The following is a 144,179-nucleotide window of genomic DNA, read 5'->3' on the forward strand; positions in this document are numbered from 1 at the left end:
TGCACCATGAAAACCTGTGTGCTGTGAGAAAGGTAAGAATAGCACATTTGATGAACTTGAAATAGGCCAATGGAGCTGGAGTGCAAAGAGCAAGTGAGAACATGAATCAAGATGGGGCTGAAAGATAGACAAGGGCTATAGAAAGAGACATCTCTTATCCTAGTGAGTTGGTGTGAAGATGTAAGGCTTGGACCTGAGCCATCATTTTGCTACAATGAAGGGCCAGTCAAGGGATCAGCATGAAAGCACATGGTGCCAACACCATGAAAGGCTAAGAAGATACCAGTGGAAACCAGGTCTGTGGTGGCACTGCATGAGCTGCAAGGTCAAATTTCATGATTTCATTACCAAGAAATAATATGGGGCCACTCAGTTGTGGTTTTTATCTGAGTGAGTTTAAATTGGATTTTTTTGTCATTTGTAATTAAAAATGTCTCCCTCAAATGGGGAGTCAGCCAAATTAAAATGGCAACCACTGTGTGCTTGATATGAGGTTTGTCATTTGGTTAGTAGTTAATGAAGATTTGCTGAATCAAATGCTCATCTCCATCAGTGTGTGGATGTGTGGAATGCCTTCTATGTCTATTTCAATCCTACTCATCCTCAAAGTTCAGATTAGCCTCCCTACCTCCCAGGAGGTATCATTCTTTTTCAACTGCTTCTGCCCTTCTGGTTGGTCCATTAATAGTGTGACTCAATCTATGTGATCTTGCAGTTTAATGTTAGTGCTTCAACTTTTCTCCTTTGCATCTTTTCACTTATTATTTCTTAAATTTGGGGATGCACATGAATCAACTATGTACATGTTCAAAGGGCAGATTTTCTCATATGCCACAGGTGCACATGTGCAGAAACACTGTATATAATGTACCACATAATATAGGTGCTCAATGTATATTGATGGAGTTGAATTGAATTAAAAGCCCAGAAGGGATTTGGTGATTATCAGAAAAGCTTCCCCTATAAGGCTCTAAAAATGGGCACCTCCTTCAACTTGTCTCCAGTGATCTCATAACTATGCTGAGTATCCAAGGTCAAGGGAACTGTATGCTTAAAAGGCAGCTAAAATTTTTGATGACCTTAGCTAAAACTAGTGAGAAACCCAATCTCAGTCCTCAAATTCTGCATAAATAAGAATCACAGTGTTAGGATTTCTTGAAGAATAATGAGATTTAACTTGCTCTTTATTCATTTTTCATTTCTGTGCAAGTGCCTTCATTTCCTTCACCTTTGAGCTCTGATCTTTTCCCACTGATTTTTGTTTTTTGTTCCAATGGGAAGCACCCTTGTCTAAAGGTAAGCAGTGATGCTTCTACTGAGGCCACACCTTTGTCTCAGCAACATGATGTTGATTTATTCCTCTCTGTCTCTGGTCCAAGCTGAACCTTGCCTTATTCACTCCTAACTCTTACACATATACAGAGCTTTTCTCCTGTGTCTGCTACATAGAAAGACAGTCTTCCAGCTTCTTTACTAATCTTGTTTCTTTCATGCACACACACGTGCATGCACGTGTGCATACAAACACACTTGACTTTTTTCAATTCCATATGTGAAAATAGGCAAGTTTAACGAAATAAAGGAAAAGTTAAAAAATAATAAGAATTCTTACAAGCCCTGGTAATAATGATTTATTTATTTATTATTATTTTTTTTCAGATGGAGTCTCGCTCTGTCGCCGAGGCTGGGGTGCAGTGGTGCGATCTCGGCTCACTGCAACCTCTGCCTCCTGGGGTCAAGCGATTCTTCTACCTCAGCCTCCTGAGTAGCTGGGATTACAGGCGCATGCCACCATGCCCGGCTAGTTTTTGTATTTTTAGTAGAGACGGGGTTTCACCATGCTGGCCAGGCTTGTCTCGACCTCCTGACCTCATGATCTACCCGCCTCAGCCACCCAAAGTGCTGGGATTACGGGCATGAGTCACTGTGCCCAGCCTAATAATGATCTTTTAAAAAAATAATAATAGTCTGTTTGATTGTCCCCTCTTTACCCTGTTGGTGATGATGGGATTCCTGCCCTAGGGTTAAGTGAATGACTGAACACACAACACTGAACACTGGACAGCCAAGATGGACAACAGTTTATCAGTTACACATACTCGCAGTCTGGGGGAGGAAGCTACCACATGCCATGTAGGGCTACATGAGTTATTCACAGAGTGAACAACCGGGTGCTGTGGGAGGCAGGGTTAGTATCAAGAGGGTGAGGTGGTCCCTGGTTCCTGTGGGAGGATGTGATTGGTTCACTTGAATAGTTCTGCAGTCTGGCAGGGAGCTGAAACCTGTTACTCAGGGATAAGCAGGGACTGTGCTTAGTCTCTGTGATAAGGAGAGTTTTGGGCTAGGGGACCTTGTCTCTGGTAGCCTTTACACCACAGGATCTCTATTCTTGCTTAAAAATCTAAGTGGGGCTAATCTAGTTCTTTCTGGCTCCTGGCTCATCTCATTGTTACTTTGGGAATAAGTCACCAAAATAATTTTGTTTCTTTTCACGTTTTGCATCTCCACTTTACCTCTGTCAACCTTCTGGGTTGGATTAGAGTATGTCAAAGGTTTTTTGGTTTTGTGCTTGCCCTAAATTTGACTGATTAAGTAATCATTAAAATGGGTTCACTGTTTATACTCTTAATTTTGAAGCTCTTTACCTACTCTCTTAGGTCAGATTCCTTTGAAGCAAAGCCTGGAGCAGGAAGTCAGGTGTTTAGGATGTATTGCAGAAAGAACTTGTAAAGGAGGGAGGAAGCAGGATAGGATAGGGCTGGTGGAAGCTGAACAAAGGAGTGGTGTCAATTCTTCAGAGAGAGGCTCTGGACTACAAACCACACCTTGGAGGTATCCCTGCCTTGAAGGGAGGGGTCTCCTTTGTGCCCCTGTGTCAGTCAGTCATTGACTGTGGGCCATGGGGTGGGGTGACTTCCTGGGGGAGCTAACTACCATCAGCCCAGGACAATTCTGCAGAGGAAGGCAGCTAGGAGATTGGTGCCCTTGCTTGGTAAATGGGATCTGGGCAGGGTGCCAGTTACATCTACTACCTATACTTCACGTTGTTTAACTTCTTCAACAACCCTAAAAGGCAGATATTATTATTTTTCCCGTTTTTCAGATGACAAAAGTGTGGCACAGAAAAAGCATGGCGAAAGTGAAGTCAGCATTCCAGCCCAGAGAAACCTGTGCCCGTTTTAAAAGCATTACGGGGAAGCACACCTGATCATTCTAAAGTCTCTTCTAGCTCTTCATTTTATGCTTTTACTCTAATTCAATTCATGAAATATGCATTGAACACTGAAACTGTGTAGAGTTGTCTTATAGGCGTGTTTTACTGACTAGCCTGTGCTACATTGTGTGCCTCTCCACCAGAGGCTTTGATGTTGAAAGACCCTTGGGCCCATTTCGTCCAACACTTCAAATTACATAATTAACTATGCATACCTTTTTGGATTCAGTCTCAAACTGTCTGATGAGTTTGTTCTTCTTAAATCATCCGTGAGAAGTATCTGCTCATAAAATATGTCTTTTAATGAGGAAATATGACAATGGATCTTCATTTAAGTCAGTAATTAAGGAATATCATGGATAGGATCATTATCTCAGCTTTCAGCATTTTTTTCTTCCTCATGAGCGTTTTTATCCTCAAGCAAATAGCTTGAATGAAAGGGGCAGATGATTAAAGATTTTCAGGATAAGACCAGACATTTTGCCTTCCCAAGTTTTTGGTGCAAAAGAGAAATGGCTGTGAACCATGGACCCTCTGTAAAAGATGGGAGATCCATCTTCTTACAATTTTACCTTCTCGCTTACAAAAATGGGATGCACATCTGTCAGTGGTGATCCCTGGGGAGAAAGGGGAGATTGCTAGGTAGGTTGAGTTTTTGCCTAAGATTTTCTAAATTTCGATTTTATTTATTCATACATTACATAGTTTAATATTCAAAGTAGTATTATAGCAAAAAGTCTCCCTCTCTCATTCTGCAGGTACCGAGTTCCATTTCCCAAGGGCAACAATGTTCAGTTTCTTGATTATTTTATTTTTCAGAGATGTTTTATGAATATTCAAGCAAGTACATATAAATATTTCCCAAGGTTTTCGAAAATTCAGTGGTCAGGGTAGAAGCAGGAAAATTCATGATTAGTTTTCTAGGGCTGCTATAACAAACTAGATGGCTTAAAACAACAGAAATTTACTCCCTCCACAGTTCTGGAGGCCAGAAGTCCAAAATCAAGGTATCCACAGGGCCATGCTCTCTCTCAAGGCTCTAGAGAAGAAGCATTCCCTGCCACATCCTAGTTTCTGGTGATTGCCAGCAATCCTTAGCATTCTTTGGCTTGTAGGTGCATCACTCCAATCTCTGCCTCTGTTGTCGTATGGCGTTCACCCTGGGTATCTCTGTTTCCAAATTTTCCTCTTACTATAAGGATATCGGTCCCTGCTCCAATCCAGTGTGACCTCATTTTAACTTGATTACGCCTGCAAAGACCCTATTTCCAAATAAGGTCACATTCACAGGTACTGGTGGTTAGGATTTGCACATATCGTTTTAGGGGACACAGTTCTACCCACTTCAATTCATAGTGTTATAATTTCAAAGCTTTAGGCTGGCTTCTTAAATAAGTAGAGTTCAGTTCGCCTTTGGAATACAGAATGGGGTTGAAGGTTCGTTTGTTTTGGATAAAACAAATACTCAAACAGGTTTTTCCCTTTCCTAAACATGAAGCAAAGACCTACAGCAGAACACAGAGATTTCTGAGCCTCTAGTGACATCAAGTAACCAAACTGTGCTGGATGTATATGAAAGTGGTTATCCATGTAGTCAAAAGTGCTTAAAGCAGTGGAGTTTTTCTCAAATTTTTGACTCCTGCCAATAGTCAGAAATACAGCATGACTCAAAACATACAAATATTTGAATATACATATATGATAGATATAACAAACAAATATTTGTTCTGTGAAATAATATGTACATTTATTATTTGAAATGAACTCTGATATATTCTATTCTACTCTTTTTCATTATTTTTTTTCTCAGCACCACTAATGGGTTGCCATCTGCAATGTGAATAACACTTCTGGGTGATGTTTCTTCCCTAAGAAGGGATTTATAGATTTCAATGCCTACATATTATTACTTGTTCTCATGGAGGTGTTTGTGGATGGTAGGAATGAAAGGGAGGACTAATCTTCACCTTCTCAAGGAGTGAAAGGTTGCGGGAATTGAGCTCAGCTAATCACCTTGGTTCAATATAGATTGGACTGTTGGTGCCATACATGCATATTACTCAATTTTATGTCAGACTTGGAAAAATGTACTGATCTTGGACTATTGTGTTCCAGTGTCTTCTTGGAATCTTAGCACCAAGATTGGGGAATGGGGGTCGTCAATCATCTTGGAAAATCCTCAAACTGAAACCCAATCTTTGGGTGATGTCTTTAAGGGAGAAACAGAAAGGTCTTCTGGCATCTCTGACTCCAGGGAAGAGACAGCTCCAGGACATTTTTACTGATGCAGTGGAAAAAAGGCGGAAAGGGGAAAGGAAAGGGGAAAGGCGGGCCATGGGGGTAGCGGGGAGGCAGAGTGAAGAATAAGGTGAACTTTTTCAACCAGTGGTGAGGCCAGGGAGAGGGGCAGAGGTGCTCTTCAGGGACTAGCTGTGAGCTCTGTTTTAGGTCACTGTAATGGATGTGCTTGATTACCATCCAGATCCCCTTTAAGGGGCCATGTCCCTTAGCTGCTGTGAGTGTTGCCTGTTAACAGCTCATAGCTGCCTTTCTCTGGAGAATTGCCCTGGGCATAATAGAAGTCTCCTCATCTGGGATGCCATGTCATCCCATCCCCCCAGAGGCTGTGGTCAGTGACTGACACAGCAGTACAAAATGTTGACCCCCTTCCCTTCAAAATGCTACTCTCCTCTGGTGCAATGTGTAGTTGAGAGTGCTCTGCAGGATCAGGTTGAAACTGAGCTCCCAGTGACAGCCCATGATTGCTCACTTTCTTCCCCTGCCTCATCCTGCTTTCCTCACTACTCTTTTGAGCACTCTCCCCTAGTAAACCACAGGCACAAGAATTCTCAAACCCAGCCCAACACAGTTGTAAGTTCTTCAATTTGTAATTTTATTATTACTCATTATTCTTTTCTTTTTTTATTACCTATTATTACTTTCTTCTTATTTTTTATTACTGCAGGCAACAGCCTTGCATTTCAGTCTGGTAATTAAGGAGGATGAGCAGGATCATGCTTTGGGCAAAGCAATACAAGGGAATGAAGCAGGAATGCAAAGTGAGTCCCGGAGGAAGTGTAGCCAGCAGCAGGGTGGAGGGAAGGAGTGGCCTGGAACCAGGAGGGGATTGAGTCAGCAGGAAACAACCAAGGCAGATTTTGGGAGTAAGGCTTCCCCTTTGTTTGTGAAGAGGATTCACAACAAAGCCTGGACTCCTACTGATAAGTGAGATGGGACTTAAGTAATGGAGCAGGAGTAAATGGAACTTATCTTGTCTGCATAGGCTGTTGGCATATTAGTTTCCAATTTCTGCTGTAACAAATTATCACAAACTGAGTGGCTTAAAGCAACACAAATTTCTTATCTTACAGTTCTGAAGGTCAGAAGTCCAAAATGGGTTTGCAGGGCTGCGTTCCTTCTGGGTGCTCTGAAGGAGGATCCATTTCCTTCCCTTTTCCAGCTTCTACAGGCCGTCTGCCTTCCTTAGTCATTGGTTCCTTCCTCGGTCTTTAAAGCCAGCAGAGCAGCATCTTCCCATCTCTCTCTCTGTTCTTCTACCTCTGTCATCACATCTCCTTCTCTCTGACTATGACTCCTCTTGTGTCTCTTTTACAAGGACCCTTGTGAATACATTGGGCATACACAGGTAATCCAGGAAAATCTTTCCATCTCAACATCCTTTATTTAATAACATCAACAAAATTCCTTTTGCCATGTAAGGTCACATATTCACAAGTTCTCAATATTAGGTCATGGGCATCTTTCCAGGACTAGGTGGGGCATTACTCTGCCTCTCACAGTCGGGGAGGCCCGGGCGCAAAAGTTATACTTGCAGCTGGGCATGGTGGCACACGCCTGTGATCCCAGCACCTTGGGAGGCTGAGATGGGAGGATTGCTTGATTCCAGGAGTTTGAGACCAGCCTGGTCAACGTAGTGAGACCCCACCCATCCCTATTTTTTAAAAAGTTATACTTACCTTTCAAGATATGGCTTCACGTTCAATGCCTAGAATTGGTTTTCCTGAGTTAACAATGGCTACTTATCTAAAGACTGGTCTTGCAATACTATCTGCACCAACTTCTCACTCTTCTAATATAAGATTTAGTCTCTGCCAGGGCTTGGATCTGGACCAAGGTAGACCTTGCCGCCATTTTCAAGGCTATGGTTCGGTGTCACACAGGCCCTGAGAGTACAGGAGCTATGTGACATGGCTGTGCCTATCCACGGTCACGGCTTTCTTCTGGATGATTTGACAAGGGCAGAACTGTGAGCTGACTCTTTTTGGCCATTAAGGGTGTCTATGTATATTCGGCTGATAATTTATAGCCACTAATGAAGCAGGGGGAGTTAGAAAAAAAAACACCATCAGCCCCACATCAGTCTCACTCTCAATCTCTCTCTTTTCCCCTGATTTGTCACGTATTACACTTCTTTATACTTTTTTTCAACATCAAAATCAGGTTCAGGGCTCCAGACACAGTTTATAGTCCATGCAAATGAATCCCAGAACGACTGTTTACTAAGACACTAAGATAAGGTGGCATATGTTTTCTTTCTGTGTTAAATAAAAATTACTTTATGGACAGCAATTCATGATTAATGTCAGCCAAAGGAGGAATGGTGTCAGAGGGTACTGTCATTTGATATTGTTGATATTGGTAATTTTCCCTTTGCCTTCCTCAAATTACTGTCAACGATCACTGAGAGTGAAGTTAGTTAGGCATTATTTTGCCCATTAAAGTATGTCTGGCTGAACAATTTCTGTTTCCTATGTGTGCATTGCTGTCCTGATGTGAAAGAAATTATTGAACCTTCAGCAAGGGCTGTATGGTGTCTTCTGTTCTTCATACCTTGAGTTCATGCTTTTGAGTACTCCCTGTCATGAATCTCCTTGGCCTTCTTTCTCTTTCCCTCTATCCTGTTCAGGATTTCCATCCACTGTATTCCTTATGTTCTTCATTCATTCTAATGCCTCTTAACTGAACAGGAGCCTGGTCACCACATGGATGGTTTGGCAAGAGCTAAAGCTGGAAAACTAGGCTGCTCTTCTTTTAAGATAGAGTATCTCAAAAAATTATCTGAAGGTTTTGAGTTGCTTGCCATCTAATTTCTAAAACCCACTAGCTATTTTCTTGGAATAACATTGGTTTGAGCCACATGCTGTTTCTGACAATTCATTATTCCTAATGTAATGCAGAAAAGGAGATATTGATTAAAGGTCAGATTCAGGCACATTGCTGGGTCACTTTCTGCAGTCCAAGATGTGGAACCATGAACTTGATGAATTCTGGATATCGTTGATATGCTTCAAGAAACCAAGAGGCTGCTTGAAAGATATTTTTTCGGTCTTCAATCTTTCTTGCTAGCTGACTGTGACAATTTCGTACAGGGCAGGAATATCCTTCCTTAATATGTTTCTCTCAATTCCAAAGAATATAAATGAGTTGATGATTAGAGCTATGAAGCATACAGGAGTCCATATCAGTCTAATAAGTTTCTGAGATTTGAGCTATTTATTTTGCCAGCTCAATATTTTCCCAATGCCGGGAAGAAATTTAGCAATATTAGAAACCCAATGATATTCTTTACTTGGGCATCACTGTGGAAAAGACTGGATATGATTCAATCTGCAGCCAACTTGTTTTAAGTAATAATAATTAAAAAAGGAAATAAAAAGACACTTTACTTCAGCAAGAAGCCATAATGTACTGTCAGGGGAAATAAGCAAAATTATTCCAGAACTTGACCAAGCTTTGTGACAGGGATTTTAAAAAGCACTAGGCAGAGGATTTTATGGGTTCATTTGAATTGATTGAACATCCATTTAAGACAGTAATAAGTATGAGACAAATAGAAAATCCTTTCTCCATTGAGAACCATTGGCCTAAGGGAAACATTTTTATTGATAAACCATACATCAAAATGCAAGGTTATTAGTTTCAATTTTTAAAAACAGAGATAATCAGTACATTACTCAATCGATTTTTTTTACAATTTTAAAACATTTTATTATGAAAATTTCAAACATACACAATATTAGTTAGAACAGTATAATAAATCCCCATGTATCCATCACCAGCGTCAACAACAATCATCATTTTGCCAATCTTTCAACTTCTTTTAAAAATAAGAAATATGTGACTCACGTATTCAATTTCTTACCTAGTCATTTCTATTCCTTATGGACTTTAAGACATCTCATCTTAATACCAATAGATTTTCTTACCTTTTACTTCTCTGAGAAAACAGGGTATTCAGTTTGAGATCTGCCATTTTCCCCTCTCTCCACTTCAAAATGTATTCTTTATCTCAGAATTATACTCTATTTCTTCCATCTTCTCTTTTGATTTTGTCTTATTGTAGAGAAATAAAGTTTCTCTTTGTGAAGTTAAGCTTCTGCCTGACTATTTGGTCACATCTGTCTCCTCCAGAATTGTGTCCTATTAATTTTCTCTCCTCAATTGTCTATCTTTAGTCTTCCTCTTGGATCCTTTATCTCTGCCAGTAAACTCATTCAGATATTCTCCAGACTCAAATGGCAGGGCTACTGGGAATATCTTCGAATTTTTTTTTTTAATTTTCAATTTTTTCTAGAGATGGGGGTCTTACTATATTGCCCAGGCTGTTCTTGAACTCCTGGCCTCAAGTGATCCTCTCACCTTGGAAAATCTCTCGAATTAATTATTCTCACAAAGTAGCTCTGACTTAAGCCTTCTCTTTCGTGGTTATTCTTTTTTCCACTCATACTTTAACTGTGGGAAAATCCTTGATTTTTCTTTTTATTTTTCCTCTAGCCAGCCCCTAAGAATCTGCATGACTTCATTGACTTTGTACTTGCTGCAAAATGAGGGGTTGTATTTTCCAAAGATGGTCACAATAATGTCCCTTGTCCTACATGTTCTTCTTCTAGAGTGACCTTGACACTCCTCCCATTGGGTTATGGGGTCTATGTCACTTTCCCTTGAACTAGGTGAACCTTTGTGACTGCCTTGACCATTAAAGTATGGCAAAAGTGACACTATGTGACTTCTGGGATAGGTCATAAACACGCCATACACTTCCCTCTTGCTCTGTCTTTTTGTTTATTTGTTTGTTTGTTTGTTTGTTTTTGTTTTTGTATTTTTTTTTACTGAGTCCAGTATCTTCTGAACCTCTTACTCTCTTGGAGCCCAGCCACCATGCTGTGAAGAAGCTCAAACTAGTCCACATGGAGAGACCACATGGAGAGATGGAGAAGCCACGTGTAAGTGTTCCAGCCAACAGTCAGCCTCAACTACCAGACATGTGAATCAGGAAGCCTTCAAGATGACTCTAGTCTTTGAGTCACCCCCAGGCTTGGAAACTTGTCAGCTGAGGCCCCAGATATTGTAGAGCAGAGACAAGTCTTCCCCATAGTGTACCATTCAAATTTCTAGCCTACATAATCTGTGAGCATAATAAATGGCTATTTTCGGGAATGTTTTTGGGTGGTTTGTCACCCAGCAGCAGCCCTGGAATACCTAGCTTTCCCTTCCTCACTGTGCCAGCTCTAATTCATACATACATCCTCTTGGCCTAGTTTCCGGACTAGTCTCCTGGCCTTAAGGATCTCTCCAATGGATGCAATGCTGCCTCCATGTCTCACCTGAATAGTGTTCTCCTGTTTTTAAAATACTTCCCTGTCACCTTTTTCATTTGGCAGAGCAGGTACTACAAGAGCCATTTTGCAGATGAGGAACTGAGATTTGAGTAAAGGGAGGTTTAACTAACTTTCAAAGTAGCTTGTAGAACTGGGACTAGAACTACAAGAGGAGATTTACTATAGAATGTAGAATTTCTAAAACTCATTTTTCTCATAGAATCCTTTCTGGAAACATCTATTGGCCTTGAAGGACAATGGTTTCCCAAGGAACATAGTTTGGGAAATATCTTATAGTCCAATTCCCTCTTTTTTTTTTTTTTTTTTGATGGAGTCTCTCTCTGTTTCCCAGGCTGGAGTACAGTGGCGCAATCTCGGTTCACTGCAACCTCCACCTCCTGGGTTCAAGCCATTCTCCCGCCTCAGCCTCCTGAGTAGCTGGGACTACAGGCATGCGCCACCATACGTGGCTAATTTTTGTATTTTTAGTAGAGATGGGGTTTCACCATGTTGGCCAGGCTGATCTCGAACTCCTGACCTCAGGTGATCTGCCCGCCTTGGCCTCCCAAAGTGCAAGAATTACAGGCGTGAGCCACTGTGCCCGGCCTCCTCTTTTTTTTTTTTTTAGGTTAATAGATAAGGCTTGAGAGACTCCATTTCCAGAGATAATTAAATCACGTAAAAGATACAAAAAGGGAGAGAAACTGGAGGGCAGAGGTGTTCTGTCAAGTCTTTCTAGTTTGTTCTATGTGGTGAGAATTTTTATATGCTTGTACCTCTATAATATTTCTATCAGACAAGAAAGCTCCACTCTTGGTGTCCCAGATGAGATGAGAGAAGGAAAAATGTAATTGGAGATGTCAGTGCTCTTTTAGCCGTAGACCACCGGGAGCACACTTGATTAAACAAGTCCAGTTTATTACTCATTACAGGGAACCATCCGTTGTCTAAGTAAGAGGGTATTAGGAAGAACATATTATAGGAGAGTCTAAGGAAGCAGGAGTGTGGTCTATATTGGATGTTGACAGAAAGGATAATTCTATGACTGGGTATTTTGTGTGTGACACATTGACCTTTTTGTTTGTGCTTAAACAAAATTAGGAAGTGGCATTGTTTTGTTTCATTGTATCATGGTCTCAGGGTAAACTTGTCTGAGGCTGGTGGTCTGTGAGTTTATGTCCAAAGGGAGAACAAAAATGGCCTGGCTTTAAGCATCAGATGAGTTCGTAAAAAATACTGAAGTTTAGTTGTGAATGTCAGGTTAGTTTTGGACAGCAGAGGCTACTATTTTCTTTCTGAGAGGTCACTGCAGATATGTGTGTGAATATATCTATCTATCTATCTATCTATCTATCTATATACACACAAACACACACATATATATATATACACACACACACACATGCACACAAAATAGAGACAGAGTCTCACTCTGTTGCCCAGACTGGAGTGTAGTGTAGTAGCTCACTACAGCCTTGAACTCCTGGGTCTCAAGTGATCCTCCTGCGTCAGTCTCCCAAGTAACAGGGACTACAGGTGTGTGCCACCATGCCTCCCAATTTATTTATTTTCATTTTTTGCAGAGACAGTGTCTCTGTATTTTGCCCAGGCTGGTCTTGAACTCTTGGTCTCAAGCAATCTTCCCCTCCAGGCCTCCCAAAGTGCTGGAATTAGAGGTGTGAACCAGCATGCCAGTCAGAGGTCATTCTTAATCAGCTCAAGTGTTAATGAGCAGAGAAGATCTCTTTGTCTGTGGCCAAGACTCATCCAGAGACCATGAACTTGTTTGGAGTGGGGTCTTTACTGCTGGGTCATAGGAAATAATTACAGCCAAGAGACTTTGTGAATAGTATCAGTTTCTATTATATAAAATCTTCAATGGACTAAAAGAGTAAAAGAGACTCTTTGTGATTATTATTTTTTTATTTAGAGACAGAATCTTGCTCTGTCGCCCAGGCTGGAGTGCAGTGGCGCGATCTCGGCTCACTGCAACCTCTGCCTCCCGGGTTCACGGCATTCTCCTGCCTCAGCCTCCCAAGAGACTCTTTAAAAAACACACACAAACCCTTCTAACCAATACTTTTAGAATTCTGAACCTTTCAATCAGTGCCTAATAAGAAGAAACAGATCCTCTTGATTTGGACCAAAAACACTCAAGAGGGATACTTACAGAATTACACTAGAATGGAGAGATAACATTTGTGATCTCCAAACCTTAAGAGATTTAGAGCCTTAACCTTAAGGTTAAGGCTCTGGCCCATAAAGCAACACTTGCCCTTTTCACGCAACTGGTTAGTATTAGATTTAGGACTAGAACTCAGGTCTCTGACTCCGAATTCAGTGCTATTAAATCCTTAGTGCCTAGCACATGGCCTAATATACAGTAGGTATCAAGGGAATAGTTACTAAATGAACTCATCACAGATATTTGGTTTGGAAACAGATTGTTCAAAGTGACAGTGAAATTTGTCACCATTGAACTGGCTGCTTTTAACTGGCCTCCCAACCAGCCCTTCCCCTGCCCACCATCCTTAGCTTAGCCCTTCTACCCATGGCTCTTTGTCTTAAAAATGAAACTGAGGCTTATGTAGTCCCTATTTCTTTTATAGCCTTGGATGTCTCTCTGAGGCAAACCGAAGTTCATCGTCTTGGTTCTCTGGCAGTAGCTCTCAGCAATAACCAATAACCAAAGAAAACCCTTTAAAGCGTTCTTCAAGTAGAGAAGTAAGTTTTCTGGATATAAAAATGTTACAACACTTATTTTTCAGCATCAATCAAATTGGCATTCACGTACATAGGAGCTGATAGTATTCATAACAGCATCTAGAGCCAATTATATGTGTCCCTTTATGGCCCTTAATAGGTATGTTTTCCGTGGAAACAGTTAATCACATTTTAAATGGTTACTTCAGAATTTATAAGATCTGATAATACTCTTGTATTTGATGATACACTCCCAGTGTTTTCAAAGGATAAGACTGCAAAAGAGAAGTGAATATTTTCTCCTTACAGCAGTGTAGCTCTTAATTAATTGATCATCATCTCCTATTAGTGAGATACCTTTGATCCTGCTAATTGAAAATGAGACATTTTCCTTAGCACAGAATAAAAGCAATATTAAATTGCTTAGTCTTTGTCTGCTTAAGGGCCAAATATTAGTCAAGCAAGTTTATAGGAACAATTAATCAAAAAGTTTAACCAATTGATATTTTTAATGATTTTTCTGGCCACACTGGTTGAGGAAACCTCTTACTTAACACATTGACTTTCCCATTAGTACAGAAGTTATTTTAATGAGGTCGAGGGAATGGATGGAAGGGGGCCAGAAGACAGAATGAAACATATCACTGTCATCATGACACAAATGTGATGCTTTCACATAATTATTAATACTTCACAGAAGTCCCAGGAGGTGTAATTTATATTCCTATTTTACTGATCAGTTCATTGGGGATACAAGATGTTAAGAAATGTATCCAATGTAAGTGCTAGAAACAAGATTTAAATGCAAATGTTTGGATTCTAAATCCTAGTCCAGCTCCAGCATACTCTTTGCTGTATCACTTAGCCCCATAATCTGATTCATCTCAAAAGAAAATATGAGCATCGCCAGAATGTAAACAGGTGAATAGACAAATGTTCAGAATAGTATCACTTAGCGTCTCAGCTCAGGAAATAATTGTTACACTTTTACTCACACCTATTTGAAACACAATGTAACTTGCAGAGTTGATGGATTGGTAAAATATTCTTTGCCTGACTGGATATTGTGAAGTAACATTTAGTGAACAGTATTGTTTTGGACACCACAGATTTCCTATAAGAGTTTGTGCTACTATGGAATACTTAAGTGAATAATTTCAGAAACAAGCAATCCAGTTTTCCTCAAATTATTTATTTTCATGCTGCGATGCTATATGTCTTTATCCTGCTTAGCAGCAGCAAAAAATACTGTACAAGAGCACAAGTTGTTATGGTGTCACAGAGATGTGATCTAGTGTGTAGAGGATGTTGCTGGACCTTGCCTTTTTATAAATTTATAGTCTAGACATCAACATGGAGGCAACAGAATGAAAATGCCTAAATCAGGGGACAGCAACCTTTTTCTTCAAAGGGCCAGATAGTAAATATTTTAGGCTTTGTGAGTCACATGGTCTTTCTTGCAGCTTCTCAGCTCTACTGTTGCAGTGCTAAAGTCGTCATAGATATACAGAAACAAAACGGGCATGACTGAATGCCAATACAACTCTATTTATGGACACTGTAATTTAAATACCATATAATTTTCACATCTCATGAAATCTTTTTCTTCTGTTGATTTTTTCCAGCAAATTAAAAACGTAAAAAACCACTCTTCACTCCCAGGTCATAGAAACACATGCAGCAGGCTGGAGTTTGCCTGCAGGCTGCAGTTCGCAGACCCCTGGCCTAATCAGTACAGAATGGGCAGTAGGGGACTGGTACTGGGTGCAGAAGAGATGTGGGCTTGATTGGGAAAAGGGAAGAGGACATTAAGACGAGCACATAACTGATTTCAGGTGTAGAGAGGGACAGAGGAGAAAGCTCTTTTGAGTCGGCTGGCGTTTCTTCCTGGCCTCTATAATGAGTGATGCTTGCTGCCCTGAGGAATTGTCTGAACAGATTTCACTCAAAATGACTCACCCGCTTGAACAAAGCCGGGGAAGATTTCCTGCCTTTTATTCAGAGGAAGTAATCGGCCCACCTGCGTCTCTTAAATTAAGATTTCCAGAGCTCAGGCCTTTAAGCCTCTTAACATGGTTTACTTCTTACACCTTTCATCAGTATAGAAGAATAGCTGCTTTTCTCATCTTTTCTTGTAAAACCTTGTTCGAAATGTACAAAGTACTTTATCCACATGATGTTTTATGGCTATTTCAGGGCCTAGATCATAGTAACACAAAAAGAATAGTCATCATTATAGATAAATAAATGTGATAGTTGTAGAAAATTTAAATGGCTTCCTGTTAAGTGTTGTGAGCAGCGTTTGACAAAACATAGCTACTCTAAACAAACTACACATTTCTTGCAGTTTCAGAAATGTGATTGGAATTTCTTGTCTGCCTTCCTCCCTATTTTGATTTTTCTTTTTTATTGAGGAATAAATTACATAGGAAAATGCCTTCTATTTGGTATATTGGTCTATGAGATTTGATTAACACATGTGACGTTACATCTAAGAGTTATGTAACTACAATGACAAACACGATATAGAACATTTCCATTGACCCAAAAGGTTCTCTGCTGCCCCTTTCTAATTATCTTCTCCCCTCACCCCAGCCCCTGGTAAACACTGATCTGGTTTCTGCCTTTATAGTTTTGCCTTTTTCAGAATGCCATGTAAATATTAATAGAATCAGACAGGATGTAGCCTTTTGAATCTGGCTTCTTTAATCCAGCATAATGCATTTGAGATTCATCCAAGTTGTTGCCTCTATCAGTAGTTTGTTCCATTTTATTGCTAAATAGTATTTCTTTTTTTAAAAAAAATTATTTTATTTTAAGTTCTGGGATACATGTGCAGGACGTGCGGGTTTGTTACATAGTTAAACGCGTGCCATGGTGGTTTGCTGCACCATCAACCCATCACCTAGGTATTAAGCCCCATATGCAGTAGCTATTGATCCTGATGCTCTCCCTCCCTCCAACTCCCTGACAGGCCCCAGTGTGTGTTGTTCCCCTCCCTGTGTCCATGTGTTCTCATTGTTCAGCTCCCACTTATAAGTGAGAACATGTAGTGTTTGGTTTTCTGTTCCTGTGTTAGTTTGCTGAGGATAATGGCTTCCAGCTCCATCCATGTCCCTGCAAAGGACATGAACTCATCCTTTTTTATGGCTGCGTAGTATTCCATGGTGTATATGTACCACATTTTCTTTATCCAGTCTATCATTGATGGGCATTTGGGTTGATTCCATGTCTTTGCTATTGTGAATAGTGCTGCAGTGAACATATGTATCTTTATAGTAGAATAATTTATATTCCTTTGGGTATATACCCAGTAATGGAATTGCTGGATCAAATAGTATTTTTGGTTCTAGGTCTTTGAGGAATGGCCACAATGGTTGAACTAATTTACATTCCCACCAACAGTGTAAAAGTGTTCCTGTTTTTCCACCGCCTCACCAGCATCTGTTGCTTCTTGACTTTTTAATAAAGTAGTATTTCATTGGATGGGTATACTACAGTTTGTTGATATATTCTCCAATGGAGAATATTTGGGTCGTTTCCAGCTTTTGATGATTATAAACAAGGCCACTATAAACATTCATGACAGGTTTTTGTGTGCACATAAGTTTGTATTGCTCTTGAGTCTATTTCTAGAAATGAAATAATTGTGTTGTATGTTAAATATTTGTTTAAATTTATAAGAAACTCCCAAACTGTTTCCTATGCCATTTTGTTGCCCACCAAGCAGAGCATGAGAGTTCTAGTTGCTCTACCTCCTTATCAGTATTGTCAGGTTTTAGTTTTGTTTTTTAATTCTGGCCATTCCAATAGGTACATAGTATTATTTCATTGTGGTTTTAGTTTGCCTACTCAAATGACCAACAATGTTGAGCACCATTTTGTATGTTTATTTGCCACCCATGTATCTTCTTTGGTGAAATGTCTGTTCAAATTCTTTTCCCATTTTTTTCTTTTTTTAAATTAATTTTAATTTTTATTTTAAGTTCTGGGGTACATGTGCAGGATGTGCAGGTTTGTTACATAGGTAAACGTGTGCCATGGTGGTTTGCTGCACCTATCAACCCATCACCTAGGTATTAAGCCCCGCATGCATTAACTATTTGTCCTGATGCTCTCCCTCCCCCAACCCACCACCACAGGCCCCAGTGTGTGTTCCCCTCCCTGTGTCCATGTGTCCTCGTTGTTCAGCTCCCACTTATAAGTGAGAGCATGCAGTGTTTGGTTTTCTGTTCCTGTGGTGGTTGGCTGGCTGAGGATAATGTCTTTGCCCATTTTTTAATGAGTTGTTTGTTTTCTACCTTTTGAGTTTTGAGAGTTTTACAAAATATATATGTTCATATAAGTCCTTCATCGGATATGTATTTTGTGAATATCTTCTCCTGGTTTGTGGCTTATCTTTTCATTTTCTTAACAGTATCTTTTGCAGAGAAAAAAAAAAAAGCAAAACATTTTGTTAAAGTTCAATGACATTCCAGTAGCAAGTAGTACACACAGTACCCAAATCTTGATTTCAAATTACCATTCTCCAATAAGAGGAACCAGAACTCCTTGGAGAAATGACTGATTCCAGGACTGGGACAGGGGAAATACAAGAAGAGCCTGAAACAACTTGTGGCGTCAGAAAGTAAAAGTGCTAAAAAATTGTGGGGACATGTTGAAAGGACATGGGAGCCAACTCAAAGGAACTCTCAATAGCCAAATCTGGGACAATATATGCAACAAAACAAACAATGAAGTAATACAATAAGATAAATAGAACAAGACAAATATCCACAAATACATACTACTATAAACAAATAATTGAATAAGATAATAAATGGGAGAAGAAGGAAAAGTTTTTTTCGTAGAATTTCCATTACTAAACGTGGAAGGAATGATGAAAATAGAAAGTCATCACTTGGAAAACACTACAGTAGTAATTATTTCAGGCAAGAATTATTAATGGATGTTAAAATTAATGGGCGAAAGCTTAAGCAAAAATAAGATGTTAGCATAGATTAAATGTATCTCCCCCCAAATATTTACTAAATACAATGGGAAAATAGTGACTTTGCAGTGGAGAAACCCGGCTGACACTACCTTAACCAAATTAACTTCATTGGTAATGGGGTAAATTGACATCATGTGCCACCTGATATGATGCACTGAGAAGGGAAGAGTACCATTTCTATGGTTTTCTTGCCAAAAATGCATTACCTGAATTTAATCATACAGAACCATTATTCAAACTCAAATTAAGGAATATTATACAATATTACTGGCCGCTACTTTTCAAAGGTGTCAAATTCATGAAAGACAAAGAAAGATTGACAACCTATGTCAGTTTGGAGAAGACTAACGAATCATAACAACTATATGTCAGGCAAGATCCTAGATGGGATCCTAGCCCAGAAAAAAGACATCGGTGGGACAACAACATGATAATGAAATCTAAATAAAGTTTGTATAGTTAGTAGTATTGTACCAGTGTTAATATTTTAGTTTTGACAAACGCATCATGTAAGAGGTAACATTAGGGGAAGCTGGGCGAAGGATATACAGAAACTCTCTGAACTATCTTTGCTATTTTCTGTAAATCTAAAATAATTTAAATATAAACACTTTATTTAAAATGGAAAAATAATCCAACAACTTTTAAAATGGTTACATAAAGGAGGAAGGAGGAAACTGGGTAGAGAAGACACAGATAGGAACTGGGTCTTCTGATAGATCTTGTTTTATAAATTTAACTTTGCAATCATGTAAGTATTTTACATAATTCTAAACAAAATTAAATTTAAAAAGCATGCCCTAAAAATCAAAACCAAAATAAAACAAACAAAACCAAGGGTATAGCAAGTTAGTGGCAAAACATTGAGAAGAAATATTTCAAACGGCTTTAAGCTACAGTAATTTAACTATTCCTAGTGAGATATACTATGGACAAAAAAAGAAGCTAAAAAATTTGGTTGTATCTTATGGGCCAGAGCTGGATCGGATGGCAACCCTCAGCTGCAAGAGACTATGGAAAAGTATTTGACTTTCCACTCTAGAATGAGGTAGCAAGGGAGAATGGGGTTGGGAATGGCTTTGGGGTGGCCAATCAGCAGTGCCAGCCAGTGGTATCTATTTGAACCACCTCTCCTCTCTCCACTCACCTTGGATTGGAGTAGGTAAAATTTTTTCCCAATATCAGATAAAATGGTAATGGCGGTAATGGCAGCAATGCCTCAGCATCAAGCATTCTATAGCCACCTTATTGAGGTTGGGGTAGCTGCCATGACATAGTTGGGCCGCAAATCTTGAACCATCTCTTCTCTCTCTGACCAATGGATGAGAAATTCCAAGTTTGTTATCAATGTTTACTAAGCTGTCATCTACAAGCTAACAGTGGAATACTGCTTCTATTACTTATCTTTATGTTGAAGAAAATGGTAGCCATGCTTAAAGACTTTTGCATTTTATAACAAGGCTCGTAATTTTAAAAGAAAGAGTAATGTAAGCCTAAAGTATGGAAAGATGCATGATGTGTAAATTCAGACATCATTATGTAAATGCATATGCATGTAATAAATCCAGAGATGGCTGATAATATTTTAGAAATATTATAGGCCAATTATTTTGACATCTTGCAGGAGTTTGATAAATTGTGAAGTATATGTTATAGTATACAGAGTGGCTTGTTAACGAGATGTCTTTTGCTAGAAAATATGTTAGTGGAGAAACCATCCATCAGCACATTTCCTGCTTTGTTCTCTTCCCTTGACTTCACAGGCACATTTAGTGGCAGGCGAAAAACAAAAATGGAAGGAAGCCTTATATGTTTGGGTAGAGGCTTGTGGTAGTTTCATAAATGTTTTTCTCATTGGATACTTAAAAAATTCAGTGAAATCTTTGAACCTCAGCTCACGTTCCCATTTTATAAATTAGCAGACAGGGGCTCTTGGAGTTTTAATGATTTGCTCAAGGTCAGGCGGGAGGCAAACTTGGACTAGAAGCCTATATCCATTTAGTGGACTCTATAACACTTCCCTGCTTCTTTCACTCTTTTATCAGATCAGGTTAGTTTGGGACAATCCAGCACCCTTAGATGAGTGAACAAACGCACACAAAGGCTCCAAGATTATTGGTGCCATGTCAAGAGATGGAGTGTAATGCTAAAGATAAAAGGTGCATTTTTAGCTAATGCCTGGGTGGCAAATTGCTAAGTGGGTAAAAATCAAATCTCCCAAAGACTCTTCTATCGCTACTGTTTCTGCAGGTGACTGAGGACAGTGTTTCTATTTAGAAATGCATGTTGATGGCAAAGTGTCAGAGTGTCAATGCAGTGAGAGCATCAGGAGATTACTGATCTGTTGGGTGACGTAGGATGAATCACTTCACCTGTCTGGGCCTCAGAGTGGATTATTTCTCAGGTTCATACATAGTTCTAACATTCCATAATTCCTTACTTGGACTTGCAGTGAAGACGAGAAAATTCTAAACCAGAGGACTGTTAAGAATTCAGCTGTTTATGCCATAGATTTCTTTGTGGACATATGGGCGTCACCTGCAGAGTTTAAGGACTGACAGAGAATTTTCAGTTCCCATTAGTAACTGGAGAGTACAGCTGAATTAATGAACCTAATACCTTTGCTAGGAATTTTAAATAGTACACTTAGTGCTTTCTCTGTTGGCCTCTCCAAAGTGTCATGAATGATTTTATAAGTGTAACGTGTGACATGACGAAATGTGTTACCAAAGGGTAAAGTATGACGTGGGTAGGAGAGCAATGCTCTGGCAGACACAGTGGCCACATGTAAGAATCACTTGGGGAGCTTTTTCAGATCATTTGTAATTGAGGTTTAAAATAAATAATGAATGAATGAGTAAATACACAGCAAAAATCTTGTGCACAACATAATGAATTTTTACATATTTATCCATATGTTATTCAGGTCAAGATACAGATCATTCTCAGCACCTCCAAAGAATACCTCCCATTCAGTGCCCTCCTCCAGGGCTTATCACTGTTCTGACCGCTATTATCCTGAAGAGTTCTGCCTGTTTTTGAACTTCATATAAGTAGTACCATATAGTAGGTATTTGTGTCTGGCTTCTTACATTCAACGTTATGAGATTCATCCATGCTGTTCTATGTATCAGAGGTTTATTCTTTTCCATTGCTGCATAGTATTCTATGGCATGAATCTACTACATTTTATTTGCCCATTCTGCTGTTCATGGACATTTAAGCTGTTTTCAATTTTTGTATTATGGTAAACGAAGTTGCTGTGAGTATTTTGTGCATGTCTTGTGGTGGACGTGAGCACTCATTTTAGCTGGGTGTGGATTGTCTGGGTCATAGGGTAAATGTCTGTTTACTCTATAAGAAACTATTAAAAAGTTCTCCACAGTGGTCATACCAATTGACATTCTCACATCCCATCTGCAGTGTAAGAGAGTTCCAGTAGCTACACATTCTTGCCAACATTTGGTATTGCCAGTCTCTCTACTGCCCCCACCCACCTCTCTTTTAATTTTTGCTATTTGGTTGGTGTGTAGTTGACTGTGAACTATTAAAAATATTGATGTTTGAGCCCTACCCCAGCCAATTGCCTCAAAATTTCTGAAGGTGGGGCCCAGACATACGTATCATTTGGAATCTCACTTGGTGATTCTATGCACAGTGAGAGTAAAGGCCTCTGTGTCCCAGCCTTAAGGCCTAGGCTTGTTTCTCTCTTATCATCTCAGTCCCAAAGAGGCAAATCCATTTATTGCCCCAAACAGGTAAATCATTCCTTGTCCCTAGATCTGAAAAGGAACTGAGGTTTTTCTTCTGGGTTTTTGCCTCCTAGTTCTCCTTTTCTTTTGTTCTCCAGAAGTCAGGGAGTACAGGGCCTTTCCTCCTCCCTCTGGAAAATCCAGCTAGTGGAACAAAGTTGTCATCAGTTAAACTCAGGGAGGATCAAATTAATTGCCTTACTCCTCTCCCAATCCCTGAACATTGGAATGGAAGGCTTTGTCCTATGCTAATAGATTTCATTCATTAAGAAATGTAAAGTGTGAGGATGGGGCAGAGAACTCTTTCAGGGCTCCTGACAGCATCTTACCACAAGGATAGCCACAGTCTCACTAGATTGGTGCAAAAGTAATTGCGGTTACTTTTAATGACAAAAACCGCAATTACTTTTGCACCAACCTAATAACTTCTTACAGTACAGAAATTTACCTCCTTTTGGCATTTCTCTACCTAATTATGCTGAAGGACCATCATTCTCTTTTCCATTTTTCAGTGTTTTGAATTGACCTCACTTAAAAGAAATTTTATAAGCAACATGTCCCATTTCATTGATTCATCTGAATTAATAAGAACAGCTAGTATTTATTTAGCAGTTACTGTGGGCATGATCCCCTGCTATGTGCTATGCATGCATTCTCTTTTAAAACAAGTCAACGAGCTCAGGAGCTGTTATCAAGTACATCTGACAGATGAGGTAACAGGATTTGAGACCTAACATAACTGGGATTCAAACCCTTGCATTCTGACTTCAGAGATGAAACTGTTAATCACTAATTTTACAACCTAAGGTTTGAGAGCTGTTTATGGCTTAGTATATGAAAGACAGGCTATGGACTTCTCTGAGTTATAGGTCTCTTGGAAAGAAAAATGTCAGGTAATGGCGGTGTCTTAAATTATGGAGCAACAAGGAATGGAAGAAGGGTCAAATGCGGCCTTTATATATCCTTAAAGGATTGCCACTCAGCCTGATTAATTTTCAGAAGAGAATAAAAGAGAACAGAAAAAAGCAACTGGGAAGTCACACAACGTTTTTCATTCTTCACTCTTTGTAGATGATGTTATCCAGGACTGGAACTAAACTTCTAAATGGGGATGACTCCAAAATTTTTATCCAGCATAATTCTTGAGTTCCTCCAACTGCTTACTTGATCCCCTCACTTGGATATCTCACAGGCACCTCAAATATAACTGTAGGGGAAGAATAAACTCCATATCATCTTAGTTGGAATGGGCCCCTTTAACAAAAGACAGATTAACAAGAGAAAAACAGACAGAAGTTCATTAACATGTATATTTCACAAATACATAGGAGACACCCAGGGAATGAATAGTTCTCAAAGAAGTGACTTCAAGTTGCAGCTTATATAGCATCTTCAACAAAGAACAGTAAATTTCTGGAGAAGTGAAAAGACCAAAGAAAAAGTCTTTGAGTCTCTAAGACAAATAACTGGCAGAAAACGGCTAGTTAATGTAGAGTTCTCTGTTACCATCTTCAGGCCAATAAGGGTCTAGCGTTGTCTTCAGTGGTTAACCTTTGTTCTCCCTGGTAGAGAGGGGAGGCAGGATACCTTTTGTCTTTGTAAATCTATGTCTTGCTTTTAGGAAAATAGAGGGAGGGCAGAGAGCTTTCTTTACTCCATCTGCTTCTTAATTGTCTTTAGCTCAACAGTCCTTCAAATTTGGGGGCAGCATAGTTTAGTCTCCCATAGTCCCCCCATTGAAACTTTATTTTTAGAAAGTTTGCACATATTAAAAGTAGGATTGTTAGCCATGGAAAGACTTGGGTTAGAAGTTGCAAAATAAGGGATTGGTAAAGGGAGAGAAAAGCATAGATTGGAACAAGCAGAAAAGAACAAACTTGGCCGGGCCCAGTGGCTCACGCCTGTAATCCCAGCACTTTGGGAGGCCGAGGTGGGCAGATCACCTGAGGTCAGGAATTCAAGAGCAGCCTGGCCAACATGGTGAAACCCTGTCTCTACTAAAAATACAAAAATTAGCCAGGCGTGGTGGTGGCGCACCTGAAATCCCAGCTACTTGGGAGGCTGAGGCTGGAGAATCGCTTGAACCCAGGAGGTGGAGGTTGCAGTGAGCTGAGATTGAGCCATTGCACTCCAGCCTGGGTAGCAAGAGCAAAACTCTGTCTAAAAAAGAAAAGAAAAGAAAAGAAAAGAACAAACTTGAGTACATTGTCTCATTTCTTATTGAAACAGTCTCGGTCCTGAGAATAGATCAGTTCAGTTAAATAGTTGTGTTTCATTTGAAGAAGTGATATTTCAGGTGAGCTCCTATCAAAGTTAGGCCTCTATAGTGTGTGAGCAAACAGGTATTTAATAAGAGGCATTTCTATGGAAACACAAGAAAAACAACGGTTAATAGAACAAACTATAAACTCAGTTTTTTATTCCAGATGGCAGCCAATTGAGAAGATTTCTAGATTTGAGCACAAAGTATCTTTAGTTGGACTGAGGGCAAGCAGTGGCAACTTGATGGATTTTTCTGGTTTGCAGTTTGCATGAGGTATTCTGGTAAACTTTCTTCATGGCCCATAACAGCAATAAGCATGAAGGTTGCCCATACCAAAACTGTTGTGGTTGTTTCTTTGAAGTCTACATCAAGTCATCCAGCTTCAGCTTGCAGGGCTTTGAGAAAAGGGCAGTTTGTATTCTTAGTGATTCTAAGTTAGAAAGACGGAAGAAAGTTAGAAATGTTAGTTTGGAGAGTCGCAATTAGATATTGGAGGAAACTAAAAGAATTCAGGATCCAGTTTAGTTTATAGATAGATACCAATACCTCGAAAACAATGAATAGGGGGCTGGGTGTGGTGGTTCATGCCTGCAGTTCCAGCACTTTGGGAGGCTAAGGCAGGAGGATTGCTTGAGCCCAGGAGTTCAAGGCTGCAGTGAGCTATGATTGTACCACCACACTCCAGCCTGGGCAACTGAGTGAGACCCCATCTCTAAAAAAACAAACAAAAAAAGCTAGAGTCTAATAATGACTGCACTACAGTCTTCTTCTGAAACATTTTTTTTTCTCTCTATGGTCACCCCCATTTTTGCCAAAGACAATCAGAGTAGGATTAATTTATTTGCAAAATAAGTCTAGTCTCATTAAACTTGGCCTGATTATTTATAAAAGTGCAGCAAGAATAGTGATTGACCGTCTACACTCTGCTTTCCTGGAACATTTCATATGAAATCTCAGGTTAAACTTTTTAAAGCTTCTTGAGGCTAAGAAACCAAGCCTAGGACTTGCCATCAGACTTTGCCTGCAATGCTTATTGATTTGGGTGAATTCCTCTCTTCTTTCTGTCTCCAAGATATCTTGAAGTTCCTGGGCCTTCTAGGAAGTGGCATTCTTTACCCACCTGTAAGGCTGGAAATGCATTTAAATTGGGTACCAAGGCAGTTTTTCTGGGGGATCAGGGGACAGTTATTGTCTCCATGAAGTTAACTTTAGTTCCTTAAAAACTGTTCATATCTAGTTCTATGCACATTCTCAAATATCACGTTCTAGTCAAATGCCTTGGTAATATAATCAATGTTTCCAATTATGTCCTGTTAAAAAAGAAAACAGATTCTTATTGAACTTATGCAAATAACTACATTGCCATAAAAACAGAATACCCACTAACAGCTTCTGAATTCTGGAGGGATCAGGTAGGGAGAAAAAGTCAATATTTTAATTCTCTTTACAAAAGTATAATTTGCCAAATTGTTGTAAGCTATAGATAGCTTAAAATAAAAGAAAAAGTTTTCTTAAATCTAGAAAACACCTGTAATCCCAGCAGTTTGGGAGGCCAAGATGAGTGGATCACGAGGTCAGGAGTTTGAGACCAGCCTGAACAACATGATGGAACCCCGTCTCTACTAAAAATACAAAAATTAGCCAGGCATGGTGGCGTGTGCCTGTAATCCCAGCTACTCAAGAGGCTGAGGCAGGAGAATTGCTTGAACCCGGGAGGCGGAGGTTGTAGTGAGCTGAGATCGTGCCACTGCACTCCAGCCTAGGCAATAGAGTGTGACTCCATCTCAAAAAAAAAAAATCTAGAAAACAAAACATTAAAGAATCAGTGCAGTTTTAAACAAAAAATTTACAAGAAAACATAATTCTGACCGGGCGCGGTGGCTCACACTTGTAATCCCAGCACTTTGGGAGGCCGAGGCGGGCGGATCACGGGGTCAGGAGATCGAGACCATGGTGAAACCCCGTCTCTACTAAAAATACAAAAAATTAGCCGGGCGTGGTGGCGGGCGCCTGTAGTCCCAGCTACTCGGAGAGGCTGAGGCAGGACAATGGCGTAAACCCGGGAGGCGGAGCTTGCAGTGAGCCAAGATTGCGCCACTGCACTCCAGCCTGGGCGACAGAGCAAGACTCTGCCTCAAAAAAAAAAAAAAAAAAGAAAACATAATTCTTTTTCAACAGTTCATTTGGTCCCATGTAATTAATTCATATTCTGCTTGATATTGGGTTAGTACTTTTATCAACCAATCAGTTTCTTCATTAGAGTTCTAGAAATTCTCCCCAGTTCAATGGTATGATCTTAGAGTTATTAGAAACCTGTACTTGTCAGAGTCCTTTCCATGAATCTTCTTGAAGATGAAACACTTCAGGGTTATAGTTGCTTGCAAAAGCTTTCATGAAAGTACCAGAGTAAAACAATTAACAATGGATGGCAAGACTTAAAATGCCAATGGTGAAAGATCAGATAAAAGTTCATTATAATGTAATTGGCAAGGAAATTTTATTTCTGTGAAATACAATATTTTGAGATAATAACAAATTATGACTGATAACATTATGTCAGGATATATCAGATTTCTAGGAGTTACATACAGTTACTGAACTGTCATTTTAGCAACATGTGGAAGCTTTAGCATGACCTGTTATTTGACAATACTTTCCATATAATTTAACATGTAAAATAATAGTTTAACATCATCTCTCTTTGTATTAATATAAGGAGATAGAATAAATTCTTTTGTGATATTCCTGGGGCCCGTCTAAAAAATCCCAAAGTTAATTTGAAGTTAAAAAGACTTAATTTAGAATTTGGCTTTGGGAAGTTGTCAAAAATGTCAAAAAGTTTAAAACAGTTGATTAAAGAGGATCACAGGTCACTGTGATCATTCATGTAACCAGAGTGTCATTCATGTGTCATTCATGTAACCAGAGTAATAATTAAAAGACTTCAAAGGCAAATACAGAAAGTTAAATCGTTGTAGAAAAAAACCTTAGCTATTTTAGTAGAGGGGACTCAGTTTTCTTAAGTCACCAAAGACCTGATAAAAGACAACATGAAGCAAAGGAAATTATTTTGATAAGACATAAAATCTTTGTTTTCTAGCCAGCTCACTCAAAAGGTAAAGAAAACCTTTCTAGAGAAGACCAATGCTCCAAAAAACCTTTGTCCTTTTAACAGAAAGAAAACCAGCTTCTAGTTTTATACCAACGTACTTTTAATATTAAGGCTCTTTTTTTATATATATATTTTTTGAGACGGAGTCTCGCTCTGTCGCCCAGGCTGGAGTGCAGTGGTGCGATCTCGGCTCACTGCAAGCTCCGCCTCCCGGGTTCACGCCATTCTCCTGCCTCAGCCTCCCGAGTAGCTGGGACTACAGGCGCCTGCCACTACGCCCGGCTAATTTTTTTTGTATTTTTAGTAGAGACGGGGTTTCACCGTGTTAGCCAGGATGGTCTTGATCTCCTGACCTCGTGATCCGCTCGTCTGGGCCTCCCAAAGTGCTGGGATTACAGGCGTGAGCCACCGTGCCCGGCCTATTAAGGCTCATTTTTAAAACATTTATAATACATTAATACCATTTTAGCCATGAGATATTCTCTCTCTTTCTCTCTCTCTTCCAGCTTTCTATATGCATTCAGTTTTTGTCCTTCATTCTCCTTTTTCATCCTAAAACAATCTGTCAGCCTATTTTAGCACAGAATTCATTACTCTCTTTTCTTTAACAAAAATATATCCTCAGACCTTACAACTTTCCTTATCAAAAATACATCTTATCTTCCTTGTGTGTAGAGCTGTTTCTCTTATTATTTCTAGTAGTTTTAATCACATGTATTAATTCGAATTCTTAACTCTTAGTCATTTTAATTTCTAGAAGTATGTGCTTCCTCATATTACCATTTTTCAATGTGGCACAGGACATGTTTGCTAAATAGGCTCAAATATCTTTAGTTCTTCTTATAATAAGATGCCAAAAGTGGTAAAGCTTATGTAAGCAATTATCAGCATTTTATCTTATTTGGAAATGATCTAGATATTCAATAGGTATCTGCTATTTAACTTACTGACACTCTAAGGGTGTAAGTTACCAAAGAGATTTGGAAATCTACTTTTAAATAGACATATTATAAAATATAATTAACGTTAGGCTGGGCACGGTGGCTCATGCCTGTAATTCCAGCACTTTGGGAGGTCGAGGTGGGCAGATCACTTGAGGTCAGGAGTTCAAGACCAGTCTGTCCAACATGGAGAAACCCTGTCTCTACTAAAAGTACAAAAATTAGCCGGGCGTGGTGACTCATGCTTGTAATCCCAGCTACTCAGGAGGCTGAGGCACAAGAATTGCTTGAACCCAGGAGGCGGAGGTTGCAGTGAGCTGAGATTGTGCCACTGTACTCCAGCCTGGGCAACAGGGTGAGACTCTGTTTCAAAAAATATATATATACAATATAATATATAATATAATTAATGTAATATAATATAATTAAAAAGCACATTTATAAATTTGATCCCACTTACATGTATTTAATTTACCTATTCACAACAATTATGCTTGGATTGCTCATGAAAATTTCATGAGACATTACACAAAGCTAGCCATCATCTCAAGTTATTTCCCTCTTAACTTTTTTACAGCATGTGCATGTTAGGCAGTCATCACCAAAGCAAGAACCTGAAAGTTAAATACATGTTTTTTTTCTGCTGTGCTTGATATACATGGAGTAATGAGCACTACACATCCACTTGCACATTTGTTCTTGGGTTGATCTCATAGTTCCATAATCTTAAACCTCTAGTAAAGATAACATAAACTTATTTGAGTAGTGAACCCACGTAGAACAAGAATAAAAATGTTAATTTTCATATTATATTTAAAGCGGATAACTTGTAAGACACAGCTGTTTTTATTAAACCAACAATGTTGAACTAGTCTTATTTACTAAAGATTTACCCATGTCATGTGAACTTGAAAAGTTTTTGGGTTAGTTCCTATATTTCTAGAAGTTTTAAGAATATGTAATTTACACTTACTTTTCTTTAAGCCAGATAAATAGGGCTTTTTTACAAATTAATTTTGGCAACACCATCTGCAGGTAGAAAATATGCATACATAACACACAAACATATACACATATGTAAATACACCTACCCATCCAGATAGACACAAAGACCTTATAGTTTTCATGCTAAAACTTTAACTATGTGCCAGGTACAGTAATACAAAACTCACTAGCTTATAAAAGAAAAGCTGGATCCAAATTATGTTTTTGGCAAAGGGGACAAATTAAGTTTACCTGCTCAGATAGCCAAAGTTTTTTACTAATATTTGTGGAAAACACCTTTAAGGTTTTTCATTTGCCCAATTTCCAGAAAGCTTTTTTGCTTCTGATGAGTCATCTCACTGAAGTTAGCACTTTAAAAGGGATGGCTCTCAGTTAAGATGAGGTAGAAAATTCATGTTGCAAAGGCACACACAAAGAATACAAGCTTTCCTCCAAGAAGGAGTCTTGGGGCAAATTGCTTAACATCAGAGGTCAATCCCGTGGAGGCTGTGGACTAAATTTTAGGTACCAGTCTATTTCTAATTAATCTTTTTCCTTTTCAGCTTCAAGTAGTTGCTTTTTGGGGCCCCAAAGTCTTTGGAGAGCTGGATCCTAAAGTCCAAGTGACTGAGGCTTAGAGGAACCAATTTGGGGAGATCTTAAGTTTTCTAAAGGAGCCAGTGAAGTTCTATACTGTTCTTAAGAAAAATTGTGCCAGCAAGAAAAGAAGCAGAGGGGTCAGATCACATAGTCAGCAGGGATTCAAGAAGAGGGGTTTCAGTTCACAAAGAAGTTCTTACAGGAAAAGCAGTATCAGATGGAGAGAACAGAGTGGCCTCTTAAAGAAAATTGCTTCTGCTGGGTGTGGTGGCTCACACCTGTAATCCCAGCACTTTGGGAGGCTGAGGCAGGCGGATCACAAGGTCAAGAGATTGAGACCAGCCTGGCCAAGATAGCAAAATCCCATCTCTACTAAAAACACAAAGATTAGCCAGGTGTGGTGGCGGGCTCCTGTAACCCCAGCTGCTCGGGAGGCCGAGGCAGGAGAATCAGTTGAGGTCGTGCCATTGCACTCCAGCCTGGGCTACAGAGCGAGACTGTCTCAAAAAAAAAAAAAAAAGAGAAAGAAAGAAAAAAAAATTGCTCCTATCAGGCTCTGATGATCAGAAACCAAACTTTTTTTTTTTTTTTTTTGAGATGGAGTCTCACTTTGTCGCCCAGGCTGGAGTGCAGTGGCGCCATCTCGGCTCACTGCAACCTCCGCCTCCCGGGTTCACGCCATTCTCCTGCCTCAGCCTCCCGAGTAGCTGGGACTACAGACGCCTGCCACCACGCCCGGCTAATTTTTGTATTTTTAGTAGAGACGGGGTTTCACCATGTTAGCCAGGATGATCTTGATCTCCTGACCTCGTGATCTGCCCGCCTCAGCCTCCCAAAGTGCTGAGATTACAGGCGTGAGCCACAGCGCCCGGCAGAAATCAAACTTTTAAGTGAAACTTTCTAAACCAAAGGCATATCTACCAAGTGACTCAAGACTAAAACCAATAAGCTTTTTATGGCTTAACCACAGGCATAAAAGGCATCTCCAAACAGATGAAAAGATGCAGCCCTCTCAAGATCCAGAGCCACTCCCAAAGATAGTCAGAAGAAAGACTTAGACTCTTTGAGAGCTGGCAACAGTCAGTATACTAGCTGCAAATGGGGTACAACCCACATTTATATCCAGCCTTTCAGTGGGCTGCGTGCATATGCAGGACTGATAACCCATGTGCCCTCAACAGGTAAAAAGCCAAGCCAAGTTCTCAGGAAATAAAATGAGACAAAAAGGAAAACAATAGCTGTCCATGGGAGGGAAGGGATCAATAACAAACGTATGCCCCAAGACCAAAAGTCACAGTTCAAGCTAATTCTTATAAAAGTTTTTCTCCTGCCAATCTGAATTTGAAAAGAAAAGGCCAGGAGAAATTTTTGCCCCCTTCTCTCAAAGGAGCGCTAGAGACAGAGAGAGATCTGGGAGAGCTGACTTTGGTAACAATTTCTTACCCTTTTGCCAGCTTCAGCCAGTTTTCTGAGGATCCTATCTACAGGCTCTGGAATGAGTGGGATGTCCCAGAAAAATCTCACCTTCATCGCCTGAACGGTAAAGGAAGAATAACCCTCATAGGTTCTTAGTTGGATTGGACCCCTTTAACAAAAGACAGATTAACAAGAGAAAAACAGACAGAAGTTTTAAGACATGTATATTTTCCATGTACATAGGAGACACCCAGAAAGTGAGGAGTTCTCAAAGAGGTGGCTTTGAATTCCAGCTTAAATAGCATCTTCAGTAAAGAACAGTAAACTTTTAGAGAAATTAAAAGTCAAAGGAAAAGGATCTTGAATCTCTATGGGTGTGGCAACTTGTGGAAAGGCAAATAAACTGCAGTTAAAGGCTAGTAAGTAAAGCTCTGGTACCATCTCTTGGCCATTATGGATCTGCCATTTTCTTCGGTGATTAATCTTTGTTTTTCTTGGTAGAAGGGGTGGAGGCAGGATACCTTTTGTCTTTGTAAATCTATATCCTGCTTTTACGCAAGTAGAGGGAGGGCAGAGAGCTTTCCTGCATCTGCTTCTTCTTAATTATCTTCAGCTCAACAATCCTTCATATTTGGTGTTCTGGTCCCCCATATAACATTGCCTGGAATGGAATGTTTGACTCCCTCTCCTGTCCCCCAGTAATCTGTTCCTCTTACAGTATGCTTTACTCAGTAAATCTCACCTTCACCCACGATTACTTAAGCCCCAAACTGGAGTAACCTTGTCATTTCCCCTTTCCTTCTCTCACATTATACCATCACTAAGTCCTATTGATTCTGGTTCTAAAATAGATCCCAATTCTATCCCAACTGCCTGCTTGAATCCTGGCTCTCTTATCATGGGAAAGTTTCTTGAACTCTGTTCCTCAATTTCCTCATCTATAAAATGTAGTCAATAGTACCTACCAAATAGGTTGTTGTGAGGAAAGTTAGCAACCATTATTATTATTCTTTCTCAAAACCACACACTCGTCCAAGTCACAATGATCTCTTCCTTGGGCTTCTGTAATCACCTCCTAACTGGTCTCCCTACAACCACTGATGTCCTTAGGACCCATCCTCTAAAGCAGTGGATCTCAACTGGGGCAATACTGTCCCCTAGGGGACACTTGGACATGCCTGGAGACATTTTTGCTTGTCACAGCTGGGGAAGGCGTTACTACTGGCATCTAGTGGGTAGAGGCCAGGGATGCTGCTAAGCCTCCTACAATGTACAGGACAGCCTCCCACAACAAAGAATTATCTGGTCCCAAATATCAATAGTGCCCATGTTGAGAAACTCTGCTCTAAAATGATGATCTTTCTTAAACACAAATAAAGTCAGACTGTTCCCCTGTTTGCATCCACCCAGTAATTCCCCATAGCTCTTGGATAAAGCCCAAATCCTTAGCATGGCACCCCCAGGCTCTGGGATCCGGCTCACTGATCCTCCTTCTTGATCTAACTTACCTTTTCAACTACAGCCAAAGATCTAAGATTCCCTGTAAACCAACCCCAGCTGCAGACTCCCAGGCCCTGGGATCCAGCCCACTGCTCTAGCCTTATCTCACACTACTGTCACCTGCCTTCTCCTCACCCCGCTAGTTTACCCTGATCCAGCCACATTGGTATTCCTTTGGTTTCCCAAGAAGACCAAACACTTGGCTGCCTCAAAATCCTTATACAGGCTCTTCCGGCTGCTGGGACCATGTCTGCCTAGCTGTGCTTGGATAGCTTCCCTTCCTCATGGGAACTGGGTGGAATTGGCTGTTTGGGGCTGGTGGAAGAGAGCCCTTGAGATGGAGCAATTCATTGCACTTGCTACCACGTGGTGACCAGTTTACTAGAACATTCTCTGCTGGTTCCTCCTTCCCTGCCTCAAGCAGCATTCAGTGCATTTAGCAGGCACTTCTCTTCTGTGGCGATTAATTTAGAGCAGCTCCTTCAGCAATTATAGAGGATTCCTGTGAGGTTAGGAGGGTGAGGTGGAGGGGTAGACCTCCCTGAAAGCCCTCACCTGGAGGTAGTAAATGGGAAGCCTGATGGATAAATCAATTCTTCAGACTGTTCTCAGAGAATTAAAAATTATATTAGTTACCAACATTTACAGATCCAGAAAATTACCACGAACACCAGGATTCCATTTTATCTCCTTCATTGGAAGATCTAGAGGCGCATGCTTACTTCTTCATGCAGCAATAATCATCAATTGCTGATCCTGGCTCCCCTTTCAATGGAGCTCCCACAGCCCCCACCTAGCCTGCTTTGCACAAGTGCTTTACTGCTTACCCTTAGTTTGTCATGCTGCATCAAAACCCCCGTGTCAGTCCAGAGCCTGCAGTGCTAGAGGACTTTGTCTCTGCAGGACTGCCAGCCCATGCCACTGAGCCTTTGCTACCCACATTTAGGGAAAGTATAAACAGCCCACAGTCAGGGCCTATGTCTTCTATTTCTTGGGGTGTTCTTTGTTTCCCTTCTGACCGGGGTTAATCTCCTGGGTCCTATTGCAAAGACACTCTGTGCCTTCATTTCTACTTAAAGTCATTAGGAGACCGATTTGAGACTGGCTGGAAAACATGTTTATTCTGCCATCTCAGCCCAGGTGTGCACACCTGCACAGGACAGCTTGATCAATCCTTCCAAAACTGTCTGGGTCTCATAAACACATTTTGTTATATTGCAAACCAAACCATAAACATTTCTAGCAAACATTAGTGCCCACCAGCTATGTAACCCTACATGGCATTCAATGGGTCAAATTTCTTTAACTTCTCTGGGTTCTAGAGTCTTGACCTCCTGATCATTTCTAATGCTGCATTCTGTTGGTGGCAGTTCCCCTGCTCCCCAGGCAGGTAGAAGATGAAGCTATGTGTGTCAGTTCACCTGGAGTCCACCTCCCTCTCTGGGAGATTACTATGGCTGAGAGCCCCCAATGGCATAGCTTGAGCAAATGCAGGGCTCTTCCCACTGTATTCTCAATTCCAGGCTGGATTTCCACAGGATCTTTTCCATCTCTATGGCTGAATTCATGTTGATCACCTTGATTCTGCCCTGAGCTTACCAGAGTTCAAGGCTCCTCCACCATTTTTCAAAAAATCATCCATGCAGGCTGGTTGGGTTGGAGATTTTATACAGCTTTGGGCTCACATAGAGGAGGGCTTTACATGCATCCTGCACAACTTTCCATTGCCTCAGAAGCTCTTAGCTGATTTCTCCACCCCCGACCCCCATCTCTCTCCACCAAATGTTAGGCAAACTTCCAAATTCTCTAACAAAAAGCAGGCCTTCTGGGTCTTGCCATCACTTGCGACTTCCCTAGGAATTCTCATGAGCAAAATTGTCTCTATCTCATACTGAAAGACAACATCATGGGAGGTGACATCACCTTTCAGCCCAGGTGGTTTTTGTTTGTTTGTTTGTTTGTTTGTTTTGTAAAAGAGATAACATATTGATTGTAGAAAGTTCTGGAAATCCTAGGAAAATATTTAAAATAAGATTTAAAACATCAACTGCTATCCTTCCACCCAGGGATAATCTCACAGTTGATGTTTTGGTATACTTCCTTTCTTTCTCTTTTTTTTTTTTTTAGTTTCTTTTTTTTCTTTTCTTTCTTTTTTTTTTAATTGTACTTTAAGTTCTGGGATACATGTGCAGAACATGCAGGTTTGTTACATAAGTATACATGTGCCATGGTGGTTTGCTGCACCTATCAACCCGTCATCTAGGTTTTAAGCCCCGCGTGCATTAGGTATTTGTCCTAATTCAGCTTAAGTATTAAGTCTTTCTGAAAAATCGCTAACTTGTACCAAACTGCAGATTTCATTCGTTCTAAGGTATATATCCCCCTTGCTGTACATTTGACATCTGTGAAATTGGATGTGCATTATGGTTGATAGTAGGTCAGAAATTAATTTTTGGTATGCTTTTCTTTCTTAGTGGTATATGAATTTTTTGTGGGTCTTACAGTTAATGTCATCTTAGATTTTCTGAACTACAGTAACATTAACATCTTGCTTAGAAAATGTTCTTGAGATAGAAACAAAAGAGCCCCTGTCTGAAAGTTGTGTAGAGATGAACTATGGGAAGGGGTCAGGGTCTAGGGAGAGGCAATAGTATCTGCAAGGTACTTGGGGTGGGAAGAGAATGGCCTGTCCAAGAAGTTAAAAGCAGTTTTGGGGGAAGGAGAACAGACAGCAAAGGTCATGTCCTCTATGAGGCCTTCTCTGCCTTGCCCAGCATTTGAGGATAACTTCCTCCTTTACAGTCACTCTGCACTGAAGCTTTTTGCCTCCCATTTAATGCTTGACTTCTTACAATTGTACTCTTAGCACAGTACCATACATAGAGCATACCCTCAGAAGTCTGCAGCTGGGGTTGGTTTATAGGGAATCTTAGATCTTTGACTGTAGTTGAAAAGGTAAGTTAGATCAAGAAGGAGGATCAGTGAGAGATGGTTCTGTGCCCCGGTCCTTATCCTCAGGCTTCTTATGGGGAAGAGCAAAGAATGAAAACCTTTTGGGAAATAAAAATTAGATGTTGGAGGTTTAAAACCAGAAATTCCTGAAGGTGCTGAGGTCTGCATGTGTTAGAAGAAATATAGACAACTATGAAAGTCTATGCTGGGTATCTATGGATTGTTAGCTCAGTGGGCTGGGTAGTGGTAAAAGGTCAAGGTCTTGGATGTCATTCCCATAAGGACTATGAACTTTGTTCTGGTCTCCATATTCTGTATTTCCATGAAAGCTGGCCAGACTTAGTTATTTAACTCAGGCTAGCTATCTCATCCCACTCGCTGAGATCCTGGACATAATGGGGAGTGGATGAGCAATTGGTGAATTAGGTGGATCCATCTCCCCTAGGAGGTTAACAAAATATGTCTTAAATCATGTAGCTACTAGGGCAGAAGGGATTTTTTTTTTCACCAGTTCCCGGGAGGGAAACCAAAGCAGGCCAGATATTAGACCCTGAAAATGGCAGATTTGCTTTTTCACAGAATGGCTCTTTTTGATGGTCTTTTGATGCATGCCATTTGTGGGGAGGGGTGCAGGCTGTGAGTATAGGGCAACATCTGGACATGGTAGAAGCTTTTCTGTCTGCCCTAAGGGTAAAAGTCTGCTGTATGTTATTCTAGCAGACAGGGAAAGGCTTCTAAACACTGGGCTTTCCAATTCATTCCATTGAAATTTGGATTTTTGAGTGGATCACATGCTTTGAGACTCTAGGTGGTAGGAGTGCAGGTGGGGAAGAGGAAGAGACAGGAAATTCCATTTCTTTCACAGCGTGCTAACTTGAGGATGCTTCTTAGGGCCAGCTTATCAGCAACCACTTTAAATTGACCATGATTTTATCCTTGCCTCTCTTTGTAAAGTTTTCTTTTTCAGAATTTTCAGCCAACAGCTTCCAAACTGTCATTTGCAATTTATGGAAGGACAGAAAGTAGAATAGTTGTCAGCAAGCAGTATAATTATGTTCCAGGAAATGACATGGCAAATAGTCTAGCTTGGCAAGTGCTAGACAGCTTCTTCCCTATCTTTTAGCTTCAGGCAGGAGCAGAACTACAATATCTGCTGATCTTTTTGCGACTTATGTTACACTTGAAGTGCAGATTACTAAGGAGTATTTGGTCTGGAAATCAGAACTGGGGCAGAAATTTATTTTTAAAAAAGCAAAGCAAGAGGAAACAGGAAGTTGAAAAGTAGGATGTTTACGTTACACAGTCATGTGGTGCATAACAACATTTCAGTCAACAACAGACCACATATGTTATGGTAGTGCCTTAAGATTATAATGGAGCTAAAATTTCCTGTTGCCTAATGACGTCTTGATGATCCTGACTCTGTGTAGGCCTAGCCTAATGTGTGTTTTTGTGTCTTAGTTTTTAACAAAAGACATTCAAAAATTTTTTTAGAAAAACATAAAAATAGAAAAAAGTTATAGAATAAGAACATAAAGAAAACATTTTTGTACAGCTGTACAAGGTGTTTGTGTTTTAAGTGTGATTATAAAAGAGTCAAAATTAGTTTAATTAAAAAGTTTATAAAGTAAAAATTTTGTAGTAAGTTAAGGTTAATTTATTATTTAAGAAAGAAAAATTTTAATGCTCAACATTATCAGTCATTAGGGAAACGCAAATTAAAACCACAATGAGATATGATCTTACCCCAGACAGAATGGCCATTATTAAAAAGTCAAAAAACAATAGACGTTGGCATGGATGGGGTGAAAAGAGAATGCTTATACAGTGCTGGTGGGAATGTGAATTAGTAAAACCTCTATGGAAAACAGTATAAACAGTATGAAGATTTCTCAAACTAAAAGTAGGTCTACCATTTGATCCAGCAATCCCAGTACTGGGTATCTACCCAAAGGAAAAGAAATCATTCTATCAAAAAGACACCTGCATGCATATGTTTATCACAGCACAATTCACAATTGCAAAGATATGGAGCCAACCTCAGTGCCCATCAACGGATGAGTGGATAAAGAAAATATGGTATATATACACCACGGAATACTACTCAGCTATAAATAAGAACAAAATAATGGTTTTTTTGCAGCAACTTGGATGGAGCTGGAGGCCATTATTGTAAGCGAAGTAACACAGGAATGGAAAACAAAATACCTTATGTGCTCACTTATAAGTGGAAGCTAAGCTGTGGGTACACAAAGGCACACAGGGTGGAGTAATGGACACTGGAGACTCAGAAAGGGGGAGGGTCTTTCTGAGACTCTCAGAAAGGCCTGAGGAGGGAGTGAGGGATAAAAAAACTACATTATGGGGTACAATGTACACTACATACACTACTTGTATGACAGATGCACTAAAATTTTCAACTTCATCACTATACAATTCATCCATGTAACCAAAAACCACTTGTACTCCAAAATCTATTGGAATTTTAAAAAGGAAAAATAAAAAAATACATTTAGTGTAACCTAAGTGTACAGTGTTCCAAAGTCTACAGTAATTTACAGTAGCATCCTCGGCCTTCACATTTACCCTTCACTCACTGACTCACCTAGAGCAACTTCCGGTCCTGAAAGCTCCATTCATGGTAAGTGCCCTATACAGGTGAACCATTTTTTATCTTTTATACTGTATTTTTATTGTGCCTTTTCTATGTTTAGATATGTTTAGATACACAAATACTTCACATTGTGTTACAGTTTCCTACAGTAATCAGTACAGTACCATGCTTTCCAAGTTTGTAGCCTAGGAGCAATAGGCTGTGTACCATATAGCCTAGGTATGTAGTAGGCTGTCCCATTTAAGTTTATGTGAGTGTGCTCCATGATGTTCACACAATGACAAAATCACCTAATGATGCATCTCTTGGAACATATCCCTGTTCTTTATTGATGAGTGGCTGTAATTGTGTTTATGTTGTGCTGTGCTATGCTGTGCTGTGGTATTCTATGCTTTGCTATGCTATATTATGTAGCGTTATGTTTTATCTTATGTTATGAAATGCTATTGTGTAATCCAGTGGATCCTTAAAGTGAGGCCCCTGGTACAGCAGCAGCTGCATCACCTGGGCACTTGTTAGAAATGCAATTTTTTTGTGAGCCATCCAAGACCTACTGAATCAGAAACTCTGGGGCTGGAGCCCAGCAATCTGAATGGGTAAGTCCTCTGGGTGATTCTGAGCCATGCTCTAATTTGAACCACTAGTGTGTCATAGACGGCAAGTAAATCCTGCTTCCTTTTACTTATTTATCAGTTACAAATACAATTAGCTGCCAAAACAAGAAACAACAAGCCCCCCGAAATCCCAGCAAATAGTGGCTGTGTAAGTAAGAAAGAATTTTCTTATTCTCATAAAATAAGAATTAGCAAGGAAGCCAGTCCAGGCTGATGTCCAGGGCTCAGGCATGATGTCTAGGGATTCAAGATCCTTCTAGCTTCCTATCCTGCCATCCTTAGGAAGTGGCTTTTGCCTCAGAGTTGCAAGATGACTGCTGTAGTTCCAGGCATTACTTCTATGTTCCAGGCAAGGAAAAGAGGGAAGGACAAAGGGCTTCTCCTATTTTTCTTCAGGTAAAGTAACTCTGCTCAGGAATTTCTGCCTTTATCTCATGGTCAGAGCTATGCCAATATGGCTAATTCTAATAACACTGCAGGTTAAATCTACTTTAGCTTTCTGTCTTTATGATAGAGAAGGTCAAGGGAAAACGGATGGTGGTAAGAATAGTTTGGGGGCAGGCCAATTCATACTATTGCCGTCAGCTTGCACCTTGCAGCTAATTCTGTTGCTTTCTTGTTTTTGGTTGAAATTCTTGGAGTAGGCTCTTATGACAGAAGTGATCATTTTAATGTTTAATAGGGAAATAAGATCAACAAATTATCTTTCCATTTACACTTTAATTCTGACAGCTAATTCACCAAGGAAAACTCAGGTTTTATGTACAATTAGCTATTTTACATTACGTTAAGGGTTTGGCTGAATTTGTCTTCTAGAGATGTAATGGAAGATTTGTGAAATAATGTAAAACAAAGCAAAATAAGAAATAATGTAAAATACTGCACAGCTACACATATTTGGGCTAATTATACTGGCGAGTCTGAAAATTTGACTACTTCATGATATGCATCTATTATTTCTTTAAAATATAAATAATAATTAGAATTAGGCTCCAGGGCTGTCTGTCACATATAATTTTCTTTTATTGTAACGCATAGATAATAATGATAGTTGGCTTATTTATAGTAAGAATTGTTTCTAAATTAGTATAGCAGTGTTAAAGCAATTTCTAGGTCTCTGCAATCCTATTTATTTCTTGACAAAGCCATTCCTCTTGCATTTTAAATGACAAATTTGCCCAGAGTCTGTTGCAAATATTAGTAATTTTGATTTAATGCAGTGCAAGTATATGAGCTATTGTTGGACTCATTAAGGTTGCTGTGGTAATCATCTAGATGGTAGGGAGGACTAGAGATGATCAATGATATGACTGGGGTATAAGAACTTACTCATGTCAGAACTAGGGTCAAAACAGAGATGGTTGGACACACATTCTGTGTTCATTTTCTCTAGATTCCAAAGTTCTAGTTTTTAATCTTCAAGAAATGTCCCTGTAGGAAAAAAAAATGATTTTTTCTTCATACCTCATAGGATCTTAGTTAGAATGGACTTCTGTAAAAAAAAGCAGATTAACAAGAGAAAAACAAAGAGTAGTTAACATGTATATTTTACTTATATTTAATATATATATTTCACACATACCTGGGAGACACCCAGAGAATGAGTAGTTCTCAAAGAGGTGGTTTGAATTCCACCTTATATAGCATCTTCAACAAAGAACAGTACATTTTTAGGTAAGTGACAAGACAAACGAAAAGGACTTTGAGTTTCGAGGGACAGGAACGGTAACTTGTGGGAAGGCAAATAACTGGCCAGTTAGTAAAGCTTGTTGATGTAGATTCCTCTGGTGTAATCTCCCGGCCAATATGGGTCTGCCATTTTCTTGGGTGGTTAATCTTTGTTTTCCTTGGTAGAAGGGTTGGGGGCAACATACCTTTTGTCTTTGTAAATCTTAATCCTGCTTTTAGGCAAATAGAAGGAGGGCAGAGAGCTTTCCTGCATCTGCTTCTTCTCAATTGCTGTTAGCTCAACAATCTATATTTTGAGGCAGCATATTTTGCTCTCCCACATCCTATAATTAAAATAGAACCTTTTAGCACTCCCTTTCTTAATCCCCATCCCTTGGGGGTTGGCAAACAATGGCCAGTGGGCCAAATCTGGCCCTTAGCCTGTTTTGATAGGGTTCACGAGGTCAGAAAGGTGTTTACAATTTTTAAACGTTTGAAAGAAAAATTTCATGACATGAAAACTATGTGAAATTCAAATTTTAGTGTCCATAAATAAAATTTTATTAGAATATAACAATGCTCATTTGTTGTTTTATCTATGGCTGCTTTGATGCTCTAACAGCAGAACTGAATAGTTGTCACAGAGACCGTCTGGCCTGCAATGGCTAAAATATTTATGCTCTGGCCCCCTTTACAGAAAAAGTTTACTGACTCCTGATTGAAGTCAATCCTGATCAACAGGACTTTGGGGGCTCTCTTGTCTGAAATGCTAACTTAGGCACATCTGATTGATCCCTCCTGCTTTTCTGACATCTTCCATAGTAAATTATCATTCTTCAATTTTGAGTCTTGCTGGGACATAAAAGGTGATAGTTTGCATCTGCGCTGTGGAATGTGGCAGACACTAGGCGCCTGTGTGTTTGTTGAGGACTTGAAATGTGGCTTACTGCAAATTGAAATGTGTTGTTTAAGTGTAAAATACATACCAGATTTTGAAGAATTCGTATCAAAAAATGTAAGCTCTCTCATTAATGTTTTTTTGATTACATGGTGAAATGATAATATTTGGGATATATTAGATTAAATAAAATATATTCTTACAATTAATTTCACCTGTTTCTTGTTACTTTTTAATGTGACTAGCAGAAAAATTTAAATTCCATATATGGCTCACACTGTATTTCTTTTGGACAGTGCTCTTTTGAACCCTTTCACTTCTTATTTATTTATTTTAGAGATGGGGTCTTGCTCTGTCACCCAGGCTGGAGTGCAGTGGCATGATAGCAGCCCACTGCAACCTCTACCTTCCAGGCTCAAGCGATTCTCTCACCTCAGCCTTCTGGGTAGCTGGGACCACAGGTGTGCACTGCCAGGCCCAGACAAATTTTTGGTTTTTTTGCAGATGGAAGTCTCACTATGTTGCCCAGGCTGGTCTCCAACTTCTGGGCTCAAGCAATCCTCCCGCCTTGGCCTCCCAAAGTGCTGGGATTAGAGGCATGAGCCACTGCACCCAATCCTCCTTTAACTTCTTGACCAGTTTCCCATTTGCAAACATCTGGTGAGTCACTAGAGAAACCATAACAGGTGCTTTATCAGAGCTCACCACCTTCTTGTTTCTCCATGAGCCACTTCTGCCCATATGGGTAGAAATTTGTCTTCTTAACCAAGCAGGTAGACAACAGTTTAATGGTGGACAGGTATCTCCAAATGTGTTGAGTTACCAGTAAAATTAACTATTTACTGGTGTATTTAGAAAACATGTTATTTTTCTGAAGGGAGAAAGATTTTTTTTTTTTTTAAAGAATAACATTTCCCAAATTACAGCAGTTAAAGATATCAAGCTATTTTATTTACATGAATTTTCCCACTGGAGCTTCTATACTTTGTAAACTTAATAAATTACAGCATGGGATTCAGAAACAAACGCAGGTTAAGGGTCTATTTTTAAAAACTTCAACATGGCAAAATAATGGTTAAATATTCTTAGTGAAAATTTTGAATTGACTGCAGGTACCTAGAGAATGTCATTTTACCTTTGTATTATGTTTTCAAATCACAAATGGGGTAACACGCTAATTTTTATTTGATTTATTTATTTATTTTTTTTGATGGAGCGACAGAGTCTTGCTATGTTGCCTGGGCTGGACTACAATGGCTATTCACAGGGAAGATCATAGTGCACTGCAGCTTCGAACCCCTAACTTCAAGTTATTCTGCTGCCTCAGCGTCCCAAGTAGCTGGGACTAAGACATAGTTAAAGAAATAATTAGGGAATTGAAATATGGATTTGAATACTTACCCAGAATTCTGCTCACATAGATTAAAAAAATTAAAGAATAAGAATGCTCAACATATGCCAGTGTGAATTCAGGAAGGAGAAAATTAAAAGGATGAGGGAGAATTAAATATCAAAGAAATAGTGTCAATTAAGGAAGAGTAATCAAATGACTGGCAGGAAAATCCTTACAAAAATAACACTACTGTCTATCTATAAAGACTAAAGGTGAAATAAAGATTTTCCCCAGTAAAGTCTGAGAGTTCACAAACCCTTGTACTGTTCACAAACCCTTAATACTAAAGAATATATGTTTATAAGAAGGAAATCAGACCTAAAAAGAAGGATCAGTATCTAAGAAGCCACGTTAAGCAAAGAAATTGGTAAACAGCTTGGCAAATTTCAATAACCAATGACCATTAAAAAAAATCTTACAATAAAAAGAGCAATAATGACTATTTGGGAGGAGGAGATGGGGTCCAAAATAAAGAGGTATTAAACATTATATGACCTGTCATGGAATATTGGGGATGGGTCTATGTGGGGTTAAAGGGTTCTAAGTACCTTGAAATGTTCAGGAGGAGTCTAAACATGTGATTATACTCCAAATAGTAAAGTCAAGTAGATATATGAAAATCTTTTACCAAAACAGTAGAAATATGATGTGTATCTTTCAAGTAAGTGGAAAATAGAAAAAGAGGGAAAAAAGAAGCAAAGACAAAGACAGGCAGATAAAAAACTCAAAATAGTGAAAAGAACTCCACATATACCTATAGTGACAATAAATATAGGAATATATATTTGGATAGGACTGATTCAACAGTCCTCATTAAAGACAGAGCCTCTTAGGTTAGATAAAAAGACAAAATTTAACTATATGCTGTTCATAAGAGACACATATAAAGCATAAAGACACAGAAAGGTGGAAAGTGAAAGGATAATAAAGGAACAACCAAGTGACTATTTGTTGAACAAATAATTAAGTTTCCTGGATGGCAGAGACTTTTCTGTAACCCCCTACCCCTTAATAGACTATTTTTTACAGCAGTTTTAGGTTCACAGCAAAATTGAGCAGAAATTACAGAGTTGCCGTGTACCTTTTCTCTCCCTTCCTATTGCCCTCCACCATCAATATCCTCACCAGTGGGGTACATTTCTTACCATAGATAAACCAACCTTGACACATTACCCAAAGTCTGTATTTTACAATAGGTGCCACTCTTTGTGTTGTATGTTCTATGAGCTTTGACAAATATATGACAAGTATCTACCATCATAGTCAGAATATATATTCATACAGAATAGTTTCACTGCCCTAAAAGTTCCCTGTGTTCCACCTATTCATTGAGACTCTGTTTTATATTTCTTTTTTATTTGCCACGGAGTCATGCTTAATTTAGGGGTTTGAAAGTCTTTGCTTGGATTCAACTGTTTTACTGAATTTCTTCTGACTGAATTCACAATAATCAAAGAAAATGAAAATTTTTGTCAGTTCCATATGATCTTTAATGACTATTCTGCCACCCTATCAGCAAGTACCCTAAGTTCTTTTCCAGACAATTTTCAGGAAATAGTGTTTCTTGCATAAACAGAAAATGAACCTCCTAAATTTTATCATCAAGAACTAAGAATGCTTAGCCCAGCTATAAGAAAACCTCTCACTAACGTGCTATTTGTGATAATAAAATAATTTGAATGTTCTGTGAAGGGTTATCAAATAATTTTTATTTTTATTTTTGAGGTTGTAACTATTCTTGAAAGGAATTTTACAAGCTGGAGTCCTATGTGGCAACTATCAAAGATGCTTGGACAGAAAGACAGGCATTCTAGTTAATAATTCATCAATTGATTTAAATTAAATATTTCTATGGCATTTGTAGACATAAACTATACTGAAATCCTCTGTATTGCTTTTTTATTATGCATAACAAATTACCATAAAACTTAGTGACTTAAAACAACAAACATTTATTATCTCATAATTTCTGTGGATTGAGAATTTAGGAGCATCTTAGCTGTGTAGTTCTGGCTCAGGGTCTCTCATAAGATTTTAGTCAAGATGTCAATTGGGGCCACAGTCATCTGAGGGTTTGACTGTGGCTAGAAGATTCACTTACAAGATGGTTCACTCAAGTGGCTATTGGCAGGAGGCCTCAGTTCCTTGACACATGGGCCTTCTCAAATTGTGGCTTGAGTGTCGTGACAGCTGGATTTCCCCAGAGTGAGTGATCCAAGAGAGAGAGAAGACAGAAGCCACAATGTCTTTATGACTCAAGCTTTCAATGTCATACTCCATCGTTTCTGCAGTATCTTGTTGACTGACACGTCAGCCCTATTCAGTGTTTGAGAGGAGTATAAAAGGGCATGATCCAGGAGACAGAGATTATTGGGGCATCATTTCAGAGACTGGCTATCACATTGTTAGATATGGACATGAAACCAGTGTTTAGGAAGGATAGAGGAAATATTTTTGGGAAATAAAAGAGTTTAGAATCTTATCTTTATTTTCATCTTCTCCATCTTACATACTGACAATTCTAGTTGACATCAACATTTTACTTTTTCATCAATTTCTACCTTTTCTGGATTTATTAAGTATGAAGCTCTTCAAAATGAAAATAGGTGAAATTTAGAGGTTTGTCTACTTTCACTCTTTAGAAATAGAGTTTTTAATGGTCTCTCTGATACGAATATCTCAATATATATAAAACTTGGTTAGTATCTGTATCTTATTTGAAGTGAATACTGTCTTCCACCTCTACAATAATTACCTACATTTTATAGGTAGCTTGTCTTAAAAACAGAAGTTATCCTTTTTTGTCAAAATTTTAGCTGTTCCAACACGATTGAGCCCACGTTAAGCAAAAATGTTTCTTTTTTTATCTTATTATCTTCTAATCTCAAATTTTCCTGTAGTTCAATGAAATTAATGCCTTTAACATTTCCCATCCACACTAGAACCATGCTAGAAAGTGCTTTTATAATATTTTTAAGGGGGTGATATATGAAAACCCTCCTATAATGGGTTAAATGGAGACATTAGAGAATCAAATACTTCAGCCTTTTTCAAAGTACTGCTTCCATGGGGCAATATAAGCTTTGAAAAGTGGATGCAATTTTATGAAATTGGTGGGTTATGATGCATTAAAATCTAGAAAGTGTTCATTTCATTTCAAATAGAGGTCTTGAAAGTAATGCTCCTTACTTACAGCTGCGTTATTTTAATAAAACTTCAGCGATAATTATTTTAAAACCAACATCCTAGGTTTAAATGAAAATCACAAAAAAATCGATTTAGGACTTTAGAACTTAAAGCATAAAAGTTGCTAGAGTCTATTTAATATACTTAGAGAGATTTGAATTAAATAAATAGCTTCTGCCATCACCAAACCTCACTCCAGATGATCTTGTGTGGGTCCCTTGTCTCTCTGACTGCTTGCATGGTGTAACCTAGGAGAACTGCAAGTTCCCCAGGGCCTGCACACAGCCATTTTTACTTTGTTTGAATTCTTCATGGCTACCCACTCCTCTGGGTTAGAGAACAAAGGAGAGGGCATTGTTTTCAGAAGGTCACAGTTGTTTGCACCAAATGTCCCTTAAGTTTCACCAGTGTGAGGGTTCATCCCTAGAGTCCTCAATTGGAATCTTCCCATTGCTGGAACAGCAGGATCTTCTTGTGCCTTCCTAAAAGCAGGCTGGTGGGATAAACTGGGATCCACAGGAAATTAGAGCTGACGTCTTTAAAATGGCTACCCTTCTAGCTACAGTGCTCTCCCTGGCCTGACTTAAAGATCAGCTGCTCTGCTGGGGCCCAGTGAGGAAATTCAGAGGGTTAGACTATTGTCCAGGGCATGGGGACCACAGGTACCCCTTGCCTGCTGATCTCTATTACTTTATTTGGGCCTTTTCCTGGGCCGTTGGAAATATATGTCTTTTTCAGATGATAGGGCTAAACAGGTAAGATTTGATCCCATAGCTGTTGGTGATCATTTTTGTCACGATTTGTTGGGGCAGGAGGGAGGGAGCTACTAGACAGAATAAAACCAGCATAGAAGAAGAGAGAGCCAGGAAATGGAAAGAGATTCATTTCTGGGCTTCTGCTAGATGGCTGTTGGATTTTTCAATGAAAAAAGCCAAAAAATTCCTTCTTGGGTTTAAGTAAATTTGAACTGGGTTTTGATCACTCGAGCCCAAAAGGAATTCTTATTAAAGCAGCAATTGAGATGAAAGTATTGTTTGTAAAAACATATGTTGTCTCTTGAATTTTCAACCAATAGTGAAGGAGGAATTTAATCTTTTTTTTTTTTTTTTCATTGAGCAGTGGCTGAGAAAAACCTATGTATTTCCAAAGTGAGTTCTGACTATGGCTTTTGAGGTGCTACAAAAAGAATAGAAATGAGATAATAACATAAACATTGGAAAGACACTAAGAATGGTTTGGGAGGAAACAGTGGAATAAGCAAAGACCAGCAATAATATAAAGAGGTTTGGATTAGCTTAACAGCTGAATTAAGATTGAAGAGAAAGTTAGTGAATTTAGTCCACAAATGCTTTGAGGCAATACTGAATAGGAGAAACACTTTTTCCCTGTTAAGGGAATTTCAAGAGAGCCATCTGGAGAAATGAGAGCAGTGGATAAAATAAGGACCAGTTGCCTGGGTCAGTTTTAGAATGTGAATTGTAGGGTGGGAATTGGTAGGGATAAAGGGTATTTGTCCTGTGTCCTGTTGTACTATGACTTGAGACACAGCCTCAAGATTTTGTGAGCTACCATGCCAGATAGAGATTTAAGAACCACATTAAAATAAGTGGAACTTTTAAGTTCTGAGCCTGATTTTTGCTTCTGTCTCATGGAATAACATCTTAGTTTATGGTTTCTACTCACATGCTAAACCAGTGATGTGGTAAGGCCCTTGGGACAAATACAGGAAAAACATCTCTCTCTCTCTCTCCTCTGTGTTGCACTGGGGGCGGTGGTGATTGGGGCACAGAACTCTCTATATAGTGTACTTTTTAGATGAGTGAGAGAGAAACTGATTTCAGGGCTCTTACTGTAGATAGTGAGTAGTGCTTTGTAGAAGCATCAGGGAGAGAAGGAGGTGGCTTCAGTCCCTATGAGACAAAAATAGTCAAAGTTCAAATTTAGAGAATTCACAAATGTTACTCCCCCCACGCCTTCCTCTCCTCTGAAGCAAATGCTGACAAGTGTTTCTCCCCAGTTCCATTTATATCTACAAAATAGCCCTTTTTGTGACTTTTTCCCTCTTCAAAGCTACCCTTATACTTGGGAAAGAGAGGACGGATTAAAGGGAAGATGATGGTAAAATTCCAGGACCTTGAAGGAAAAGAAGATGTTTTAGCAAGGCTTTCAAATAATAGAAGCTTTGATGGCTAGTTTGGACAAAACAGGAAGTAGGATAATCCCCAGGGAAAAAGAAAGGGAAGTGAGTCATGAAGCCCAAGTGCGTTTCAAGGCATCCAGTGCTGCTTGAGAGTGAGCATCATGCACGGTTTCAAACTTTCTGGTTGGCAAATTCTCAGCCTCTGTCTCGCTGTTCAACCATGCTTTCTAACATTTAAATTACTCAGAGTCACATTTAGTGGTGTAATGTGAATTAGAACAGTATATAACTGGGATTATTTCTGATTCCCATCTTAAAACCTTGCTTTTGTGTCTGAGAGAAGCGATAGATTCATAGACCAGAATATATTTATATACAGAAAGACAGCGTTTGTGCTCCACCTCAAGTTGTAACTTGAATTACACGGAAAAATCATATGTTTAAAAATGTCTGTCTAATAAACCCAATGTCATTCAAGGAAACAAGACCTGTTATTAGGTTGAGGCATTGGATGGCTATCATTCTCCTGATCAAGACCTTGAGGCGTGGCAATTTAAGATTTAGCTCTGAAACAAGCAGCTTTTTCAGCTTGGAAACCTTTTCTTCCTTCTGTTGCTAGGTCCTCCAGCCCTGTTCAAGCACGGTTCATAATAGCTTCTTGTGAGGAAATGACATTTAGAGCTCTCTCGATCTGTCAGCATAATACCGTTTTAAAAATCACATGTGTGTTTGTGAGGCCCTCTCTTTTCTGAAGTCTAAATTTCTCTGCTTCCAAGGCTGAAAATATATTCAAGAAACAATTTAAAATTGACATCAGCATTTATGTAATTATTTCTAATTTAAAATTATTGACTTTCCATTTTGAAAGTAGCTTATTTAATGAGCAAAATATAACATTAAAAACATTAAAAATAGCTGTGAATGAAAGACTTTCCCATCATATGTTGGTGCCCCATAGCATTCCTTTCCAAGTCGATTACTATGGGTGAAAATAGATAATTATTTATTGAGTGGACTCATCTGCATTTTTGCTTTCTTTCAAGTGCCTGGCAGGTAATAGATGTTCAATAAATAACTGTTAAATGTTTGAATGAATTGAGTGCCTGATGAATCAGACCTGCCTAATTATTTTATATTGAGCTTCAGATCAATATACAAATATTGTATCGTACTTGGAAAAAAATGTCTTTTAGTTGTCTTGAAGGGATGTCAATAATGCTATGTATGTACTTTTAATTTTTAAAATTACTTTATTATGAAAATATTCAAACATCAGCAAAGTTGAATTTTATTGTGAATATTTGTATACCACTACCTAGATTCTACCATTTGTACTTTAATATACTTATTTTATCACCTATATCAACCCATCTTATTATTATTTTTTTTAAAGATAACAGACGGGGTCTCACTGTGTTGCACAGGCTGGCCTCAAACTCTTGGCCTCAAGTGAGCCTCCTGCCTCAGCCTCCCCAAATGCTGGGATTACAATCGTGAGCCACTGTACCTGGCCCATTTCATTTTTTAATGCATTTCAAAGTAAATTGAAGACATCTGTACACTTCCTCTGTACACTTTGGCATGCGTATTACCAATTAGAGTTCAGTATTTGTCTAAGATTTTTCTTTTGATGTAAAATTAACATACAATGAAATGCACAAATCTTAAGTACACATCCACTGAGTTTTGACAAATACAAATCCCCATCAAGATATAGAACATTGCCATCACTCCAGAAAGTTCATTCATGTTCCTTCCCAGGCAAACCCTGTCCCCACATCTCACTCTTCCCTTCAACAGGAAATCAATGTTCTGATTACTTTTCACTATAGATGAGATTTGCTCATTCTAGAACTTTATATGAATGCAGTCACACGATATGTACTCTTTTATGTGAGACTTCTTTCACTCAGTATGTTTTTGAAATTCATGGATGTTGTAGTGTATATTAGTAGCTCAATTCTTCTATTGATGAATTGTATTCCATTATATGAATAAACAATTCGCTTATCCATTCTTTTATTGATGGACATCTGGGCTATTTCAAGTTTTAACTACTAAAAATAAAGCTGCTATGAACATGTGTGTACAAGTCTTTATGTAGATATACATTTTCATTTCTCTTGAGCAATACCTGGAAGGAATTGCTAGATCATAGGGTGTGTGTACATTTAGTTTTATAAGAAACTGCCAGATCTTTTGATAAAGGAGTTGTACAGTTTAACAGCCACATCAACAATATATGAGAATCCTGATTGTCCCAAATTCTTGTCAACATTTGGTGTTGTCAGTCTTTTTAATTTTAGCCATATCAGTGGATATGTATTATTTCATTGTTTTTAAATTTCCATTTCCTTGATGACTAATGATGTCAAGCACTTTTCATATGCTTTTTGGCCGTTAGTATGTGTTCTTCTGTGAAGTGTCTAAGCAAATATTTGCCTATGTGTATATATATATATATATATTTATTATTAAAATTTTAGGTGTTCTTTATATATTCTAGAGATCAGTCTTTTGTCAGATATATATTTTCTGAAGCTTTAGCCTTTAGGGCTTTAGCTTTTACTTTTAGATCTAGGATCTATCTCAAATTAATTTTTGTTTAAGGTGTGTGGTAGGGACTGGTCTTCTTAATTTCCCCTTCCATATAGATATCCAGTTATTCCATTATCATTTGCTGAAAAGACTTTTTTTTCCTATTGGATTTCTTTGGTATCATTATAAAAAAATCAGATGACTATATGCTAAGGTTTGAATGTGTTCCCCAAAGTCCATATATTGGAAACTTAATCCCCAATTCAATAGTGTTGGAAGGTGGGACCTTTAAGAGGTGATTAGGTCACGAGGGCTCTGCCCTCATGAATGGATTAATGATGTTATCGTGGGAGCAGGTTAGTTATCATGCAAGTGAGTTCCTGATAAAAAGATGAGTTTATCCCTCTCCCTTCCCTCTCCCTTACGTGCTCTCTTGCCTTGCTGCCTTCTGCTATGGGATGATGCAGCTTGAAGGCCCTTGCCAGATGCGGGTCTCTTGACCTTGGATTTGCCAGTCTCCAGAACCATGAGTCAAATGAATTTCTATTGTTTATAAATCAGTCAGTCTGTGGCATTCTGTTATAGCAACATATAATGGACTGGGACACTATAATTGGGGGTCATTTTTGGGGCTTTATTCTGTTCTATTGATTCAATTATTAAGCCAGTACCACACTGCCTTGATAACTGTAGTGTTTTATACTAAGTCATAAAGTCAGGTAGTATAAGTTCTTAACTTTGTTCCTTTTTTGAAAATTGTTTTGGCCATTCTGTGTCCCTTGATTTTGCATGTAATTTTAGACTTAATAGATCAATTTCTACAAAAACTGCTGAGAGTTTGATTGGAATTGCATTGTTTCTACAGATCAGTTTCTGAAAGCACTGCCATCTTAATAATATTGAGTCTTTCAATCTATGAAATGGTATATTTCTACATTTATTTAGGTCTTTAATTTCTCTTAGCAATGCTTTGTCTTTTTAGTGTAGAGGTCTTAGAAATATTTTGTTATGTTTATTATGTTATACATTATATTATAGGTATATATGTTATATACATATTATATATTATATTATGTTACATGTTTGAATTATTTCATGATTTTTGATGCTACAAATGGAATCAGTTTTTAAATTTCATTTTCTAGTTGTTTGTGACTCTAATTGTTTTTTATATTAACTTTGTATTCTGCAACTTTACTAAATTCACACATTAGTTCTAGCATTTGTTTTGTAAATTCTTTTGACCTTTGCACGTAAATAACCATGTCATCAGCAAATACAGATAATTTTACTTTTTCTTTTTCATTCCTTTTGCCTTTTATTTCTTTTTATTCTTCATTTTGCTGTACTGAACTGGTTAGGACCTCCTGCACAATAATGAATAGAAATGATGACAGTGGGTAACCTTGCCTTTTAGTAGTCCCAGGAGATAACATTTAGACTTTCACCATTGAATATGAAGTTAGCTGTAGGTTTAAACATTTTTTTATCACATTCAAAAAGTTCCCTTTTATTCTTAGTTTGCTAACAGTTTGTATGATGTGTAGTGTTGAATTTTTTCTACATTTATTCTAATTATCATGTATTTTTTCTCCCTTATTCTGATTATATGGTGGATTACATTCATTCATCTTTAAATGTTAAACGACCTTGCATTCCTAAGATAAACTCTATTTGGTCATCATGTATTATCCTTTTTATATATCATTGAATTCAATTTGCTATATTTTGTTAACTTTTTTTGCATCTATATTCATGAAGGATGTTAGTCTGTGAAATTCTTTCTTGGACTGCCTTGATCAGGTTTTAAAATTAAGGTGATACTGGCCACACAAAATAAATTGGGTGGTGGTCTCTCATTCTTTTTTTTTTCTGAAGGTGGGGGGTTTGATAAGATTCATGTGATTTTTTTCCATAAACATCTGATAGAGTTTACTAGTGAAATTATCTAAGTCTGGAGTTTCCTTTCTGGAAAAGTTTTTAACTATGAATTTAATTTTTTCTAAGATATACGGCTATTCTGCCTCACACCATACATCCAATACATCGGCATATCCTATGGGCTTAACCTTCAGAATATGTCATGAATCTCACCTTTTCTTATCACCTCCTTGGCTACCATCTTGCACCAAACATCCATGGTCTCTTTCTCTTTTCTCATTATTGCAGTAACTGCCTTACTGGACTTTTTGTCTCTGCTCTGGCTTCTTGTGGTATATTCTCAAAATACAGTAGCTGGTGTGCCTCTTATCATAAGTCAAATTGTGTCACTACACAAAACCCTCACCCAGAGTAAAAGTTAAAATCGTTGCAGTAGCCTATAAGGTTCCACATGGTCTAGAAGTGCACTATACCGCTCACCTCTCGTTCTTCCAGTTTTCCTCTCATTTACTTTTCTCCACACTGGCCTTTTTGCCATTCCTTGAGCTGGCCAAGCATACTTTGCCCTAGGGCCTTTGCATGTGCTTTCCCTTCTGCTTAATATACCCTCCCCAAATATCTACAAACCTTGCTCCCTCATCTCCTTCTAATTTTGTGTAAATGTTGTCTTCTAAATGGAACCATCCCTGAACACCTTATTTAAAATTCCCAATGTTCCCTTGCATTCCTTGTCCTTCTTCCCTTTTATCTTGTTCTCTACACACATATGCCTCTCTAATATATACTATATACCATTTACTCATTTTGTTTATCTATTGTCTCTGTAAGTTCTGTGAGAGTATGAACTTTTGTTAATTTTAGTCACCATTGCACCTGAGAATCTAAAACAGTACCTGGAAAATAGAAGCTACTCAATAAATATTTGTGAAAAGAATGAACTATGCACCTGGAATCATATAGTATTTTCAACAGAGGAAAACGAATATGTGTAAGTTTTCCAAAGCCAACTTTGACGAAAGTATCTTTTCACTAATATCCTTAGCTTTCCTCATTTAAAAAATGAGGAGGTTTTTTTTGAGTTTGGATCTTTTGTAAATACATGGAATCATAAGATAGTGATTCAACAACATTGTTCAACAACCTTGTTCAACAACAGTCTCAAGGGACTTATTCTCAGGAGCAATATGTTATTTTACAACAGTTGACAGAACTAAGAGATGGAATTGCTAAGTGAAAATTGTTAGTTATCAATCCCAATAATCCCTTCCCATGCTAGAATACTTTTCATCATAGTACACTCCAACAAAAGTTCTGTGCTTCTCATTTAATACAAATACACATAAGACAGGAAAGAGAGAAGTCCTACTGTGAGTTTATGGTCATTTGAATACATGAGCTGTGGAAACACTGATAGTTTAAAACTATTTTTTTTGTTTGTTTGTTTGGCACCCTTGAAGTTTTTATACTCTGGGGCAAGGCACAGTAAGATTTGAGAATCCAGAGAAACATGAATTCCTTTGAAATATGGAAAAGAATACTTGTGAAAGGAGACATTGGAAAGAAAACCAGATATAATGCGTGCTATAAACTTTGAATACAGGTGTCTTTATAAAATTCATATGTTGGAACGTAAACCCCAGGGTGGTAATATTAAGAGGTGGGGCCTTTGGGGAAGTGATTAAGTCATGAGGGCTCTGCCCTTATAAATGGATTAGTGCTCTTATAAAAGAGGTTAAAGGGAACACTGTAGTGCCTTTTGCCTTCCATCTCTTCTGCCATGTGAGAACATGGCAAGAAGGCACTGTATAACAAACAGGCCCACACCAGGCACTGAATCTGCAGATGCCTTGATCTTGGATTTCCCAGCCTCCCAAACTGTAAGAAATAAATTTCTGTTCTTTATAAATTACCTGGTCTAAGGTATTTTGTTATAGCAGCATGAATGTACTAAGACGATGCACATCTCAAGTAGCTCAATTTTAGGAGATTGCATATATGTGGAAGTTGAGTTGAAATTGATTCCTCAAAACTATTTATGGCCGTATGCAACTTCGAAAGCCTTTAAAGGTATAGCCCCAGTTTGAAGATTGCAGCTACAATTTTAACTCATTTTGTTCTGCAGCTTTAATCCTCTTAAATTATTTTGGTAAACATAGATTTCATGGAGGGGATGGGCTATTTATGATACAGATTTTAATAATTGTAATCTTCCTTAGCTTTTCTTTAAATCTGAACTGATGAAGATAGAGCCTAAAGTTAGAGATGTTTGTGAAATGTTCCCACATGTGTGACCAGCCTGTACCTAGTAAGTTGCTTCATTTTCCCTCACAGGTTCTTCTTTGGGATACAGAACCTTCATTGGGATGGATGGAAAATTGCAGCTTCTTCTAAGTGCTTTGCAACCTGGAACATGTGGAAGCTTTAAAACAATTTTATTGTAAACTTCTAAATCAAAAGTCCTGTTTCTTTCTAAATTTATTTGGAAAATGTCCATGAATACTTAAAAAGAGAATCATATTGTACTTTTCTTTATAGCTGTGTTTTCCTGTTAGGCCATTGTATTGACTATCTATTTCTGCATCACATTATAATAGTTACCCCAAAACTATCTGAGGTAGATATGGTTGGTGGCCTACTCATATCCACTAAGACAACAAACATTTATCATCCCACAGCTCAGTAGTTGTGTGGGCTTGCCTTTTAATTTACAAAAGTGATTTACTTTACACATTGATTTGCATATGCTTTTTCATTTAATGATATATCGTGGAAACCCATCTATATCAGAAAATAAAGATCTACTACTGCTTAGCAACCACGGTAAGAATATACAATAATTTGTTTAACTATAAGTCTCCTATCGATGTATGCTTTGGATGTCTCTAGGTTTTCACTATTGCAAAGAAGGTTGTAATTAACACCTTTACACATATATCACTATACAGTTGTGACTGAATTACCCAGCATCCTCCCAGCTTCTCCCTTCTCAACAGTACCCAGATTTTCTATGTGCCTTTGAGGAAGACAACCCATCTTTATCTCTGGGGGTAGATACCAATTGATTTAATCCATCTGGCAAAGTCATTAGTTCAGAGATATGCCTCTAACTCAATCCAGTCCAATTATACTAAATATAAGCATTTTTGCTTGGAACATTGACACTGGAGTGCTTTCTATATTCTACAATATATGTAGCCCCAATTGGGACTGGGACTCACTTAATGACCACCATGGAAACCATTGTTTGGATAAAATTAATCCTGGAAATCAGAATGGAGAGGAGAGAATCTTCAATGGCATTGTTGAGCTGATGGGTCACTCAATCCAAAATCTATCTGAGGCAGATGTTGTTGGTCCCCTACCCGTATCCACTTGTTTTTACCACTTCAGTGTCCACTGGCCCAAATTCTAATTGTCAGTACTGAATTTGTTGTCTGAGGGGTTTCTCTTACTACTGGAGTCCTCTGCCTAGCACAATGGAATTAAAGCTCCTTAAGATAATCTTTCCACCTTCTGGCCCTAGGATGGATAACCTCTGAGGCAATACGTTTTACACTGTTTCTCAGGGTTTTTCTATTGAAATTAAATTCTAGTTGTCCACAGTGGAAATTAGCTTGATGATACACCCTATATTGGCTGTCATCTCATTCCTGTATCACTTTTCTACTGTTTTGTCAATTTTTTTCACCTCCTAAAAAAAGCTCAAATTATAAACCATCTTATGCCTGAATTTTCCAAGTCTGTAAACCAGCAAACCCCCTTTATTGTTTAAACTGGATGGCATTGATTTTCCGTTATTTGCTAGAAAAAAAAGTTCTAAATAAAACATATCTTTTGTGTGCATATATGAGGGTCAGTTTTGTGGACATATCTGAGCACTGAGTATTTTGGGGCTAAAAGTACACACATTTTACATTTATATAGACATTGACCTCCAGAACAGTTATAACAATTTGCAAAAGATTTCTCTACAAAAAATATTCCTTGCTATAGTTACCCAGATGGTTCTCTTTTCTTTACAAAATTCCTCAATGGTACTGAGTGCTAAAGTGAATTTGAATAACCTGAAGCTTTTAGAGAGCTTCATAACCTGTTCCAGTAACTTCTACCCAATCAATTATGCTCTGCACATACGTGAGGATTTTCAATGACAACCCAACACAGAAGCAGTCTTTTTACTTTTTATGAAGTTTATTGTTTGCTTATCAATGCAACTCTATGGAAGTTATCTCCCCATTAATAGCTTTGGTTTCACAGCAAATCATTGATTCAACATTGTAGCTGTGTTGAATTAAACTATTGATTGATTTCACATGGAGTGAGTAAGTAACATTATATATCATCTTAAATTTTCTTGCAGACTGAGTTGCCTCCCCCTCCTCCAGGCACAGTAATGTCACCATGAGAAGTATTGATAGAAATCTCTTCCCTAGTAAAATATTGAATTTCTTGGCATTTTTACTACCCTGTAGTATTACCGATTATCTAAATCCCATCTTATATAAACAAACTTTAATAATATACTTAATGTCTTTGAGCCAAAAATACCTGGACCTCAACCTTTTTGATAACAAAAGACAATGTGTTGAGCATCTGTGTTAGTCTGTTTGCATTACTATAAAGAAATACCTGAGGTTGGGTAATTTATAAAGAAAATATATTTATTTTGGCTCATGGTTCTGCAGGTTGTACTGGAAGCATGGTACCAGCATCTGCTCCTGATGGGGGACTCAGGAAGCTTCTAATCATGGCAGAATGCAAAAGGGGAGAAAGCACATCATATGGTGAAAGGGAGAGTAAGAGGAGAAAGAGGAAGTTCCAGCCTCCTTTAAACAACCAGATCTTGCCTGAACTCATAGAGCAAGAACTCATCATCATGGGGATGGCACCAAGCCATTCATGAGGAATCTGCTCCCATGATCCAAACACCTCTCACCAGGCCCACCTCCAACATTGGGGATTATATTTCAACATGAGATTTGGAGGGGACAAACATCCAAATTGTATCAGCATCTATTAATCCAGCCCCATGAGTGCCATTTAGAACATGCCATGTTTAAAGCCTATAACTTAACTGTCTCTTGGAGCTCTAGAGAAGGTGAACTAGACTCTCCCCTCTCTTATGTCTTCTGCTTCATTGAAATCTTCCTTCCCAAAGCAAACATTTGGCACACTTTGTATCAGAGGGTTTCCCTGCTTATCCTTCCTCCTTGTGAAATCCCATTGACAATATCAGTGAGGTTAAGGGTAGAGATTGAGATTTTAGCACTTTTAGTTTAAGAATACCACAGGGGAAATGAGACAAAAGATTTTTATGGGCCAGAAAATGCTCTATTTTGGTAAATGTTCTCTGTGTACTTGAAAAGGATGTGTATTTTGTATTTTTTTGTGTTGCATAAATGCTAATTAGGTCAATTTGTTTAAAGTGTTGTTCAGGTCTTCTATACCCTTGTTGATTTTCTGTTAATTTGTTCTTTCAATTATTGAGAAAAATATGGGGAAATCTCTTAGTATAATGATGGATTTTTCTATTTCTTCTTATACTTCTATCAGCTTTTAATTGATGTAATAATTCTGTTATTAGGTGCATACAGCTTTAGGATTGTCATATCCTCTTGCTGAATTGGACTCTTCATGAAAAGACCCTCTTTGCTCTTATTCATATGATTGCCAATGAAATCTACTTTGTCTTATATCATTATAGCAACTCCTGCTTCTTTTTTAAAGATTGGAATTAGCATGGCATAACTGTTCTTATATTTTTATTTTTAACCTATTTATATCGTTATATTTAAAGTAGGTTTCTTAAAAGTAGCATATAATTGGGTCTTGGTGTTTTTAAATCCAGTCTGACAATCTCCATTTTAATTGGGTGTTTAAACTATTTACATTTAATATTTAATTATCTATTGCTGCAGAAGAGTATTACCACAAATGTAACAGCTTAAAACAACACACATTTATCTCACTGTTTCTGTGGGTCTGGAATTCAGGCACAGTTTAGCTGGGTCCTCTGCTTTAGGATATTTCACAAGGTTGAAATCAAAGAGTTAGATAGGGCTGAGGTCTCATCTGAGGCTCAACTGAAGGAGAATCACTTTCTAAGCTAATGTGGCTGTCAGCAGGATTCAGTTCCTTGCATGCTGTCACAATGAGGGTCGCTCTTAGTTCCTTGCCATGTGAACTTCTTCATATGGCAGCTTACTCCATCAAAGCCAGTAAGAAAGACAATGAGAACGTCTACTCAAAAGATGGAAAGTATAATCTTATATAACAATCATGGAGGTGACATCTCATTACCTTAACCATATTGTATCAGAATCAAGTCACAAGTTCCACCTACACTCAAGAGGAGAGCATGAATATACACAAGGGCTTGAAAAGAAGGAGACAGGAATAATTGGGGGCCATCTTAGAGTCTGTTCACCACACATGTTATTATAGATATGGTTGGGATTATATCTAACCTTTTATTATTTATTTTCTATTTTCTATTTTTCCTTTGCTCCTTTTTCCTCTTTTGCTCTCATCTTTTAGATTGAGTAATTTTTCATGATTCCATTTTATCTCCTATATGAGTTTTACCTATAATTTGTGTGTGTGTGTGTTATTGTAGTGGTGGCTTTAAAATTTATAGTACGTATCTTTAACTTACCATGGTCTACCTTCAAGTAATATTACACTACTTCCTATATAGTATAAGGACCTTACCACACAATCATTTCTCACTTCCTGGTCCTTGTGTTACTGTTGCCACACATTCTACTTCACGTGTTATAAACTTCACAATACATTGTTATTTTTGCTTTAAGTGGCTGATACCTTTTTTTTTTTTTTTTTGATGAGGTTCCACTCTTGTTGCCCAGGCTGGAGTGCAATGGCGTGATCTCGGCTCACCACAAACTCTCCCTCCTGGGTTCAAGTGATTCTCCTGCCTCAGCCTCCTGAGCAACTGAGATTACAGGCATGCACCACCATGCCCGGCTAATTTTGTACTTTCAGTAGAGACAGGATTTCTCCATGTTGGTCAGGCTGGTCTCGAACTCCCAACCTCAGGTGATCTGCCCACCTTGGTCTCCCAAAGTGCTGGGATTAAAGACGTGAGCCACCGTGCCTAGCCAGTGGCTGATATCTTTTCAGGAGACTTACATAATGAGAAAATTTCTTTAAATTTATTCATATAGTTATCATTTCTAGTGTTCTTTTTTGTGAATATCAATATTTTAATCTTTTATTTTCTGTAATTTTTTTGTCTCCTTCTGATGAATTCTTTTATTTTTGGAAGTCTTCAAAAGTCTTTATTTTGCCATCATTTTGAAAGATATTCTTTCTGTGTACAGAATTCTAGGTTGATCGTTTTTTCTTCCAGTACTTTAGAGATGTTACCCCATGGTCCTCTAGCTTACATTGCTTCAATGCAGAATCTGCTGTAATCCTTATCTTTGTTTTTCTATGCTTGATATGTCTTTTTTTCTTCTGGCTGCTTTTAATGTTTCCTCTTTATTACTTGTTTTAAACATTTTGGTTATAGAGTGTCTTGCTGTGCTTTTCTTCATGTTTCTTACACTTGAGGTTTGTTCAGCTTCTTGAATCTGTGGGCTTGTAGTTTTTCATTAAATATGAAAATTTTGTTGACTATTTCTTTAAATATGTTTTCTGTCCTCCCCATCCCCCTTCTCCTTCAGAGATGATAATTGCATATGTATTTGTCCACCTGAAATTGTTTCAGAGACCACTGATGCTGTGTTCTTCCCCATTTTATGTTTGTTTTATTTTGGATAGTTCCTATTGCTAATTTGCTTAAGTTTAATAACATTTTCTTTTGCAGTATCTAACCTGCTGGGTCTTTCTCAAATCTTCCATGTCTCTATTTATCAGTTTCAATCTTTCCTCTATATTTTGAACAAATGAAATAGTTATAATTTTTTAAGGTTTCTGTATTTGTGTCAGCTCTATGCGAATTTCCATTGATTGGATTTTTGTTTTCATTTTGGGCCATTTTTCTGCTTCTTTGAATGCCTGGTAATTTTTTACTAGATGCCAGATATTGTGAACCTTATCTTGTAGGATGTTGTATAATTTTGAATTTCTATAAATATTCTAAAGCTTTGTTCTGGGGTACAGTTAAGTTACTTAGAAATATCTTGATATTTTTGAGTCTTAATTTTAAGTGTTGTTAAGTGAGATCAGCGCACTGTATAGTCTGATGATATTTTTCCTCATGACTGAGGCAAAACTCTTTTTAGTATTCTATACAATGCCCTGTGAATTGTAAGTTTTCCACTCAGCCTGCTAGGAATGGATGCTATTCTTATCCCTGTGCGATCTCCAGGGATTTCTCCTTTTAAACTTCTCTGGTGTTCCTTCCCTCATGTGCTTGTGCTGGCCCATACTCAGCTGAATACTCAAGAGGAACACTGCAGGTCTCCAGAATTATTTTTCTGTGCAACTCTTATATACAGCTTATATTCTTGAGAGAAGGGTCTAAGTCTGTCTTAGATTGAGTACTTTAGAAATAGACCCTGAGATGTGGATTCTTTTGCAAATGCCTTATTGAGGAAGTGTTCTCAGGAGGAGGAGATTAAGGGAAGCAAAACAGAAAAAAGTCAAGCCAGGATATGATCTCACCTGGAAACCATCTCAGCTGGATTTTGTATGGGAGCTCTGAAGCACAAATTGCACTACAAAGTTTGCTCCACCTTTAGGCAAGGGTGGGGATATAAGAGCTTTTGTACACACTTGTCACTAAGTTAGTGAAACAAGCTGCCCCTTGCAGGAGATGACCTCCTTAGTGACACATCTCCCACTAATACAATGATAACAGCCAGCACTCACAGCATCTAAAGGATGGATGCATGGACTGAGTATAGGGATCTGGGCAGAAAAACAATATCTCCTATATTGTTTTATGAATCTCTATCCCCTCAATGTCTTATACTTGATAGGCATTCTACATGTGAATGCCTTAAAATATAGAACTGCAGCCATATCACATTTCCAAGAAATAAATTATTTCATTTAGGTACATTTTCTAGGTGTTGAAGATTGCACTTTTAAACACTTTTTGATGGGAATGTTTCTGAAAGACATCATATATTGTCCTTACACACCACATAGAAGCTAATAAGATCAAAATAATGTTTTTTCATGATGATTCAGGGTGATAATTTAGAAACCTTAAATACTTTGCTGGGGTGCAAATCGGTAGGATTTTTCTTTCTAAATCTTTAGGTGAATATTGGAACCCACTGTACAAGGTGATATGGTGGGGCTTTGTGTCCCCACCCGAATCTAATCTTCAATTGTAATCCCCGTAATCCCCATAATCTCCACCTGTCAAGGAAGAGACCAGGTGGAGTTAACTCAATAATCATGGGGGTGGTTTCCGCCATGCTGTTCTCATGATAGTGAGTGAGTTCTCACGAGATCTGATAGTTTTATAAGGGGCTCTTCCCCCTTCACTTGGCACTTGTCCTTCCTGCTGCCTTGTGGAGAAGGTGTCTTGCTTCCTCTTTGCCTTCCACCATAATTGTAAGTTTCCTGAGGCACACCCAACCATGTGGAACTGTGCATCAATTAAACTTGTTTTCTTTATAGATTACCCAGTCTCGGGCAGTTCTTTTTATTTTTATTTTTATTTATTTATTTTTTTTTGAGACGGTGTCTCGCTCTGTCGCCCAGGCTGGAGTGCAGTGGCGCAATTTGGGCTCACTGCAAGCTCCGCCTCCTGGGTTCACGCCATTCTCCTGCCTCAGTCTCTCCGAGTAGCTGGGACTACAGGCGCCTGCCACCACGCCCGGCTAATTTTTTTTGTATTTTTAGTAGAGACGGGGGTTAACCGTGGTCTCGATCTCCTGAACTCGTGATCCGCCCGCCTCGGCCTCCCAAAGTGCTGGGATTACAAGCGTGAGCCACCGTGCCCAGCCTCGGGCAGTTCTTTATAGCAATATAAAAACAGGCTAACAAGGCATCTGCTGGGCTGTCAGATATACACTGTCACAGCTCTTAATAGTATACTGACTTCTTGCAAGTTTCTTCAACTTCAAATTTCTGAGGTCTAAGAAGTTTGATGATCAAAGATGTCAGGTTTGTGGGAAAATAAGCTGCCGAGTTATGTCCTGAGGGCCTCTCCTAGAGTGGATTACTGGGCTTTAGTGTTTTGGCAATCAACACGTGATGTATCAAGTGCTAAAACATGTTGTATTGGGTTCTCATTTGTGGTCCTGCTATGCATCCTGGGACACTCTAAGATGCAGCATCTGTGGGAACACTGTATTCAGAATCCATTCACTATTAATTTATGATTGACTTTTTAGATGAGAGAAAGATTTGAGCTGACAAATATCATCCTTACGGGTGTTAAAGAACTGAAGAAGAGACCAGGTTTTCTTTGGCTTATTTTCTGATTTAGAATCTTTAAAATTCATAGTTGTTTTTACAGTCTGAGATTAGGGAAGATTTTAAAGTAGCGAAGAAATAGAATGCAGTGTAAGAAAAGCAGATTAAGTTTGCATCTCAGTGTTTCATGGTCTCTGAAACATTTGTTTCCTTTTTCCAAAATGGCAGGGAATTCAGTGGTACATTCTATGTGGTAAGCAGGGACTTATTTATGTCTCTTCCCTGACAGGAAGCTGAAAATAGAAAGTATCCTAATATCCAGAGCTCTTTTTCTACATGATGTAAGAAATGCTCAGGAGCTTAATGTGAGTTGACTAGCGAGTGCTGTGATCTACTGAGTGAGTTTGGCACAATGATGTGCTCGAGTCAGCACCATGAGAGGTAATTGTGTGTGTATACCTTTCTAACTCTGCCTTTAGTGACATCTCATCGATAGCTACAAATTGGCCATGGTGGGAATATTCACACCATAATAATTGGCAAACACAAATCAGGGCTTTTTGACCCAGAGATCCAATTGTTAAACATGTACCAGCATATCCCAATCCCAAGACCAGATGCCTTGGCCATAAACACTAATGTTTTGTTCAAGAACATCTTGTTGGACAAAAAAAACAAATTGCTTGAAATGTTTGTCTGGAGAGACATCAGAAAACCTAGTTCCTTCATTTTTTAAAATAACAACAACGAAAAAACAGGCTCATAACTGAATGGAAATCAAGTTGCCTAAATCAAATATTATTTAAAGAGCAATGTAGGTATCAGAACCAGGTCTCTTAATTCTGATCAGAGAGTTTTAAAAAATTATTTGAAATAATATTACTAATAATATAAAGGTAATATTTTAAAATGAAAAAATATAATAAAATTTAATAAGAAGTATATTAGTAATTAAGTATGTTAATCTTTAATGTATATAATTAGTGATTGAATACTTACTATGTTCTAGGTACAGAACTGGTAACTTAAGGTATTATCTTGTTTAACCTCTAATACCATCATGTGCATTATGACCGCCACTTTACTAAAATAATCAAACATAAGAGGGGTCACGTAACTTGCATGAGTTCACACAGCTTGTGAGTAGCAGAAGCTGAGATTTGAACAAGGCCCTTCTGTCTTCAAAGCCTGCTTTTCTCCATGTGCCAGATTGCCTTTATAAACATGACATTAGCAGGTTGAGATTGCACCCCAATGGGGAAAATTTTTATTTAATTTTAAAATGCTTTGGAAAATAAAAATAAAGCTAAGCAGAGAAATGAGACTTTCCTCTTGAGCTGCAGTGCTTCTTTTTATAGCATTCTCTCCCATCTCCTCATAGAGATCTATACAGAAAAACAGCCTGCCATTTACAGCAGGTAGCTTTGTGCCTCTGCAATGCTCCCTTGAGCTTGCAAGATTCCTGCTGTGTCACGTTGGCTTGGCCCTGCTGGGAAAATATACTGATCAGGACTTGATTGCTCCACTGATAACCTACCATCTATCAATTTGGTTAAATATGTCTCTTATTCGTTTATATGGCCTACTGGAGGGAAATTTGACACAGCTTCTGATTGCCTTCTAGGAAGGCAAGTTTTATTTTTTGCTAAGTTTTGTCCACAAGTCTGTGTGTGTGTGTGTGTGTGTGTGTGTGTGTGTGTGTGTGTGTGTGCATCTACTTGTGTGTTTAATCCCCTAGTTTATAACAGAAATTCTTCTTTGAAACAAAAGTAATTCTTTATGGATACAATGTAACCTTAAACTCTCATAGTATATACAACACTTTCTTTCTTCCTTTTTTTTATTTTTGAGATGGAGTTTCACTCTCGTTGCCCAGGCCAGAGTGTAATGGCACGATCTTGGCTCACTGCAACCTCCACCTCCCAGGTTCAAGCGATTCTCCTGCCTTAACCTCCCGAGTAGCTGGGATTACAGGCACCTGCACCATGCCTGGCTAACTTTTTGTGTTTTTTAGTAGAGACGGGGTTTCACCATGTTGGTCAGGCTGGTCTCGAACTCCTGACCTCAGGTGATCCACCTGCCTCAGACTCCCAAAGTGCTGGGATTACGGTCGTGAGCCACCACACCCGGCCTGAACACTTTCTTGAATCTGAGAAATTCACTTCCTTGAGCTTGCTATATAGTTTTTAATTTGTAATATTCTTAAAAGACAAAATATTCTGCATTTTTGGATGAAGTAATCGTTTTAGAATGTGTTCCCAAATTGCATTGTCAATTCAAACCTGGCAATAGTTCAAGTAGGCTATAAGAAACAGATGAAAAGGCTTGGAAGCATGTGTTTCCACTAAGGGCATGAGGCTGGGAGGGCTATAATTGGAGGCTATTTCAGAACAGCCGTATGTCTGGGAGTAAATCTTCGAATCCAAGGTGAAATGCAGACTAAACTGCTCATGTGATACTGTATTGGATAAACAGAGGCACTCATATATTTGGGCAGGCTGAGTACAACTACATTCATCTTCAACTTGAGAACAGTCTTTCTCTCCCTGGTAAGATTCTCCTGGTTGGCTCAATTTGCATCTAAAGTAGGAATAGACAGTGAAGGCCAGAGGTGGAGAAGTGGAGTGTGACTTGAAAACAATTCAGATCTTTGAGATGACCAGGACAGTGGTGGGATGACAGAAGACTCAGATATTCTTCAGACTATTCTGGTCTCTATAGCTGGTTGTTAAACCACCACATAACAAGGGCTTAAGGAATAACAATCTTTTTTTAAAATTTAATTTTTACTTTAAGTTCTGGGGTACAGGTGCAGGATGTGCAGGTTTGTAATGTAGATAAACGTGTGCCATAGTGGTTTGCTGCACCTATTAACCCATCACCTAGATATTGAGCCCAGCATGCATTAGCATTTTTCCTAATGCTTTCCCTCTCCCCACACCCCACAACAGGCCCCAGTGTGTGTTGTTCAATATGGGGGTTGACTGGGCTCAGCTAGGCAGTTTGTCCTGGAGTTTCTCAGTCAGATAGTGGTTGAGACTGGAACCATCTTAAAGGCTCCTTCACTCTTGTGTCTGGTGCCTGGGTTGGGGAAAACCAGACAGCCAGGGGCTGGAACAGATGGGGCTACCTGGGCATCTCTTTCTCTATGTAGTCACTCCACCATGGCAGATACAGGGCTGTGTTAGGATGTTTTTGAGCTGTTATAAAGAAATACTTGAGACTGGGTAATTTATTTAAAAAAGAGGTTTAATTGGCTCAGGGTTCCTCAGACTGTACAAGCATGACTCCTGCATCTGCTTCTGGCCAGGGCTTCGGGAAGCTTTCAATCATGGTGGAAAGCAAAGGGAGAGCAGGTATGTCACATGGTGAGAGTTGGAGTGAGAGAGAGCAAGGAGGAGGTCCCAGATTTTTAAACGACCAGATCTAACCCAGCAAGAACTCACTCATCACCAAGCGGATGGCGCTAAGCCATTCTTGAGGGATCCACCCCACCGATCCAATGCCTCCCATTAGACCTCACCTCCAACACTGGGGATCACATTTAAACATGAGATTTGGAGGGGACCTACATCCAAACCATAGCAAAGGCAGCTGTACTTCTTACATGGTGCATACCAGGCACACAGAAGAGTGCCTTACTGGTAAACACTATGTTCATCCAAAGGGGTTCTGAGTTTAGAATTCCAAGCAAGCAAATTATAGGTAAATGCATCATTCTCCTTATAGTAGGCTATATAAGGCCGACCTGTGGGACAGGAGAGTGTGGGGTGTGCAGGTGTGTGCGTGTGCGTGCGCAAGGGGTGCTGAGTAAACAATCTTATGATTCCCAGCATCCCCTAGAGGCTCCTCTTGCTCCTGGCTGGAGAGAGGGAAATTCGTAATGTCCTGTCCCTCTCCACCTCCAGCTTCTTCTTTGTAATCTGAGGTTTTTTGTGGCCATATATTGCCTTTTGTCCTCCACAAGGAAGCATGTCTAACTACCAAGTTGCACAGTAATAATTGAGCATATCATAGAAGAGGCTATGAATTTTCCTTGGTTCTAACCATGCCCAAGTGGCTCAGCCTTCAAAGCTTATAAACTTAGCTCAACTCAAACATAGGAGGGTATCTTGTTTTCTGTTAATTGGCTATAAAATAGAATTACTGTAAAAGTAAAACCATGCTGGGAATCAATCAAGGACTCCTTGATCTAAATTTGGAGAATGAGGAAGGCTTTTTTCAAGACTTATAGGAAGGGTATGCATTTTCCCAGGGGAATTGAACCTTGTGAGGCTAGAGTTTATTGTATACATACTACTTGCTTAACCCTTTTAAAGCCAATCAAAAATTAACTTGTACATCCAGCACTAGAAATTTGTTTTATTTACTCATCATTAAGGTGGTGTTTGTTTGGTTTTAAAAGTACTTTGGATGCTTTTCTTTGAGCTTTTCTTTGTGGTAATTAAGTTAATTGAGGGAAGTCAGGATCCTAAGGTTTGAGAAATGAAATTATTGATTATCTTCTTATTCAGGGAGTTTAAAGTTCATTTCAGAATCATAAGTAAAGGAGAGATGACAAGTCCAGTTTCATGAACTAAGGCACTGACTTCAGCCACTTAAGGAAATTAGCCTAAGCCCAGTTTCCAATTGTCTTGATCCAATTGTGCGAATTATTCCCATTTTTTGCTTTTCTCATAAAAACAACTGGACACACATTTCTTGTAAAGGATAATTCATTTATCAAGAGCATCTTGAGTGCAATTTGACCAAAGGTCCTGTTCTGGGGAATTTATTAAGATATCTCTTGGTTTATTCTGTTCTCTAGGCCTGGGATCTTCTTCCTGTTCTTCTGTATCTCTATGACTCTCATGCGTCCTTGAAGACCCTACCAAGGTCCTGATGGATATCTCCACTCCTCAAATTGAGTAAGTTGCCTTGTCTCAGTGGGCATAGGCCTGCTATGCACCCATTTCTTTATGGTTTTCATCACTTGAAATGAAAGCAAGCAATTCTCTGTTCAGATGTCTGTCTCCTCACTAGATATGAGCTTTCCGAGGACAGTAATTTTTTATTCAACAGTGTGCTCCCCATACTCAAAATTATGTATGCAAAGGAGAAACTGTGCCCCAAATTGAAGGCAGATGGTATGCACCCAATAATAAAGTGGGAGTATGAGCCATTTTGATGACTGAAATGTAGTTGTCCCTTGGTATCTGAGGCAGATTGTTTCCAGGACCCACCTCTGATACCAAAATCCATGGATGCTCGAGTCCCACAGTTGGTCCTGTGGAACAGTGTATTTCTGAATAGTGTAGTTTCTATCTGTGTTTGGTTGAATCTGAATATGTGGAACACACAGATATGGAGGGCCGACCGTATAATTTGTTATGCATGTTGCAAATCGATAATCATTTATGGACTAAATCTAATACTCAACCAAACTGGGAATTTTGCCATAGTTGGGTTTTATCATCTGTAATCACTAGCTGATTGATAAATAACGTAGTAGTGATCTATTGTGTAACAAGTTACTCAACACTTAGTGGCTTAAAACAACACAGATTTATGATCTCACAGTTTCTGTGGTTCAGGAACCTGAGTGGCTTAGCTGGGTCTTCTGCTTTAGGGTCTCTCATGGGCTGTAGTCATCTCAGATCGAATGGGAAGGATCCACTTCTGAGCTCACTCATGTGGCTGATGGCAGGATTCAGTTCCTTCGAGGCTGGTGGACTGATTCTTCAATTCCTCATGAGCTGTTGGCCAGAGGTCTCTCTTTGTTCATTGCCATGTGGGTTTCTCCAGAGTGTCTCACAACATGGCAGCTGCTTTCATCAGAGCAAGCAAGTGAAAGGCAGGAGAGAGCACCAACTAGAGAGCATGCTAGCAAGACATAAATCACACTGTTTTGTAACCTAATCTCAGAAGTGACATCCCATCACTTTTGCCATATTCTATTGGATATTAGGTCCAGCTGACACTTAAGGGGAGGGAATTACACAAAGGTGTGAATGCCATGAAGTAGAGATCATTGGGAGTTATATCAGAAGCTGCCTACAACAAATAATAAGAATTTAAGAAAAACACAAAATGGATAACAGAATATCTGATGGTACAAAAATAAACCATACTACTGTGATTGAACTACTATCAGAATGGATATATAGGAGAGACAAGAAAGTTTAAGCCTAAATTATTTAATGCCTTCCTCCTCCTCCTCCTCTTCTTCTTCTTCCTCTTCCTCTTCTTCCTCTTCTTCTTCTTCTTCCTTCTTCTTCCTTCTTCTTCTTCCTTCTTCTTTCTTCTCTTCCTTCTCTTCCTCCTCCTCCTCCTCCTCCTCCTCCTCCTCCTCCTCCTCCTTCTTCTTCTTCTTCTTCTTCTTCTTCTTCTTCCTCCTCCTCCTCCTCCTCCTCCTCCTTCTCTTCTTCTTCTTCTTCTTTCTTCTTTCTTCTTTCTTCTTCTTGCATTGGGATCTCGCTCTGTCACATAGGCTGGAGTGCACTGGCATCATAATAGCTCGTTGCAGCCTTGACCTTCTAGGATCAAGCAATCCTCCTGCCTCAGCCTTCCAAGTAGTTGGGACTACAGGAGTAAGCCACCGTGCCTGGCTAAACCTTTATTCTCAATCCATAAGCATTCATTGACTATCTATTTGGTACCGAGCATCATGACACACTCAGGGTACCCTAGAGAGGAATAAAACTTTATTTGTGACTGAAAAAGTGTAGAGATTAGTGAAGAAAATAAGTATGGAAAAAAGTTAGTTTGGAAAATTTCATAATACAAGTATATTAATAGTGTTTTTGCAGTACAGTGGTAGAGTGCATGTCAGGAAATTTTACTTTGAATTACTGAAAGTTTTGTGGAGAATTGAGCAATGAGAAATAATTCCCTAAGCAGAGAGTGATGGGAGGAAAAAGAGCCTGTGTAAAGGAAGAAATGTTACTGATTAGGGATTTTTGAAATCAGGAAATGATTTTAACTGTCCCCAAGTCTCAGTCTCAATGCCAAAGGGAAGCAGGGGGGTTTAAGTCCTATACCAAGATGATATAGTCAAGATAATCTTTGGAAACTGCTCTTGTCTCCTTAAAGATTAGTTGTGTGGGGTGGGGTGGATTTATCTGAATTCCATGACTGGTCTTTGATAACACTTTCAGTCATGCACATTTGATCATTAGGATTGTAGCTGAAGCTCCTCTCCTCCTCTGTGGTACCTCTATAACCCCAGGAACTTGATCAGTTTCTAGTGGTTTCTAGCTACCGGAGGCTCCACCAGGCTGATCCTGATGAGCATTGTTCCTACCAGACTCTCCTGGAGATATATCTCCTTCCTCTCTTACCCATAAGAATCTACTTAATATGTTTCCTCTTTGGAGGGGAGGACAGGAGGATATTCCTGTACTGGGATGAGCATCCAGACAAGCAGAGAAACTGATCCTTCTGTCACCTTATTTTAAAGCCAGAGTCTAAGGTGGCAGCAGGTATTATCCATAATGATGTGGGGAGTGGGGTGTGTGCTTGGCTGTGGATTATAATTGCATTGTTTTTCTTTCAATTATCTTATTTTTTTGCTTCTGCTGTCACCTCAATTACAATTTCACAAATATACCTCCCCTTTTTATTACAGCAGCATATATTTATTTCTGGGTTTAATTATTTTTGGCATCCTTCAATTTCACATTCTTCAAAATAATGACTATGGGATGCCATTATCTAATGACTGATGAGTTCTCTATTCTGCCAAGTCATTGTCTCCTATTTAGGTTTTTGTTTTTTAAATGTTAGGTTGTATAAAAAGCATTACATATGCTAGGGAGAAACTGTAGTTCAGAGATGGTGACAGAGCTGACATTTGAATCCAAAGCCTGTGTCTTTGCACCAAGCCAAGCCAAAGATCCAGTAGATGAAATTACTCTCTGGAATCTTTGAGAAATCTCCAATGTCAGGAGAGCTTCCAGGTGGTGAGAACTGGGCAAATGATCTTTTTATTTTCAATAAGGAGGAGCATTCTTCAAACTATAGGCTGATTTGCTTGCTGTCAATCCTTGGAATAAGAATATGGATAGGTTGAGCTAAGAGAGCTTATACAATGGAATGATCCCCTATACTACCACTGCTCCTGGTTCATATCTCTAGTGAGACAGAAGTGAAGCACTGAATAAGAAGACATCACTAATAATTAAAGAATCAAAGTGTCAACAAAATGATAGATTCTTCATGTATTTCTGAAAGAATACAAAACAAAAAACACCATTATGACTCCTTTCTAAGGCCTGTAACAACTCTCCTTTATGTGGCTTTTGGAATTTACCTATTTATGACATGAGATCCAGCTTCCTCTCCTGAACCTAAGGGTCATAAAGACTCTCTTCCTTGTTGACCATAAGGCAGTTTCTGGCTGGCATCTTACTTTCTTTTTGAATATAAAATAAATTCTTAAGTGTCAATGTTTTCAGGAACAAGGATGAGTTATTCCTAGCCTCTGATTGGTAAAAATTTCCCTTCTTTTTATCTGCAATAAAGTTTTTATAGATGACAAAGTCTGATTTTTAAATTCTGAGCTACAATAGGAGCATGTATAAAATTATGCTATAATTATGTGCTTATATATCTGTCTCTCCCACTAAATTGGGAACTCCCTAAAGGTTGGAGTTGTTTGTCATTCATTTATATAATGAAATGCATATAACAGTGCCTGCACCTAAGAAATTGCTAACAAATGGTTTTTCCATATAAATTCATTCATTCGTTCATTCATTCATTTATTCACATTGTTCAGTCTCCTGGATTTTACTTTCCCTACTTTTTTATTAGAATAACAGTATAAATAGCACCTGGCAAATTGTCAGACACATAGTAGATACTCAATAAATGATATGACATTCCTTCTCCCTATTCAGAGATGCAATCCATCAAACCTGAAGAAGTAGATGTTATTAGCCGGGCGCGGTGGCTCAAGCCTGTAATCCCAGCACTTTGGGAGGCTGAGGCGGGCGGATCACGAGGTCAGGAGATCGAGACCATCCTGGCTAACACGGTGAAACCCCGTCTCTACTAAAAACACAAAAAATTAGCCGGGCGTGTTGGCGGGCGCCTGTATTCCCAGCTACTCGGGAGGCTGAGGCAGGAGAATGGCGTGAACCCAGGAGGTGGAGGTTGCGGTGAGCCGAGATCGTGCCACTGCACTCCAGCCTGGGGGACAGAGAAAGACTCCGTCTCAAAAAAAAAAAAAAAAAAAAAAAAAAAAAAAAAAAAGTAGATGTTATTTAGAGTAGTTGAGTATTCTGGGACGATGTTCTCATCCATTTTAGCTTCAAGTTTACCCTCCTATACATTTCTGTTCTTGGCCAAGGATCATAAGGAAAAGGCTTCCTGGGATGTCCTGCTTTCTCTGTCTTACGTGAACATGATTTGTGTACAGACTACAAGCCTTTTTACTCTTGCTTGGTGAACATAGCTGTAAGTAACCCCTAACCTTCCAGACATGATTTGTTCTGGTCCAAGCCCCTTTTTTATTTATCCTTGTTAAACATCCTCTTTTCTAATTGTTGTACGTGCCCTTTTATGCATCTGAGTTCATCAAATGACTGCTATTCATGTTCCACTTTGATCAGAGAGGCTCAGAAATATTTAATGCTTACAAAACAGAAACATGATAAAATATCACGTCACAAATATAGTCAAATTAGTATGTGTGATTTGAAATCTTATTAATGCATTAAAGTACTTCATTTTGGTCCTATTTTTAAATGTCCAAACACATTAATAAAAGATCTGTGAATTCTTTTAAATGGCTTTAAAAAAAAAAATCAAGATGCTGAGGGCCTAAATCTTTAACTTGATTAAGGAATTAAAGTCCATAGTTCCTTGTCTGCAGTTCTGAAATTCCCCCAAAACTGACAAGCTAAAGTTTTGTTTGTAACTTACTTGGTGATAAAATTTGAGCTGAACTGAAGAGAGGTTATTTATAGTCTCTCTTTATCCTACTTGGTGTGAATATTTATGTTTCATGGAAAAATATCAATGTTTGATTACTGTGTGCTGCCCCAGGCCTCACTGCAAATGTTGTTTAATATATGGTCTATGTTCTCTATGAACCTCCTAAAATCTGAAAAATCTAGGTTTTGAAACATATTTACTCCCAAGAGTTTCTTTAGGGTTAGGGATCATCCACTTATAGTTACCAAACTTCACCTCTTAGGTGTTGGTACTGTATATAAACACTAGTGTGGAATTAAGTTCCATCATCTTTGATTATATTAGTTTCAAAGAATATTCAAAATAGTTCCTACCTAACAAAGTATTTATGGATGAAATAATTTAATGTCTGGGATTTGTTCAAAATAATATGGGAGAGAGGAAGTGGTTGTCAAGAATTTTGAAGAGTTTCAGATTTTACCCTACTTGCCAGGCTCACAAGTTACTCTGCCAGTTTTATGGATGCTGGCAAAAGACACAAGGCTCTTGGGTTAGAGAAAAAGGACTTTATTATTCACAGAACAGAAAGCTCCATGTATGTTCACATCAGATCTCTCTTGCTTTTCAAGCTCATGGAGGCAATGCAAAGTGGCTCAGTTGGATATTGTGCAAGCAGTAGGTTTGCATCACAGCTGGGGAACCTTGAGCTTAGGAAACATGGATCTTTTATAATGGGAAGTTAGCAAACTTTCTTCACTTTGCTTTGGAGGGAGACATTATCTTTATCCTATTGGTCAGTAAACAAATATGCCCTCTACTCTGAAGACAGACACTGTCTTTGTCATCCGAGACTCTTTGCTGGACAAACATCCTTAAAAAGAGTTTATAACAAAGTCAGTGAGCACCTGTGCTCACAAGACATGAGGAAACACAAGAGACCCATGGAGACTTGTCTCCTAACAATCATGATGGTAGGGAGGAATACATGAAAAACAATTAGCTGTGACTTGATAATTATTAAAACTGGGTGATGGGTACATTGAAGTATAGTCTACTTTTGTATATTTTTGATGTTTTCCATAGATAAGTTAAAAAAAATAGCAGCTTTATAAGTAAAGTGGTATGTGATACTATACATATGTATTAGGCCATTCTTGCATTGATATAAATAAATATCTGAAACTGGATAATTCATAAGAAAATATATGTAATTGGCTTACAGTTTTGCAGGCTGTACAAGCATGGCACCAGCACTGCTTGGCTTCTGGGGAAGCCTCAGGGAGCTTTGATTCATGGTGGAAGGTGAAATGAGAGCATGCATATCATGTGGCAAAAGCAGGAGCAAGAGAGAGACTGAGGAGGGAGACACCACACACTTACAAATGACCAGATCTCATGTGAACTCAGAGTGAGAGATCATTTATCATGAAGGGGATGGCCCAAGCCATTCACGAGGAATCTGCCCCATGATCCAAACACCTCCCACCAGGCCCCACCTTAAACGTTGGGGATTACAATTCAACATGAGATTTGGTGGAGACACACATTCAAACTATATCATTCTGCCCCTGGCCCCCAAAATCTCATGTCCTTTTCACACTGAAAAATACAATTCTTCCAACCTCTGCCTGTTACCCATTTCCAAAGTCACTTCCACATCAAGTATCTATAGAAATGCTCCACTCCTCAGTACCAATTTTCTTTTTTAGGCTGTTCTTACGTTGCTATAAAGAAATATCTGAGACTGGGTAATTATAAGAAAAGAGGTTTCATTGGCTCATGATTCTGCAGGTTGTATAGGAAGCATAATGCCATCATCTACTTCTGGGGAGGCCTCAGAAAGCTTACAACCATTGGAAAAGGCAAAATGGGGAACAGGCACATCACATGGAAAAAGCAGGAGCAAGAGAGAGTGGGGAGGTGCTACACACTTTTAAATAACCAGATCTCAAGAGAACTCATTCACTAGCATGAAGACAGCACCAAGCCATGAGGGACCACCCCCGTGACCCAAACACCTCTCACCGGGCCCCACCTCCAGCACTGGGGATTACAATTCAACATGAAATTTGGATGGGGACAAATATCCAAACTATATCACCATTTAAATCACAATAAAAAATGCCCAATGAGATGGTGGTAATTACCATCTCACATCTCTACCTCGCTGAACAAATGTCTGAGATCTATTCAGTAAATGTTCTTGGAGGCTGCTTTGTTAGAGTATTGACAAATTCAGTGTGATTAATTCAAATCTCTACAGGTTAAATAAAACCAACTGTGAAAGTCAGGAACATTGGAGAATGGTAGAAAATGACCCTTCAGTTTCTAATTTTTGGGGAGCACAATACACATATTACATATACGTAAATATATATACACCACAATATACATGTAACACATACATTAATGTGATCATATGTATGTAAGTGAGATGGAGGCAAAGAAGGCTTCATTTATGTACATGGCCTTTTATTCACATGAATAGTAATCAGAGTGTCAAAAAGAAATCTTGAAAATAATGCTAATGTAAGTGTTTTCAGCAAATATGTCTTTAGAATATATATGCTTTAGTAAAACATAAATACATTCCTGTTCTAAAAACAGAGGTGTCTAGACTCAAAAGTGAATGTCTTATTCCCCACAGAGCAAGCACTACCCCCTCTCCAATTTCCCATTTGCCTCCAGAGAAGTAATTGCTGTTAACAGTTTGGTGTATACTCTTCCAGGCTAGTGTCTATAAATTTACATACATTAATATGTAAAAGTACAAATATAGTTTTTAAAGCATAAATGGGATTCTTCTGTGCATACTTTTATATACCCTACTTTTTTCATTTAAAAGTTTCTTGGAGATATTTCAATTTCAGTATATATGAAACTGTTCCCATTTTAAAATTTGTTGCATAAAATTTATAGAATGGATGTATTATATTTGAAATATCCAATCTAAGCTCATCTTGCACTGCTGCTAAGAATTTTTCATAGTTATTATGAACACATATCACAACTGCCTTCTGTACCAAGTAAGCTTCATGGACCACTTCCTGCCCACCTGGGTCTATAATCCAAGATAACCTTGACACAAATATATATTGAGAATATATTCTCTTTATGTATCAAGAGTCTTGACACTATTTTTTTTATTATGAGGCTTATCTTAAATTCTCTTGCTAAATTGTATAGGAAGGGAGCTTAAAGAGGAATAGGATATTTACATAGTCTCAGAGTATCTCCTCACCAGTTACTTATTAGTTATGAAAGGAAAAATCTATATGGTGAAGGAACCAAACTTTAACCAAATGACCAAAATTAGCATCACCAGTAAGGCCAAATGGGCATCACATGCCTCTGGCTATGAGACCTTGGGAAAGATACAACATCATTTACGTGATATTCTTACTAGATATGCATTACTTGGATCAAATCATGAGAAAACATTAGATAAACCTATATGAAGGGACATTCTGTAAAATAAGTCCCCTATACACTTTAAAATAATGAATGAAATATAAATACTGATGAAAGAGGCTTAGGAACTGTTTCTGATTAAAGGATACTAAATATACATGGCAACTAAATGTAATGTGTGATTCTGGACTGGATCCTGTACCAGAAAAGAATTGCTATAAAGTACATTGTTGGGATAACCAATAAAATTGGAATATGGACTATAGATTAGATAAAAATACTGTATCGATGCTAAATTTCCTAATTTCAATAACTGCACTGTGGTCATGCAAGATTATATGTTGGAAATATTTTAGGCTATGTTAGGAAATATAGAAAATACGCACTGAGGGATTAAGGAGTAAATGAATATGAATATGTCTGCACATGGTTCAGAAAAAAGTATATGTCTGTCTCTCTTTGTGAATGTGTGTGTGTAGACAGAGAGAGGGACTATAACATGAATGTGGCAGATTATTTTAAATGAGTGACTATGGACATGGATAACAGGTACAAGTAAATTCTTTTTGCTATTTTTGCAACTTTTCTCTAAAACTTAAATTATTTCAAATTAAAACATTGAAGTACATGTCTTGGTTTCAAGACTGTAAAGAAACCTGCAGTGGATAAATCATGCATTGAAGTTCATTCAAGAGATGGACGTGGAGTCTAGTTCAGCCTCTTGTCTTCTTGGGGTGAGCTCTGATTACAGGACTTTAAGGAATGGTGCTTTTTCAGTAAGTTTTCTGGAGGTATTTTATGTATCTCACAATTAGGAACTGTCAAAACACTTCAGTTTCAGAAATACAAACAGCTGAGTAGCTGTTAATTTACAGAGGCAGGAGGAAAACTTGTATTTTAAATGGTAAGTTATTGTTTTAATAAAACATTGTCTTGCATCAACCTGTTGTACTAATTCTCCTTTTCAGGGGCTTTTCACTAAGCTGTGCCTATGCAGATAAGGTTGCCCTACTTTTAATTCTTTACTTTTTGTAATGCTGATGGAGTTTGTGAACAATGGCTCAAGTGAGTATGGCTTAAGTTTAGAGAAACATAAAAACAGAGAAATTATTTTAAAAGACCTATAATCTCTCCTGCTTATCTACCTGTGAATTGCTCCAAGGAACTGGCAATAGCAATTATTTTAACAGCTTTATTGAGATATAATTCACATACATACATTTTACTATTATACTATTTAAAGTGTACAATTCAATAGTTTTTAACATATACCCAGAGATGCAACTACCCCCACAATCTAATTCTAGAGCATTTTCATTTCCCTCTAAAGAAATCCTGTATCCATTAACAGTCATTCTTCATTTGCTGCTCCCCCTTGCCCTAGGCAACCACTAACCTACTTTCTGTGTCTCTGGATTAGCCTGTTCTGGACATCTCATATAAACTGAATTATATAATGTGTGGTCCTTTGTGTCTGGTTTCTTTCATTTACATGATGTTTTCAAGGCTAATTCATGTTGTAGTGTGTATCAGGACTTCATTTCTTTTTATTGTCAAATAATAGTTCATCAGGTAGATATATGAATTATGTAATTTATAATTATGAATAATGTTGCTATGAACATTGTGTGGATGTGTCTTACTTTTCCTTGCATATATATCTACGAGTGGAATTGCCAGATCATGTGATAACTCTGTGTTTAACATCTTGAGGAACTGCCAGACTGTTTTCCACCATGGCTGCATCATTTTACATTCCCACTAGCAATGTTTAACAAGGCTTTCAATTTCTCCACTTGCTATTGTCTGTCTTTTTTATTATAACCATCCTACCGAGTGTAAAGTGGAATCTCATTGCAATTTGGGTTTGCATTTCCCTAATGACTAATGATGTTGAGCATCTTTTCATATGCTTATCAGCCATTTTTATATCTTCTTTAGAGAAATATCTATTTAGGTCCTTTGCCAATTTTTAATTGGATTATTTATCTTTTTATAAGTGAGTTGTAAGACTTTATATATTCTAGATACAAGTTCATTATTGGATATATAATTGACAATGAAATTTACACAAGTTGGCCATCATTTGGCTGCTTTTCTTCACTTAAAAATTTCTTGGATATATTTCAATTTCAGTACATATGGTCCAGTCTCAATTTTTAAAAAGACTGTTTCAAAAAGTACAGATACTCCCCTACTTATGATGGGGTTACATCCTGCAAGACCTATTATAAGCTGAAAATATTGAAAATGCATTTAATACACCTAACCTACTGAACATAATAGCCTACTTTAGCCTAACTTAAACTACTCAAAATGCTTACATTAGCCTGCAGTTGGCGAACGTCATCTGGCAACAAAGTACACTGCAGAGTATCGGTTGTTTACCCTGTTGATCGTGATCACCCGGTTGAGTGGGAGCTACAGTTTGCTGGCAATGCCCAGCATCTTGAGAGGGTATCATTAGCCCAGGAAAACATCAAAGTTCAAAATTTGAAGTATAATTTCTACTGAATGTGTATCATACCATTGTAAAATTGAAAAATTATGAGTCAAACCATTGTTAAGTTAGCAATCATCTGTATTTTATAGAATGTGTGTGCCATGTTTGAAATATCCCCTAGTAATTGCCCCTTGAATGAGGGCTTCTGTTTGTATATCCTTATAGGACAGCTTCTGAACCACACTCTTATCTCTTCCACATTTTGAGGATATTAGTTGAATCCACTCTACTAGCTTCATGCTCTCTAAGATCGAGGAGCATGTACTCTGCATCTCTTTGAATGTGTGTGGTATTTTCTCACCAGAGCATTTAGCATATACCACTCTGTTGTTTGTTAAATTTAGAGTAGATGATTCTCACTGGCTCTTTGTCAACTCTTATGGTATGGTTGGGCTGTGTCCCCACCCAAATCTCATCTTGAATTCCCACATGTTGTGGGAGGGACCTGGTGGCAGGAAATTGAATCACGGGGGCAAGTCTTTCCCGTGCTGTTCTTACGGTAGTGAATAAGTCTCTGATGGTTTTAAAAACGGGAGTCTCCCTGCACAAGCTCTCTTCTCTTGTCTCTCACCATGTGAGACATGCCTTTCATTTTCCACCATAATTGTGAGGCCTCCCCAGCCACGTGGAACTTAAGTCCATTAAATCTATTTCTTTTGTAAATTGCCCAGTCTCAGGTGTGTCTTTATCAGCAGCATGAAAATGGACTAATACATCTTAAAGTCAAATACTTTTCCTCTTTGGGTTTTGTTTTACAATTATGAAATACATCATCTTAGAGTTGGAACGAACCCCATGGTTTCTCTAGTCCAGTGGAATGCAAAGTGTGGTCCACAGGCTGGTGCCAGATTATAGCCTCTTATTGGCCATGATGATTGAGTAGAGACATGGAGAGTTAAGTGTTTAGAAACTTTTATTGTATTTGATATTGCCATTATAGCCAAACGTATGATTTCATATCATACAAAAATATCAGACCATAATAGATTAGAAATTCTAAGAAGTCCTTCACCAAAGACAGTTCAGAAATAGTGCAATGTGTCCCCACAGCAAAAGTCCCTTCTGCAGCCAACTAAGTAGAATTTACTTAATCAGTTTAGCTTATTAATTCAAGCAAGACTTATTCAGTTCCTACAACATGTACTATACTGTTTAAGCTTGCAGGCCCGTATCTTGGTTTTCACTTCCTAGATGTGTGGATGTGGAGAGGGTTCTTAATCTCTCTGGGCCACAGTTTCCCACTCTATAAAATGGGTAAATAAGACTTAGTCTCATAGAGTTGCTTTAAGGAATAAATGAATAAACCTATATAAAGTACTAAAACAGTCCCTGGTACAAGATAATCATTCAATAAATGATAATAGAAGTTGACAATGATGCTAATGACGGAGATAGGGATGCTGGGTATTGTGGGTACAATTACGTAGAGGCACAGCCTTTGCTATCCAGTAGCTAATGGGGGAGTATAGACAAAGAGACAATTTCAGTGCAGTAAGTTCTGAGACAGGGTGAGTACACAGGGTATCCAGTTTTGTCCTAGAGGGTATATTAGTTAGTGTAAAGTTGCTGTAACAGAGACCTCAAATACAGTGACATAAAGACTATGGAAGTGTATTTCTCTTTCACCTAATATTTCCGAAGTGAATAGTTATGTTAGTAATGTAGGCTGACTCCTGTAACAAACAATTCCCAAATCTGAGAGACTGAAGACAATAAAATGCTTATTTCTTGATCACATCATGGTCTCATCAGGTGATTAGATAAGTGTCCTTCCTTGTGGTCATTTAGGAACCCAGGCTCCCTGGCTCTCTTTGGGTGACTTGTGTCTATAAAGTGGGGGAGAATGAATGGATTTTGAGGGATGACTAATTGCTGCCACAGGGATCCATTAATGGTATAATATAGCAGGAGGCCAGAACATGGGGAAATGGGGATGTGGGGATGACAAGAGATAAGGCTGTAGAGGCATGGAGAGAACAGATCATAAAAGACCTTGAATGCCAAGTTAAGGAGGCTGGATATATATAAATGATAGAGGAATGGGGAAAGGAATACAGTCTGTTTTTTTTTTTTTTTTTTTTTTAAGTTTTGAGAAGACACTCTGGCTGTAACATAAAGAGAATTTTGGAGAGACACAAGAGGGTACCAGTTAGAATCAAATCTATTACATTAATCGAAGCAGAAGATGATGGCTTGAATCAAGGTGGTATCTAATAGAGAAAATTAGATGGCTCTGAAGGGAATATCTTCAGGACTTGCAGACTAATGGACTAAGGAGAACTGGTAAGAATGACAGTGGGGACCATAATGACATCCTGCCAACAATTCTCTGACACGGGGAAACTAAGGAGGAGGGTATGGGATGTGGGCCAAAGTGGGGCTTTATAAATCAGGGTTTGGCTTCATTGAGTTTCAGCTTACTTGGGAGTTTTCCAATGAAGCTGTCCAGTTGGTCTTTGGTGAAAGAGACATGGATTTCAGAAGACAAAGATCTATACTAGAACTAAGGCCCCACAGTGTACAAATGGCAGTTAGAGCAATGGGAGTCACTAAAAGGATACCATGTAGAAAAGATACCATGTAGAATGAGAATAGAGTAGACCCAAGACAGAGTCTGGTGGAGCATTAGTGTACGTTATATAAAAGAGAGATCACAGAGGAGGCTTAAAGAGTGGCCAGAGGACTCAGAGAAGTCTCAAGAGAATGTGATATCAGAGAAACCAAGGTAAGACACGATTTCAAAAAGGACAGTCTAGTCAACAGTGTCATGTAAGAGAAACTGCAAAGAGCATCACTGAACTTATCCACAGTGACTTTACAAAGACCAGTTTGTGTGGCTTGGTGGGAGCAGAAGCCAGACTGGGTGGACTGATAGGAGGGTGAAGGCTATGGAGGGCATATAACAAGTGCATACCACTCTTTCAGAAAGTCAGTCTTCAAAGAGGATGAGAGAAAGAGCAAGTAGCTTAGTGGAATATGAGGTTGAGGAATTTTGCTTTATGTACATAACGGGAGAAAACGATGCATGATTGCCAACTAGAAAATGAGGTTGGGTGAAGATAAAGGTGAGAAAGGGCATAATAAATGGAGGTGGGAAAGGAATCAAGAGCATCATGGATGGGATTAGCCTTGAATATAAGTTCCCTTCCCCATGAGTCATTTCCTTTGTGGATGACTAAACAATAGAACTATATTTCTTACACTGAGGGGAAATATGTTTCCTTGTAACTCTCATCTATTAGTCTTATTTCTGCTTCCTCAGCTCTTACATGGCTGCAATTCTGTTTCCTCTTCAGTTTCTTCTGTAAACATCCATAGTTCCTTCAAACATTTTTCATATGATTTGATCTCAAGCTTTCATTTGAGCAATGTTCAGCTTAAAATGTCAAGCCCAGAACTGTCAAAAAGTTTTCCAGATGTGGTTTGGCATATGCAGTACCAAGCGCGCTGTTCATGTTTTCTTTCTTAATCTGAATATTAATATATTTAGTATTATACAATAATTGCAATTATGAGCAATTTTTTTTCCTAAAAATGTCACACTACACAAACATTTCTTATGTGCTTATAAATAATTAAGACCCTCAAGTCTTTTTTCCAGAAACTGCTTTTTAACCAGATCTTCCATGTTAAAAGCTTAGTATGGGTCTCAAGTTTCTCTCTGCTAGTTTTGACTTATTCCAAGCTGTCACCCTATTGGATAGGAAATGGACTCTGACATCCAATATATTTTACTCTCTCCCAGTCAGTGCTATCAACTTCAATATTCACAATGCTGTTGTGGGAGGCAGAATTCTAAGATGATGCCCATGATTCTCACCCCCCGGTATCCACACTGTGGTGTAGTTCTCTTCCCTTGAGTGAGGATGGAATCTGGGACTTGCTTCTAGATAATAAAGTATGGCAAACGTGAAGGGATTTTGCAGATGTAATGAAGGTCCCTTAGCAGTTGTCTTTGAGCTAATCAAAAGGGAGATTATCCTGGGTGGGCCTGACCTACCCAGAGGAGCCCTTTAAAAAAGGGTCCAGACCTTCTGGAAGAAGACCTGAAGCAGGGTGTCTCTTCCGATGATTTTGAAGAAGCAAACAACCATACTGTAAACAACCTATGGAATGGGTGGTCTCTAGGTTGAGAGCCTCAGTTCTCCAACCGCAAGGAACTAAACTCTGCCAACAACCTGAATGAGCTTGGAAGAAGTCCTTGAGTCCTATGACGAGACCGCTGCTCCTGCCTTGATTGCAGAGGACCCAGCTAAAGCCCCACAAAACGGTGAGTTAATAAATGTATGTCGTTCTAAGCCACTAAGTTTGTTTTTCATTTGTTATGCATGATAGGAAATGAATGTACTTGTCTTGAGCATTACCGTCCATGTTTTGGGTAAGAGAGTTGGACTGCACAGGGAGACAGCACCATCTGTTTGAGACTCCCTCCTCCACTTCTCACCTGTGGCTTCCATAGCATCCCTGATGCTATTTGCCCACCCAGGCTAATGAACTTCGCTTAGTGAGAGGTAGAAAACATCACTGTAGTGCACCATATATTAGCTTCTGAGCCAGAAAAAAATAGAGGACATACTGAAAACCAGTTATGTTCGTATTGTATACTACTGTGGTACTTATTAACCATCCTGCTGATTCATTCTGTGACAAAGCATCTGAATCATGCATTAGCAGACCGTCTCTGTCATTGTGAGAGAGCCATTTGCCTCAAAATAAAGAATGTCTGTTAATATTCTGGGCACACTTGAGACTCTTGACTGAGAGGCCAACCCTGCCCTCTCATTAGTACTTTGTGGGTGTCAAGACTTTCATTAAAATTCCACTTCCTTTAATGTGGTCACCTTGGCATGCTTTTTGAATGAGTTTAGTGGCTTAGGGAGGATTGGTTTCTCCAAATACTAGGCAAGAATGCAGAAAGTAATTGGATTTGGTATACTTTGTAGCATTTCATCGGATTGCTTTGAGAAGCGCTCTTAAAGGCTTTATTTAAATCAGAACAAAGAGGGAGATTCAGCTGGAGGCACTGATGAGCTTCTGTGGGATTCTGTGACTAATGCTGCATGTCTACACCAGGTTTCCATGTAGATGGATATTATGACATTAGTGTGTATAAACTCCACAGTGCTGAGGGAGGAGGGGAAGATGGTCACCCCACTCCATTTAAGAAAGTTTGTAGGAATGTAGTGAGAATCCAGGAGGCTGAATGGATTTTATGTTGCTTCATGAACAAGTGAGCAGAAAACTTCAGTTTTTGGGTGATTTTGTATCTCAGAGATGCTTTCAGGCAATAGCTCTGGACCCAGCATAAGCAGGCTGTCTCAACCTTAGCACTACTGACATTTAGGGCCAAGTAATTCCTTTTGTTTTTGTTTGTTTGTTTGTTTTTTGAGTTAGGGTCTCATAGGATCTTGCTCTGTCACCCATGCTAGAGTGCAGTGGTGTGATCATAGCTCACTGAAACCTCGAACTCCTGGGTTCAAGCGATCTTCCCGCCTCAGCCTCCCCAGTACCTGGGACTATAGGTATGTGCCACCATGCCCAGCTAAGTTTTTCTATTTTTGTAGAGACAGGGTCTCACGATATTGGCCAGGCTGGTGTGGAACTCCTGGATTCAAGTGATCCTCCCACATTGGCCTCCCAAAATGTTGGGATTACTGGTGTGAGCCACCATGCCTGGCCCATTTAGTATAAATTTCAAGAAGTGAGTTAGCTGCCAGATCAAAAGAGCAGAATAATCTTAATACTCTTGATTTATATTGTCCAAATACTCCTCAAAAAAGTTGTATCAATATTCACTCCCAACAGTGTATGTGAATCATTTGTTGCTTAGTATTCACGTAGTTAACATTCACTGACACTGCGTATTTTTTAAGTATCAGGAATATATCTTTAAAATTATCACTAATTATAATCTGCTCAATTTTGTATTTCTTATTTGAATATGAGTTTGTCTAATGACCAGGGAATTCACATTTACTACTACCAATAATAAAAAATAGTCACACTGAAAACCCAGAGAAAAGTGAGCAAATATGGTTTTCCTTTCTGAGTTTTTGCTACTGCTTTCGTAAAACCTACTGTCCTGCTGGGACCATTCCTACAATTTCCAGTCTAATTCCAACCTTCTTATAGGAGAGATGTGATCAAGAGCATGTTTGTACAAAAGTTTCTACTCTACACACACAAAAAAAACAGAGGATTGAATTGTCATTGAGCCAATTTGTTTTTGCCAATAATTGGGAAGAGCCTCAGATATCAACAAATCAAATACTTAGAGAGAAGGCTATTGAAAAACTGGAAAGAAAGATCTAAAATGTCATGAATTTGTCCATGGATGTTCAGTTAATTATTCACTATAAGAGGTAATTTTCAATTCATCAAACCACTATCTATATTTATTGTTCTCAAGGAGGGTGAAGCACCAGCTTCTAATTAAGGAAGCTAGCTTGGCTAATCTAACAAAATGGACGTAAGAGGTTGAAGCCATTTACAGAACTTAGTTTCCTGCTGTTCATTCTGAGTTGCCCAAGCTTCCTGATAGTAATGATATTTTCTTCAGGTGGAAGACCAAGACTTGGGAGAGAAATTGAGCACGGAAAATCAATACTGTTTCAGTGGTTCCTGACCAGAACATTAAGCTCCTTTTTATGGCTCAGAAAGACACAGATCCAAGTGACTCAGTCCCTTCTCCCTGGTTGGTGGGCGACATCACAAACAATATTAGATTTTGGTTTCTTTACAAACTATACAATTCACTCAAGTCTGAGAGGTTATTTTTTTTTAATGGTATAAATACAAGATTTTCATCTTTAATTGGGTTGGCATTTTAATTAGGTATTAACTTTGTTCATGAAAACGAAGATGAAAGTAATTATTTAGGCTGCAGCCTTTTGAGAGGATAACACTTGTCAATAACATCAGAAAATGTTGGCAGTGAGGAAGGTCAGAAATGACCTCTTCTGATCTTTTCTCACAGGATGTGCTATGAATTTGATGTTGTTAAGTATGTTAGTAAAAGAAAAATGAATGTAGTCCAGTTTGGAAAAGGTTTTCTTTCAATGCTGTAAGTAGATGATCTAAATCTTTTTTCTTCTTCAAAATTGCTGAAGATCCGTTTTATAATTTATATGTATCTATACGTTAATTGCATTGTATGCATATGTATGTATATATTTATTTGTATTCACATTACTCTAGAGCATTGGTTGACAAACTATGGCCTGAGGGCCGAATGCAGCCTACCACCTGTTTTTTTTTCTTTCAAGACTGAGTCTTGCTCTATTGCCCAGGCTGGAGAGCAGTGGCATGATCTCGGCTCACTGCCACCTCCACCTCTGAGGTTCAAGCGATTCTCGTGCCTCAGCTTCCCAAGTAGCAGGGATTACAGGCATGTGCTACCATGCCAGCTAATTTTTGTATTTTTAGTAGAGACGGGGTTTCACCATGTTGGCCAGGCTGGTCTCGAACTCCTGACCTCAGGTGATCCGCCCGCCTTGGCCTCCCAAAGTGCTGGGATTACAGGCGTGAGCCACTGCACCCGGCCGTGTTTTCAAAAATAAAGTTTTATTGGAACAAGGCCATGCCCATTTGTTTATGTATTGTCTGTGCCTGATTTTATGCTACAATGACAGAGTTGAATAATTTTGACAGAGACTGTATGGCCCTTTGTAGAAAAAGGTGTACATATCCCTGTTCTAGAGCCAGATCTTTGTACTTGGCACGTATTTGAATCAGAAGAGAATAAATATTCATATAAAAATCTCTATTTATGAATATGGAAGGCCCTTGTTGGCATGGAGGAAAGAATGTGTAGAAGCATGAGAAGAGAAGCTCAGAATGTTATTAGAGGCCTCTAATAAAGAATTGAAGAGAAAACCATCAACTAAACTAAATCGTCAACTGAGAATTAATGAAAACTTTACCAAAAAGCCTATGAACATGCATATGCCGTTGGTCTTCTGTATTTGTGGGCTCTCCATCCATAGATTCAAGCAAAATATTAAAAAAAAAAACACAATAAAAATAATAATACAATAATAAATAATACAAATAAAACCCCAACGTAGTATTGTTATAGCTAGACAGGCATGAGCGGGGGGGGGGGGCAGGAGAGGGCTCTCGCCCCCACCCACTAGAAATGTAGGGTGATGGTTTGGCAATTATTGCATTGCCTCTCTCAAAATGACAATTTGGCAGCCAGGGAGAGACAAGCTCCTGATGGTCCACACCTGTTAACATTAAGCGTTAATTGAATGCAGGCCCCAGGGAGAAGCAGCTTCTTAGCCATGCGTGTTAAGAGACAAAATGACAAAGTATGACGTTCCAGGGACACACGCCACTGGAAAAGGAAGAAGGCCTCAGGCCGGGTGCGGTGGCTCACGCTTGTAATCCCAGCACTTTGGGAGGCCGAGGCAGGTGGATCACGAGGTCAGGAGATCGAGACCACGGTGAAAGCCCGTCTCTACTAAAAATACAAAAAAATTAGCCGGGTGTGGTGGCGGGCGCCTGTAGTCCCAGCTACTCAGAGAGGCTGAGGCAGGAGAATGGCGTGAACCCGGGAGGCAGAGCTTGCAGTGAGCCGAGATTGCACCACTGCACTCCAGCCTGGGCAACAGAGCGAGACTCCGTCTCAAAAAAAAAAAAAAAAAAGAAGGCGGCCTCAGATGGGCATGCGTATAACTCCCTAAACACACTGTGCATGCTCAATTCCCAAGGGTAAGGAGGGCACCGTGCACGCTGAAAGCCCACCCTAAGGGAAGAATCATGGGCAAGAGGCGAGCCTATAAAGTCCCAGGGTCAAGGTTAAAGGGGTCTCTTTTTCTCTCCTTGACCTTAAGGCACTACTTGGGTCTCTTCCAAGCGAATTTTCCTTGCTTTCCTGTTCTAACCCTTTGTAAATAAACTTCCATTTCTGCTCTGCAACTTGCCTCAGTCTTCCTCTGCTTTATGCCCCTCAGTCGAACTCTTTCTTCTGAGGAGACAAGGGCTGAAGTTGCTGTGGACTCATACAGATTCACTGCCAGTAACTCAGGGTAACTCGAATCTCTGTTACCACAGCAATTTACAGAGCCTTTACATTGTATTAGGCATTATAAATAATCTAGAGATTACTTATAAACTCTTTAGTATAGAGATTAAATTATAAAGGGATTACTTAAAATCTCTATAATTTAAAGTATATGGGAGTATGTGCATAGGTTACATGAAAATACTATGCCATTTTATATAAGGGACTTGAGTGTCCTTGGATTTTGGTATCCATGGGGGTCCTGAAACCAATCTCCCATGGATATCAAGGGGCAACTATACTGAACTGTCCCATAGAACTTATGTTTATGGTCTTTTAAAATAAACATAGAAATTGACCCTCCTGGTCTTAAAGCTTGAAACTTATAGTTGTCTTATATGAGTTCCTTCCTCAGGAAACCGACCCTCAGGCCTTCCAGATAGTAAGTATCAAGGAACTGAAACTCACCAGATCACTGCATCCAGACAATGAGACACCAGACCCTTCATTTGTCATGATTACTTCCTTACCCCTCCTTAATTCCTGTTTTCCCCTTATGTAGCTGCATTCCTTCTCCACTATATAAACGCCCAATTCTAGTCAGCTGAGGAGATGGATTTGAGACTGATCTCCCACCTCCTTGGTGGCAGCACCTGAATAAAGCCTTTCTTCCCTGGCAATACTCATTGTCTCAGTGACTGGCTTTCTGTGCAGCAAGCAACGGGACCTAGACCAAACCTCTGGCATTTCAGTAACAGTATTAGGGATTCAATGTAATTCAATTAAAGACATTAAACAAATATTATTATGTGGCAGACACTGCTAAGCCATGAAGGTTACAAGATGAATGACTCATGGGCCTACCACATGAAGAACTAAAATATTTTTGTAGGATTTCATTCTCCAGGGCTGTAGTTGGCTAGAGCAGTGATCAGCTATACCATTGAACTGGTACATTGTGCAAAGGCAAAAAAACTGATCAAAATTGAATACCTCATCTTTCCCCTCAAACCCACTTTTCTGAATGTATTCTCAGTTTTGGGAGAGACATCGCCACTAGCTGGCCAACTTGGTTGTCAACTTGTCTGCTTTCTCTTTCCTATGCTGAAATTTGCTTCTCACTTTACCTCACCTGGCTCCTTGAGGTACTACTTCAGGATGTTTCAGAAGATCCCGTGACCCATCTCTTCTTGTTTCCACACCAGCACTAGTCTGAGTTATGTATCTCCCATGTATGTTCCCATAGATCCTGGTGCATGCTTCTCATAACAGGGTCCTTGCTGTTACTACTATGTTAAACTATTAACTGTGTTAAGTTTCTTTACATGGTAGTGAGACAGCCCGGTGCAACGGGGTCTCCAGAGAAACTCCAACCAGCCTGTGCACTGGGAGAGCCACAGAAGTTTGTGTGTTTGCAGGGGGAGGAGCCTGGCCCCTCCTCTTCCTGGGTGGAACCTGGGATTCAGTCTGCGAGGCAGGAAGCACACTAGCAGGACTCTGGCTTTGTAGAGGGTCCCCGTTTCCCTTTTTTCCACTTTGTGTCCAATAAATTCCATTTTCTCTCACCCTTCAAAGTGTCTGCGAGCCTAATCTGTCATGGCCGTGTGACAATAACCCGGCTCTTAGCTGAACTAAAGAAAAAGTCTTACAACAGGAGGAGGCCATTTTCATATCATGTAAAACTAGAAAGTGGTAATGTTGATATGGAATGTGGTAAATGGACGTGGCCAAAGGTAGTGAACCCAGGTTTTCAGCTGCCTCAGGGTCAGTGCATATGTGAGTATATACATATTTGCTTATTAATTAATTCCACCAATATTTATTAAGCATTCTCTTTCTACTGGACACTGTTATATGCGCTGGGGATATAGCATTGAAATAGGCAGGCAAAGTTTGTGTCCTCACAGAATTTGCTTTCCAGGAGTTTAAGGTTGCAGTGAGCTATGGTGTCGCCACTGCACTCTAGCCTGGGCAACAGAACAAGACCCTGTTTCTAAAAAGAAAAAAAAAAAGAGAGAGAGAGAAATAAATGGAGACCAATTATCTACTTTAAACTCTAATCGGAGCAATTAAACTTTTATTCATGTTAGAAAATATCGTAAAGAGATAAACTCTTCTAAGCTGTCACATAATTAATACATTTACAATATAGAATATAGTAATATTAGAAATTCCATGAGAAGAGAAACAATTATATAAGGTGAGGTAATATTATTTTAAAAAGCAAGATGACGTGGGCATTGAATGTGTAACTGGTGTTTGGTCTTAAGACATAATGCTTGGCACTTGCAGAGACCAGGATGAACAGAGGGGTGAGTGTGGGGTGGTTAGAGCAGAGTAAGGGAATGTCAAAGAGAAGGGAAGGGACAATTTATATAAAACTGTTCAGCTCTGGGAAGGAGTTTGGATTTTATTCTGAATATGATGAGGACAGACACTGGAGGATTATGAGCAGGAATGTGACATGGTTTGATTTGGTTTTACAAAGTTCTGTAAGTTTGCTTCGCAGGAAACAGACCACGGTTATAGGAAAAGAAAGCAGAAAACCAATGAGGTGACTCTGGCAGTCAGGAGAGAGTTGGTGGACTTTGATGATTATGTTGACAATAGAGGCAGTGAGAAGAGGTCAGACATGAGATCTGTCTGAATGTAGAGCTGCTAGGAATCACTGAAGAATTGACTGTGGGAATGAGGAAAATAGAGGGGCCAATCACACATGACTGCAAGGGTTCATATCAAGTTATTGAGACTGGATGTATGAACTAGCTATTTACACACACATACGCATGCACACACAAATTTATCACACATGTCATTGACCCAATGGACTTAAATGAAAAACATTTATTAAAGAATTTAATATTATACATAAATTCTTCAATAAATGTAAAAATGTCTTTGTGCCACCTGGCCGTTATTTTATGAAACAAAAGTGTCTAAAGAAAATGTTGGCCCTTAGATTTCTTTTTAAATTTTACCTCCTATCAGAAATACCTAATGTAGATGATGGGTTGATGAGAGCAGCAAACAACCATGGCCCGTGTATACCTCTGTAACAAACCTGCACATTCTGCACATGGACCCCAGAGCTTAAAGTATAATACAAAAATAAAAATAATAATAAAATGTTACGTCCTATCATGGGTGAAGGAGTGAAGACCCAGAGATGGGCTCAGAGGCACATTCTAGGTCATGTCAGTATATGCCAAAACAGGTGATAGAATCCCCTTCTCGTGTTTTCTTTACAAGTTCGGGTATAAATCACCTTGCCTTTTATGAAAGGCGTTATTTTATACTTGTATCTATTTAAAATAAAGTTTGAAGCTCAGCATGAGAAATTCACTCTTGGGAATAGTTTTAAAGTAGTGACTTAGGGCCGGGCGCGGTGGCTCATGCCTGTAATCCCAGCACTTTGGGAGGCCGAGGTGGGCAGATCACGTGAGGTCAGGAGTTCAAGACCAGCCTGACCAACATGGAGAAACCTCGACTCTACTAAAAATACAAAATTAGCCGGGCATGGTGGCGCATGCCTGTAATCCCAGCTACTCGGGAGGTTGAGGCAGGAGAATCGCTTGAACCTGGGAGGCGGAGGTTGCAGTGAGCCGAGATCCTGCCACTGCACTCCAGCCTGGGCAATAAGAGCGAAACTCCATCTCAAATAAATAAATAAATAAATAAAAATAAAGTAGTGACTTAGTAGTTTGAAAAGTTCCCCATCACATATATGAATACTTTTTTAAATGTCTGTAATTCAATTTTACTTCCTGTCCCTCCTGCAAAAAAAAAAAAAGCATAAAATCCAGTCAGTCCTACTTTGTTTAAATTCCACTTCCCCTTCTACTTTTAGTTATTCCATATGGAAATAATGTACTGAATTACTTTAAAATTGCATAAATATGTGTATATATGTGTGTGTGTGTATATATATATGTGTATATATATAAACTTCTCCTCTTCAGAATACCTTTAGCCTTAAGTTTATAATCTACAGCACACAGATGGAAGAAAATGTACCTGAATATATTAGATTTTCTTCCCTCAGAGATGAAAGGAGGAAGGAAGTTTAAACTATGAGGCATTTTTTTCTTAACTGAGCATAGTACAGTCTTATTAGCGATTCTCTTCCTTGTCATTCAGCACATCTTGTAATACTAAACAGGCTTTTCTGGTGTTTTTCTTCTCATGAATTTCTAATATTAGTTCTTTAATGTAAAGTGTATTAATTGTATAAAAGCTTAGAAAAGTCTCTTTACAGTGTTTTCTATCATGAAAAAAAGTTTAGTGGTTCAAATAAGTAATACGTTGAAAAATGGCAGTGTTGGTGGTGAAGTTTATATAAAAACTTCAAGATTCCTTCTCATTTGAAGGAACTATGAATCTCATCTCTATGACATTTGAGTTACCTTCTAGACTAGATGGAGTATTACTTGGCACTAAAATTTAAATATCATGCCCTTTCATAAGCCCCTGTGTCTTTAATTGTTTAATTGTGTCCTTTATGGAGATGCCCTCCCCCACCCAATTTAATTTATACTGAATTGAATTAAAGTATAGTATGCAACTCTCATTTCTCTAGGATTAAGAGGAGCTAATGGTGGGAGTTTGGTGGAAAGAAAGAGCTGTATAAAGAAGTTAACTACCTCTTTTTTTCTTTTTCTTTTCTTTTTTTTTTTTTTTGAGATGGAGTCTCACTCTGTCGCCAGGCTGGAGTGCAGTGGTGCAATCTCAGCTCACTGCAGCCTCCACCTCCCAGGTTCAAGCTATTCTCATGCCTCAGCCTCCTGAGCAACTGGGATTACAAGCATGTGCCACCATGCCCGGCTAATTTTTGTATTTTTAGTAGAGACAGAGTTTCACCATGTGGGCCAGGCTGGTCTCGAACTCCTGACCTCAAGTGATCCTCCCGCCTTGGCATCCCAAAGTGCTGGAATTATAGGTGTGAGCCACTGTACCCGGCTGAAGTTAACTACCTCTTAATGCTTACTTTTCACTCAGCACCAAAACGATGAATATTATGGTTTGTGGTGAATTGGACTGATAAAAACTGTGAAATTAAATGATTCAAATTTAGAGCTGTTGAGATTTTAAATTATTTTGAGCGTTGAGAATAATGTGGCTGTGTGGCCTGAGTCACACAGCATGCAGCTGCAACATCTGCTTTTTCCTGTAAATGATTAGGAAAGGCCTTGTGGAATCAGGGATAAGTACCCCCTCAGAGCATCATCCCTCCTCATGGCATGTTAAAGCAATCTTTCTGGGAATGTAGCAAGCTGTAACCAATCAAATTGTTATAATGTTTATACCGATCTTGTATAGAAAATGTTGCAACCCTGTTAATTGCCTATGTAAGTGAAACCTTAAGTTCTTCACTTTGGAGCACTGACCCCATTCCTTTAGAATCTGTATTACCCACGTGGCTATCCTTAAGCTTTGCACTTGAATAAACTCTATACTTAATCATATTTTCTGAATCTAATTATTTAAAGTTGACAAAGTGCAAATGAAAAACACAGTTATTCATAGTTTTAATACATCGATCAGGACTTAGAATTTGCTAATGGGACACATGGGATCCTAGTTCTAAGTGGAGAGAAATCAGCTGGAAAAATCAGAAATCAGGTGGGAACTGAGAGAAATCAGGACACGGGATTCCCATACAGAGGTGGATGAAGTCTATGAACATAGAGGACCAGAACCACTGGGATAAAAAAGTAGAACTTGGATACATTTCTCTAGAGCAATGTGGCTGAGAGAAGAGTCTAGTCACTTGTCTGCTTTATAAGACACCTTGACAAGTTAAGCAGCTGTGAGAGTTACTCTTTTGATTATCCAGTCCTTCACTCTGCTTGTACATATGCTACCCACATCTACACCCCAAACTGGCAAGTCTAGTAAACAACTCGATCATGTCAAGAACCTCCACCAACATATAAAAATTTGTGCAAGTTCTCTTTAAAAGAGGGAGATCAATGTGCCATGTTAACTACCTTTTCTTCTGAGGTATCTTTTTAAATAAATTAGCCTGCAGTCACTGTTCAAAAATTAGTGCCCACTGTTCTTAAATGAAGATGATTACTCTTGTTGCCCAAATCTGCAACAAGTATATTTCTTAGATAAATCTATTTATCAATGAGAAGTCTCTGTTTTTCACTATTTAAAATTTTCAGAATGCTTATTTCATGACCCCTGATAGCCACTTATATTTCACTTGTCCCTACTTTAATCATCTCATTCTTCTTGCATTTTTTTTTTTTTTTTTTGACAGAGTCTTGCTCTGTTGCCCAGGGTGGAGTACAGTGGTGTGATCATGGCTCACTGCAGCCTCAACCTCCTGCGCTCAAGCAATCCTCCTGCCCCAGCCTCCTGAGTAACTGGGACCAGGTGTGTGTCACCATACCTGTCTAATTTTTTAATTTTTTGTATAGACAGGGTCTCATCTAACTGTATTTCCCAGGCTAGTCTCGAACTCCTGGGCTCAAGTAATCCTTCTGCCTTGGCCTCTCAAAATGCTGGGATTATAGGCATGAGCCACTGTGTCTGGTACTTCTTTGTCTGTTTGTTTTGGAATCCTTGGCCTACCATTTCATCCACAACAGCTCCTTCACCCCTTCCACACACACAACCCTGCAAAGCTTCAGTCAACATTTTTCCTTATTCCAGCAAGGCTGTTATCTAGACTCCAGAGAAAGAACTATCAACATAGGAATAAAGGGTCAGCATTTGATATGTTTTGGGGATAGGCTTAAGGAGGCATTTTACCATGGTCCTATCTTTATATTAGAATCTGCTATCATAGCCTCTGATTGCTCATACACAAACTGGGATTTTTTTAAAACACTCAATCCCTTTATCTCTGCAGTTTCACTTTATAGGCTCAATTTTTGCAGTTCACACAATGCTCTGTCTCCCTTCACTTGGGCTTCGCTTAAAAAAAAAACCCCAAGTATTCATTTTAAAAATGAGTGTATGTTTAAAATAATATAAATTTTGTGAGAATACTCCATTATCAATTCATATTTGATTTGGAAGAAACATGGGGAGTATTTTAGTTTTTTTTAATATCCTATCAAACAAATTCACTAAATATTATTTGATCCTGACGATCTCTATTTTTTATAGTGTTGATTAACTATAAAGGTATTTTAATAGTATTTCAAATCAGCCCTAAATAAGTATACTTACAGAAATTGGTCAAGTTTACCATGTGGTTAGTCTGTGTATCCACCTAGAATTTACAAATACCAAGGAGGTTGCTTGGCTTCCCCAAGGCACTTCTAGAGGACTGACAAAGGAAACATGGGAACCAAAGACAGAGGGGAGATAACAGCTGGTTTCCAATCTTAGGAACAACAACAAACCCACAAGTGGGAGAAAGTTGAAGGACTTGTTCCCAACTCTGGGCAAGAGGACAGAACAAGCGACATCTAGGGATGGTGGGGTTAGATTCTCTATGAAAACACTTGGTTTAAAATGCATTATTGCTTAAAACCTGGGCTTTTGTTTTTCTGTCATGACCAACACACTTTGATCTGTGTTAGGTAAGAGTTTTTTGAGGTTTTCCTATTTCATACACCAAGGCTCATGGAATTTTGGAGCTGAAAGGAATTTTGAGAGTATGTGTTTGGCAAAGCCATACCTATGTGCTGTCATCCATTACTTGAAGTGGGGAGAGGCATCTGGAAAAACGTAAGATCAACATTATATTTAAAGGAGTTCAAAATTTGTCATTTTATTTTTATTTCACTGTCCCCAGAATCTTGATTTTAGATCTCTGAATCATGCTTGCCAGTGTCTTAAACACAACTTCAGGGAAAACAAGCTTATTATTCCCTGGCACTCTACTCGTTGCCTTCTTACCCCCTCATTTGCTTCATGGAGGATGAAATTTGAGCTAGATCAGACTCTGAATGATAGAAGGGATTTCAACAGTTTGAGAAGGAAAAGAAGATAGCATAGCAGAGATGGCTACTTGTCACTCAATATTCAGTCTACCCTTTCAAATGAACAGAATCCGCCCCTCTTATTCAGCCAGTCCTATGTGTCCTCCCAGAATGAAGACTACATTTCTCCCAGCCTCTCTTGCTGCTATATGCGGTCATGTGGTTAAGTTCTGGCCAATATTCTGGCCAGAGAGATGGAAACTTATGCAATCTATCCATAGAAGAAAGAGGTGCACTCTCATCCATCTCCTTCCTCATCTTCCTCCATCTTATCAATTAGAATGTGATTGTAATGTCAAACCATCTTAGACCATGAAGATAAGGACAGCATAGGGTATCACAGAAGATAATCGGAAGAGACCTGGCTGTTGGGTGGCTTCATGAAGTAGATCTGTTGCATCATCCTTGGACCTTTTACCACTGGACTATTTCATGAGAAAGAAAGAAACTCTCATTGTGTAAGCCACTGCATGTAGCCAAACCTGTTGACAAACTAATACAGGCATTTTAATTAAAAATAATATGAGCAAAAGCTTAGAAATAGGAAAAATAGAGGCCAGATTTTAAAAAGAATAAGAATTTTGGTTCCAAGTTTCTCTCACATACTCCGTGTATTATCCAGGTGTGTTTTTAACAATCCAAACCTGATCAGGTCATTCTCTCATTTAAAACCTTGGGCCAAATTACTCTGGGAAACAGAACAAAATCCTCATAAATGAATAGAGGATATAATAATGATAGTTGGGGAAAATACTAGTTTTGGGAATTGTAAAAATCCTGCTCTAGATATTTGAATTTTGAATGATGTCATGCGTGGTTTGAATGTGTCTGCCAAAGTTTATGTGTTGGGAACTTAATCCCCAGTGCAACAGTATTGAGAGTGAAACCTCTAAGAGGTGATTAGGTCATGAGGGCTCTGCTCTCCTCTCATGAATTGATTAATGCCAGTATTGAAGGAGTGGGTTTGTTATTGCAAAAAATGAATTTGTTATAAAAGCTAGTTCAGCTCTCTCTTTCTCTCTTGCTCTTGCCCTTTCTTGCTCTTCTGCTTTCCCCCATAGAATGGTACAGCACGAAGGCCCTTGCCAGATGCCAGCACCATGCTTTTGGAATTCTCAGCCTCCAGAATTGTGACCCAAATAAACTTCTGTTCTATATAAGTTATACAGTCTGTGGCATTCTGCTTTAGTAGCACAAAATGGAGTAAGACAAATGGTGTAAGACAATTTGTAAATTCCTAGCCTTCTCCTTCCAAGCACAACTGTTTGTCTTTCATTCAGTGGTCTGCTTAGCCATCTTTATATCAGGATATCAGATATCTTTATATCAGAATCAGAGCCTTCTTTATATCAGAATAGCTTCACTGCTTATTCTTTTATCAAATTGATTGTGTGTCTGTATGCCAGCTACCATCCTAAGGTCTGAAGATATTGTGGTGGGCAAAACAGATATTATACTGCCATCATAGAACTTTCAGTCTAACGGTACATGATGGACATTAAGCAAATGATTAATCACGTAATTGATTACAATTGTGGTAAATGCTTCTAAGAAGAAGTTGTGAGAGCATACCTAACTCTTATTTTTATTTTTACATTTTCAAATGATTGATTCTATAGCTTTCTCTTATACCTCCGTAGAAAATTCACTTAGAAACTTGGGCTTCTGTAATGGGAAACTTTCTGGCTCATCTGATTTCTCTCTATCTATACTCCCCATCTACTGCACCATACAAGATTTGGTACCACCTTACTGCAAAGAAGCCCTGGATTGGTTTTGGGAGGCAAGATGTAAAGGCACTAAATTATTGAGTGGAGCATTAGAAAAGCATAAAAAAGCATGGAGAATTCATAAGAATTCTCCAGTGCAAAAGGACAGACCTCTATCGAACTCATTGTTAGATCAGACTAGTGACAAAAGAAACTTTTTCATAGGTCTGAGTATACATTTATTAACTTCTAACTTAATTTTAATCTCACCACTGGCTTTAAAAATATACAATACTTCACCTAGCACTCTCAAAATCTCCAGCAAACTAAAATAGTAAATCAGAGATAACCAGAAAACACACTATTCTCCAAGTAATAAAACCAAAGCAACTATAAAAAATCAACCAGTGAAAACATACCAGACATTACATTTAGGCAGTTCTCACACAAACTGTTTTGGGTGGACAATTTTTATAAGACGATCTTTATAATAGTCATATTTCATGGATCACTAAGAGATCTTAAAATTCTCTTCAAGTCCAAACTGAAAGCTCTTCCTTTCTAGAATGAAAATTTGTGGTGTGGTTGTAATCTGGGTGCTAATATAGTCCACCAGACACAGTAGACTGCAATTCTACTTTCAGATGATATTCCAGAATCATTCCATACCATTGATGGGATTCTTGACATGCTACTCCAAAATACGGCATCTTGGCATTTGAGGAAACAGGAGAAGCAGGACGGTCACTCTTACCTTTCCCTCATCTTTCTTCCCTGAAATAGATCATAAAACCTGGGAAGGCCGCTCTCTGACCTCCCTCTCTTCTTTCTGAAGGCCCTTATGTGACAGGTATCCTGCCCTATACAGAGATGCCAAGAAAAATCGGAACAAACAGGCCTTGCTAAGTTCGCCACTTTTTTTTTTTTTTTTTTACCATTAGACCACACCCTTTTGTCCTCCATTCATACTTCTGCATGACTGTTCATAGAAATACACAGGTTTCCCTGTATTTTTTCTTTTTTTTCTTGCTCTTCATTTCTGAAGGCTCCTGTGTCACATAAAGCTTATATTAAATACATTTGTATACTGGTCTCTTGTTAATCTGTCTTTTGTTATAGGAATCTCAGCCATGAACCTTGCTATGGGTGAGGAAAAATATATTACTTTTTCTCCCCTATGGCATCCCAAACAATTCCCAGCCATCCTCGTTTGTAAATAATTCCTATGCATTTCTAGCCAGAGTATTTTCAAAGCAAACATCCAGAATTTTTTCAAAGCAAAGCAAAACTGGAGAATTATTGAGTGCCAATATATTAACATATATACTGAATTCCATTTTCACCCGGACACAAGGTGTATAAATTGTATGCATTGAATAAATGTCCCATGTCAATGTCCTATATCTCTAAGTGAAATTCGTGTTGATGGACACATTCACCTCAAAAAGAAAGTAGGTTTGTTTCTCATTTAAGAGATGGCAGTCTCATATCTTTTCTTCTAGCACCTCTGTACCCCTTTGCCTGCTCTCACTCTCAGCTGATGACATCTCATACTTAGTTGAGAAAGCTGAAGCCACTAGACAGGAAACTATCTTTTCTATATTTGTCATCTTTTGTCCTGCTACAATGAAAGTTGTATGATTTCTTTTATCAAAGGTGCTCTGGCTCTGTCCCCAAGGACTTTGCTTCTGCCATTAGCCTTTCTTTTTCCTACATCACTTTTTTCTTCTCCACTGGATTTCTGTCATGAGCATAGAAATACACTTTAGTATTCCTACTAGCCCCAATTAAAACCTTTTCAACTCTCTATCTCCCTTTACTCCTCGTTCCTGGCAATTTTGTTGTAAGAGCTGCATCTGTGTGCTGTCTTTACTTCCTCACCTCCCATTCTGGCCTCAGCTGATGCCAAACTGGCTTCAAACCACATCACCCCACCGAAACTGTAGTTGTTAGTGTCATTATTGGTCATAATTTTTGAAATCCAGTCACCATTGTTTGATCTTTCTTTTTCTTTTTTTTTTTTTTTTTTTTTTTTTGAGACGAGTTTCGCTCTGTCACCCAGGCTGGAATGCAGTGGCGTGATCTCGGCTCACTGCAAGCTCCACCTCCCGGGTTCCTGGGACTAGAGGCGCCTGCCACTGTGCCCGGCTAATTTTTTGTATTTTTAGTAGAGACGAGGTTTCACTGTGTTAGCCAGGCTGGTCTCGATCTCCTGACCTCATGATCCACCCGCCTCGGCCTCCCAAAATGCTAGGATTACAGGCCTGAGCCACCGTGCCCGGCCTGATCTTTATTTTTCTAAATCTCTCAGCATTATAAAGAGCTTAGTACTTCTCTATTAAAACAAAATACTTTCTCTTTTGGCTTCTATGGCTTTACACTTAACTGCAGTGGTTCTTAAAGTGTGGTTCCTGGGCCAGCAGCAATAGCATCACCTGGGAACTTGGTAGAAATGAAAGTTATTGAACCTTAACCCCTGTCAGCTGAATCAGAAAATCTGTGGGTAAGGCCCAGCAATCTGTGTTTCATAAGTCCTCCAGGTGATTCTAATCCCAGACAAAATTCGAGAACCACTGCTCTACTAATTTTCCTCCTACTTCAATTATAGTTCCTTTTAATTTTTGGCTTGTATCAGTTAGTTATTGCTGTATAACAATTCACCGCAAAACCTAGTGACTTACAACCACCACCATTTCTTTATCTCATGAATAAGTTTCCCCATTGCTTTGTATATTTTCCTAGGTTAGGCTCCCCAGAAGAAGGCTATGAGGCAAGGATTTCAGAAAGGAAAGCATAAGGAAGTGAGATAGGAAAGAAAAGCAGCTAATATCAGGTGTATTAATGAGCGATTATTCCTGTGAACAACTGGGCTCGATCCCTCAGAGAGCTTCCAAGGCATTATCCCATCCACAGGGTAAAGAGGTTGGGATATTTATCGACTAGCTCCCATTCTCCATTGGCTGTAACTTGTCCACGTCTCACAGCTGTAACTCCCTTGTATTCCCTACCTATCTGGTGTGAGGACCAAGCTTGTGTCTGTGGATAGAGAAAGCCCTAAAGCAGAAAGTCTAGGTGCTTGCACAAAAAGATCATCTGCACAGAATGATGATCAAGAGATGTGGGTGGGGCACCACAACATTTACTTCAGGAATCTCTGTTCAGGACTCAGCTTTGGTCTCAAACCTTGGGAAGCTTATACACTGAGGCAGTGTTAGGATCTCTTTTCTCTGCCTTCCTGTGTTCTTAAGTGTATTTCACTGTTTTTGATCCCTTGTCTGCCCCTTATATTTGACTATCAGGCTCTTGAAGGTCTATTACACTTACTCATTGTTTTTACCCCCATTCCTATCTCAGTGCCCAACACAGAGCTGACAGTTAATATATGTTGGTTGGATGCATGTGTGGGTATCTCATCTTTTTATCCTTTAAAAGACCTCACACATAGATGAAAATTTTAAAATCATTAATTCAATTGAAGAGGCCTTGTGATTGACATGAGTATAAATTGGACCATTATTAACTTCAAACTAATTCTACTATGCCAGAAACCATGCCTGAAGTATTAAAACATCACATTAAAAAACAAAAGACAAAAAAAAAACTTTATCTAAAAAATTACATTAAATAGAATAGACCAAAGGTAAATCTTACTCAAGTTTTCAGGAAAAAAAATTTGTTTTCTATACTCTTTTCTCACCTATTCTTCCTTGTCACAGAGAAGCAATTATTATATTAGACTTTCCTTTTTTAATGTGTAGATGACATCATATGATTTAAATTTTTTATGTATTTCTCTTGTAAAAAATGTCATGAGAAAGTTTAAATATAAATAAAACATTTCTTTTGGAAATTTTGTAATTCAAGCTAATTTAAAATTATGTAAACCTCTATCTTTCATGTAATCTTCTTCCTTCTTTTAACACAACATTTTTTTGGTGGTCATCTGTTCGGGAGAAAATGAAATTTTCTGTGGATAAGCAGATATTCTTCACGGAGAAAGCTAACATTCTGCATTCCTCTATTTTAAAAGTGGAAAACATAGTCCTGTTATTTGTATTTAGATGTATTTCTCACCAAAGAGTGCCAGGCTGGATTACAGAAGATCTATATTCTGATCTTGTCCTTTTTCTTTGCAAGCCTTAGGAATTGTCCAGACACAGAATTCCCCAGATCCCCAGATTTCTCACCTATAATATGAAGGGTTGAAAGAGAGGTCTCAATCGGCTTTGAATTTTCTGTTCTATACTTCTGCACCACCACTGTAGCACTGACAATTACATGAAAACACTAAGCTCTATTATGTTTTCACTACTGTCCTTAGCTTCTTTAAAAAAGTAGTCTAGCTATGTTTGTAAATAAATGATGTCACTGGAAAAATGGTTTCATACCATTGTTGTCAATAGTTGAATGTGGCTTGCCCTCAGGAACAATGCATTCTTCAATAATATGGAGGATGGAAGGTGTATAAGGACTCAGATAGCTATTATTCTCATTTGCCCATGATCCTTTAATATCCCCCACTCTGATTTAGCATTCTCTTTCTTCCAGGGGAATTTCTCCCCCATTCCATGCATTCTAGTAGAATTTTTTTTTTTTTGAGACGGAGTCTTTCTTTCTCCCCCAGGCTGGAGTGCAGTGGCGCGATCTCAGCTCACTGCAAGCTCCGCCTCCCGGGTTCACGCCATTCTCCTGCCTCAGACTCCTGAGTAGCTGGGACTACAGGCGCCCGCCAAAACGCCTGGCTAATGTTTTTTGTATTTTTAGTGGAGACGGGGTTTCACCGTGTTAGCCAGGATGGTCTTGATCTCCTGACCTCGTGATCCGCCCGCCTCGGCCTCCCAAAGTGCTGGGATTACAGGCTTGAGCCACCGCGCCCGGCCTCTAGTAGAATTTTTTATCATAGTAGATTGTCCTGCCCTGCCACAGAAATGGGCATTTGACACAGTGGCCACAAAGATTGGTCTAAGGGGTAGGGCTGTGACCCAAGGTAGGCCAATTAGAGTTTTCTGTAGAATTTTTTAGATTCAAAGTATATGTGTGTGGGTGGGATGACTCTTCTTGAATTTTATATTAGGATGCATGCCAGAAATTGTTGAAGGGTCTTTAATTTACCATGTACAGGAAGCTTGCCTTTAGTAGGAGAGAATGGGACCATTACACAAGGAGAAGCAGAGATAGCAAAGATGAAGGATAGACGGAAAGCCAGAGGGCACCAAGTTCTTGGTTATAGCCCCTGATTCTGAACTTCTAGACTCTTACATTTGCCTATTGAGATTTGTTCCTCTTTGTTTCATCATCCCTGGTTCTTTGACTTCATAATTCCCAATCTTTACTTTTGTAGGATACCAAAAATATGCCACCCGAAAATATGACTGTAGGAAACCAGAATATGCCACCCCAAAATATGACTCTTTGGCATAGGGATTATTTTGAGCTGATTATTTTGAGAAACTGCAGACACAGGAGAAGCTCTGAAAACAGTAGAAGTTACACATTTGTAAGGGAAATTTACATCTATAAAAGACATATCCACTTGTAAGGGTGTTTCCCTCTTTCTACCGGAAAGAAAAGAATGACTAAACTAGTTAGTCAATGGACAAGGCACTAACTTAAATCTGCATAACAAACTTTGCTTTTGTTTATCAGACTTTTCTTGATCATTCCCTCAAAACCGGCCTTTTCTATACCCTTCTTTGTTTCAGTGGAGTTTGGTATTTAAGCCTGAATTCAAAGCTACCTCTTAGAAATTTACCCATTTTTTCTGAGTGTCTCCTGTGTATACATGAGGTCCACATGTTAAAAAACAAAAAAAAAAAAACTTCTGTCTGTTTTTCTCTTCTTAATCTGTCTTTTGTTACAGGGGTCTACCCCAACTAAGAACTATGAGTAGTAGAAAGAAAATTATTTTTTATCTTCTACAGTTCATATGCCCTAGCTCTGACAACTCCTTGGTGTTGACTTTTATATCTACTCATTAAGTTCTGTGAGCTATCCCAGAATCTTCTTAGCTAGGTGAACTAATAAATCCCTTTTCTTGTTTATGATGGTTTGATTTGGATTTTAGTTTTTTTTTTTTGCAGTGAAAAGAGTCTTGGCTAATACTCAATATGAATGAGTAAGTGGTCTTGAGACAACTGAGAGTGAAACAAAAACATTTTTGTAGGCCACTAATTAGAAGCCTAGTTTTTAAATCCACCATTACATAGCTACTCATGTGTTCATGAAATTACCTCATCATTGTGTCTAGGAAATAAAGGGTATGTGTTTCGAGGGGTGGGGAACTTGTTCTTGGAATGATTCATGGATAAGTATCTATTGATGTTGTCGATACCATTAATGGCTTAAGTTTCTTTCATGCGCGTCCGTGTGAAGAGACCACCAAACAGGCTTTGTGTGAGCAATAAAGCTTTTAATCACCTGGGTGCAGGCGGGCTGAGTCCGAAAAGAGGGTCAGCGAAGGGAGGTAGGGGTGGGGCCGTTTTATAGGATTTGGGTAGGTAAAGGAAAAAGGGGAGTTGTTATCTGGCGGGCAGGAATGGGGGTCACAAGGTACTCAGTGGGGGAGCTTTTGAGCCAGGATGGGCCAGGAGAAGGAATTTCACAAGACAATGTCATCAGTTAAGGTGGGAACAGGCCATTTTCACTTCTTTTGTGGTGGAATGTCATCAGTTAAGGCAGGAACTGGCCATCTGGATGTCTACCTGCAGGTCACAGGGGATATGATGGCTTAGCTTGGGCTCAGAGGCCTGACATTCCTGTCTTCTTATATTAATAAGAAAAATAAAACGAAATAGTGGTAAAGTGTTGGGACGGTGAAAATTTTGGGGTATGGTATGGAGAGATAATGGGCGATGTTTTTCAGGGCTGCTTCGAGTGGAATTAGGGGCGGCATGGGAACCTAGAGTGGGAGAGATTAAGCTGAAGGAAGATTTTGTGGTAAGGGGTGATATTGTGGGGTTGTTAGAAGGAACATTTGTCATTTAGAATTATTGGTGATGGCCTGGATACAGTTTTGTATGAATTGAAAAACTAAATGGAATAAGAGAAGGAGAAAAACAGGTATACAAGGTCTAAGAATTGGGACGACTCAGGACATCTGATTAGAGAGTGCCTAAGGAGATTCAGCATAGTCCTGCCAGCAAAGATTATTTATTTACTTCAAGAGTTGAGAGTGGCAGTTTGGAGATAGCACCAGGAGATATCAGCTGTGATGGCTTGGAGAAACAGCATAAACCGGCAGTGTAAACAAGAGCAGGGCATGATGAGTAGTTGAGAACGGTGAATAGGAGTATGACTAGACAGAAGATAGTAGGGATGACAAGTTTTTTGGGGGCACAGTCTAAGTTGGTCTGGTGTCTGGAATGAGACTGGGGCCTAATAAAAAGGAGCATCTATACAGGAGCTCAAATGGGCTGTACCTTGTTAGCATTCTGAGGACAGGTCTGACTTCTGAGAAGGGAAAGTGGTACAAGCATTGTCCAGTCCTTTTTAAGTTGGTGGCTGAGCTTGGTGAGGTGTGTTTTTAAAAGACCTTTAGTCTGTTCTACTTTTCCTGAAGATGGAGGACCGTAAGGGATATAAAGGTTTCACTGAATACTAAGAGCCTGAAAAACTGCTTGGCTGATTTGACTAATAAAGGCTGGCCTGTTATCAGACTGTATAGAGGTGGGAAGGCTAAACTGAGGAATTATGTCTGACAGAAGGGAAGAAATGACTGCAGTGGCCTTCTCAGACCCTGTAGGAAAGGCCTGTACCTATCCAGTGAAAGTGTCTACCTAGACTAAGAGGTATTTTAGTTTTCTGACACGGGGCATGTTGAGTAAAGCTAATTTGCCAGTCCTGGGTGGGGGCAAATCCTCGAGCTTGATGTGTAGGGAAGGGAGGGGGCCTGCATAATCCCTGAGGAGTAGTAGAATAGCAGATGGAACACTGAGAAGTGATTTCCTTGAGGATAGATTTCCACGATGGAAAGGAAATGAGAGGTTCTAAGAGGCAGGCTAGTGGCTTGTACTATAGCATAGCCTGACTTTGCTGGTGTGTGGCGATTAGGCCTGGTGGAACTGCCATCAATAAACCAAGCGTGATCAGGGTGAGGAACAGGAAAGAAGGAAATATGGGGAAATGGGGTGAATGTCAGGTGGATCAGAGAGATACAGTCATGCGGGTCAGGTGTGGTATCAGGAATAATGTGGGAGGCCGGATTGAAGTCCGGGCCAGGAACAATGGTAATTGTGGGACTTAACAAAGAGTGAGTACAGCTGAAGGAGCCGGGGAGCAGAAAGTATATGCGTCAGGTATGAGGAAGAAAATGGATTTTGGAAGTTATGAGAAATGTAGAGAGTGAGTTGAGCATAGTTTGTGATTTTGAGGGCCTCTAAAAGATTAAAGCAGCGGCAGCTGCATGCAGATATGAGGGCTAGGCTAAAACAGTAAGGTCAAGTTGTTTGCACAGAAAGGCTACAGGGTGCAGTCCTGGCTCTTGTGTAAGAATTCTGACCGCACTAACCATGCCTAGGAAGGAAAGGAGTTGTTGTTTTGTAAGGGATTGAGGTCTGGGAGATTAGCCGGACACGATCAGCAGGGAGAGCACGTGTGTTTTTATGAGAATTATGCCGAGATAGGTAACAGATGAGGATGAAATTTGGGCTTGACTGAAGTAATGGGGGCTGTCTGTGAAGCCTTGCAGCAGTACAGCCCAGGTGATTTGCTGAGCCTAATGGGTGTCAGGGTCAGTCCAAGTGAAAGCGAAGAGAGGCTGGGACGAGGGGTGCAAAGGAATAGTAAAGAAAGCATGTTTGAGATCTAGAGCAGAATAATGGGTTGTGGAGGGAGGTACTGAGGATAGGAGAGTACATGAGTTTGGCACCATGGGGTGGATAGGCCAAACAATTTGGCTGATAAGGCGCAGATCCTGAACTTGTAAGGCTTGTCTGGTTTTGGGACAGGTAAAATGGGGGAATGGTAAGAAGACTTTATAGGCTTTAAAAGGCCATGCTGTAGCAGGCGAGTGATAACAGGCGTTAATCCTTTCAAAGCATGCTGCGGGATGGGATATTGGCATTGAGTGGGGTAAGGGTGATTAGGTTTTAGTGGGATGGTAAGGGATGCATGATCGGTCGCCAAGGAGGGAGCAGAGGTATCTTATACTTGTGGGTTAAGGTGGGGGAATACAAGAGGAGGACGCAAAGGAGGCTTTGGATTGGGAAGAAGGGCAGCAATGAGATGTAGCTGTAATCCAGGATTAGTCAGGGAAGCAGATAATTTAGTTAAAGTGTCTCGGCCTAATAAGGGAACTGGGCAGGTGGGGATAATTAAAAGGAGTGCTTAAAAGAGTATTGTCTAAGTTGGCACTAGAGTTGGGGAGTTTTAAGAGGTTTAGAAGCCTGGCTGTCAATACCCACAACAGTTATGGAGGCAAGGGAAACAGGCCCTTGAAAAGAAGGTAATGTGGAGTGGGTAGCCTCCATATTGATTAAGAAGGGGACGGACTTACCCTCCACTGTGAGAGTTACGCGAAGCTCGGCGTCTGTGATAGTCTAGGGGGCTTCCGAGGCGATCGGGCAGCGTCAGTCTTCAGCCGCTAAGCCGAGAAGATCTGGGAAGGAGTCAGTCAGAGAGCCTTGGGCCAGCGTTCCAGGGGCTGGGAGTCGCTGCCAGGTGAGTTGGACAGTCCAATTTCCAGTGGGGTCCTGCACAGATGGGACGCGGCTTAGGAGGAATCCTGGGCTGCAGGCATTCCTTGGCCTGGTGGCCAGATTTCTGGCACTTGTAGCAAGCTCCTGGGGGAGGAGGTTCTGGAGGAACGCCGGGCCGCTGCAGTTCGGGCGTTTGGAGTTCTTGTGTGCTGGAGATGTGGCTGGGGTTTGTCTCACAGTGGAGGCAAGGAATTGCAACATTTTTCTATTATCGTACACCTTGAAGGCGAGGTTAATTAAATCCTGTTGTGGGGTTTGAGGGCCGGAATTTAATTTTTTGAATTTTATTTAATGTCGGGAGCAGATTGGGTAATAAAATGTATTTTGAGAATAAGATGACCTTTTGGCCTTTTAGGGTCTAGGGCTGTAAAGTGTCTCAGGGTTGCTGCCAAAGGAGTCATATACTGGGCTGGATTTTTATATTTGATGAAAAAGAGCCTAAACGCTATCTGATTTGGGATAAAGAAAAAGGAACATTAACCTTGACTATGCCTTTAGCTTCAGCCACCTTTTTAAGAGGAAATTGCTGGGCAGGTGGGGGAGGGCTAGTCACTGAACGAAACTGTAAACCTGACCGGGTGTGAGGAGGGGAGGTGATAAAAGGATTATAGGGTGGAGGAATGGAGGCTGAGGAAGAATTGGGACCTAGCTGGGCCTGGCGAGGAGCAGCCTGGGGAGGAGGGGAGAGGTCAGATGGGTCTGTAGAAAAGGAAGATTAGAAAGACTCAGCGACGCTTGGGGTTGGGACTGAGGGGACAGGTGGGAGGGAAAGAAGGAAGATTTGGGATGAGTTGCATTAGGAACAGAGACTAGAGAGGGACCGATGTGTAAAAGAGTGCCTGGACGTCAGGCACCTCAGACCATTTGCCCATTTTATGACAAGAATTATTTAGATCTTGTAGGATGGAAAAATTGAAAGTACCATTTTCCGGCTATTTGGAACTACTGTCCAGTTTGTATTGGGGTCGAGCGGCATTGCAGAAGAAAATAAGATGCTTAGATTTTAGGTCAGGTGAGAGTTGAAGAAGTTTTAAGCTTTTGAGGACAAAGGCTAAGGGAGAAGAAGGAATGGAGGGTGGAAGCTTGCCCATAATGAAGGAAGCAAGCCTAGAGAAAAGAGAGAGTAGAGACACGGAGGGAAGGGGTTTGGGGGTTCTTCCAGAAAAGTGGGAAAGGGGTTGGGGCATGGAAATAAGGGGTCAGGGCGCAGAGATAAGAGGTCAGGGTGCGGAAATAAGGGATGGGGCGCAGAGATAAGAGGTCGGGGCACAGAAATAAGGGATTGGGGTGCAGAGATATAAGATGTTGGGGCATGGAAATAAGGGACTGGGGTGCAGAGATATAAGAGGTTGGGGCATGCAAATAAGGGATTGGGTACAGAGATAGGTTGGGGCAGAAATAAGGGATTGGGGTGCAGAGATACGAGGTTGCGGTACTTGCCCCTCCTCTAGAAAAGCGGACTTGCCGCTCAGGGTGAAGGAGAAGGGGTTGGGGGTTTCTTGGCCCCCAGAAAGGCAGAGAAGGGGTAGAGACACGGAGAGAAGGGGTTAGGGTACTTGCCCCTTCCCCAGAAAAGCGGGACTTGCTGCTAAGGGTGAAGGACCAAGGCAGGCATCCCTGCGTGGTCTGACACCTCTGAAACCTGGGTGAATAATCAGAGAGGCGTCCCTGCAATGATTAAACACCAAGGGAAGGCTGCCTTCCCTAGTCCGTGACTGGTGCCGGAGTTTTGGGTCCATGGATAAAACGTGTCTCCTTTGTCTCTATCAGAAAATGAAAGGAATTGAAATTAAGAGAAGGGAGAGATTGAAGAGTGGAAAGGAGAAAGTGGTTGAGGGACAGTGAGAGAGGTTGGAGAAGAGAGTGAGAAGAGGCCGCTTACCGGATTTAAAATTGGTGAGATGTTCCTTGGACTGGTTGGTCTGAGGACCTGAGGTCGTAGGTGGATCTTTCTCATGGAGCAAAGAACATGAGGACAGGGGATTGATCTCCCAAGGGAAGTCCCCCGATCCAAGTCACAGCACCAAATTTCATGTGCGTCCGTGTGAAGAGACTACTAAACAGGCTTTGTGTGAACAATAAAGCTTTTAATCACCTGGGTGCAGGTGGGCTGAGTCCGAAAAGAGCGAAGGGAGATAGGGGTGGGGCCGTTTTATAGGCTTGGGTAGGTAAAGGAAAAAGGGGTGTTGTTCTCTGGTGGTCAGGAGTTAAGGTACTCTGTTGGGGAGCTTTTGAGCCAGGATGAGCCAGGAGAAGGAATTTCACAAGACAATGTCATCAGTTAAGGCAGGAACAGGCCATTTTCACTTCTTTTGTGGTGGAATGTCATCAGTTAAGGCAGGAACCAGCGGTCTGGATGTGTACGTGCAGGTCACAGGGGATATGATGGCTTAGCTTGGGCTCAGAGGCCTGACAGTTTCATGATCTTTTCATGTCATCTTGCCAACACAACAATAATGAGCAAATATCTACCTAGATTTCCAACGTCCTCATATGGTTTTCTATTACTCTATCAAATGGAGCCCTATAACCTATTCAAACAGAAGGATTTAACTCTATACTCCTCTTTCTAGACTTTTTGACTCTTATTATTTGCCTATTAGGACCTGTTCCTCATATCTTTATCATCCCTGGTTCCTTAGTTCTTGCTTTGGGTTCCTTGGCTTTGATAACCTATTTTGGACATGTTTCTCTATCCTGACGCTGACACTTTCCTCACCTCCTAGCCCATAAGGGGAATCCACCTTTCTGTTAACCAACACACCAGGGGAATGACATCTGGCAGTGTAAAATGTAATTGCCCAACAGGTTCATCCTGCACTTTGCACGGACAAAATCAATTCACTGAGACTGTGGCATTGCAATCAAGATTTTAGGCCAGGTGCGGTGGCTCATGCCTGTAATCCCAGCACTTTGGGAGGCCGAGGTGGGTGGATCACGAGGTCAGGTGATCGAGACCATCCTGGTTAACATGGTAAAACCCTGTCTCTATTAAAAATACACAAAAAATTAGTCAGGCGTGGTGGCGGGCACCTGTCGTCCCAGTTAGGAGGCTGAGGCAGGAGAATGACGTGAACCCGGGAGGTGGAGCTTGCAGTGAGCCGAGATCGTGCCACTGCACTCCAGCCTGGGTGACAGAGCAAGACTCCGTCTCAAAAAAAAAAAAAAAAAGATTTTAACTGACATGAGGCTGGCCATGTTGGAGATGGAATTATCACTCAAATCAGTCTCCCTGAAGGCTCAGAGGTTAGGGTTTTTATGGACAATTTGGCGAGCAGGGGCCTAAGAAATGGGTGCTGCTAATTGGTTGGGGATGAAATCATAGAGGTGTGGAAAACACCTGGGCAGGGCCACAGGCCTGGTTGAGTCATGAGTCACTGGTCCAGATGGGGTCAGTCGGTTGCCCAAAAGTCTGAAAAAAATCTCTAAATACCAATCTTAGGTTCTGTAATAGTCATGTTATCTGCAGGAGCAACTGGGGAAGTCACAAATCTTGTGACCTCTGGCCATGTGACTCCCGAGCAGTAAGGGATTATAGAAACATTTTAGAAGAATTCAGGCCCCTCCCATAATCCTAATCTTGTGGCTTTTCATTAGTCTTACAAAGGCAGTTCTCAGTCCCTGAGCAAGGAGGGGGTGAGTTTTAGGGAGGACCTATTATCATCCTTGCTTTCAAGTGAAACTATAAATTTCTCCCACGGTTAGCTTGGCCTATGCCCAAGAATGAGTGAAGACAGCTTACAGGTTAGAAGCAAGATGGAGGGAGCCATATCAGACATCTTTTATTGTCATAATTTTGCAAAGGTGGTTTCAAAAAGATGGTATCTTATTGGGCAGGATTTTATTGGCCTAAATCAAAACTGCTTATCATATCCAGGAGTTCTCTCTGACCTTCTGGAAAACAGTAAGTTATCCTTAAGATTGCATCATGAGATCATTTACCTACCTCTTCTGTTTTCTCTTTGCCCAAGAGCTTAGCTTTTCTTCTATTCCCTCTCCTCCCTCTTCTCCTTCCCCATGCTGAGAGTGACCTTATTTCTGGACCATAAATGCCCTGACTCAGGGACAGAGTAAAAATGGACAAGTAAGTGGGGAGATAAACAGCAAGGAAAAATTACAGGGAAAATCAGCCTGTCTGTAAAATGCTCTTATGCAAAACATAGTACCCTTTACTCAGGGAGAGAGGGGAGGCTCTTGATTACCTCAAAATACCAAATTAGTGAGGTTTTATTTATTTTTTATTTTTCCCTAGTGAGGAGGATTAGTTAAGGGAGTTGTAAAAACTTAATAAAAGATCTCACACACATTTGGCCAAGTGCGGTGGCTCACGCCTGTAATCCCAGCACTTTGGGAGGCCGAGGTGGGTGGATCTTGAGGTCAGGAGTTTGAGACCAGCCTGGCCAACATGGTGAAACCCCATCTCTACTAAAAGTACAAAAAATTATCCTGGTGTGGTGGTGGGCGCCTGTAATCCCAGCTGCTTGGGAGGCTGGAGCAGGAGAATCGCTTGAACCAGGGAGGTGGAAGTTGCAGTGAGCTGAGATCATGCCACTGCACTCCAGGCTAGGCAACAAGAGCAAGACTCTGTCTCAAAAAAAAAGAAAAAGAAAAAAGAAAAAAATCTCACACATTCAACAGAGTTGAAAGATCATAAATTGGTCTTTCAGTTTTCTCTGAGGTGAACAAAACAAAATAAAACTAGCTACAGAACCATGTGGGAGAGAAAGGTACAGAGGTTCCTTTGTTCTCCACATTAGTTCAGATTAATCCATTGGTGAAAAAAATAGCCTTTGCACTTTCAAAAAGGAGGGTGTAGTAATTTGAGATTGTCATTTTAGTTCTTTTGATCTTTTCAAATTCCCCCAAGGCTCTCTCCTACCTCATCCTAAGTTAACCAGAACCATGTTCACCTGGCAGCTGTGAATATTAGATCTTTGGAAACCTGCTGGGCCACCCACTTTCCAGCTTCCTCTGAAGTTTAAGGATATTGCTCATTAAGAAAAAAAATAAAATAAAAATTTCTTGAATGTTGGCTAGATTCTCAGCAAGTAATAAACGAATATACAGAAATCTAAAAAGAGATACTCAGGAGAATCACTAAGTCAATTAAAGATATTTCAAAATGAAGTTTAAATCTGTTAGAAAATAACATGAGGCCGGGTGCGGTGGCTCACGCTTGTAATCCCAGCACTTTGGGAGGCCGAGACGGGTGGATCACGAGGTCAGGAGATCGAGACCACAGTGAAACCCCAGCTCTACTAAAAATACAAAAAATTAGCCGAGCGTGGTGGCGGGCGCCTGTAGTCCCAGCTACTCGGAGAGGCTGAGGCAGGAGAATGGCGTGAACCCGGGAGGCGGAGCTTGCAGTGAGCTGAGATCACGCCACTGCACTCCAGCCTGGGTGAGAGAGCGAGACTCCGTCTCAAAAAAAAAAAAAAAAAAAAAAAAGAAAATAACATGAATATTTGTATGGCAAATTCTATAGAAATTGTAGTAATTTAAGGAACTGACTTTATGGGTATTCTGAAACACGCAGAACACATAGCTTGTCTTTTATACTCATAATTCCTCTGTACAATGGCTTGAGAAAGCAGTTATGAAATTTCCACTTGGGATCCCCATGGCTCCAGTCGTTGTTTCTGGGAACAGCTTTTGATTTTTCATCTTAATGATGCTGATGGTACAATAAAAGAAAGAGCTTTCTTCTCTCCTTGACACTTCAGAAAACATTTTTGCTCTTGTAACACATTATTTCTTACATTTTCTTTTTATAATTTATCTTCCAGAATTTTCAAAGCTTTTTTGATTGAAAAATAATATAAGGGAAATATTATTAAAAATAAAACATAACTCTCCATAAATTACTATATTAACAAAATAATTTGGTTCACATTTTGTGAATTTTGTTTCTGTCTTTGTTCATATTCATACACACACATTTTATACAATGCTTTAGAAAGCACATGACATTTGCATATCTGCCCTTTCCACTTAACCTTTTATGATAAATTTTAATACATAGATGATATCAAGATCTATAATCAATATTTTAAAATTCCTATTGTTAGACATGTTGGATGTCTGTATATTTTGCTGTTCCAATGTTTAGTAGGATCTCTTAAAAATCTGGAGCCAGACCAACTGGAGGGGAAGTTGGGATCTAGCATCCTCGATAGTCCTACAGAACTAACCCTACTCCTTACCTGCATCTTGCCTCTAAATATTTTAGACAATGTCTTCTATCTATAATATTTGCGACTACAGTAATTTTGTATAGTCCACTGCAGTAGATCATGGCCAAGGTAACTAAAATGTTCATTATATTATAGTGGTTTTCAAACTGGCCTCTGAAGACCCTTACAAAGGCTTCCACTAGAAGGGGTGGAGTGAGTGGTTGGGGCTCTGAATCCCTACCTCAGCTCCAACTGGAGCAGTTCTGTTTTATTGGGGCCTAGTGTTAACAACTGGTTTAGATCAACAAGGTTCAATGTGGTGACAAGTGTACACAAGTGGGTGTCACTGAAGTATTTGAGGGTTCAAAGACCTCATGGTGAAATGGGGTATTTTTCATCGAGTCAAACTTGGATAGCCGTCTAGAGTGTGGTCCTTCTTGAAGACTCAAGGCCCTGGGCATAGTTTATGTCTCAGAGATATGAGACATGTCCTGAATTGAAGAGAGAGCCTGCTCTGTGGTCTCTCATTTTTGCTTTCCTACAGGCCATTATTCAAAGTGTAGTCAGACAGATCTTACTGAAGGTTTTTAAATGCAAAGCCAATCAGGTAACTTCCCTGCTCGAATCAAGCTTCTTAATAAGCTCTGCACTGCCCAGGAGAATCTGGTTCTTGTTTTCCTCCCTATCTTCATTTCAACTCAGTTGCACTCAACTTTACTAAATTCTAGCCCAAGTGCTGTCCAGTGGAAACAGAATATGAGCCATATATGTCATTTTATCTTTTCCAGTAGCCGCATTGAAAAAAATAAAAAGAAACAAGTGGAATTAATTTTAGTAATATACTTTATTTAACCCAATGTATCCAAAATATTTTATTGCAATATGTAATCAATATACAAAATTATTAAAGAGATGTTTTACATTCTTTTTTCATACTAAGGCTTGAAAATCCAGGGGGTATTTTAAATTTGCAGCAAGCTCATCTTAATTCAGATGCTAATTTTTCACCTATTGTATTTTATTTATATTGTTGGGAGGAAATACTTTTTCCTCTTCAAAGGTAGGTCCTGTACTTGAGTGTCTGCAAATTAACTGACAATAAACGGATTAACAGAAGACAAAATTTATTTAAACATGCTCATGCTCAGTAATGAGTAATTCTCTGAATAGTCAGAGATCATGGTTTATACATCAACTTAATAAAAAGGGTAGTAGTGGTGATTTAGGACTTCAGCGGAAAAGTATGGAAGATTCTACTGGGCTTTTTGATGCTAATGCGTGGCTGAGTTCACATTTCCTGGCTAGGAGTTAGTCTTTTCCCAATCAGGAAACTCCCTTGGAGAAGAGGTCAATGGCAGCTATATTTTCAGGAGGCTTTACTTAAGTGTAGATAATGTTGCGTCCTGTGGCTGCCGATTGCTCAGATGTTTTTAGTTTAAAGTAATTTTCATACCACTCTGGTGGGCTATTAATTCCTTCAGTATTTAGAGTTCATAAAAATTACAGTTGAAAAAGGAGATTCATATACCCAAGTTATTCCAAGAACACGTGAAAGTTTTCCAGTAACTGAATCAAGTAACAGAAATAATTTTCCTTTAATATTGACATCCACTTTGACAAAACTGGTTCATCTGTTTTAGATTTGATTTTGATTTGACTTTAGATTGTAAGGTTCTAGGTTCATAGAACCCATCCTAGGTTCATGGCTGAGGCCCCTATAACAAAAGATAGATTCTTAGCAAGAGAAAAGCCTACAAATGTATTTAATATAAGCTTTAAATGACATAGGAGTCTTCTTAAGGGAATAAAGACCCAAAGAAATAGTTAAATTTGTGTATTTTTATGCCAGGTTTAATGAAGAGTGGACGGTCATGGAGAAATATGATATGACAAAGGTGTCAAGCTTAAATAGCAGAGAGAACAACTCTCCAAGACAAAGAGTCTATTCAGAAATAGCAAGGAATTGTAATTTGGGATATGCATGCTATGGTGGACATTCAAAGAAATGGAGAGAGGCAAAGTTCCTTCAAGAGTAAAATGGGGAGTCCCTGTTAGTTGCTTTGAAATAAACCTCATTGGCCACAGAAGTTTATTGCAGGAATTGGCAAATACTCATTGGTGATACTGGCTGTTGCTGGGGAGGTGGCTTCATAGAAATATCCCAAATTTTTGTGGTTTTCAGAGAGTCTCTGTAACAGTTTTTATCATAGGCATATGTCCATGTGGTCCCTTCCTTCTTGGCCTACCTGTTCCATTTTTTTGGGGCTTGACATGAGCAATTCCATTTTGAGGCTAACAACTTTCACAAAGGGTATGATCTAATGGTAATAAACTGGGGTGGGGGTGGAGAATCTAGTAAGGCCTATTTGTTCAGATTCTTCTCTATGTCCTGGTGTTTTCAGAGATAAAAATGTTCCTTTCCTCCAAGTATAGAGAGAGCACCTCTCATCTGAGGGTCTTATAACCGGCTTCAGAGGAAAGTCAGAAAATCCTTTCTAGGTTTTATGACCTATATCAGGGGAGAAGGGTGAGGGAATGTTACAGTGAACTTTCTTCTTCTGTCATTTTCTCAAATTTTTTTAACTTAAAATATTCAATATGCCAAGATGCCATCTTTTAGAGTAGTGTGTCCTGAACCCCATGAGAAGCAAAAGTATGTCTGTCCCGGTTAAGTAAATTTGCTAACTCTGGTATCAATTCAGTATATTAGCCTTTAATTTAAAGGAGTATTGTGTAAAGCAAAAAACAATTCAAAATTCATCAATATGAATAAAGTATTCTTTCAATTTTTTCCTGTATCCACATTTGGAGTGTCGATTAGCCACGTGTGACTAGTGGCCATATTGAACAATGAGGTTCTAGAACTAATCTTTCAGTTCATCTGAGGCTCCAGGCTCTTCTTGCCTCAGGTCCTTCTCACACAGTTTTTTTTTTTTTTTTTTCTTCTTCTGGAAAATTATTTCTCCATTTCTCTCCTAGGTTAACTCTTAACACTCCCTGGACACAGCTTAAATGGGATTTTCTTAGAGAGGTTTTCCCTGATTCCCAAATCTAACTTGAGAATCCTGTTCTACTTTCTCAGAAGATCTTATACATTTTCTTTCTAACCCTTACCACAGTTGGACATAATGCTTTCAATGTACAATTGGTCATTTAATATTATCACAGTGGAAGCTCCATAATGACAGGGGCTCTGTCTGTTTTGCTTACCACTGAATATCTTGTCCCTTGTATAGTGCTCAACACATACAGATACTAAGTAAGTAGCCTTTCAACAAATGAATCAGAGAAAGAGAATAGACTGGATTATAAGATCTTTGAGGAAGTTGCTTTCTGACCTGTAAAAATAAAGCTGCGAATCATCTGATTTATGGGACTTGGTCATCCAAGTATGTTGACAATGAAATGGAATGGGTTTTAGTAATATATTGGGGTAGCTTGGGATAAATCAAGCAAAGTTGAAATGTAGTATATAGTGAGGGTAATATAACCAAAACTTAATTACTCTAACAATTATTGTCTCTAAAATGAAGGATATGAATTAGCTGATCTACAAGAGTCTTCCATGATCTTTGACTGATCTTTTTGACATGAGTTAAGGGAACTGGAGTAGAAATTAATTATAATCTTATATTGATAGTAAGGGAATAAAAATTTCCCTTTCACCTTATAAATTCCCTTATTAATAAAAATGGAATTATTATTCAATTATGACCAATACAAAAATATGCACAGTTTTATAGATTGTCACAAAGTGAATATATTCATGTAACTACACCCAGGTCAAGAAATAGAACATTAAGCAATACCATCAAGCAACTGAAAAGACAACCCACAGAATAATAAAAAATATTTGCAAATAATTTATCTGATAAGAAACTTGTATCCCAAATATATTAATGTAAAGAAGTCTTACAACTAAATAATAATAAGACAGCTCAATTAAAATATGGGCAAAGAAATTAATGTTTCTTCAAAGAAGATACACAAATGGCAAATAAGCCAATAAAAGATGCTCAACATCATTAGTCATTAGGGAAGTACAAATCAAAATCATAATGAGGCTGGGCACAGTGGCTCACACCTGTAATCCCAGCAATTTGCGTGGCTGAGGTAGGAGGATCACTTGAGCCCAGGAGTTCGAAACCAGCCTGGGCAAAATAAGGAGACCCCATCTCTGCAAAACAAACAAAAACAAAACATAAAGCTATGATGAAATACCACTTTACTCCCACTAGAATGGCTATAATTTTTAAAAAGTGGACAAAAACGTGTAAGTGAGGATGTGGAGAAATTGGCTGTAATACATTGTTGGTGGGAATATAAAATGATGCGGCCACTTTGGAAAAAAGTTTGGCAGTTTCTCAAAAAGTTTAACATAAGTTACCATATGATACAGCAATTATACTCCTGGTCATAAATTCAAAAGATATGAAAACATGTGTCCACACAAAATCTTGTACATGAATGGTCATAGCAGTGATGCTGAGGATAAACCTAACTAAGCGTGTCAAACTTTAACCTGCTTTGTTTGCTTTTAGCTTTTTTTTAAATTACTAACTCTAAATGTCACATAGCTAAGCAATATATTACAATATACCCTTCAGTTTATTTATAGTTAACATATCTGATGTGTAGGTCACAATGGTAATGGGTGCCAAAGTTGGTTTTTCAGGAACTTTGAGTCAGCTCTTGTCCAGTTCAAACTGGGTGAGACCACTGACCCTTCAACTGGCCCTGAATGAATGTCCAATGGGTGACCATTTGATGGCAGAGGGCTGAGAGCTTCACTCTCAGATCATGCTAATGCCATTTTTTTTTTTTTTTTTTAACATGAGTCCTATGAAGAGCCATGAACTTGACTGTACTTGTGCAGAACGCTAATTACCTTACATTTCCTTAACCCCAATCACCTTCCCCCACATCTCAGACCACTTTTCTCTTTTATCCCATGAATATCCCTCAACTCCATTTTCAGGGAGACAGATTTAAGACCTGTTCTTCCATCTTCTTGCTTGACTGCCACATGAATAAACCCTTTCTTTGCTACAAAACTCATTATCTCAGTGTTAGCCATACTTCAAGGTGGGCCAAATGGGCTGGGTTTGGTAACAGCAGCATTATTCATAGTAGCTAAAAAGTGAAAATAATCCAAATGTCTATCATCTGATGAATGGATCAATAAAATATGGTATATCCATACAATAGAATATTATTCTGCAATAAAAAGAAATGAAGTGCTGATATATGCTACAACATAGATGAACCTCAACATTATGCTAAGTGGAAGAAGTAAGTCACCAAAGGTGACATATTATATTATTCCATTTGTATTAAATGTCCAGAATAGACAAATCCATAGAAATACAAAGTAGATCAGCAGTTGCTTAGAGCTGGTTGGGGAGGAGTGGTGGGGAATAGGAAGTGACAGCTACTGGGCACCAGGTTTCTTTTAGGGAGGACAAAAATGTATATATACTTAGAGACAGGGTCTCCTCTGTTGTCCAGGTTGGAGTGTAGTGGCAAGATCAAGGGTCACTGCAGCCTCAACTTCCTGGGCTCAAGTAGTCCTTTCATCTAAGCCCCCAAAGTAGCTGGGACTACAAGTGTGCACCACCAAGCCTGGCTAATTTTTTTTTTTTTAATTTCAGTAGAGACAAGGTCTTGCTATGTTACCCAGGCTGGTCTCAAACTCCTGAGCTCAAGGGATCTTCCTGCCTCAGCCTCTCAAAATGCTGAGATTGCAGGCATGAGCCACTGCACCCAGCCAAGAAAATGTTCTAAAGTGAGATTAAGTGAGGTTGCGATGATGTTTGCACAACCCTATGAATATGCTAAAAAATACTGAATTGTACACTTTGAATATATGAATTGTATGGCATGTGAATTATATATTATAAAGCTGTTAAAAGAAAAAATAATAGTGCATTGCCAGCATCCAAAAAGTAACTCTGTCGTAGATTGGGTTCCCTGGAAGCTGAATCTCAGATGGTGATTCTTGTGCAAGGTGTTTCGTGATGGAATACTCACAGGAGAAGGTGAGTGAAAAAAGCAGGAAAAAGCTAAGTGTAGTCATAGCTAAGGACCAGCCTCAGCCTCATCAGATGGTGAACTATGGAGAATGAATGGCCAGCACCACAGTGTGGTTCCATATGGAGGCAAAGAGGTTGATAGTTTTTTATATCCATGTCAGCCAACAGACAGTTGTCAGCTGTGAGCTGCCTCCTTTGCTCATGTCTCTCTCTGTGTGTGTGTGTGTGCGTGTGTGTGTATGTTTGAGTGTAAAAATCTCCTTGGTAAGTCAGTTCTCTCCTGACCAAAAATGATCCAGGAAGGTGGCAGCTGTGACCTACTAGCAGCTCAGAATCACTACAGCTAGAGGACTGATGCCCCATCCAGTTTCAGGGCATCTGGGAAGGGCACCAACAGTGTCCACTACATCCCCTCATGTTCTGTTTCGTTAATACAGTCTTGATCCTCCACAGTTCCTGCCTTTGGCTGGACTGTCACTTCAGCATATGATTTATGGACAACCTGATTTATCTGTGTTTTTACCTCTTAGAAAACTCTGTGCTTCACAGTGGGGCTATTATGTGTCTGTTCTATGTCAAATAATGTGTTAGATAAACGCCAGTTTTCAATGAAAATGAATAGCACAGGTCTATTTACTTAGCATTAGCATAGGTTATTTCAGACATTATTTGCCTCCAGGAAAACCAAAAAAGCCATAAAAGCAGAGAGCATGAAGGCAGGAAATTAAAAAAAAAAATTCTGACAGAAGAATGCTGAAACCTAGATACAGAATCTCCTACTTTCCTCATTAATGTTCCTGATGAAAACATTTCTGTGGCAGTAGGAATGTTCACCAGGAAACTTGGGGTTTATAAGAAGCCAAGAGAGTTTCTTGATGTTGAACTGGCCAATGTTCCTGAGCTTGTTAACAAGCCCCGAGACAGAACTGGTTCCAGGAAAGTTGCGGGGGAAAAAGTATTTTCTTTAAGTTTAAGGAGAAAACTAGGGTTAGATTGTGTATTAATTTTTCATTGCTGCATAACAAAATACCACAATCACAATGGCTTAAAACGACCCACATTTATTATTTCCCAGTTTCCGTGGGTCAGGAGTCCAGGTACTAACTAGCTAAGTTCTCTTCTTAGAGTCTCACTAGGCTGCATAGGTGCCAGCTGGGGCTTCAGTCTCATCTGGAACTTGGGGTCCTATTCCAAGCTCTTGTAAATTGTTGGCAGAATTCAGGACTTTTTGGTTGCAGGACTGAGTCCCTTAGCTTCTTAGCAGCTGTCAGCTGGAGACTGCCTTCAGTTTCTAGAGGCCTCCCACAGTTTCCTGCCACATGGCCCTCTCCACAGGCAGTTTCCAACACCACTGTTTGCACCTTCAAGGCCAGCAGGAGAGTGTCTCTCCCCAGCCTGCTAAGATGGAATCTTATGTAAGGTAAGGTCATCTTATATAAGGAATCTTATATAAGGTAGTCAGTCATGAGAGTGACATCTTGGCACATTTTTCATATTTAGTTGATTGGAAGCAATTCATAATTCCCACCCACAATCAAGGGGTTAGCTGGAATTATACAAGGGTGTGACTCATTGGGAGTTACCTTAGGATGTGTCTGACACAAATAGAAACTGTTTCTTTGGCTCATTTGAAACTTTCCTTAAATATCTATTATCTTTAAAAATAGCTTAATGGGTTTTTTTTGCTTTTAAAATAAAAAACTCTTTTTTGGTAAAAAGATTATTGAATATGATTATTTTTCTCACTTTGAATACTCGTGGGCTCCTGGGGGGTCCTACATAGTCAGGCTTCCTGGTACCTGCTGTTCCCTCTGCCTAAAGGGCTCTTATATCAGATATCAGTGCACCATGGTTCTAGGCACATAGTAGGTGCTCAATAAATGTAGTTTGACTAAATGAAGAAATGCATGAAAAAGGGTGTTTTCTATGCATACAGCAGACACCTGAACTTTTTTTTTTATGCCAAAGAGCTTATCTTAAGTGTATGGTCTCAGCCTACCTTCTCTGCCAATGGAGGATTCAAGAGGAAACAAATAGCCTTTTCAGTACAAAAGTGACAGTAGCATCAAAAGCTATAACTTAGCTGTAGTTTATGGCATGCACAATGAGATTCAAGGTCAGTTATTCATTCTTCTAAAAATTTAAGTAACATTTGGCTTACAAAAGCATAGGCAATATAAGTGCCCAGAGTATTACCTCTCTGAATCACTGCTTCTTGGATTAAGAGCACTATATGGTTTGTATCAGATTGGTTGTTGATTGAATGTGGTGTGCATGTATGAGTACAGTCCTAGTGGGGCCAACCCAAAGCATAGATGAGCTTCTCAAGCCAGTGAACACATTTCCGTTATTACTCAAGGGAAAACATATTTGAAGTCAGTTAACTTTTAGCTCTCGTGGAAAGGATGGCCAGCGTGAGTGAAAAAACAAAATTTATCATAAAGTATCATCTGACTCTTCTAAAGACAATATCTAAGAGTTTTATTATTCACGGTATCTCACTATGAGTGAGACAAAGTAATGGGTCATTCAAGTATCTATTTTGATGAGTTGCTCCTTGGTAAGAAAATGTCATATGTTCATGATTGTGATGGTTAATTTTATGTGGCAACTTGAGTGGGCCACTGGGTGCTCAAATATCTAGTCAAACATTATCATAGGTGTGTCTGTAAGGGTATTCTTGGATGAGACTGACATTTGAATTGGTACACTGAGTAAAACAAATTGCTCTCCCTAATGTGAGTGGTCCTTACCCAGTCAGTTGAAGGCTTGAATAGAAAAAAAGGGCCCTAATCTTCCTTTTAATAAGAGGGAATTCTTCCTGCTTGACTGCTTTGAGCTGGGATATCAGTCTATCCTAGTCTTCCAGCTTGAACTGGAATATTTGCTCTTCTTGGATGTTGAGCCTCCCAGCTTTCAGACTTGAACTACATACAGTATTAACTCATCCAGTTCTTGGGCCTTTGGATTCAGACTAGAACTATACATTGACTCTCCTGGGTCTCCAGCTTGGTGACTGCAGGTCTTGGGATTTCTTAGCCTCTGCAATCATGTGAGCCAATTTCCTTGCTTCCTAAATTCTCTTCCAGTGGCAATTCCAAACTTTACAACTTCCTTAAACCTCCCAAACTAATTTTGCTCAATTTCAGACAATGAACTAGGACACAGATTCAATGAACTTGAAGTCTTGAGTCTTGACCCAACTGACATCCCTTGGCGTCCCTTGTCTGAAGGTCACAGCACCTGTCAGATAGCTCTTTCCATACAGTTTGTGTTCTCTCTCTCCTAATAACGGTTTCATCCTCTCATTATTTCAGGCTAGGAGTGGGAAACTGGGCTGAGTTGTTGAGTCATGGGTTGCTACACCATTCCTTGTGTAATTTTCCTGCTCTCCACTCACATCTTCATATACAGTCTCTTTTTTTAAAAAAACTTTATTTTGAAATAATTACAGACTCATAACAAGTTGCAAAAATAGTACAGAGAGGTTCTATGTACCCTTCACTCAGCTTCCTCCAATGATAACATCTTATATACCTAAGAGTACATTATCAAAATAATGAAATTGACATTGGCACAATACTATGGACTAGATTACAGACCTTACCCAGATTTCAGCAGTTTTCACATGCCCTCTTTTTTTGTAGTATAGTCAGATAAACCTTTATCACATGTGTAGATTCACAGAACCACTACCACAGTCAAGATACCAATGGTTCCATCTGTATACAGTCTCTTTATTAAACTCCTTTCAAATTACCCAGTTTGAGCATGCTCTCTGTTTCTTGCCAGCCCACCTATTGATGCACTCTTAAAAGATTTTTGATATTCTTAGAGTGAGGGCCTTGTATTTAAGGGTGAGGGCCAAGAAGACAGCAAGCCTCAGACAGAGAAGGGTGCAGTGTGGCAGCTACAAAGTAAAAATGGCAGTTGGGCCACTCTTGGCAAAGAATATCTGAGACAGATTCCAGAATGATATGAGATAATCTGAAGGTTTTATTTTATGGCAATTGTTCTCAAGCCTAACTGTGCATCAGAATCATCCAGAGAGCATTAAAAATAAAACACAAAAAACAATCCAATAAATGAGCAAAAAACGAAAACAAAAACCGAGACTTGGGCCCCATCCCCAGAGGTTCTGATTTATTTAGTTCAGAGTGGAGTCCAAGGATGGAAACGTTTTAGAAGTTCCTTAGATGATTCTAACATACAGCCAAGGTTGTGAGCCAGTGTTTTATAGCATCTGGGTTTTGTGTCTTAACTACAAAAGCCATTCCCTACTCAAGATTGTATTTTTATAAAAGACAACTTCCAGCCTTCCTGCATATTTGCTTTACTTTTTATTACATTTAATTTTTTAATACATCTTGAATTTATTTTTGTTGTAGGGAGTGAGAAATGAATTAATTTTATTTTTCCCCAAACAAGAGCTTTGTTGTTCTAGTATCATTTTTTGAACAATCCATATTCTCTCCACTGATATAAAATATTACCTTTATGATTTACTAAATTCCTAAGTCATTTGACTGTTTCTGTATTATATTTTGTTGCATTGATCTATCTTTCTATTAAGTTCCAGAATCGAACTGTTTTCATTGCAGTCACTTTATAATGCTTTAATTTCTGATGGTAGGGAAAATGGATATTTTTTTTTAAGGTATTGAATCTTTCCATTAAAAAAATAGATACTTCTTTAAGTTGATTCCAAGTTTTTGTGCTCTGGAGTTTTAAATTTTTCTTCATATAGATTATGAAACAATCTATTATTTCTATTTCAAAAATATTTTTCAAGAAATGGATGATGGGGTTTAGGACATGCCACTCCAAAATATGGTACCTTGGCTTATTGAATATTTTGACTTGAAGGAATTTGAGAAAATGGCAGAAATAGAAAGGGCTTTCTGACTCTTTCCTGCCTTTCTCCATGACAGCAGGTCACAAAACCTAGGAAGGATTTTCTGACCTTCCCCTGAAGCAGGTCATAAGACTCTCAGATGAGAGATGCCTGCATTATACACAGAGGAAAGGAGCATCCTTATCTCTGAAGACACAGGGACCCAGAAAAGAATTTGAACAAACAGGCCTTGCTTGATTTCCCCCAATTTATAATATTTATCTCACTCCCTCCACCCTTTGTTGTATCATATTTCTTCATGACTCTTAATTCTTCATCAAATCTACTATAAAAACACTCAGGTTTAACTCTTTCTTCAGGTATTTATTTCCTTATGAAGGTTCCTGTGTCACATCAAACTTACATTAAATAAATTTCTATGCTTTTCTCTTGTTAATCTTTTTATTTTTTATTTATTTATTTTTGTTACAGGGGCCCCAGCAATGAACCTAAGATAGGTGGAGGGAAAGGTATTTTCTTCCACTACATGATATAACTCCCAATCCACTAAAATTAATTTTGAGCCAGATGCAGCAAAATAATAAATAAATAAAAGAATTAGCCTATGTAACTTTATCCTTGATCATAAATGATTAAATATTTGTCTTGTGTAATTTCTTATGGAAATAAAATGATTCTTTATTTGACATGATTAGCAAATGTGTGCTACTTTATCAAGAATCCTGGCATGTCACGCGTGGAGTAGTAATTTTCAAAACCTATAACCTGGCCGGGTGCGGTGGCTCACGCTTGTAATCCCAGCACTTTGGGAGGCCGAGGCGGGCGGATCACGAGGTCAGGAGATCGAGACCACGGTGAAACCCCGTCTCTACTAAAAATACAAAAAATTAGCCGGGCGTGGTGGCGGGCGCCTGTAGTCCCAGCTACTCGGAGAGGCTGAGGCAGGAGAATGGCGTGAACCCGGGAGGCGGAGCTTGCAGTGAGCCGAGATCGCGCCACTGCACTCCAGCCTGGGCGACAGAGCGAGACTCCGTCTCAAAAAAACAAAAACAACAAAAAAAACAAAACCTATAACCTAATAAAATGCTAGTGACTAAAACAGTAAAGTAAAATGTATTTTTTAAGAGTCAGAAGGTGCGTGTCATTATAATAAGAACAGTGTACTGTAGCTGCTAATGGACAATTTAGATGAATGAAGGCTAGATAAAAAATGATTTTTCAGAAAACAAGTATTCCCCACAATTACTCAGGTTAGAAGGTGCTCATTTTTACCCATTTTATTCCTGGAAGTTAAAAGTCCTATAGTCAGAATAGCCAGTCATGAGATACACAGAAACTTGAATTTCTAAAATGAATGATGAGATGAATCCATATCAAGACATAAGTGCTCCAATTTTTTTTTTTTTTTTTTTTTTTGAGATGGAGTTTTGCTCTTGTTGCCCAGGCTGGAGTTCAATGGCGCAATCTCAGCTCACCACAACTTTCGCCTCCCAGGTTCAAGCAATTCTCCTGCCTCAGCCTCCCAAGTAGCTGGGATTACAGACATACGCCACCACGCCTGGCTAATTTTTTTTTGTAGTTTTAGTAGAGACGGGGTTTCTCCATGTTGTTCAGGCTGGTCTCGAACCCCTGACCTCAGATGATCTGCCCACCTCAGCCTCCCAAAGTGCTGGGATTACGGGCATGAGCCACCGTGCCCGGCCTTTTTTTGTTTGTTTGTTTTTTTGTTTTTTTGAGACAGAGTCTCGCTCTGTCGCCCAGGCTGGAGTGCAGTGGCGCAATCTCGGCTCACTGCAACCTCCGCCTCCCGGGTTCACGCCATTCTCCTGCCTCAGCCTCCTAAGTAGCTGGGACTACAGGCGCCCGCCACCACGCCTGGCTAATTTTTTGTATTTTTAGTAGAGATGGGGTTCCACCGTGTTAGCCAGGATGGTCTCAATCTCCTGACCTCGTGATCCGCCCGCCTCGGCCTCCCAAAGTGCTGGGATTACAGGCGTGAGCCACCGCGCCCAGCCTAAGTGCTCCAATATTTTTTAAAGTTGTAAATATTTACTGGCCAATTCAAATCCATTTGCTGAAAGTCCTTCCTCCTTATCCTGTGCAGCTAAAGGCTTTCAGTTAATGGATACTATTTGTGGTTTCATCAGTTAATGGATACTATTTGTGGTTTCACAAGGAGTTAACATCTTTAAGGTATGTGGTGAAAATTCTGGAATAGGAAGACGGGAAACACATAAGCTTTAGAAATTTTACTTGGATATTGTCTTAGTCTGTTTTCTGCTACTATAACTGAATATCTAAGACTGAGTAGTTTATTTTTTTAAAACAAAAGAAAATTATTTTGGACAGTTTTGGAGGCTGGGAAGACAAAAGGCATGGTGGCAGTTTCTGGCAAGGGCTTTCATATTGCATCATAACATGGTGGAAAAGTGAAAGGGCAAGCGAGTGTGTGTGAAAGAGACAAAACATGAGGGCAGGCTCACTTTATAACAACCCACTCTTGAAGTAACCAATGCCATCCTGAGAGAGTGAGAACTCACTCCCTCAAAAATTAACCCAATCTCATGAGAGTGCTATTTATCCATCTTAATGACTTAATCACCTCTTACAGGCCCCGCCTCTTACTACTGTTACATTAGGGATTAAGTTTCAAGATGAGGCCGGGCGCGGTGGCTCACGCCTGTAATCCCAGCACTTTGGGAGGCTGAGGCGGGCGGATCACGAGGTCAGGAGATCGAGACCACGGTGAAACCCCGTTTCTACTGGCCATGGCGGGCCTGTATCCCACTACTCGGAGGCTGAGGCGGGAGAAGGGCGAACCGGAGACTGACTTGCATGACCGAGATCCCCACTCACCTGGCGCAAGAGACCTCACAAAAAAAAAAAAAAAAAAAAAAAAAAAAAAAAAAATTTCAAATGGGTTTACCATAGCAGATATGCATATGACAAATAGTGGCACATTAAAATTATGAAGAAACTACAGCCATGACTAAGCAATGCTTTTTACGTAACATAGGAAAAACAAAAATATTCATGGCTACTATGTGTGTGCATACATATGAACGTATGTTTTATGTACTGAGTATGTATATATATGCATGTATCTGCGTTAATACATATGTATATTTCTATATATAATGTCTGTAATTAGCTTAGACTTTTCTTTTGGACATAAATAAGCAGGGTGAATCTTGGAATAACATTTGTGGAGCTACACCACTAACAAATATTGGCATATCTGACTGCAGAAATTAGACTTTAAACAACTTTTGTTAGTATTAGTAACAGTAGTAAGTGAAACACTGTCGAAGTCATATTGTTTTGGCTTTCTTTGACTTGTAAGCTACTTACATAAGAGTGGGTTGATCTGCATGTTCCCACTCATAGGTGGGAGTTGAACAACGAGAACATATGGACACAGGGTGAGGAACGTCACACACCCGGGCCTGTTGGGGGGTGGGGGGCTGGGGGAGGGATAGCATTAGGAGAAATACCCAATGTAAGTAACGAGTTAGTTGATAGGTGCAGAAAACCAACATGGCATATGTATACCTATGTAACAAACCTGCACGTTGTGCACATGTACCCTAGAACTTAAAGTATAATAAAAAAAGAAATTGAAAAAAATTTTGGAAAAAAAAAGTGGGTTGGTTCACTGTATGTAAATATGCTTTCTTCAAAACAACAGTGTTTTATCCCCATTGTAAATAAGACAGCAACCTCCTTTCTCTTTTTAAACAATGCAGTCGTTTGCTTATTTTTGAATATCTAATTGTAAGGTCCTGGAAACTGGCCTATGTGATTTAGAAAGCAAAGACAGACCACTGAAATCTTGCTTCTGCTCTTAGGCAATGCCTGTGGCACATCAGCAACTTTTCCCTCTTCCTCTAAGATAGAGCCAATTGTTGTTCACACTCGTTTGCTGGGCAAGCACAATCAACTGATCCATCCTCCTGTGTGTCAAATAGTATCAGTAGAGTACTGAAGCATTCAAACCAGCACACACTTGCCTTCTTATGTGACTAGCAGGATTGATTCCTAGGGAGTGCTTAATTTAGTATTTTGAGAGTATGTATTTGCATTTTGACCACTAAATAAGTTATTTATAACTATGCAAATATTATATGATTAGACTTGGTTTTAAATTTGTAATTTCATAACACCAAAAATATTTATTAAGATAATCTTTATGAATCAAGTATTTTTATATTTCCAGTAACAGGATAAAAATACCTTTTCATATTTATATTTGAGTATCTGTAACACTACTATTTTCTTTGTACCAATTTGGGGATTCCAGAAACCTAACATAATTTAAAGAGCTTTCATCCTTTTAATTTTCTTCAAACAAATAAAACTCAAGAGATGAAAGAATACAGGAAACGTTTCTGTGAAACTATACATAGGAAAAAGGCCATTTAAGTTTTCTTTCTGTCAAACATTATGTGTGGATTGAAGGTGTTATGAATGTAAAATGGAAAGTTAATTTTTCTTCCTGGTATGTAAGAGCAGGACTGGCTAAATTATGGCAATGCAGAGTCCTTTGTTTAAAATTATGATTATTATTGGCTTAAACAACAGAAATTTATTTTCTCACAGTTTTGGTTCCAGGAAGCTCCAGATCAAGGTGCCAGCAGGGTTGGTTTCCTCTGAGACTTCTATACTTGATTTATAGATGGCTACCCTGTTCACATGGTCATCCCTCTGTGCATGCAGGCCCCTTCTTTTTATAAGGACACCAGTCATACTGGATTCGGGCCCCACCCTAGTAAAAAAAAATAAATTTAGGAGGTACAAGTGTAGTTTTGTTACATGAATATACTGTGTAGTCATGAAGTCTGGCCTTTTAATGTAACAATCACCTCAATAGTATATACAATATATCCATTAGGTAATTTCTCATTTCTCACCCCTCTCCTACACTCTTACCTTCTGGAGTTTCCAGTGTCTATTATTCCAATCTGTATGTCCATGTGTATCCATTGTTTAGCTCTCACTTATAAGTGAAAACATGCAGTTTTTTAAAGTTTTTATTTAATTTTTTAAATTTTAATTTTTGTGGCTACATAGTTAGGTGTACTTATTTATGGGGTACATGAGATACTTTGATACAGGCATGCAATGCATAATAATCACATCATGTAGAATGGGGTATCCATCCCCTCAAGCATCCTCCTTAGTGTTAAAAGCAATCCAGTTATACTTTTAGTCATTTTTAAATGTACAATTAAATTACTATTGACTATAGTCACCCTGTTATGCTGTCAAATAGTAGGTCTTATTCATTCTATTTTTTGTACCCATTAACCATTGCCACCACCCCCCAACTCCCCATTACCCTTTCCAGCCGCTAGTATCCATCCTTCTACTCTCTGTGTCTACGAGTTCAGTTGTTTTGATTTTTAAATCCTACAAATAAGTGAGAACATGTGATGTTTGTCTTTCTGTGCCTGGCCTATTTCACTTAACATACTGATCTCCAGTTCCATCCATTTTGTTGCAAATGACAGGATCGCATTCTTTTTTATGGGCAAATATTACTCCATTGTGTATAAGCACCAAATTTTCTTTATCTATTTATCTGTTGATGGACACTTAGGATGCTTCCAAATCTTGGCTATTGTGAACAGAGCTGTAACAAATGTGGGAGTGCAGATATCTCTTCAATATACTGATATCCTTTTTTTGGGGGGGTATATACTCAGCAGAGGGATTGCTGGGTCATACGGTAGGTCTATTTTCAGTTTTATGAGGAATCTCCAAACTCTTCTCCGTAGTGGTTGTACTAATCTACATTCCCACCAACAGTGTATGAGGGTTGCCTTTTATACACATCCTTGCCATCATTTGCTATTGCCTGTCTATGGATGTGAGCCATTTTAACTTGAGTGAAATGATATTTCATTGTAGTTTTAATTTGCATTTCTCTGATGATCAGTGTTATCAAGCACATTTGCATATGCCTGTTTGCCATTTGTATGCCTTCCTTTGAGAAGTCTATTCTTTTGAAATGTCTGTTCAAATGTTTTGCCCGTTTTTTGATGGGATTATTAGATTTTTTTCCTATAGAGTTGTTTGAACTCCTTATATATTGTGGTTATTAATCCTTTGTCAGATGGGTACGTTGCAAATATTTTCTCCCATTCTGTGGGTTGTCTGTTGACTTTGTTCATTGTTTCCTTTGCTGTGCAGAAGCTTTTTAATCTGATGTGACCCTATTTGTCCTTTTTTTTGTTTGTTTGATTGCCTGTGCTCACGGGGTGTTGCTCAAGAAATTTTTGCCCAGACCAGTGTTCTGGAGAGTTTTCTCAATGTTTACTTGTAGTAGTTTCATAGTTTGAGGTCTTAGACTTCAGTATTTAATCCATTTTTATTTGATTTTTGTATATGGTGAGAGATAGGGGTCTAGTTTCACTCTTCTGCATATGGATATCCAGCTTTCCCAGCACCATACATTGAAGAGACTATCTTTTACCTAGTGTATGTTCTTGGCATCTTTGTCAAAAATTAGTTCACTGTAGGTGTGTGGATTCGTTTCTGCGTTCTCTATTGTTTCATTAGTCTATGTGTCTGTTTTTATTCCAGTAGCATGCTGTTTTGTATTCTCCCCTCTTTTTTTTTTCTTACAATAGCTTTGGCCATTCTGGGTCTTTTGTGGTTCCATACAAATTTTAGGATTATTTTTTCTTTCTGTGAAGAACATCTTTGGTATTTTGATGGGGATAGCATTGAATCTGTAGATTGCTTTGGGTAGTACAGGCATTTTAACAATATCGAGTCTTCCACACCATGAACATGGAACATATTTCCAATTTTTGGTTTCTTCTTCAATGCCTTTCATCAGTGTTTTATAGTTTTAATTATAGAGAACTTTCACATCTTAGGTTAATTCCTATGTGTCTAATTTTATTTGTGGGTATTGTAAATGGGATTACTTTCTAAAATTTCTTTTTCAGGTTGTTCACTGTTGGCATATAGAAATGCTACTGATTTTTGTATGTTGGTTTTGTATTCTGCAACTTTACTGAATTTGTTTATCAGTTCTAATAGTTTTTTGGTGGAGTCTAGGTTTTTCCAAATATAAGATCATATCATTGGCAAACAAGGGTCATTTGACTTTTTTCTTTCCAATTTGGATGCCCTTTATTTCTTTCTCTTATCTCTTTGCTCTAGCCAGGACTTCCAGTGCTATGTTGAATAACAGTGGTGAAAGTGGGCATCCTTGTCATGTTACACATCTTAGAGGAAAGGCTTTCAGTTTTTCCCTATTCAGTATGATATGAGCTATGGGTCTGTCATATATGGCTTTTACTATGTTGAGGTGTGTTCCTTCCCTACCTAGTTTTTTGAGAGTTTATCATGAAAGGATGTTAAATTTTATTTTATTTTATTTAAAATTTTATTTTAAAATTTTATCATGAAAGGATGTTAAATTTTAGCATCAGTTGAAATGATCATATGGTTTTTGTCCTTCATCCTGTTGATATGATATATCACATTGATTTGTGTATGTTGAGCCATCCTTGCATCCCTGGGATAAATCCAACTTGGTCATGAGGAATGATTCTTTTAGTGTATTTTTGAATTTGGCTTGCTAGTATTTTGTTGAGGATTTTTGTATCAATATTCATCAGAGATATTAGCCTGTACTTTTCTACAGGCTAACATCTCTGTATACGTGTATCTGTCTGGTTTTGATATCTGGCCTTATAGAATGGGTTTAGAAGTATTCCCTCCTCCTCTATTTTTCAAAACAGTTTGAGTAGGATTGGTATGAGTTATTCTCTAAATGTTTGGTAGAATTCAGCAGTGAAGCCATTGGGTCCTGGGCTTTTCTTTAGTGGGAGCCTTTTTTTATGGCTTTGATCTTGTTACTTGTTATTGGTCTGTTCAAGTTTTGGATTTCTTCCTGGTTCAATATTGATAGGTTGTAAAAAAGGAGACATTACAACTGAAACAGCAGAAATTCAAAGGATCGTTAGTGGCTACTATGAACAACTATGTGCCAACAAGTTGGAAAATCTAGAAGATCAGAGATTTTATTTATTTGGGTCTTCTCAGTTTTTTTCTTAGGCTAAAGGTTTGTCAATTTTGCTTAATTTTTCAAAAAAACTTTTTGTTTCATTGATCTTTTGTATTGTTTACTTCATTTCAATTTCATTCATTTCTGCTTTGATATTTATTTCTTTTCTTCTACTAATATTGGATTTGGCTTACTCTTGCTTTTCTAGTTCTTTAACATGCATCATTATATTGTTTATTTGAATATTTTCTTCTTTTTTAATGTAGGCAATTATACCTATAAAATTCTCTCTTAGTACTGCTTTTGCTGCATACCATAGGTTTTTCTCTATTGTGTTTCTGTTATCATTTGTTTCAAGAAATGTTTCCGTTTTATTCTTAATTTTGTCTTTGACCCACTGGTCATGCAGCAGCATGTTGTTTAATTTCCATGTATTTGTGTGGTTTCCAAAATTCCTTTTGTTATCAATTTCTAGTTTTATTCCATTATGGTCAGAGAAGATGCTTGACATTCTTTTAATTGTTTTGAATGTTTTAAGACTTGTTTTGTGACATAACATATGATCTGTCCTTGAGAATGATCCATGTACTGAGGAGAAGAAGGTGAATTCTGCAGCCATTGGATGAAATGTTTTATAAATACTTATTAGGTTCATTTGGTCTATAGTGCAGATTAAGTCCGACGTTTCTTTGTTGATTTTCTGTCTGGAAGAGCAGTCCAATGCTGAAAGTGGAGTGTTGAAGTCTCCAGCTATTATTGTATTGGAGTCTATATCTATCTTCAGCTCTAATAATATTTGCTTTATATATCTGGTTGTTCCAGTGTCAGGTACATATACATTTTAAATTGTTATATTCTCTTGAGGATATAATTGAGGTTTTTGTGATTACTTTTAATTGGCAAAAACCGCAATTACTTTTGCACCAACCTAATACACGTATAACTCAACTGAATCCTTCCAGGCAATACCTTAGTTTTGGCTTTCTTCATTTCTGAAGCTCATTACTTTATGTTTTTGTTTCTCATTTTCTCCCCATCTTCAGTATTATTTTTTACTCCCAATCAACACCCCTGTAGGGGTTGAATAGTGTCCCCCCAAAATTAATATCCACCTGGAACTTCAGAATGTGACCTCATTTGGAAATGAGGTTTTGCACATATAAGTAGTTAGGATCATGAGATTATATTATACTGGATTTTGGGTAGGTCTTAAGTCCAATGACTGGTGTCTTTATAAGAGGATATAGAAACACAGAGAAGATAATGTGAAGATGGAGGCAGAGGTTGAAGTGATACGTCTACAAGCCAAGGAATGCTGGGAGCTACCAGAAGCTGGAAGAGGCAAGGAAGGATTTTCTCCTAGAACCTTTGGAGTGAGTGTGGCCCTGTTGTCATCCTGGTTTTGGACTTTTGGTCTTTAGAATTGTGAGACAATAAATTTGTTTTAAACCACCAAGTTTGTGGTAATTTGTTATGGCAGCCCTAGGAAACTAATATGACCACTACACACACACAGTTGATCCACACTGCAGCAAAGTTCTGTCTTTCTTTTTCTTTCTTCTTTCTTTCTTTCTCTTCTTTTCTTTCTTTCTTTCTCTTCCTTCCTTTCTTCCTTCCTTCTTTCCTTCCTTCCTTCTTCCTTTCTCTTTTTCTTCTTCCTTTTCTGCTTTGTGTATGTGTGTATTTGTTTTTATTTTTTATGACAAAACATATTTAAAACATATTCAAAAGAAGACAGAATGTATAATGAACCTCCATGTACCTATTTCCCCAGCTTCAACAGTTATCAACTCATGACCAATCTTGTTTCATCTCTACTTCCACCAGCTTCCCCTATCTACTGTCTTATTTTGAAGCTGATCACAGACATTGTATCCTTACATCCATAAACATTTCAGAATATATCTCTCAAAAGCAAAGACTCTTTTTGTTTTAAGTGAGCTACAATAAAGGGCTGTCTTTCCAAGATGAAAAGTTCCTAGTATTATTCCTCTGCTTAAAAGATTTAGTGTCTTCTCCGGTATAAAAAGTAATCTCATTAATTTGGCATTCACTGAGGCTTGGTTTTTGTTTTTGTTTTAGAATCTGAAATGGCCCTGTTTATCTCTCCAACCTCATGGTCCAACATTCTCCCTGTTCACATCATGTCCTAGATATTCTAAACTAGCAGATGAAACCATAAGAAATTATCATATCTATAGACCAAAGTCGGTCAAACATTGGCAACTTCATATAATTCAACCTAATGTAATTGACACTAGGCTCTCTTCTTTTTGGACTTGCTTCACCAGGTTCACACTTTGGTTTTTGGATTTTTCACATAGTAATGTAATTGTTTACCTGCCTATCTCTTCACCTAGTGGATAAACTCTCTGAAGGCAGGGATGAGGGCTTTTCTCTGTGTGTCTCCAGATTTCTGGTACAAGGCCAATGCTTAATGAATATTGTTAAAAAAAAAAATCAATTACTTCATTTGCTGCAGTTATCCACAGGGTCCCCCTGCCCCGATTCCATAGACAGTCTCTGAAGTTACATAATTCTGAAACTATCTATATGCTCTTTTCTTTTTATCACTTAAAAAAGTATACAAGGAGGTAAAATATCATGTTGCTTTTCCTTTTCATTTTAGAAGATGAAACCTTTAAGTGCCCCCTCGGGGATGTTGCTTTTCTCTCCTGTGCTGCTGTCGGCTGCCCCTATATACAGCAGAGCATTGGCAATATGTTCTGTTCTAGGGGCTAAAATCTAGTGTCTTCATATAGTGGATTAGACTAGATAAGGAAAAATAAAGTTGAGTTTAGCTAACAGTGCAATAATTCTCCTGGTATTCATTTACTTCTTTACAAGGGGAGAATCCAATTTGTGTGCAATTTTTCCTCGTTTTAAAAGTTACTTTTAAGATGAGCTCTCAATCACGAAAGATGAGTCATCTATTAGTTTATCTGTTTTGGTAAACCACTCTAAAACTTAGAGGTTTAAGACAACAATTTTATTTTGATTATGATTTAATAGGTCAGGAATTCAGATGGCTTAGATGGACAGCTCCTTTCTGCTCCATGTGTTCCTGGCTGAGGCAGAAAGCAGGTGGGAGTTGGAGAGCAGAGTTCTCTTCCAAGATGGCTTCTTCACTCACATATCTGATGTCTTGGGGCTCACTGAGCTCTTTCCATACATGTCTAATCCTTTGGGGCCTTTCCACATGGCTTGAGATTATCAGAACGTGTTTGGCTCAGGGTGGTCACACTTCTTACATGGCAGCTGGTTTCCAAGAGAGAAAGTAGACACTGTCAGGCCTCTTAAAGGGTTAAGTCTGGAATGGATACAGTTTCATTTCTGCTGCATTCTGTTGTTAAAGCAATTCCAGCCTAGCCCAGATCCAAGGGAGTGGAGAAATAGACTATATTTCTAAATGGAAACAGTGGACAAAATGTGTGTCCACTTTTAATTTGACACATCATCTTTCAGTTATTGTTTGGACATGGGAGGCCTGAATCACGTATCTGGAGCTATTCATGAGTTTGTAATGAGGTCCTGCTGACCTCGGATCTTCTGGCTGTGTAATTATCTTATTCTGGTTTAACATCCTCACTGAGTTCACACAAATATTGAACATTTTGGAAATATTAACTAATGAAAATTCTATCACCTTTTATTCGGTGGTTGAAAATGCCAATGTTTTTATCTTGCAAAAACAATTTTGTTCCTCTCCCAGTACACCAAAATATTCTCTGGAAGAAGGCTGGAAAATGACAATTTAAGTAGAAATGTTGATTTAAGGATATTAGTGTGATGAAATCTTGCAAGAAGCAAAATTCAGTGGAAGTCAGGTTCTTCTTGGGCCACATGTTTTACACACACACACACACATATATAATATATAACTCAGGGGTACAATGGGATGCTATGATAAATCTGTTTCATCTATGCGTTATTTTAATATATACCTTAGGCTTGTAGGTAAGCCTTAGGGGTGTTTCATATTGCATAGGATCAAGATAAAAGAGACTGTTTAATATTGACCTTTTTATATTTCTAGGTAAAAGCAAAAATCGCTTGAAGTTAAGGCTGTTTACATCACAATCTGAGATACTGAGGGAGACTCACCATGCCCACCTATTGCTCAGATATTTCACGTTTGGAATACTATTTAATATTTAAAAATCTTTTTCTAATTATTTTTGACAACTGCAATCTCATTATAGGTTCATTCCTTCCATTTTGTCAGTATGATTACAACATCATGCCTCAGTTTAAAGAGCTGTAGTCCATTGAGGGTTAGAACTTCAACATCCAAATATATATGTGTGTGTGTGTGTGTGTGTGTGTGTGTGTGTGTGTGTGTAGAGAAAGTTTATTGTTTATGGTTTTCTTTGTTTTTTATTTTGAGTACACTAAATCTTTAATAGATTAGTATCTACTTCTACTGCAGAGGAAAAAGCAGGATTTTTTTTGTCATTTACTTTTTCCACCATATTTTTATTTATGTCAATGGATGTCACTACCTTCAAAATGAACACATCCGAGTTTAGGTTGAACCAAAATTTATTTCATTATTTCATTTGCGAATTTATAAAAGCTTTCATGATATACCTTGAGGCAGCTGGAGAAACCTAGAAGGATTCTCGAATCCAGGACTAAGAATCATTAGGTTAAATCTAGGGATTAGATAAGGCAAAGGTTTATGTTAGAAAGACCACTTGGCTTTTCTTGAAGATAGTAAATGGGCAGTCTGCTTCTCTGACGTCAGCCAGCTAATGGGCACACCTGTGTGTCTATTTCAAGTGAGATCAAGCAACTGTTTGGCAGGACAATACCAATACATGTGTTGATGGTGAGTCAGCAGCATGATATTCAAAAGAAAAGGATTGCATCTTTTGTAGGGGCTATAGTTAGCTGCCTTGCGTATTTGTGGCATAATATTAAGAAACATAGCAGCAAAACAACCTCGCATAGGATAATTTGGGTAAAATATGCAATACAAATAATCCATTAACAAAAGACAAGCAACACCTGGTGTTTATCAGTAGTAATATATGAAATTAGACACAATTTCCTGTTGGGATTCCTTGCTTGAAATGAAATTAGACGCTGTCTTTTTAGAGCCTTTGTGTTTTATGTGTTGAGAGTAAGTGAAGTTCCTTAGCGAGAAGGAGGACCTTCTATGGAAATATCCCAACTGTAAAGGGAAAGGGAAAGAAAACTAGGGAAGAACATAGATCTTCAGGAAGCTATAGATGCATTTCTAATAGGTAGCCAGTGTGAAAAATGAATCTGCCTTCATTTACCAATTGATGTAACATTTTTAAAGTAAGGTATCTGAAGAAGATTTAGGCTTTATGATATAAGAATATCATCTTGAATAACAGGAAAATCTGTGTTTTAGGATAAAATAGTAACTTGATCAAATATTGCTAATATTTTTACAAACTTTAGATTTTGCTAGAATATGCTTGTTTGGCACAACAATTAAAGGTTAAATTGAAGCTAGACAGACTTTACGGAACTAAAAATTAATTTGATTTCTATCATCTACTTTCCCCAATGTTCTATAACAGCTACCCCTGTCAGACCGTATTTTGTTACGTGAGGTAGAAGCACGGCTTTTAGCAATGATCTGGGAAGAAGGGAATTGATAAAGAAAAGCAGTAGAAGCAACAACTGAATAGGAAATGAAATATAAATCATGGTAGCAGAGCAACAGAGCAACTATGCAGGGTATCTGTGGACTAGTGCTTTCATAATACACAGTTCAGGACTCAGGAGATTCAGCTTTGCAAGTCATTAGGTTTCATTAAGTCTATTTCCTTGCTAAAATGATGCCACAGTGAGGTTTATGAGGCAAGGGCCCTAAAAGGGAAAGGGAAGAATCTAGTTGGCATAAAAAGCAGAAATCTTCAGGAGAAAAAATAGGAAAATCTGGCTAGGGTGGCAAGCCACCAATCTTGTCTCTCTCCAATTTTCTAATGAGATATACACAATCCTGTGATTTTACAACTCCCACCCAAAAGTTTTGATGGAATGTTGTCCAGATGGGGATAATTCCCATTCCCGAGAAATATTATCTTATGTGGCTGACTGGCCATTTTCAGTCAGCAGAATGAATGGATCACGTACTAGGAAAATTGAGTTACTTTAGAGGAATACTCAGCTCTCTTTATTGAATGCTTGTATTCAAAAGCTTCTCTGTTATTGAGCTTTAAAGACACACATTATGATATATATCAATGCTACTGTGCTAGAACCAAAGCAAGCTAACTGTGCCTGCCCCCAACATAGGCCATTTGCTACCCTTGGTGTAGTTTTGCTTTAGATTTGTGAACAAAGTATTTGACTGACTGCCTTTTGAAACCCAATCAGTTTGCCTGTAAAGGAGCAGCCAGTCTAGTTTTTTCATTTGTTTCTCTATTTTATATGCTGTTTTTAAACATCTCAGTGTGGCTCTAGCCATCAACAAGGACTGTGATTGGCCCACCTGCAATTTTCCTGATTCAGTTTATTTATTATACACTTTACTATATGCTGGGAAGTGTTCTATGTGTTACAAATATTGATTCATTTAAACCTTACAAGGACCTTGAGGTAAGTTCTATCATTATCTCCATTTTACAGATGGAGAAACTAAAGTACCGAGAGCTTAAGTAACTTGCTCAAGGTCATACAACTAGAAAGTGATGAAGTCAGGAACTGAACCCAGGACACCTAGTTCTAGAATCTAAACCTAACCACCATGTCCACTGTCCTTTGCTTGTCTTCTCTTTACACTCATTTCTTTACACTCCCTTTCACCATTACACTTGATGGAGACGTTCTGCTTTTTGCTGTCATTGGTTTTTATTCAGCTAGAGCAATTTCATTAACATATTGGTGCTTGGCTTCTAGTTAGACTGGGCAGGCGGAGGTAAGATGGTGTGAGATTTCAGTGAGACAGGTGCACACTAAACTGTAAGTCCTGGAAGTGCCATGATTATCATGTAGTCATTGCAGCAGGTTTTCTACCATAGATTTTTCTTCAATGTGGAGTCAGGGGCCTGGATTCAAATCCTGGTGCCATCACTTACTAAATTCTGTGGCCTTGTGCTAATTGCTTACCTCTTCATTTCACAGAATCCTCATCTACAAAATGGAAATTAATCATAGTACCTACGTTATAAGATTGTCATGGAGATTAAAGGGGACAATACACATAAACTGCTTAATATGTGCCTGGCACATGATAATTGCTCAGTAAACATTAGCTAAGATTATGATTATTGTGACTGCTATATCAATTTTAACCATGGTTTATCATACAAGACCCAAGCATCAGAGAATCAGAGAATAGATTGGGTTTATTTTTCAGCTAAGGCCAATCTCAGGCCAAATTCTCTGGGAAAAGTTGGCATCTGATGTTGGTTTATTGAGAAGGAAAGTGGAAGTCATATAGTCTTGGGAAAAAGAATGCTCTGTTTCTACATTCTAATTGTGAAATGTCTCACTCTCCAACATGCTGATTTAGGGCAGTAAGAAATAGTACTTGAAATTGGCATGCCGAGATGAGTCTCAAAAGGGCCTGACACATAGTAGGTACTCAACAAATGTTACCTTCTTACCTGATGTAACCCACACTCCTTGCTTGTCACTCTTATTTTTCATATCTCAAACCTTGGATTTAATCAAACTACAGTCATTGCATTATTTTTCTCTATGCTTTCATTCACCCTATTCCTACATTGAATATCCTCAACTGTGCTTCCATGCTTCCAAGTCCTACACATACCCCAAGGACCAAGTCAAGTATGGTGTCCTCCATGAAGCGTTTCTGAGCCACATGAGCTTACTTACAGGTAAAGAGAAACTGAGAGCAGGAACTGTGTGTGCAAGAACTGAATATATGACCTTCCAGAGACCCCAAGGTCAACTGTCCTTTCAGAAAGAACAATGACAAGACAGCAACAGTAAACCCAGAAGAACTTAGGGCAAGATGACCCAATAGTTGATTACATCCTCCTCCTGAAGATGCTTGGCTGTAGTTTTTCACAGTGTTCTTCAGGTTTTGGAACCAGTGCCAGAGAAGATGGGGAGGGAGCCTGTGTGGCAGAGTCACTGGATTAGAAAGCATTTACCTGGCATCATCCAGAATAAGTTGACTGTCAGGGATCAGGCTGGAGGTCCACAGTCAAAAGTCCATTCTGGAGATAATACTTTCGCTCATGAGAATTTTGAAGACTGTGAAACTATGAAATTCCCTGCCTATTGCTAATCAAAAATATTCTTTAGATATAAAATTTAGATAGAAAAATTATCTAAAACCATGGAAATAAGGCAAAAGGATGACTGTATGTTCTTTCAGTGACGTACGGGAGCTCTTCCTAACAGGCCCATCCAAGGATTACTTAATTTTAGAAGGAAATGTACCTTCACTCAATTTACTATTTATTCCTTTTTTTTTCTTTTTGAGAGACAGGGTCTCAGTTTGTTGCCCAGGCTGGAGTGCAGAGACGTAATCATGGCTCACTGCAGCCTTGATCTTCTGGTCTCAAGCGATCCTCCCACCTCAGCCTCCCTAGTAGCTGGGACTACAAGCATGTGCCACCATGCCTGGCTAATTTTTTAAATTTTCTGTAGACATGGAGTCTTGCTATGTTGCCTAGGCTAGTCTCCACCTCCTGGTCTCAAACGATCCTCCTGCCTTGGCCTCCCAAAGTGCTGGGATTACAGACATGAGCCACTGCACCTGGCCTAATTTACTATTTACTCTTGATTAAGAGCCAGACTCTGAGAGGGAACCATTTTTTATCTAGTTGAGATGTAAATAATTTCTGTCCCGTAAAATAAATAGCCCCAAAAGATATTTTTGTTGCTCTGTAGGATATTAGCTACTTTTGTATCTAAGTAAGTAATTTTTTTTTCTTTTTCCCTGTATTAGGAATTCATAATTTAGTAATCTTATTCCTGCATTCCCTCTTTCAGTGCCTGTGTATACTTGGTCTCTCAAATTCTGCTTTGAACCAGCTTTACTATCCTGTTATTATCTGATTAATGAGATAAATAAATCAATATGTGCTCACTTGATATTCATATGAGAGTCATGTTTTCAATGTTTAAAGTATCATGCTTTGATAAACGCCAGTCTGAAAGTTAGAATTTTTACAGAGAAGTATTAATGCCTCTGAGAAAGAATTTTGAAAATAAAACTCAGTGTGAAAGTTTTTCTTCTTCTAGCAAATTTGGAACAGTCAGATGAGAGGTAAACAGCCAGAACATTTAGTTGCTATGATAGACAGTAAGTCCAGACAGCACTGTTCTGAATGTTGCAAATGTGATCATCAGAAAAAAGTATTAGATAATAAATAGAGAGAAACAAAAAAAAAATTAGGTTAAAAAATTAACAAGGTGGGGTTTGTATTTTTTTTAAAAAAAAAAAAAAAAAAAAAAAAAAAAAATGGATTCATTTAACTTTAAAATCTGTGTCAGTTTTGAATGTAAGATAAACTATTATTTGACAGTTCTTCGTACCTAACAGAAACCCATAAAAATGGATTGAGATGAAAATGCTCTAGCTCTTTTATTCTTTGGGTTGAACATGTAATTTTCAACAATCCTCTCAATTCTTTTCATTGTTTGCCATGTATCCATGGGTATGTATAAAGGTTAAAGAACTTACCTGAAGATACTACTATCTTTTGTTCTGAGATATTTGACAGGTTTTGGGTGTGTTTTTGCTCATAAACTTCTGGAAGAGACATTGGTGCTCCCATAAGGGAGATGTGTGGGGTTTTGGGGACCGGAGGCAGTGTGATGTGCTGCTAAAAAGTTCAGGCTCACCAGGCAAATTGTCTGGTTCAAATCCAGGGCCTACTACTTTCCAGATATATGCCAATTATTTAACCTCTCTAAGCTTTAGTTTTTTTCTCCTGTTAAATGAGGATAATAATAGAACTTCTCAGAGTCCTTTTGGGGGGCTTGGGATAGTGACTGGCAAATGGCAAGCATTCAATAAGAGGGTGCTATTATTATTTATTGGGTAAGTAACATGTGAATGTTCAACTTTTCCCCATTTTGTATATGGCTTACTTTTTGGGTGTCTCTTTAACCATTTCTCCTCTTTCTCCCCCTTACCCATTAGGGCCAAAGGGAAAAATCAATAGGATTTTAGTATCCATTTATGTTTATCTAATAACATTGTTGCCCTATCTTATTTGAAAGCAAAACAAAACAAATATCAGAAAAGTTAAATATCTCCTATTTCTGAAGGAAAGAATTTATTGTTACAATCTTTCCCATAAGGGTATGGTTAATTTTTTCTTTGTGGACCACAATGTCCTCTCCCCAGTCCCATAGGATTGTTTGACTTTTGCTGAAACTTCTAGCCCAGTTGTGGGGAGTAGGTCACTGCTCTCTCTTCATTCCTACAGTGGCAGTCTGGGAGTAACCTAATGCTTTAACTTTACTTGAGAAGGAAGAAACATCCACGTCAGTCACGATTTAAGCTGCGTTCCCAGCCCTGGTTTTATCAAGTATGACAGCCTAATTATAAGGCTTCCTACACGAGTTAATGTAGGCAACCAAGATCTTCTTGTCCTGATGTGGGTCTCTTGTGTTGTAATGCAGTCCTTTTCTAGCATGTTCGTAGAACGTGTTTATTTGAGACTAATCCTTCAAGAGACTCTGGATAATTTCACCCTCAAATTTCCTAACATTGTCTGAGATAATCTACTTAATATGACAACGCCAGGGGCTTTGGACAGCGTATGAAGGAGGAAATCTAAAGATATCAGAAGTGTTAGTGCTTAATGCAAATATTAATCATGATAAGGTGCACAACTGGACGGGGCATTCAGGGTTGACAAGAATTCATGTGAGAAATCCTAGCTGGTGGAGGTAAGAATTTTTCTTAACTGCCAGCCCAACATGAGCCAGCAGCGTAGTTCAGCTGAGGATGTCAGAAAAGAGAATAGACTGGGCTATAATTTTGTGTTTTCCCTACTATAAAGTGCAAGTTGGAGCTTAGCGGTCATTCACTTGGGCTGTTGTATGAAATTTTCTGGCATCAGAATGGAGGAGATTAAGCTAAAATGATCCTTGTGGTCCCTTAAAACTGTAAAATTGGATGCTGCGATGTTTCTTTCTCTAATTTTTTAAATAATAAAGTATAATTTATCTTTAATAAAATGTACAGATGCTAAATGTAATGTTTGATGAGGTCTGACAAAGGTATACACCTGTGTAACCCCTCCTCAATCGATATATAGAACATTTTCGTCACCCCGTAACATTCCTTGTGGCCATCTACCATCAATGTCCCCTCCCCATAGGTAATCACTGTTATGATTCCTATTAACACAGATTCTCGAACTTTATGTAAATGGAACTATAATAGTACAGTCATACATTGCTTAACAACGGGGATGCATTCTGAGAAATGCATCATTAGGCAATTTTGTCGTTGTGTGAACATCATAGAGTGTATTTACATGGACCTACATGGTATATCCTCCTACACACCTATACTAGATGGTATAGCCTATTGCTCCTAGGCTACAAACCTGTACAGCATGTTACTGTACTACTACAGGCAAATGCAACACAATGGTAAGTATGTGTGCATCTAAGCATATGTAAACATTGAAAAGGTG

The sequence above is a fragment of the Hylobates moloch genome, unplaced genomic scaffold (genome assembly GCF_009828535.3).
Source record: "Hylobates moloch isolate HMO894 unplaced genomic scaffold, HMol_V3 SCAFFOLD_7, whole genome shotgun sequence".
Classification (NCBI taxonomy): Eukaryota; Metazoa; Chordata; class Mammalia; order Primates; family Hylobatidae; genus Hylobates; species Hylobates moloch.